The 144179-nt window shown below is 42.2% G+C and overlaps 1 protein-coding gene, 1 long non-coding RNA gene and 1 pseudogene across 3 annotated transcripts; 1 reads left to right on the top strand and 2 right to left on the bottom strand.

The window, feature by feature from the left end:
• Positions 1-34660: 34660 nt before the first annotated feature.
• LOC135514381 (noelin) lies at positions 34661-48245 on the top strand. 2 transcript variants are annotated; one of them, XM_064937826.1, is made up of 6 exons: positions 34661-35109; positions 39041-39190; positions 40697-40852; positions 41876-42095; positions 44213-44319; positions 45328-48245. In XM_064937826.1, the coding sequence occupies exons 1-6, from the start codon at positions 35044-35046 to the stop codon at positions 46003-46005; spliced, it is 1377 nt and encodes a 458-aa protein (XP_064793898.1). In that variant the 5' UTR covers positions 34661-35043; the 3' UTR covers positions 46006-48245. The 2 variants fall into 2 exon arrangements, with proteins under 2 accessions (XP_064793898.1, XP_064793897.1); XM_064937825.1 differs by lacking the exon at positions 34661-35109 and adding an exon at positions 37186-37552.
• Positions 48246-68831: 20586 nt separating this feature from the next.
• On the bottom strand, positions 68832-70214 carry LOC135513578 (uncharacterized). The gene is made up of 2 exons (XR_010451561.1): positions 70049-70214; positions 68832-69363 (listed from the first exon to the last, which is right to left on the bottom strand). It is a non-coding gene; the product is annotated as an uncharacterized LOC135513578 (long non-coding RNA).
• A 4633-nt stretch (positions 70215-74847) lies between these two features.
• Positions 74848-99926, bottom strand: LOC135514380 (formin-binding protein 1-like; annotated as a pseudogene).
• Between the last annotated feature and the right edge of the window lie 44253 nt (positions 99927-144179).

The raw sequence follows: 144179 nt of genomic DNA, 5'->3' as shown, positions 1-144179 counted from the left end.
CTAGGAAAGTAGTGTGGCCTGCAATTTATCACAATATACTCTACTTCAGGCGAGCAAAACTAGAGACTTCCTTAGATTTCGTGCACCAGCTGTTGTTTACAAATATGCACAGCCCCCCCCCCCTCCCTAGTCTTACGAAGTGTGCTGTTCTATCTTACCGGTGCAGTGTATATCCCGCTAGCTGAATATCCATGTCGTCATTCAGCCACGATTCCGTGAAACAGGATATTACTGTTTTTGATATCCTGTTGGTAGGATATTCGTGATCGTACCTCGTCTAGTTTATTGTCCAGTGATGCATGTTGGCGAGTAGTATTGACGGTAACGGCAGCTTTCCCACTCGCCTTTTTCGGGTCCTGACCAGTTATACTTTGTCCTCTGCACCTGCATCGCTTCCTCTTGCAAATAATGGGGATGTTGGCCTTGTCGGGTGTTTGGAGAATGTCCTGTGTGTCTTGCTTGCTGAAGAAAAAATCTTAGTCTGAGTGATCGCTGTCCTGATATCTAGAAGCTCTTTTTTTGCCATAAAATATGGTTGCAGAAACATTATGTACAAAATAAGTTACAAATAACGCAAAAAACACCACATAATAGCACAATTGGTTGGGCACCCATTAAACTGCTGTCATTTCTTCCTGCGCCATTGGAACCACTCAATATGATTGGTCAAATAAAAACCTTGGGACCCAAATGCATAATGAGTGCTCTAACTCCCCCTTGCAGTGGTCTAGAGCAATGACGCCATGACACTGGGTACCTCTAAGTCCCGCGGTGTAAGCTTGCAACTTTTAAAGGAGGAACCATTGTAAGTGATGCGTACAAAGTACTTTAAAAATATATATATATATATATATATATATATATATATATATATATATATATATATATACAATTACCATGTGATGGATTCAAGACAGCATCTCAAATCACAGTATATTAAAGCATCTCAATATAATCTAATTATCATTATTACTGCAAACAGAGAAGGGACTTCAAATCACCTTACATATACATATAATTGGCTTTGCGGTGCGAACATACAGCTGTGGAAGAATCCAACATAACGGTAGCATCCTTAAGGGATCCATTCTGTTCATTTGCCATGACCACAAAATCAATAAAATAGCAAGTCTTCTGTCATTCTGACTGAGCTCTATCTGCGAAACAGAAGCACAGTGCACCTGTGTGGATATGAGGCTGCTTCAGCACCCAACTGAGACTGATGCTTGTTGTGCCAGTTTGGTGTGATATCGAGGAGACAGATACAAAGATAGAGGACATGGACAAGGCAAGGACCGAGTTAGTGGCAGGGACAAGGGGCAAGGACAGGGACATTGTAAGGACAGAGACAGAGACAGGGATGGGGATAGGGGGAGGGTTACTGGCAAGGACAAGGAAAGGAGAGACCCATAGTGAAAGAATCTACTCACTCATAAGTTGAAAATACTTTTGAGTGTTTTTCCAACACAGATGAACATTTTTAAGTTGAACAACCGTGAAACTTTAGGACACGCTGCGTTAGTCAGGTTTTTGTCATGAGCCTTGTTCTAGTGCTGTCAGGAAGGAGAATGTCTGACACTGCCTGCTGGGAGCGGTTCTGTACAAGTTGTTGGCCTAGTTTTCCTGACTTGTTCTAACTCTGGAAAGCAAATCCATTGGAGAGCAGAATCACTGAGTCATCCCGTTGGAAACATCTCAAACCACAATACAAAGACAATAAGCTCTCTGATTCTGCCCATGCCTATTCAGAAAGAAAAAAAACATGTTGCATTGTGTAAAAAGCCCACACTGTATCGCTCTCTTGCTGTGAAAACAAATAATGTAAAGAAAGAAATGGAAATAACAAACACTCAATGGATAAACAGTAAGAGGACCATTCCAACGATTTGCACATACAGGCAAATACCTTTCCCAGGGATTTCTGTGGTGAAATGATACAGAAGAAATGGATGCAGTACCATTAACTGTCCGGAAGAGGTCAGACATGACATGTTAAAATTCAGTGAGTGTGGCTATTCGGCAAGATGTTTGTGGCTGCAGTATTTTCATTGACGAGCAACGGGCAATCGATGAGAGAAGTTTGATTGTATACAATCCACACTGTGGACAACAAATACTCTCCAGATTTTAATGCAATGACCTATCTGTGTATTGTGCTCATGGTGGAAAGCTATGAATGACCTGCTCATTAGTTGGTTTCATTTAAACTGTTATTATTCCCCCAGATTGGTCTCCATGACTAGACGTAACATAGTAAACGTAAATCTGGAACACTCAAATTAGTATGATATGATACATTATGATATGTTACATAAGACAGAAGGTTACTTATGTGTTGCTCTAGTTTATTTGCAAAATCCTTAATAAGATTGTGCATTCCAAAAATTGGTACAATGTACTATGTAACAATGTATATGGTACCTACACTGTAATTTTGTATGCTGCACTTGCCTCCCTACAATATAAATACATAGGTATTAGAATCTCATGTCGTGAAGTCGGTCCATTATTTTGAAAACCACCTCTTACAAGAGTCTAACTATTGAATATCACAATTTGTGTGATGGAATAGGCCTATTGCACCATAGGCTGCAGGCAAATGAATGCACAACAGAGGCAATATGGAAAATGCACAGGTTTGTACGCAGATGATTTGACCTTTGAGTCATCACTGATGATGACTGTGGTGGGTTTCAACCTGGTCTCAGATCATTATATATGATTCTGTATGTAAATCCGAGACACTCCATTTAGTATGATATTATACTTTTCGTAAGGTATGTATGAATTTGTGGATGATGTGTTACAAATTACAATTTGTATTGATCCGAGAACCTTCAAAAGGGGGTCGGCCCGCAACAACATCAACGATTTTAATGAATTACAGTTCCTCCAAGGAATTCAGTCAATTGAAATAAATCCAAAACTATGGATTTCACTAGACTGGGCAGTGAGCAGCCATGGGTGGGCCTAGGAGGGCATAGGCCCACCCACTGGCGAGCCAGGGCAAGCGAATCAGAATGAGTTTTTTCCCCACACAGGGGCTTTATTACAGACAGAAAAACTCCTCAGTTGTCCACGGCGTGGTTGGTCTCAGACGATCCCACATGTGAAGCCAGATGTGGAGGTTCTGGGCTGGTGTGGTTACACATGATCTGTGGTGGTGAGGCCGGTTGGATGTACTGCCAAATAATGCTGTAGGCAGCTTGTTAGATAAATGAACATTCACATTTTTGTTCAGTACACTTAGCATGTTAGCTAACCCTTCTCTCAATTCTTTCATTAACCCTTTTAGCTAACCCTTCCATAACCCTAACCCAATGACTTCTCTAGGGTACGTGGGAGGGTAGCATCCCACCTGGTCAACAGCCAATGAAACTGCAGGGCGCCAAATTCAAAACAACAGAATTCCGATGATTAAAATTCCTCAAACATATATTTTACACCATTTTAAAGATAAACTTGTTGTAAATCCAGCCACAGTGTCCGATTTAAAAAAGGCTTTACAACGAAAGCAAACCAAAACGATTATGTTAGGTCAGAGCCAAGTCACAGAAAAACACAGCCATTTTTCAAGCTAAAAATCTGAAATATAGATCAAATGAATCACTAACCTTCGATGATCTTCATCAGATGACACTCATAGGACTTCATGTTACATAATACATGTATGTTTTGTTTGATAAAGTTCATATTTATATCCAAAAATCTGAGTTTACATTGGCGCGTTATGTTCAGTAGTTCCAAAACATCCGGTGATTTTGCAGAGAGCCACATCAAGTTACAGAAATACTCATAATGAACATTGCTAAAAGATACAAGTGTTATGCATGGAATTTGAGATCCACTTCTCCTTAATGCAACCGCTGTGTCACATTTCAAAAAAGCTTTACCGAAAAAGCACACCATGCAATAATCTGAGTACAGCGCTCAGAGACAAAAACACCCCAAACAGCATTAGAAATATCCACTTACCTTTGATGATCATCATAATAAATGTTTGTTTTGTTCGATAATGTCCATCATTTATGTCCAAATACCTCCTTGTTGTTCGCACATTCAGTACACAATCTAAACTCACGACGCGCGTGTAAGTTCAGAGGAAAGTACAGACGTGTCAGAGTCGTGTGTATAGGTGGCAGGGAAGTCAGGCGCAGGAGAGTAAAACGGAGTGTAATGGAGTCTTTTAATATATGTCCACAAAACATACTCCAAACACTAAATGTACATACATAAATAAAAGATGGGTACGAGGACCCGTCGCGCACCTATACAACCATATAAACAACACAACAAAAAACAATCTCTGACAAAGATATGAGGGGAAACAGAGGGTTAAATATACAACAGGTAATGAATGGAATTGAAACCAGGTGTGTAGGAAGACAAGACAAAACCAATGGAAAATGAAAAATGGATCAATGATGGCTAGAAGACCGGTGACGTCGACTGCCGAGCACCGCCCGAACAAGGAGAGGCAGTACACCCTCCAGCAGCGTGTCGATACCGGCCTCGGGGACGACCCGGAGGGCAAGGTGCAGGGCGGTTCGGATGGAGACGGTGGAATTCTTTTAACATGGAAGGGTCTAACACGTCCTCCACCGGAACCCAGCATCTCTCTTCCGGCCTGTACCCCTCCCAGTCCACGAGGTACTGAAGGCCCCTCGCCCGACGTCTCGAATCCAATATGGATCGAACAGAGTACGCCGGAACCCCCTCGATGTCGAGAGGAGGTGGAGGAACATCACGCACTTCAGCCTCTTGGAGCGGGCCAGCCACCACCGGCCTGAAGAGAGACACATGGAACGAGGGGTTAATACGGTAATTAGTGGGCAGTTGTAACCTATAACATACCTCGTTCACTCTCCTCAGGACTTGAAACGGCCCCACAAACCGCGGACCCAGCTTCCGGCAGGGCAGGCAGAGGGGCAGGTTTCGGGTCGAGAGCCAGACCTTGTCCCCTGGTGCGAACACCGGGGCCTCACTGCGGTGACGGTCTGCGCCAACTTTCTGGCGCATTATGGCACGCTGAAGGTGGACGTGGGCGGCCTCCCAGGTTTCCTCAGAGTGCCGACACCAATTGCCCCCCTTTAGCAGTGAGGTAATGGGAGCAGCAACCTGACCAAAACCCCAGATAAACCTCCAGCAGTAATTGGCAAACCCTAAAAAACGCTGCACCTCCTTTACCGTGGTTGGAGTCGGCCAATTACGTAAGGCTGCAATGTGGTCGCTCTCCATTTCCACTCCTGATGTGGACCTCTGATGCCCCAGGAAGGAGAGAGATTGTTGGAAGAACAAGCATTTCTCAGCCTTGACATATAGATCATGCTCCAACAGGCGACCAAGCACTTTGCGCACCAGGGACACATGCTCAGCGCATGTAGCGGAGTATATCAGGATATCATCGATATACACCACTACACCCTGCCCGTGCAAGTCTCTAAAGATCTCATCTACAAATGATTGGAAGACTGATGGAGCATTCATCAACGCATATGGCATGACAAGGTACTCATTATTGTCAGGACCCGGTTTCGAACCTGGGTCTCCGGAGTGAGAAACAGTCACTTAACCAACTGAGCCACGAATAGACAGCAGAACCCAGAAGATGAGGCAGACACAGCAGTACTTAAGACGGTGTATTTAATGAAGAAAAAATCCTAAAAATAAAAAATGGCAAATCCAAAAGGTGGAAGGAAAAACACAAAAAGATCTAAAAAGAAACTCACCAAAACTAAACTAAAACAAAAAAACAGAATACCACAAGAACGTTACCCGGAATCGACAAGAGCACACAGAACACTAGGGCAGGGTGCCAACATACAAACACAGAGCACAGAACTGAGGGAAACAAAGGGTTTAAATACACTCAGGGGAAACAAGACACAGGTGCAAACAATAATGGGGGTCAAGGGAAAAACACAGGGACAAAAAGCACAATGGGGACATCTACTGACAAACAACTGGAACAACCCTGGCCAAATCCTGACAGAATCCCCCCCCTAGGAACGGCTCCTGACGTTCCTACCAGCTCTCTCAGGGTGGAATGAGGTCAGGGTCCAGGATGTCTCTGGCAGGAACCCAGGAGCGCTCCTCAGGACCGTAGCCTTCCCAGTCCACCAGATACTGCCAGGACCGCTGCACCCGGCGGGAATCCAGTATCCGGTGGACGGTATAAGCCGGCTGGCCTCCAATGACACGAGGCGGAGGGGGAGGTCTGTCTGCCGGGACAAGGGGAGAAAAAACAACAGGTTTTAACAAAGACACATGAAATGTGGGATTAATCTTAAGGGATCTGGGTAAGTGTAGGCGATAAGAAACTGGGTTAACTCTCCTGGCAACCTTGAAGGGACCGATGTATTTTTGGGACAGCTTGCGAGACTCCACCCGTAGAGGTAAGTCTCTTGTGGAGAGCCAGACTCTCTGGCCGGGGCGCAGGGTAGGCCCGGGACGGCGACGTCTGTTGGCTTGTTGTTGATACCTCTGTGAGGAACGCATCAGATTAAGACGGGTCTTCCTCCACATAAGCCGACAGCGTCTGACGAATCTCAAGGCTGAAGGCACACTGACTTCTGCCTCCTGGTCCGGGAACAATGGAGGAGCATAGCCAAACTGACACTCGTGCGGGGACATACCAGTGGAGGAGGAGCGCAAGGTGTTGTGCGCGTATTCGGCCCAAACAATAAAGGATGACCATGTGGACGGGTTGTCACGAGTCATACATCGGAGGGTGGTTTCCAGCTCTTGATTCATCCTCTCTGTTTGGCCGTTGGACTCCGGATGGTACCCTGAAGATAGACTGGCAGAAGCCCCCATGAGTTGGCAGAAGGCCTTCCAAAACCTTGAGGCGAACTGGGGACCTCTGTCAGAAACCACATCTTGAGGAATGCCGAAGACTCGGAACACATGATTAATTACCAACTCAGCCGTTTCCTTGGCAGAAGGTAACTTAGTCAGAGGGACGAACCTGGCCGCCTTTGAAAACCTGTCGATTATGACTAGGATAGTAGTATTGCCATGGGATGGAGGAAGTCCAGTAATAAAGTCCAATGAGATATGGGACCAGGGTCTGTGGGGAACAGGTAAAGGGTGAAGGAGTCCTTGAGGGCGGAGGTGAGAAGATTTGCCCTGGCAGCACACGGGGCAGGCATTGACGAAAGTGGCAACGTCTTCTCTTATGGTAGGCCACCAGAACTTACGCTGGATGAACTCCAAGGTGCGACCTACGCCCGGATGACAGGTGAGGCGAGAGGAGTGCCCCCACAGAAGGACCTGAGTCCTCACTGCCTTGGGGACAAACAACCGATTGGCAGGGCCTCCTTTAGGGTCCGGTTCGCTAGCTTGAGCACGTCTCACGGTATCCTCAACTTGCCACGAGATCGGAGCCACAATCTTAGCAGCAGGAAGGACAGGCATGTCCGTGTCATCTCGAATGGCAGGAGCGTAGACTCGGGACAGGGCATCCGGTTTGAGATTCTTCGACCCGGGCCGATAGGTGAGGATAAACTGGAATCGATTGAAGAAAAGAGACCATCTAGCTTGTCTAGAGTTCAATCGCTTCGCCTGCTGGATATACTCCAGATTTTTGTGGTCCGTAAGCACTTGAAACGGGTGAGAAGCCCCCTCGAGCCAGTGTCTCCATTCCTTCAATGCCATCTTAACCGCTAGGAGTTCACGATCCCCCACATCGTAGTTCCTCTCAGTCGGGGTAAGCCGGTGTGAGAAGAAAGCGCACGGATGAAGCTTCTTGTCTTCACCCCTCTGAGACAGGACAGCTCCGACACCAACCTCTGATGCGTCTACCTCCACCACAAATGGTTCATCCGTAGTCGGTAGTATCAGGATGGGAGCAGAGAGGATGCGCTGCTTGAGTCCTTGGAAGGCCGTCTCAGCTTCTCTTCCCCAAAAAAACCTTGCATTGCCACCTTTGGTTAAAGCTGAGAGAGGAGCTGCCACCAAACTGAAGTTCTTGATGAACTTGCGGTAAAAGTTTGTGAAGCCCAGGAAACGCTGAACATCCTTAACGGATTTGGGGGTGGGCCAATCCGCTACCGCCCCTACCTTCCTAGGGTCCATTTGGATTCGACCGGGTTCCACTACAAATCCCAGGAATTGTACTCGGGATGAATGGAATTCACATTTTCCGGCTTAACGTACAGATGGCTGTCCAGGAGGCGTTTGAGTACTTGTCTGACATGCTTAGTGTGTTCTTGAAGGGAGCTCGAAAAGATGAGGATGTCATCCAAGTAAACGAACACAAATATGTTAAGCATATCCCTAAGCACATCGTTTATGAGCGCTTGGAACACCGCTGGGGCGTTGGTCAGGCCGAAGGGCATCACCAAGTATTCATAGTGACCAGTAGGCGTGTTGAAAGCGGTCTTCCACTCGTCACCAGGTCTGATCCGCACAAGATGGTATGCGTTCCGCAGGTCAAGCTTAGTGAAAACAACTGCTTCCTGGAGCAGCTCGAAGGCTGTGGCCATAAGGGGTAGCGGGTAACGGTTACGGACGGTTATGTCATTGAGTCCCCGGTAGTCGATGCAAGGACGTAACCCACCGTCTTTCTTGGCCACAAAGAAAAACCCTGCTCCCGCCGGGGAGGTGGATGGACGCATGAGGCCTGCTTCCAGAGAGTCCTTGATGTAGGTATCCATAGCAGCTCGTTCGGGTGGAGATAGGGAAAAGATCCGACCCCTGGGGGGCAAGTGCCCGGAAACAGGTCGATGGGGCAAACGTAAGATCTATGGGGTGGTAGCATGGTGGCCCTCTGTTTGCTAAACACCAGTTTGAGGTCATGGTAACACTCGGGAACTCGGGTCAGGTCGATGGATTCTAAAGACTCGGGAGTAGAACTCGGGGAATTCTGGAAAATACAAGTAGCTTGGCACGTAGGACCCCACTGCTTGATAGTGCCCACAGACCAGTCGATGTGAGGGTTATGGCTGTGAAGCCAGGGGTATCCAAGGACGAGAGGGAACTCGGAACAGGAGATCAAATGAAAGTTCATCAATTCCTGGTGTTGTGAAACTGAAAGTCTCAAGGAGGTAGTGACATGAGTGACAAGTCCAGATCCCAAAGGGCTTCCATCCAATGTAGTAACCCTCATGGGGTCACTTAGAGGTTCAGAGGGAACGCCATTCTCCTTCGCCCAGACACCATCCATGAAGTTACCTGCGGCTCCAGAGTCTACCAAGGCTTGAAGGTGAAGCTTGTGGTTGTCCCAGGAGAGGGTGACTGGAATGAGCAGACGGGAGTTGGACGGATGGGAGGAGGTTATGTTTCCCGTTACAGTTCCCCCGGTCTGTACGGGACAGAGCGTTTCCCTGGAGCCCGGGACACGTGGAACGGAAATGGCCCGGTTTGCCGCAATATAGACAGCGTCGCTCCCTCATCCGGCGGTCTCTCTCAGCCTGGGAGATGCGTCCAATCTGCATGGGTTCCGGTGGAGCCAGTGATGATAAAGGTGGGGACTCGGAGCTGGGACTGATAGGGGCTAGAGGTCTACGGTTGAGTTCTCTCTCTCTCAGACGCTGGTCAATGCGTGAGGCCAACTTGATCAGGGACTCGAGATTGTCCGGTGGTTCCCGAGTGGCCAGTTCATCTTGGATAGTGTCGGAAAGGCCTTTCAGAAAGCACACCGTGAGCGCCTCGTTGTTCCAGCCACTCGCTGCTGCTACCGTGCGGAACTGGATGGCATAGTCCGTCACGCTGCGCCAACCTTGATGGAGAGTCAGGAGCTGTTTGGCTGAGTCAGAACCACTGCTTGGGCCTTGAAACACTCGTTTGAATTCCTCAGCAAAGGCAGAGTAGCTGGCACAGCAGGAACTATGGGCATCCCACACAGCAGTAGCCCAGGCCAGGGCTTTTTCCGACAGCAGGGTGATGATATATGCGATCTTAGACCGGTCGGTGGGAAACGACGAGGGTTGCAGCTCAAAGGAGAGAGAACATTGAGTGAGAAACCCTTTACAAGCACTTGGATCACCTGAGAACCGTTGGGGAGGTGGAAGACGAGGTTCAGCCAGGGGGTTAACTGCCATGGGTACGTGAACTTGAGGTACTGGGACGGGAACTGTTGCCGGGGTAAGTCGATCAGACATTTGCTTAATGGAAGTCAGCATCTCCGACAGAAGATGAGAATGTCTTGCCATTAAGGCCTCTTGCTGAACCAGGGCGGCTTCGTGGCGTTGGACAGTCTCCTGGTGGTGGGACAGCGTGGCAAAAAGGTCCTGGGAACTGGCTGCCTCTGGGTTCATTTTTGGCTCTGTGTTTCTGTCAGGACCCGGTTTCGAACCTGGGTCTCCGGAGTGAGAAACAGTCACTTAACCAACTGAGCCACGAATAGACAGCAGAACCCAGAAGATGAGGCAGACACAGCAGTACTTAAGACGGTGTATTTAATGAAGAAAAAATCCTAAAAATAAAAAATGGCAAATCCAAAAGGTGGAAGGAAAAACACAAAAAGATCTAAAAAGAAACTCACCAAAACTAAACTAAAACAAAAAACAGAATACCACAAGAACGTTACCCGGAATCGACAAGAGCACACAGAACACAAGGGCAGGGTGCCAACATACAAACACAGAGCACAGAACTGAGGGAAACAAAGGGTTTAAATACACTCAGGGGAAACAAGACACAGGTGCAAACAATAATGGGGGTCAAGGGAAAAACACAGGGACAAAAAGCACAATGGGGACATCTACTGACAAACAACTGGAACAACCCTGGCCAAATCCTGACAATTATGACCTGAGGTGGTGCTAAATGCCGTCTTCCACTCATCACCCTTCCGAATACGCACCAGATTGTACGTACTCCTGAGATCCAATTTTGTGAAGAAGCATGCCCCGTGTATTGACTCAATAACTGTAGTTATAAGAGGTAGTGGGTAACTATATTTCACTGTGATTTTATTGAGACCTCGATAATCATTGCACGGGCGTAAACCGCCATCCTTCTTCTTCACAAAAAAGAAACTCGAAGAGACGGGTGAAATGGAGGGCTGAATGTACCCCCGCAGGGATTCAGAGACATATGTCTCCATATCCATATCTCCGCTTGCGACAGGGTATACACGTGACTCCTGGGATATGCAGTGTCTACCAGGAGACCTATCGCACAATCCCCCCATCGATGGGGTGGTAATTGAGTCGCCTTCTTTTTACAGAAGGCGAGAGCCAAATCGGCATATTCTGGGGGAATGCGCACGGTGGAGACCTGGTCTGGACTTTGCATCGTAGTAGCACCAACGGAAACCCCTAAACACCTACCTGAGCACTCTCGCGACCACCCCGTGAGAGCCCTCTGTGGCCAAGAAACAGTGGGGTTATGACAAGCTAACCAGGGTAGGCCTAGCACCACAGAATACACAGGAGAATCAACAAGGAAAAGACTAATCTTCTCCTTGTGACCCTCCTGCGTTATCATACACAAAGGAGCGGTGACCTCCCTGATAAACCCTGACCCTAATGGTCGACTATCTAAGGCATGAACAGGGAAAGGCATATCCACAGAAACAATAGGGATCCCTAAGCTATGAGCTAAACTTTTATTAATGAAATTTCCAGCCGTGCCTGAATCTACTAGTGCCCTATACTGGGAATGCAGGGGGAAAAGAATCAGGAAAAGTGACAGAGACAAACATTAGTGCAACAGAAGGCTCTGGATGAGAATGGTGCCTACTCACCTGGGGTGATGCCAGAGTGCCCTGCCTGCCGTCTCTTTTCCCAGAGGAACCAACCCAGCACTGACCAGCAGTGTGCCCTCTGCGACCATAGATGGTGCTCGAGTGGGAACCCCCTCCGGTCTCCCTGCGCACCGTCCCTCCCAACTCCATGGGTACAGGAGAGAGGGTGCGGGTGGATGGAACAACCAGACCCCGATCTAGACGTCCACGAATAGCCAGCATGTTGTCCAGCCTGATGGACATGTCCACCAGCTGGTCGAAGGTGAGGGTGGTGTCTCTGCAGGCCAGCTCCCGACGGACGTCCTCGCGTAGACTACAACGGTAATGGTCGATCAGGGCCCTGTCGCTCCATTCAGCGCCGGCAGCCAGGGTCCTAAACTCTAGAGCAAACTCCTGTGCACTCCTTGTCTCCTGCCTCAGATGATAGAGGGCTCACCCACCGCTCTGCCTTCGGGAGGGTGGTCGAATACTGTCCTGAAATGGCGGGTGAACTCCTCAAAATGGACCAACGCTGCATCCTCCTCTCCACACACAGCGCTGGCCCACTCCAGGGCTTTCCCGGTGAGGCACAAGACGAGGGCGCAACTCTTCTCACGATCTGATGGAACTGGGTAGACCGTGGCCAGATACAAGTTTAGTTTCAGGAGAAAACCCTGACAGCCGGCAGTATCTCCATTGTGTCCCATGGGTAGGGATAAATGGATCTTGTTTAGTTCAGGAGGGGAAAAGGCGTTCAAGGGAGATCCCGGTTGTGGTGGTGGAGGCGCTGAACAAACTCCCTGTCTCTCCCAACGGTCCATATTCTGGACAACACGATCCATGGCGGAGCTCAGACTGTCAATCTCCTCCGCTTGTTCCATGACGCGTTCCTCCACCTCCATGGGCGAAGTACCTTTTCCTGCTGACTTCATATTTTGGTCAGAGATTCTGTCAGAGTCGTGTGTATAGGTGGCAGGGAAGTCGGGCGCAGGAGAGTAAAGCGAAGTCTTTTAATATATGTCCACAAAACATACTCCAAACACTAAATGTACATACATAAATAAACATGGGTACGAGGACCTGTTGTGCACCTTTTCAACCATATAAACAACACTGACATAAAACAATCTCTGACAAAGACATGAGGGGAAACAGAGGGTTAAATACACAACAGGTAATGAATGGGATTGAAACCAGGTGTGTAGGAAGACAAGACAAAGCCAATGGAAAATAAAAAAAAATGGATCAACGATGGCTAGAAGACCGGTGACGTCGACCGCCGAGCACCGCCCGAACAAGGAGAGGCAACGACTTCGGAAGAAGTCGTGACAAGACAAAAAGTCCAAAAAGTTATATTACAGTCCGTAGAAACATGTCAAACTAAATATAGAATGAATCTTCAGGATGTTTTTAACATAAATCTTCAATAATGTTCCAACCGGAGAATTCCTTTGTCTGTAGAATTGCAATGGAAGAGAGCTCGCTCTCACGTGAACGCATGAGACTGAGCTCGTGGCTCTCTGGCAGACCTCTGACTCATTCCCCTCTCATTCGCCCCCACTTCACAGTAGAAGCATCAACACAAGGTTCTAAAGACTGTTGACATCTAGTGGAAGCCTTAGGAAGTGCAATATGACCCCATAGACACTGTGTATTCGATAGGCCAAGAGTTGAAAAACTACAAACCTCAGATTTCTCACTTCCTGGTTGGATTTTTACAGTTTTTTGGCTGCCATATGAGTTATGTTATACTCACAAACATCATTCAAACAGTTTTAGAAACTTCAGAATGTGTTCTATCAAATCCACTAATTATATGCATATTCTAGCTTTTATGGCTGAGTAGCATGCAGTTTAATTTGGGCACGCTTTTCATCCAAAATTCCCAATGCTGCCCCCTACCCGAGAGAAGTTAACCTGCCTCCTAACCTTAACTAATGTTGGCGTTAGCCACCTAGCCACTTAGCTAATGTTAGCAACAACAAATTGGAATTCTTAACATATCATACGTTTTGCAAATTCATAACATTATGTACTTTTTGATCCTTCCTAACATATTGTACGAATTGCAATTCTTAACATACTTTATCATACGAATTGTAATTCGCAGCATATCATACAAAATGTATGATGGAGATCCACAAATGAATACATTCCATACAAAACTTAGCACATCGTACTAGCGGATTTACAGCGGATTTACATACAGAATCATACGAAATCCTCTGAGACCACGTTGAAACCTGCCACACTTCATCACTTCTGTGTTTGGCAAAGTGATGACTCAAAGGTCAAATCATCTGCATACAAACCTGCACATTTTCCAGATTGCCTCTGTTGTGCATTCATTTGCCTGCAGCCTATGGTGCAATAGACCTATTCCATCACAAAAATTGTGATATTCATTAGTTCCACTCTTGTAAGAGGTGGTTTTCAAAATAATGGGCCGGCTTCACAATAGGAGTTTCAAATCATAGTTATGTTGTAGGGATGCAAGTGCAGCATACGGAAATACAGTGTAGGTACCGTATGCATTGTTACATAGTACCAATTTTTGGAATGCACAATTTTAAGGATTTTGCAAATTAACTAGATCAACACTTACTCTGAGCCACTCCTTCTCCTCTCCTATAGAACTCCTCTCCTCTTCTCTGCTCTCTTACACCTCTCTCCTACCCTCTTTCCCCTCCTCTCCCACACCTCTATCCTCCTTTTCCTCTCCTCCTTCATCCTCCTCTCACCTCCTCTCCTTCAGTTGTCCTCCTCTCCTCGGTCCTGGAGTCATTCTGTTGGAGTCAGCCATGCATGTTAATGCACTTTATCTCTGGCATGGAGCCCAGTTGGATGCCAGGAGTGTGTGTTCACCATCTGTAAACAGGAGGGCTATTATTTATATGATGGCTCTTGCCGTCACATTTGTTTTTTCCTCTGAAATATTGATCCACACAAAAGTCAATCGCAAAGCGTAAGTCTATAGCATACAGAGGAGCAGCTGCCTAATGAGCTGTTGATTGTGTCAGCTCGGATAGGGCAGTTTGTTTTAAAATTCACGAGGTGCTCTGCAATGTTTCTCAAGCAAGTGAAACAGACATGTTACTTTTCCTGCAGTAATCAGTTATACCCTACTGCACACGTCAATAGCCAACCAAGGAATCAAGTTTTCTAGCATTACATTTTGACTAAAATCAATGCGTTATGGTCAGTGGCAAATAAAGAATTATTTCACACGCTGATGTGATCTGTGATTCAAAAGGCTATTCTGCTCAGTTGGACTATTGATTAATCAATATGAATTTCAGTCAACACACCATTAATCATTAATCAAACAAGTGTAGCAGAGGGATTTAAGGGTTTACTCAAGAAGGAAAGAGGTGGAGGCACTGATGTTTTCTGTCTCATGAATGCTGTTTTCAACCACTTTGGCCCCTTTTTCAGATGTAAGTGGTATATTTTCAAAATTCTAAGTACAAACCTCTAAACTGAGAAACACTTGTAATGTCACCTATCTGAAGTTCAGAACCTTTGATTGTACATTCATTGGAGTTTCACACATCTTTCACCCCAGAGTCATTCATGCAAAATCTAAATTCTCTTTGAAACACCACGTGAACATTTAGTTGTTACTAATAGATCAATCAGATAATGATCGGCTTAACATTTAGTCATTTTAACTTCCATTTAATCCAATAGTAACGGTTCTTTTTGAACTGCTGAATATAAAGAATAGTACATGGTAAATATAATTTTCTATACAGTATTTCACTATATTATGCAATTAAAAAATGTAAATATAAATATAAACTCGGCAAAAAAAGAAACGGCCCATTTTCAGGACCCGGTCTTTCAAAGATAATTCATAAAAATCTGAATAACTTCACAGGTCTTCATTGTAAAGGGTTTAAACACTGTTTCACATGTTTGTTCAATGAACCATAAACAATTAATGAACATGCACCTGTCATTAAGACACTAATAGCTTACAGACGGTAGGCAATTAAAGTAACACTTATGAAAACCTAGGACAATAAAGAGGCCTTTCTACTGACTCTGAAAAACACCAAAAGAAAGATGCCCAAGGTCCCTGCTCATCTGACGAGTCGCGGTTTTGTCTCACCAGGAGTGATGGTCGGATTCACGTTTATCGTCGAAGGAATGAGTGTTACATCGAGGCCTGTACTCTGGAGCGGGATCGATTTGGAGATGGAGGGTCCGTCGTGGTCTGGGGCGTTGTGTCACAGCATTATCGGACTGAGCTTGTTGTCATTGCAGGCAATCTCAACACTGTGCATTACAGGGAAGACATCCTCCTCCCTCATGTGGTACCCTTCCTGCAGGCTTATCCTGACATGACCCTCCAGCATGACAATGCCACCAGCCATACTGCTCGTTCTGTGCGTGATTTCCTGCAAGACAGGAAATTCATAATTTTGCACGCCCAATTTTTCAGTTTTTGATTTGTTAAAAAAGTTTGAAATATCCAATAAATGTCGTTCCACTTCATAATTGTGTCCCACTTGTTGTTGATTCTTCACAAAAAATACAGTTTTATATCTTTATGTTTGAAGCCTGAAATGTGGCAAAAGGTCGCAAAGTTCAAGGGGGCCGAATACTTTCGCAAGGCACTGTATGATTTGGTTTTACCTTCTAATATGTCAGATTACAGTAATACATTGTGGCAAACATATGAAAATGTAGTGTTCTGCAGTTATCAAACTATATACAGTACAATGACTTGGCACTACACTTTGGTTCAGTATTTGTCATTTGAGTAGTTTAAGCGACAATTGTATTAACAAATTTCAAGAAAATCATTTCAAAGATGAATATTTCATTTTGAAAAGCAGATATTTATCAAAATTGAGTGATTTGGTGCAGTGAACAGGTGTTGAGTTTTGAAATACGAGCCATTTTGATGAATGTTGTTGAGAGTTGTGAAAATGTATACAACGGGTGGGTCTAATCTTGAATGCTGATTGGTTATAATCGCATTCCAGACAGTGTCTATTCCAAAAGTTACCACCAGATAAATCTGACGTTAAAATGCCTATTTACTCTATTCATCAGCCCAGCCATTTATAAACTTGATCTCCACTATAAAAAGCATCTAGACATCTCACATCTTTTAGACTAACATATTGTTTTCAACTACGGATATTTGTATAAACCTTGCAACGCTTCTCAGCCAGCCAGAATCATGAATCAGCTGAACATTTTATGGATATAGTCAAAGAAATGTAAAAAAAAAAGGTAAAACGAAACGCTGCTAGTTTGCAATCTTTCCATTTTCAGGTTTAAGGGATTGTGTTGATTAGCTCCTCTGAACAACAGTGTCCTGACAAGTGAGCACATTTCCTTACCAGGCAAAATCTCGCATCATTAGCTCACTGTTATGGATGTATCTAAATAAATGTCTCTAGAAACAGATTAAACAAATGCAATAACAGCAACTACTGTTGTTATTCTATCTGCAGTGTTTGACGTGACTGTAGTTGGCTAGCTAGCAAGCAAGCAAGCGATAAGAACGTTGCGAGCCAGTATGACAATGGAACATTTACAACGAACGACTGGGAAGCGTCCAGAGATACAGAACAAAAAGACTGAACAACAGGGCCGCGTCTCTGACAACTGAACCGATAGAACGAACGACCACCCACCTTGGGTAGGGTTAAGCAACTCTCAATTTGTGTCAGGAATATATCTTGGAAGGATGAAATAGTCCGATTTAGTTTTACACATGTCAATCATTTGAATATGTTGGCCGCCCGTGGTATAAAAGTGACAATGCCCTCGAAGCCGATGTTTGGAGGCTATATTGGCACGGTTTGCTGGCCCTCGAATTCATCTCGGGCCTAACACTCGTGACAATATATCCTCCAAACCCCGGCATCTCGGGTATGATCACATACTTGTGAAAATTGTACCAAAATGATAAAATAACTGTAACAGGTGGTGTTACAGTGGCCATAAGACAAAAGATGGTAAAGGACACAAACCATCCATTAACATGTTGACAGGTGGATCTCCAAGAAAAACAGCGAGGAATATAAATAGAAAAAACTAATCACAATGTCAATTTGTATACAGAACATGATCTGCCAGTTCCCTGCTCTTTTATCTGTTTTGGCCAAGTGGTCATGGTTGAATTTGAGTCACTAAATGGAAGAAAACAAACTGAGAAGGGGAGAGACTATCTGGACCAATTTGCAATGATGAATGCTCATTTTCATTTTGTCACAAAACATTCTCAATCCCGTCCACTAATGAACACAGCCCAGCTAATCAGAAGGCATTTTGATTTTGATTGCTTTGTTTACCCAATGACAGGATTTGCAGTCCTTATTGATGACATTCTAATTGTGTGAAAGGAACAGACTGTTCTTACGCTGATCACAGTTGAACATCCACATTTTGTATTTTCACATCCAATTACCACGGAAGAGTAGCGCTCTCCCGCTCTAGCCCAAATCCTTCAGAGAAAAAAAACTAATTTTCTTCAGTGAAAAGGGTTAGCAATCCGCCATCCCTACGACCTTGTTAGAAATTCAATTAGCTGTTAAGTCGAGGGCCCGGGAAGACAGCGTTCTGCCCATTAATTATAACAAGACAGCTGTAATCCCTAGTTAGCAATGGGGAGGGGGGGGGGCTAAATCCAGCAGCTAAATCCCCTACAAAATAGAAAGTCTTATTTGTGATGACCAGACACATTCTGTGATATAGTTAATGCATCTGATTAACAAGGACTTTACTAAGGCGCAACAATATATAAATGATACTTCCAAAGCTTAGGCACTTGCACTATTCTAATGGTAGATACGTATTTCACCTGCAACAGGTGAGGGGTAATGAAATAGATGAGTGGCACCCTTGAAATGAACCAAAATAGGGAAACCAAAATAGGGAAAATTGCAGGAAAGAGTGAGACGTTTTATTTAATTGCGTTAAAAGAAAATAACTTTCATTAAAAAAATTATAGTATTTTGTTTTGCTATCAATACTTTGGGTTTTTGTTTCGATTTTAATAATATCATTATTTTGGTTTGCAATACTGTTTTTGCTCGATTTTAATGGCACAAAAGTAACTTGATCACTAGTGGATTGCATCTTATATCACTATTACTCTAAAGGAGTATAAAACTGCAATCCTTAATTGAAACACTAACAAAATTCTCCACACCAGTTTCTGTAAAAAGTTGAGGTATGGGGCTGGAAAAAAAGCAACCACTATCAAATCAATTCACTATACAATGGATGTAAAGACTGACCATCCATGATAACAAAATTACACTTTTTCAATTCTTCAGCTATCCCCATAGGAGAACCCTTTGGTTCCAGGCAGAACCATTTGGTTTGTTGCACATCACTACTTGGAAAGGGTTCTACATGAAACTGAAAAGGGTTCTACCTCAAACCAAAAATAGTTCAAAGGGTTCTCCTATGGGGACAGCTGAAGAACATGTATGTTCTAGATAGCCCCATTCTATGAGTAGTTTTACCCATGTTTTTAGGTTATACAGTGTTTGTTTACAAACTTGTGTTCTTTAATGTGAAACAGTAAATTAGATTCAATTTCACAACCCAACCTCCCCCAACCACAAACAAACCCCCCACACACACACACACACACACACACACACACACACACACACACACACACACACACACACACACACACACACACACACACACACACACTACAGTCTCCTAACACCAGACACTGGACTTGGATAGTTCTTAAAAAACAAAAACTTTCATTGCTCTCCTATGGAATCAATTCCCCCATTGGGATGATCATGCCATTGTAACGAGTGCGCTGAGAGTCGGGAAGCAAGTACAGGGTGAGTGAGTGTTTTAATAAATAAATAAAACAATAAAACATGAACCACAAACAATGCACCGACATAAAACAGAGTCAGAAACATCTGAGGAAAGAACCAAGGGGAGTGACAGATATAGGGAAGATAATCAAGGAGGTGATGGAGTCCAGGTGAGTGTCATGAGGCGCTGGTGTGCTTGACGATGGTGACAAGTGTGCGGGATAATCAGCAGCCTGATGACCTAGAGGCCAGAGAGGGAGTGTACGTGACAACCATCTAGATCTAAATTAATATTTAATCACATTTTTTGCCCATCTTTGAAAAAAGCCCTGACGTACGTGCCATGGCGGTACACTATAAATATCCCTAAGTGTTAGCAGGAGGCAATATGGCCTACTCATATTTCTTATTTTTTAAGTCGTAGGTCTGGCAGGTAAATTTGAATGAACCCTGGCAGTTGGCTTGTCTGGAAACCCTACTGTATTTCATAATAAATGAGTGGGAAGCATTAACACAGAGAACAGTGACGGCTCAATCTGCAGCAGAGTATGCTGGAGTAGCTGTACAGTAACGATCAGACTTGATCTCATTGAGAGCCACACTTGAGGAAGACGGAATTACGTTCCCATCGACCTTGAGCACACGTCTATTCTGGCTGTTATCAAGTGTAGACCCGACAGTGTGGAACCTTGTTTAAGGAGCCATGTTGTCAACGGGGGTTAGAGTAGGTGAACATTGTGGATTTAGTACTGTTACTGCAATAGTGCTTCACTGTGCTTTTTCTGTGAGCTCATCTGAACAGCATCTTGCTCCTCCCTCTACACAGTCACACACGCGTGCACATGCATGATCACATGCACACGCACGCACGCACGCACGCACGCACGCACACACACACACACACACACACACACACACACACACACACACTCAACGAACAGTCCTCCATGGTAGCCATACATGACTATGTCACCTCGTCATGACTCCAAGGCTAATACACTCCTCATTGGAAGTCTGACCAATGACCGTTGGGGAACACTCCCAATCTATCCACTACTACCACCTGCGTGCAGAGGAACTGTTTGATCACACTCCCTGGATTGTACTCGGAGGAAACCCAACTACAGTATATACAAATAATGACTTTCTCAGTCTACAGTCTACACAACACAAGAGGAGTTGGTAATGGTTATGATATGTTTCAGAGAGTGTGTAAAATAACAATATTCCACAACACAGGCCTGAGGCTAAATAATGTAGTGTAATCCAGAGGAGGTGCATATGGGAATACATCAAAAGGTTGCTCTTTGAGGGACTTGGCCAAGATGATGCTATTATGTGACTGAACCTGCTGTGTATGTGTGGGTAGGCACCCGGGTGGGGGCCAGGTATGTTTGTTCCCGAATGTCCGATAGCTGGTGAGTCAGACAGATGGTCTCCTGAGTGAGGTCTTACTTAATACCATATAGGTGGACATGGAGGACATGAAGGTTGGCACATCACACCACAACTTCCTCTGACAAGCCCCACCTCTTCCTCCACTCATACTTCTATCACAACCAGTAATAAATCACACCCTATCCCTTTCCCTTGTCTCTTACCCTTCAGTGTTTGCAGATCTGCAAGGTATAAGCAATATGGTGCACTCTCCGGAAAAAAGGTGCTATCTAGAACTTAAAAGGGTTCTTCGGCTGTCCGCATAGGGGAACCTTTTTTGGTTCCCGGTAGACATTTTGGGGTTCCATGTAGAACCCTTTCCACAGAATCTGTCCACGAGAGATTACTGTCCGGCCAACGTACACAGTTGAAACAAAACTCAATAAAGATGTTTGAGTCCTAAGGGCCGACATTGTGAAACGATAGTCCTGAGGTATTAAAATCCCTTATTGTATTACTCTTTAACGCCCAAGCCAGCAGACAGTAGGCCTACAGATCATGGAGAGAAAATGTATTCAGAAAAAGACAGCAGAAGCCATTGAATAAATGATAAGCTTTCCTGATTTATATATCTGTGTGGAGCGCTGCACTATCACCAAAGAAATGGGTTTATTTGCACCTCAGGTTCAAAGAGCAGGCTCGCCAAGCCAAAGGCCAGACTATAATTAATAGCGTGTCATGCTGTGCTGATTAAAGCATCTTGGTTCCCTGTACTTCCCATTTTCAATGGACGTTGCTTGATTCATTGTGCAGCTCATCACTTCTCGTGTCTTTGGCTATGCCTGATTAAGTGATATGACATGCTATTCTATAAAATAATTTCTCCGTAATTAATATCACCTGATTGAGCTAATCATATAAATGTAATTAACTAGAGAGTTGTGCACCACAAAATAATATTTATAGAGCTGTTATCTTCCGAATAAACTCTTAAAGACCTAGTAATATTTTACATCCTTTGCAGTCAACATTAATCTTCATCTTACTTCAGTCTCATCTGAAAGTTGTAAATTCTTGGTTATCTGCAAGAACCCTAGCTAACCATTTGAATCAGCAATACAAAATTGGGTTTAATTATTTATTTACTAAATACCTAACTAATAACACAGAATTCACATACACACAATTAATCATAACTTGATTACAAATTACGTCATAAAGGAAAACGTCCCTAGTGGGTGGAACAGATATGACAGCGTGTTACACAAAGGACAAGGGGCTGGGTTGGAGTGAAAGAGCGGGAAGACTGAGGGACACAGGGAGAAGCTGTGCTATCGTAAATACAGTATCTTATGCATTCTAAATTACCGCCCATTTGGAAAAGGAAAATGCTATAAATATTTACTCTGAGCTGCGCCTCAGTAGGTTGGTGGTAGATGGAAGGCTGTGTTGCCAAACCGAGTCCTCTGTCCTTTGAAGAATGCCTCTGGTTGTCAATTGGATACGTTGTAGTAACGTCGTTGCGTGATAGACGGATACTCTGTCTGTCTGTTCCTTCCTAACCTGCATTTGCAGCTGCGGTCGCTAACTCAACAGCTAGGAGGTATCACTTCTGTAGTGAATAAGAGTTCAAAGTTCATACCATTCGCAACCAAAGCTCATGCTGATGTTGGCTTCGTTCTGAACCATTCTGACATAGGACCATCACCCTCATATCCTCTGAACAGGAAGTTATGTTGTCATCAAGGGCTTATATAGGAAGGGAGAGGAGGGTGTGTTTGAAAAGTTGTATAGCCCTTGTCCCTTCACAGGGGAGGGCCACTGATTGAGCAGCCCTATCTTATGAAAACCAAATGTCACATTTTAGAAGCTAAAATCACATTTCATCCCATCACAAATAATTTCATATTCAAACATTTAAATTGAACAACAATTCCATGTGAATCCGATAACTCTGATGTGTAGACTTTCCACTGTAGAGTTTATGTCATCTTTTCATTGATGAGAATGTCTCAGATGACAACCGAAATGACATCATATTCATTAAGTATCACCGCAAATGCGTAATTGTTCGGATTACCAGAATACAGTTAATTTCCCCCCACATTCTGACATTCCGAGAATCTCAATGTTAACCAAGGGTTTTGCAAATGTAACCTTAGTAGGGTAGAGAGAGGAAAAAGGGGGGCGGAGGTATTTATGACTGTCATAAACCAACCCCCAGGCCAACGTCATGACAGTAGATATATTAACAAGGCTCAACAAAAGCAAATGGTGTCTTTTCAGAATGAGAAAATGCTGCATCTATTCAAGTGTTCATTAAAACCGTGGCCATTGCATGATTATAACTACCTAATACATAGACTCTGACTGCTTTAGTGCCAATTGACCACAGTATCTTCTGAACCGTAGAGTTTTGATAAGAGCCCCGATGCTTGCTCTAAAAATTAACACGCATCGCTTGCCATGCAGTTTTGGAAACATAAGGAACGTATATTTCATATCAGTGAGAAATATCTTTCCCCAAATAAAGATTACATTTCTACACACCTTTATATGGTTAGGGTTCCCACAAAGCCATATTTCGATGTTACAGCGCTTGTTTACAGAAAACAGAGTCGTCTGTCTGTGCTAATTCGCTATCTGCATCTCCGAGATGCCACAAATTGTTGTCGCAAAAATACTGACGGGTGCAACTGTGTTAAAACCTGTAAAAATAGTGTACAGTAAATGTGTATTTTGCATTTGTGAAATTATTTTGATGTCATATAAAAGTAGAGGTATTTAGAACCGAAACCGCCATTGAGAATCGATTCATAGTTAGAACAAATTCCGCTTTAAACAGAACATGTAAGCTTCTTGGACTAAAGTGATTAATGTTAGGCTCCTTTAGTCCATTATTGGGCTAGGTTAGAACAAGATTATTTTGAAATGGGGACACAGCCAGACGCGGACTGAACATCTGGCATTTCAGTCAAATGCCAGATGGGCTGGTCAATTAATAGCCTAGTGGGCATGTCTAACTTGGGATCTTTTGCCCAAATTATCATTATCTGGTTAATAATGGTGGCCTCAAGGAAAATAATGGGCTGGTGTAGGGGCCTCAAGGAAGAAAATGGGCAGGTGTCTTAGAAATGCCAGAGATGATTTTTGGTCCCAGTCCGCCCCCGGACACAGCTAAAGTTCAGGAAACTATTCAAATGTCTCCTGATTCCAGTCTCTCGGTTGGATAATGTGCTGGCTATTACAGTTAGTGAAACTGCAAATCGTCTAGAAAGGAGTGGTGAGCTCAGCCGGGAGGACGCATCGTTGATTTAAATTGCCATCGTTTCCCCTAAACCACACGTCATCGAGACCAATAGTGTGAATAATTCAACTTATATTTAACCCTATGAAGTCCAGGAAGTCCTTGTAGGCTGATAAATGTTTTAAATTATCTCTGTTCTCGTTCAACAACCTATACAATTTTCATCATTCAATTTCATTCCTTTTGGGGATTTTGTGAAATTAAACAAAACCAATTTATTCTACTTTGTAAAGTAGTACCATCTTTCTAAAAAATAGTGCAGTACTGTAGCAGAACTCAAATGAACCATTACTCTAATCAGTGCTCACTCTGCTCACTCTGTTGTTTGGCAGGATGTGGAGCTAGATTAGAAGAACTCCAAGGCATCGCTGGACTTGTTCACTGAGTCTGTCTGAACGTATCCCAGGGTGTTTCTGGCAGTTATACTTAGTATGGGTCAGAACACAGCATACTCAGCTCATCTGGAAACATCCTCACTACATCCTCAAAATCAGTCAGTTTTAAGCTAGAGATATCAGAAAGCGATGGGATGACAGGCAGCCAGGTTAAAAAGGATCTGCAGTGGGTCAAACGAGGCTATAACAGCTGGGAAGCCACAGCATGGCAGAATGATATATTACCAAGATGTGAAAACTGCCATGCTTTGAAACACGAACATGCTGTATAATTTATTAAATTTAAAGGCCCAGTGCAGTTAAAAATGTGATTATCCGTGTGTTATATATATTGAACAACAACAAAAAATAATGCACCATGTAACAATTTAAAAGATTTTACTGAGTTACAGTTCATATAAGGAAATCAGACAATGAAATACATTCATTAGGCCCTAATCTATGGATTTCACATGACTGGGGATAAAAAATGTAAAAGCTTGTGGCGTGGATCAGAAAACCAGTCAGTATCTGGTATGACCACCATATTCGTCACGCAGCACAACACATCTCCTTCGCATAGAGTTGATCAGGAAGTTGATTGTGGCCTATGGAATGTTGTCCCACTCCTCTTCAATGGCTGTGAGAAGATGGATATTGGCGGGAACTAGAACATTCTGTTATACACACTGATCCAGAGCATTCCAAACAGGTTCAATACGTGACATGTCTGGTTAATATGCAGACCATGAATGAACTGGGACATTTTCAGCTTCCAGGAATTGTGTACAGATCCTTGTGACACTGGGCCGTGCATTATCATGCTGAAACATGATATGATGATGAATGGCATGGGAATTGGCCTCAGGATCTCGTCACGGTATCCCTGTGAATTAAATTTGCAATCAATAAAATACAATTGTGTTTGTTGTCCTTAGCTTATGCCTGCCCGTACCATAACCTCGCCACCACCATGGGGCACTCAGTTCACAATGTTGAAGTCAGCAAACCTCTCGGCCACACAACACCATACATGTGGTCTGAGGTTGTGAGGCCGGTTGGACGTACTGCCAAATTCTTGAAAACGATGTTGGAGGTGACTTATGGTCGAGACATTAACATGCAATGATCTTTCTACAGCTCTTGTGGACATTCCTGGAGTCAGCATGCCAAAACCTGACACATCTGTGGCATTGTCTTGTCTGACAAAACTGCACATTTTAGAGTGGCAATTTCTTATCCCCCAGTACAAGGTGCACCTGCTTGATATGCCACACCTGTCAGGTGGATGGATGATCTTGGCAAAAGAGCAATCCTCACTAACTGGGATGTAAACACATTTGTGCACAACATTTTAGAGAAATAAGATTTTTGTGAGTATGGAACTTTTCCGGTATCTTTTATTTCAGTTCATGAAAAATGTGGCCAGCAATTTTCATGTTGCGGTTAAATTTTTGTTCAGTGTACAGTGGAATGTATTCAGACCACTTAACTTAACCACTTAACACAGTTTGTTACGTTACAACCTTATTCTAAAACGGATGAAATCGTTTTTTCCCCCCATTACCCCATAGTAACAGATTTTTGCAAAGGTATTATAAATAAAAAAAGGAAATATCACATTTACATAAGTATTCAAACCCTTTACTCAGTACTTTGTTGAAGCACCTTTGCCAGCGATTACAGCCTTTGAGTCTTCTCAGGTATGATGCTACAAGCTTGGCACACCAGTATTTGGGGAGTTTCTCCCATTCTTCTCTGCAGATCCTCTCAAGCTCTGTCAAGTTGGATAGGGAGCATTGCTGCAAAGCTATTTTCAGGTCTCTCCGGAGATGTTCGATGGGGTTCAAGTCTGGGCTCTAGCTGGGCCACTCAAGGACATTCAGAGACTTGTCCTGAAACCACTCCTGCATTGCCTTGGCTGTGTGCTTAGAGTTGTTGTCCTGTTGGAAGGTGAACCTTCTCCCCAGTCTGATGTCCTGGGTGTTCTGGACCAGGTTTTCATCAAGGATCTCTCTGTACTTTGCGCTGTTCATCTTTCCCTGCTCCTGACTAGTCCTCCAGTCCCTGCCACTGAAAAACATCCCCACAGCATGATGTTGCCACCACCATGCTTCACCATAGGGATGGTGCCAGGTTTCCTCCAAATGTGACACTTGGCATTCAGGCCAAAGAGTTTAATCTTGGTTTCATCAGACTAGCGAATCTTGTTTCTCATGGTCTGAGAGTCCTTTAGGTGCCTTTTTTGGCACACTCCAAGCGGGCTGTCATGTGCATTTTACTGATTAGTGGCTTCTGTCTGGCGACTCTAACATAAAGGCGTGATTGGTGGAGTGCTGCAGAGATGATTGTCGTTCTGGAAGGCTCTTCCATCTCCACAGAGGAACTCTGGAGCTCTGTCAGAGTGACCATCGGGTTCTTGATCTCCTCCCTGACCAAGACTAAATTCTTGCTTGAGAAATTGCTCTTGGCGAAGACGCTATTTTTATTTATTGTTGACCATTTTAATCCTAAACAATCACAGCAAGGTACTTAATTGTTAACCTAAAATTATTTGGTATTGAGATGAAAACAATTGCATTGGACCGTTAAGATGCTTTTAGCCTCTGTTGCCTTTTCCACCTGCACACAGTAGCTGAATTAAACAGGGGAAAATGTATGCATGAGAATTGATTGGCTGATATTAGGATGTGTCAAACAATATGGCATGAGGATCCTCAAATCATTACAATTAATTGTTTTTCAGCCCTTAAACTTTGCTTTCCAGGCAGCACAATCCCTCTAAAATGGCTCAGCTGAGGTTTTAATAGATGTTTCTCATATGAGATCGAAAGGCTATTATCCACATGCTACACACTTTGTGAGAAAACAAAATGTGAGCTGTTATTTGGAAGTAACTTCTCACAACTACACACATTGACCCATGAGAGGGAGAGTAATTTCAGATACAAAAATCGGCCCCAAAATACATTGTGCGTACTTAGAATATAAATAAGATACAGTTCAGACAGTACTGTAAATACGTATTGTTGTCTTATGACGCTGGTACACAGACAATCTCATGGGTCAAATCGGAATCAAAAAGCCATGTACACAAATCACAACCGTCAAAACGGTGTTCAAAGCAGGGCATTGGGAAGGGTGTGTGAAATAGGAGGTGCAAGCACAGAGGGGTATTGTGTTGGATGTTCCTATGGGAGGCTGTTTTGAGCATGCTCATACTTCAAAGACAGTGCTGAACACCTCACTGTTCTGACTCTGGCCAAGCTGTCCCGAATTCACTCAGTCGGAAACATATCAGAGGACAAATGAATGGTTCGGCGCCAGCTACCAACACTTAGCAATTCTGTTAATACTGCTTGGCGTGTAAGCAACACCACAGAGTTCTGTTGTTCTGACACTCACACAGCAAAGGAAAAAGTATGGTAAGTGAGAGAAATGATGCAATAGTCATTTCTAACTATTACATTGCAGGAAAACAGGAAAGAGAGAGTGAGAGAGAGTGAGAGAGGGATAGAGAGAGATCACACTATGTTAAACAAGTTAGTACATCTATGATAGTAGATATAATTCATATTAAGCAGCAGGTGGCCTTGAAAGGTATGTCATTTAAAGTGTCCTAAAACTCCCTCTGTTTTTCTAGGGCAAACATAAATCAATATTGGTTCCTCTGAATCACGACTACCGTACGTATCACTCAGAGATCATTAATAAATTATCAGTGAGTCTTGGTCACTCTATGTCACCATCTCCAGAGGTTTTCAACTGAACAAATATGATCAATGCCTCAAAGGTCCCTAGTAGCGTGGGTTCGTGAAACACTATATGAGCACGATCAGTAGTGTCCCTATACTTCTAGCATTACTGAGAGAACAAAAAGGAGAAGAAAATGTCAAAAAGTGGGCCACGTCATCCACAGGCTATTCTCTTTTGTCTTTGAGGCTCCTTATAGGCTTTGGGAAAAGGCACAGCTTGTTCCATACAATTTAAATTAAAACGGGTCTGGGCAGGCAGGCAGGCAGACAGACAGAGAGATGAGAACACATGGCAGCGGTCCCAGTGTGAGATCTGAACCACACTATGCACTCTAATAGGAGCCTAACAAGGTATTCATACATGGGAAATTGCCTGGAGAGGAAGAAAGAAATATCACCTTTTACTGAACAAACCCTCATCATTGTCTTTGTCTTGATATGAGAGGCATTGGCATTTGAAAGATCCTTGGTCTTTTTTTCATAGCAGACATGTAATTGTGCACAGAGGCAAGAGTCTTTAATCTTCTACAAGCTGTCTTGCCATTGCTTGTTTCATACATATCATCCATTCAAACCCCATTTAACACATAGAAGGTATATTTAATGGCACTTGGGTTTAAGTCATCAAATTAGCACAAACTCAAGGCAGTGTTCAAAGACTTTTGTTGATATCAGTGTGTTTTTTGAATGGATTCACTATAACAAACATTGTCTCTTTTTCACATCTATGGTCCTGTAAGTTGGTAGAGCATGGCACTTGCAATGCCATGGTTCTGGATTTAATTCCTGGGCCCACCCATATATAAAACTGTATACACGCATGAATGTAAGTCGCTTTTGATAAACGGTTCTGCTAAATGGCAAATACTGTCGGTATATTATCTATTACAACTATGGAGTAATATCATTACAGATGCTGTATCTTAATTTTTCATGCTGTTGTTGCATGAATTTCCTGCATAGCAGAAACAATTTTTATTTGTTTATTTGGATCCTCATTAGCTTTTGCAGAAGCAGCAGCTACTCTTCCTAGGGTCCATAAAAAAACACAAAACACAAAACATAACAGGTAACTGTCACGGTCGTCGTAGTGAGGAGACCAAGGTGCAGCGTGATATGAATACATCTTCTTTAATGAAGGAAGAACACTGAACGAACTATACAAAAACCACGATCATGACAGCTATATAGAATTAGTGCAGCCACAGGCAACTAATACATAGACAATCACCCACAAATTACCCAAGGAATATGGCTGCCTAAATATGATTCCCAATCAGAGACAACAATAAACAGCTGCCTCTAATTGAGAACCAATCTAGGCAACCATAGACATACAATACACCTAGACTAGTAAACAACTCCATAAATAGGACAAAAACACAACAAACCACCCCTTGTCACACCCTGACCTAACCAAAATAATAAAGACAACAAAGATAACTAAGGTCAGGGCATGACAGTAACAAAACACTAATACACTAATAGACAAGGAAAGTCACACAAATTTAAAATGCAAAAATATACAGACAATGCAACAAAAAAACAATACAAACAATACAACTAAAAATGTACATGTGTTAAAGTGTGTCTGTGTGTTTGTGTTTGTTTGTGTGTGTTCCCTCACAGTCCCTGCCATTACATGAGTTGTTTTTAATCAAATTTTAAAGGTCATTTTGCTGTTTGCTTCAGTAATTGGAGATGGAAGGAAGTTTTAATGTGATCAAGGCTCTGCATAAAACTGTGCATTGCAGTAAAACAAATTGGACTTGCGGACTGTGAAGAGACCCCTGGTGACATGTCTTGTGAGGCAGGTATGGGTGTCTGAGCTGAACATTATTTAATTATGCAGACAATCTGGAATTTTCATCACAGTAATATTTCTCATAACTAGATGAGAAGCAGTTAATCTTTCATCAAGCCTCAACCAGGAAGACTGGCATGCATGTTGTTGATGTTAGTTCTGTATGTGCAGTTATTTAGGGCATGGCGTGCTGCTCGGTTTTGGTTCAGGTGTAGCTTAGCTAGGTCTTTGTTTGCTGCATCTGACCATATTACAGGACAGTAGTCAAGTGTGGTCAAGACCAGAGCCTGAACAACTAGTAAAGTTTATTATTGTGTCAAAAATGCAAAACACCTTTTAATAACAGACATAACCCTCCCCAGCTTTACAACAACATTGTCAATATGTCTTGCCCGTGACAATTGACCATCCAATTAAACCTAGGAGTTTAGCTTTATCATCTTGCTCACTGGTCACATCCTTTATGCACTACTCCAGTTCAGATTTAGGTCTTAGAGAATTTTTTAACCAAATACAATGCTTTTAGTTTTAGATTTATTTAAGACCAGTTTATTATTAATCACCCATTATGATACTTACTGTAACTCCTTATTTTGAATTTCAGGGGGCTCACTGGCTTTGGGTGCAGACATGTAGAGTGTGGAATCATCCTCATACATAGTCATTCTAGCTTTGTGTAAGGCCAGTGGCAAATCATTTATAAAAAATAGAGAAGAGTAACGGGACACCGCACCGTACATATCTGATGTTAGAAAAGTTTCCATCGAAGAACACTGTCTGGGTTCTATTGGATAAATAACTCTACAACCACATGATGGCAGGTGATGTAAAGCTATAGCAAGTGAGTTTAAAAAATATGGCATTAGTCACAGTTAGAAGCTTCCTCTCGAGAGGACACCTAGTTGCTAATGTTCAGGTCACCCAGAAAATAGACCTACAGTGCCTTGCGAAAGTATTCGGCCCCCTTGAACTTTGCGACCTTTTGCCACATTTCAGGCTTTTCCATCCTCCACTGGGTACATTGACTTCAATACATAACATCAATCAATAACATTTACATCAGCAGATATCACAAAGCCCTAGAAAGGCAGGAACATAGGACGAAACCTATAGAGGAACCAGGTTCTGAGGGGTGGCCAGTTATCTTCTGGATAATCTGGAGATTATAAGAGTACATGGCCAGGCCAGATTGTTCTTCAAGATGTTAAAAAGTTCATAGATGACCAGCAGGGTAATAGTCAAGGTGGTTGCAGAGGAAGCAACAGGTCAGTACCTCAGGAGTAAATGTCAGTTGGCTTTTTATAGCCGAGCATTCAGAGGTCAAGACAGCAGGTGTGACAGAGAGAGAGAGAAAGAGAGAGAGTAGAAAATAGCAGGTTTGGGACAAGGTAGCATGTCCAGTGAACAGGTCATGGTTCAGAGCTCTACCTTGGAGCAGCAGCACGACCAGGTGGACTGGGGACAGCTAGGAGTCATCAGGGCAGATATTCCTGAGGCATGGTCCTAGTGCTCAAGGAGAGCGAGAGAGAGAATTAAAGGGAGCATATTTAAATTCACACAGGACACCAGATAAGACAGGAGAATTACACCAGATATAACAGACTGACCCAGCCCCCCGGCACATAGACTATTGCTGCATAGATATTGGAGGCTGAGACGGGGGGGGACACTGTGGCCCCGTTCGACGATACCCCCGAACACAGGCAGGATACATCCCCAAGATCTCCTCCACCTCACAAGCCCAAAGGAGTACAAAACCGGACAGGAAGATCACGTCAGTGACTCAACCCACTCAAGTGACGCACCATTCCTAGGGACGTCATGGAGGAGCGCTAGTAAGCCAGTGACTCAGCCCTGAGTGGAGAGCGGGGAGCCTTTCACCTTCGCACCCCTGGGCCAGACTACATTCAATCATAGGACCTACTGAAGAGATGAGTCTTCAGTAAAGACTTAAAGGTCGAGACCGAATCTGCGAATTCAATAACAATTAAGTTCTAGCATAAAAAAAGCTCTGCCTCCAGCTGTTTGCTTAGAAATTATAGGGACAATAAGAAGGCATGTGTCTTGTGACCATAGCATACATGTAGGTATGTACGGCAGGATCAAAAGTGACCGACTGCCTTGATTCGGTCTTATTTGGCAAATTTGGAAATTGTGTTTTTTTTACATTAGATAAAAGCAGAAACACAGAGCTACAAAATTGTATATCAAATACTGCATTCGAGGAACAATAGGAAAGCAATTCTGCTTTGAAAGTTGATAAACTCGTAACCTCACCTTTGAGCAAAAGGCCTGAATAGTTTGGTACCTACTGGAGAGCTCTTCTTTGTCTACAACCAATCAACATCGTTCACATCTTCTTATCTTTAGCCCAAACCCATCTCTTTAAGGGTTGATCCAAGAATTCTGTCCTAACAACAGCAATCAAGCACCCAAGCTAACTGGCTAACGTTGGCTAGCTTGCTAGCTTTTTGCTGACACAGATGAGAGAACAGTTCACTGACCATTTTACTCTGCCCTATCAGAGCTGGTTAGGCTGTTTTTATGTTATCCAGATCATTAGTGACTGCAACTTTGCTGCTGGCAACAGTTTACGCTTTTCTGCCAATGTTTACTGACACCGGCCATATTCAACGGGTGTTGAGCGTTGATAAATTTGTCAGTTATTCTGCTGTCTTGAACACTCAAACAAGAGTGCACTGAAATGGGAGTAGATATCCAGAGTGAATTTACCAGCTACATCTATCAACAGTTGTTGCAGTGACAACTTGAAAGGAAAACAACTTTCTGTCAAAATCATGCATGTAAAATCTGAAAATCTGAAAATGTGGATAGCTACTTCATGGATGGATGCTTCATCCTCTCATGGATGCCATGGTTGCCCTTAGTTTGAAGATGTAATCCGTAGAGAGGTGTTTTCTCCATCTCCTTAGCTATCATACTCTAATTCCACTGATTTCAAAACTCGGTCCTCCAGAAAGAACTTTGTACTGTAGATTAGAAGTAAAACCTTGAAACCAGCTGTATCGGGTTTACTAATGTGTTAGTTCTAGTAGCAATGTTGACTATGGCGTAAGTTAATATGGTGACAATGATGTAGGCTGTGTGTAGCAGTTAGCAGTTATGGTGTGAAGGTTTGGCTTGCAAAGTTTTTTTTGCCTGGTCACAGACAGCTGTTGTGTTGTGCACTGAAGCCCAAAAGTGAAGGGAAAAGGTGAGAGGAGATGCAGGAAGGAATTATACAATGAGTAAATTGATCATGCTGTTTATATGTGGCTGTTATGAAAGGGAACTGTGTTTGTGGGTGATCAGGGGTGTACTCATTCCACCAATTCTGTTGAAAAACGTTTATTAAATGGAAAACAAATGGAACACAACGAGGATAAACATACCTTAATTTGTCCAATAGGAACTTTAGTTTTTCAACTGTTTAGACGAATGATTACACCCTAGATCAGGTAGATGCAGGCAAGAGTGTGCAAGGCACTATGTTGTATGTTACCTTGACTACTCAAATATTTATCTTGAGCTGTGCACCTATGTTGTAAACTTTAATTCGTAGGCTAGATTGTAGCAACCTCATGATGGATATAGGGAAATCTGAGTGTGATTTAGTAGCCTAAACCTATTGATGTTACATTGTACTGGGTGGATGTAATATGAATAACAGTCATCTAATATGCTGTAATAGAAATAAGGCCATGCTCACAAAAAGAAAATTGTCTTCCCTAATCTTAAACGGCACCGACCGCCACTGGTTTCCATGCTCTTGGCAGCTTACATTTAAATAAAAGCAACAAACAGCAGGGATTTAGACAACTACAAGCCCGGGACAATCCACGGTACCAGCCACAAGGTCTAACCGTTCAAATAAATATGCAATATCATTACAGTAGGCCTACTTTCAATTGGTGGGTGCAAAAATCCATACACTGCTTTCCTTGACTTGCCTCTTCTTCATGACATTTCTGGCTATACCACCAGTTTTTTCTTCAGCTCGCTTTGCATACCTTCCCTCTTTTTCTTGTTTCCCTCTGACATTTCTGAAAGGATCAGGGGAAGGTAGGAGTTGAGGAAATGTCAACTAAAGACCTGGACAGGGGAAAAGGGGCATCTAGAGACATAAATCTAGGAATCTATGATCACATGACAAAGAGTTAGTATGAGATAAGCATGTAAGACACCACTTTGGTGAGTATTCACAGCTTGAGCAAGATAAAGGGGGTAGACTATGCATTAGATGGATGCCATGACTTCATGCTAAATTATTTTCAGAAGTATTCTGTAGCAAACACCAATACTGCAATGCTGCTATGGCCTACAACTACTACTATATATATCTCAGCAGATCCCAGAACCCATCATTATGTTGGCTACTAATACTTTCATTTATTCTACATAATTTTTTGAAATGTTGGCTAGTTCTACAGGTTACGAACCATGAACGGCATTCTATTCTATATTCTCTCTTCTCCTATGAACCCCGGCCCCATCTCCCTTTAATGGCCAAACCTACCAAATAATTATTGAATTTCCCACTCCAGTTCCTGTTACATCCGGTTTCAGCACCACGGCTAGCTCCTTCCCGCATTGTCGTGATTTAGCTCGTGCACCCCTCTGCTTGTTTTGCGGAGCCAACTTTTGACTAAAGGCTGTTGGAGTTGTGATTTGAGAAAGCTTTATGTTTTTTCTTTCCATGTTTCGCATTCGAGGTGGCTGACAGAAGGAGGACAGCGGGAAGAGGATCTTCATCACAACGCACTGAGATGCATTGAACATCATGCAGTGACGGCACCTCACCAAATTTATTATTTACCTTTATTTTAGTGCTCAGCTCTGCAACGAAGATTGCAAGACGACACGTATAAGAGGAGGAAGACCTTAGTGGAAAAGACAATCTGCATGTGAAAGTACTGGATCTGGTGCTATCGGAGGCAAGAGATGCAGCCTACAAGCAAGCTTCTGAGTCTCACCCTCCTCGTCTTGATGGGCACTGAACTCACCCAAGTAGGTTTATAAACGCCATTTTACTCCCCATTTAAGATACTTAAAACATGATTTGCGAATTATCCTACAGATTACTTAATTAAAGACGGTGTATGCCTAGAGACTTAAATATATTATGATATAGAGACGATAAAGGTTTTTCATCCCCCGAAAAAAATTGATAAACTCTTATGCGCATCCACGAGAGGCATTTCTATAGCCAGACTGTATGCTATCTATTCCTGATTGTCTACAACAACAATTAGACAATCAATTAAATAGTCTAGGGTACATTGAAATATTTAAATTGTTGTTTCACATGCAATTCATCTAACTAATTATATATTAATTCCAATTATGTGTGAGATAATCGAAGTCGACATCAGCGAGCAAAACGACTGAATCAAAATTAATCCCATGGCATTAGCAGTGAGAGCCTACTTTGAACTGAGACTTTGGCTAAATCTGGTTCAACTTTCAGCCCATTGCGGAGTCCCTATCCCACTCAGGGGGATCTTGGTGTGACTATCCATATCCGCATGTCTGAAGACTTATTTTGGAGAAGTGAGAAGTGATACTATAGACAGCGAGCAAAAAGAATCATCAAATTAGTCAACTATTAATTTCACAATGACAGAAGTAGGGCACGTTTACATACATAGATGAGTAACGCTGTTTTGAGAATATCTATTAAACACGCTGATAACATGTGACTGCAGTTTCATTTAGTCAGAATTGTGGGCCTATTGGTTTAGTATGTCAGTGGAAAGGCTAAATAAGAAAGTATTGCATAAACCAGATTCTATCCCAATTTGTAACATGAATAGCCTAATCTCTTTACATTGATCCTACAGGAAGAAAGCTGCAAACCAAAATCATTCAACACAGCAATAATAAACTGCTATTTAAAATGGGAAACCATTTTTAAAAAACGAATCATTTTTGTTATGATTAATAGCTATGATTAATAACTGGTATTCATTTGTAATGCTGGCCTTCAGGAACATGCTCTTCTTAATATCTCAATTTTCTTTTCAAATAATTGTTTCTCTGTTCAAAGATGCTTTGCACTCCACGGTGACACAGCGCCTCCCCCTGGCTGACACAATGCCACCTACTTTTCCGACAGTCTTGGACACCAACAGGGTGTTCACGCTTTTGTTCTAGCCCAGCACTAACACACTTGGTCACACACTAATCAACTGATCATCAAACTCTGGATTAGTTGAATCAGGCATTTGGTGCTTTCAAATTGTCATGACAAATTGACATTCTTATTTACATTCCTGAAGCTGGTATGGCATGCTATGTCACTACTACTAGGCTACACAGTATTTTACAAATGAGCGTGCAATATAATTTGTAACGACAAGGTGGCGGAATGTCCCTAGATATCCCTGCACGTGGTTGGTTAAGCAAAACAAGTCCATGAACAGCGATAGATATTATGCCTGCATGTGCCATTATTGCGCCACGGACTTTGTACAAGCCTGATGTGAAGTCTGATGTTGTTTAAAATCTCTACCATTAATCAGATGTTCCAAGATTACGATTTTGTCGTTTTGTCTGTGAATAACTATATCAATATCCTGCATGTCTTTTTTTTGGATGCAATTAAACGTGATTGTACCTTGCTTTCTAAGGCGCTTGTCGATAGTTGATGCTGATGGGTTTCAATGTGGTTGGACTAATCCAGTTATTCTCCCCATAGAGTAATCCAGCCACTGTTATTAAGTAACCTACACAATTAAGGCATTCAGTCTGAGAATGCCGTTTAGTTTAGGTTCGTTTGGGCTCGTTTCGTCTCAATTGCTTTTGTGGGGTTGCATGCTTAACTGGATTATATCACGCATAGACTTCAAAGTCTGAAGTCATGTTATTTACATGCAGTATTCCCTAACATGAATATACTATTTTGTATTTGGTATAGAAGGTGGAAAGGTGCATAATGCTGTCTCGTGGAAAACTCGAAAGCGTGGCACCACGGTCTTTGGCTGACGGTTTATTGATCCGTGCTGGGTGGGCGGGGGGTATCCAGCGAATGGGAGAGGCGACTGAATTCCGTTATTTTATCAACTCGAGAGTGATTGCAGGAGAACGGATTCACAGTTTAAAACAACCGCATTGGCCCATCACCACAGTCGCCTTTGAAGAGGGCAGAACCTCCACCTGTCATCCAAACATGTTCAAACCCAGACTGTCCGCTGTTGCAGCCATGCCGTTGCATCAAATGACTGGCAATGTTATTTGCCTAGTTAGTTCTCCACTGGAATGTGTACAATGAAGATTTTGGTAATACGAAGAAAGCGCAGATATGTCGGTGCCTTTACTCAAGATTGGAGTGGTGCTGAGCACGATGGCTATGATCACTAACTGGATGTCGCAGACATTACCGTCCTTGGTGGGACTCAACACCACCAAGCTCTTGGTAGCGTCAGGAGGGAAAGCAGACCGGAGCACAGGCGTGAGTGACAGCTGATTCAGGAACCATTAGAAGCATGTACCCTACTGAGGACAAATTGCGCGTTTACATTTGTGCAAATAGCACGAATAAAAATAGTTTACAAAATGTATTAGTATTCGTATAATTGATCATGTTGGTTGTTAATTTAAAGAAAAAAGCTGCTCTTGGTTGTACATCAAAAGAGAGGAAAATTGAGTGTAGTGATTATTGCCTATCCATGAACATATAATAAACGGCTAATAATTATGTTACTATTCCTGTTAACCTTGTGTAGGTCATACAACTTTCACATATTCTTTGTTAAATGGATGAAGTTGATATACTGTAAATAAGTGTAGTAATGTGGTCCAATGATGGACAATAATAACAATTCTAAAACTGTGACTAATGTATTTTAATATAAAGAGCAACATTAGGCTCCATTATATATACTAACAGCTAATGTGGCATATTATATACATAATGGATCTTAGCATTATACGCTGCATGTCACTAATTGCCAGGGTATATCTAGAGCCATATTTCTATTCATATCTATATTGCTTTGGCTTTGTGTAGTGGTAAAACTTAAACCAATCCACATTTCAACCAGCCTCTGTATCTAATTATTACTCTGAAGGCGTGTTGCTAAGTAGGCAATGACTGTTTAATTAAATGACTCTACCTCATGACTTTATTGGAGGCTTGAAAATGTAACGGCACAGATTAAATCATGTTAAAACATTACAAGTACTAGATTATGACTTTAATATTATCACAATCTACCGAAAGCTATTTGAGTAGATTTACAAAGATGTTTTCCTCAATTTGATGTTATATCCTTTTGCCAGCCCCTTTGTCTTCAGAGTGTGGTCAGTCTGTTTGATTGTTGAAGATTAGGGTGGAGCATACTGCAAGGTTCAAAACTACAGATGCCATTTTGCGTAATCATACTCCATCATCTTGGAACAAGGTTATGTATATTCCTGTGGTGAAATGATTCCGCTTCAAACTAGCACAAATTCTCTGCAGAGATCATGATTTTTGTTCAAACCTCCCAAAATGTAATTATATTGTTTGGTAAGCGAATGTGTTTTAGAAATGAGTAGTGATGTGGTGCGACTAGTGATGTGGTGTATCTTAAACCACTGAGCTAAAGTGAGCCTTGCAAAGCCAAGCCAAACTGAGCTGGACTGTACTGGCCTGGTAAACCATTCTCCACAGTTGCTGAAACGGTGCTGGAAAGGACAATGTGAAGAAAAAAAAACATGTCAGAGCCAGTACAGTATGGTATGGAAATGGAAATACTGTCACATCCCATCATTACATGAATAACCCTTTTCCATTCATCTCTCCCTGTCTGGCCCCGTCCTTGTCTCTGTCTGTCTGTCTGTCTGTCTGTCTGTCTGTCTGTCTGTCTGTCTGTCTGTCTGTCTGTCTGTCTGTCTGTCTGTCTGTCTGTCTGTCTGTCTTATCATCTCTCTCCCTGTCTGTGTGTCTCTCTTGTAGGTGCTGCCAGCCAACCCCGAGGAGTCATGGCAGGTGTACAGCTCAGCTCAGGACACAGAGGGCCGCTGTGTATGCACCGTGGTGGCGCCTCAACAGACCATGTGCTCGCGGGACGCCAGGACCAAACAGCTCCGGCAGCTGCTAGAAAAAGTAACCACCCATGTAGCATGACGCACTACTGTACCCATTACCTCCTGTTATCAGAGTTCCACTAGAACAAACACCATTCACCAGTTGCACCACGAATACCATGACATCTTCTTTTCAGCAGTAACAGCCTATGGACAGAGGACAGGAGTCACTCACTTGTATGGTTCCTTGAGAAAAGCAATTCAGTTCACCCTGCAGGATTTTGCCGATATTAATTCCCCATCATCATCATTTCATACACTACCGTTCAAAAGTTTGGGGTCACTTAGAAATGTCCTTGTTTTTGAAAGAAAAGCAACGTTTTTGTCCATTAAAATTACATCAAATTGATCAGAAATACAGTGTAGACATTGTTAATGTTGCAACTGACTAATGTAGCTGGAAACGGAAGATTTTTAATAGAATACCTACATAGGTGTCCCAAGGCACATTATCAGCATCCATCACTCCTGTGTTCCAATGGCACGTTGTGTTAGCTAATCCAAGTTTATCATTTTAAAAGGCTAATTGATCATTAGAAAACCCTTATGCAATTATGTTAGCACAGCTGAAAACTGGCCTTCTTTACACTAGTTGAGTGTCTGGAGCATCAGCATTTGTGGGTTCGATTACAGGCTCAAAATGGCCAGAATCAAAGACCTTTCTTCTGAAACTCATCAGTCTATTCTTGTTCTGAGAAATGAAGGCTATTCCATGCAAGAAATTGCCAAGAAACTAAAGATCTCGTACAACGCTGTGTACTACTCCCTTCACAGAACAGTGCAAAATGTCTCTAACCAGAATAGAAAAAAGAGTGGAGGCCCCGGTGCACAACTGAGCAAGAGGACAAGTACATTAGAGTGTCTAGTTTGAGAAACGGGCACCTCACAACTCCTCAACTGGCAGATTCATTAAATAGTACCCGCAAAACATCAGTCTCAAGGTCAACAGTGAAGAGGCGACTCCGGGATGCTGGCCTAGTCATTTACAACATTAACAATGTCTACACAGTATTTCTGATCATTTTGATGTTATTTTAATGGACAGAAAATGTGCTTTTCTTTCAAAAACCAGGACATTTCCATGTGACCCCAAACTTTTGAACGGTAGTGCATGATCTGACATTGTCTTATACAGTAGACTTGTTTGGAGGCCAGGTGTTGCACAAATGTGGCACCTTGATGGGGAATAACTGTTAGTCCATGTTAGCATACTCTCAATCCCTATCCCGGATGTAGATGTTTCTGATTTGCTTGCTCTTCAAGTCCACATAATAGTATGTTGCTCTTGAGCACTTGAATCACTGTAATGTCTGGCTTGGCACATTAGAGATTACAGTGACACTTTTTGCATTCAATCATCCATAGCATATCTACAATTAATTGAGCAATGCACCAACATTTTATGTTGAGAAGACCCTAAATCACTAAATGCAAACCCAGGTAAAACAAGTATTCTTTGTATATTTGGGGCTGTATTTAGGTCTTTATTATCTTTATTTTATTTTTATTGTTTCCTATGTGTTAGGTCCAGAACATGACCCAGTCTATCCAGGTGCTGGACCAGCGGACCCAGAGAGACCTACAATACGTGGAGAGAATGGAGGTCCAGCTGAAAGGTCTGGAGACCAAATTTAAACAGGTGGAGGAGAACCACAAACAGAACATTGCCAGGCAATATAAGGTATGTCAACATTGCTCTTACATAGACAACATTGTACAAAGAGATGTCCTCTAAGTGGAGTTATGGGTCTATATTTATCATGCGTCTCAGAGTAGAAGTGCTGATGTAGGACCAGGTCCTTCCTGTCTATATAATGTTATTTATAAAGGCCTAAAAGTCCAAACTGATCCGAGATCGGCACTACTACTCTGGGAAGCATGATACATACATCCTCTGGTGTAAATGAAACCCTTACACCTAAATGATTGTCCCTGCAAATAAAAATAAACGTCATGAACTACTCTGATGATGTTTATGTTTGTTTGTGTCTGTGTGTACGTGTTCCTCATCTATCCTCACATGTTTATGTCATGTTCTGTCATGAACATCCCTGGGAGTGATGACCCTTGCACGTTTTGTGTGTGTATATTAGATAGGCTAGTGAGTTAGATTATTCGACACTCAACAGTATCTCATTTTCTTTGCTTGCAGGGCTAACTTTAGGAAATTATAAAGCTGCAGAGACTGAAGAGGCAGTTCAATCCCAGTGTTCTATCCCTGAACTTGACCAATGACTATTTGCATCATGCATTCTATTTGAAATACGGCACCTTTTTCACCCTCTGACCTTCACTGCTCTTTGCATTTCTGCATGTTACTGTAGATGCATTCCATTACTAGATTTTGTTCGTTTTTTTATTATTTCAGTACATTTTTATTTAATTCCATATCTCGTTAAATTTAGTATATACATACTTGGTTTACTACAGAGAAAACGTTGTATGTGACATGAAAGCGTGTAACCCTAAGATGTTGCATTTTAAAAGGTGAAAATAAAATATTTTCCCAAATTGTTTTTGGTGTGCCGAGGACTTGTTTCATGCTGCTTATGTTTGGGATGATGTCACATCCGCTCATGATACTGTTGAATGTGTTAGGTCCACTCTGCACTCACCATAGGGAGATAGCCAGAGTAGGGCAAGACAAGTGTGGCACACCCATTTGCTCGCATAACACTGAACCAAGCCTATTTTAACCTTTCAGGCAATAAAAGCGAAAATGGAGGAACTTAGACCATTGATACCAGTGTTGGAGGAGTACAAAGCTGATGCAAAATTGGTATTGCAGTTTAAAGAGGAAATCCAGAATCTGACGTCTGTGCTAAATGAACTCCAGGAGGAGATTGGAACCTATGACTACGAGGAGCTACAAAACAGAGTGTCAAATCTTGAAGAGAGGCTTCGTGCGTGCATGCAAAAATTAGGTAGGCCCAGATAACACCGAAACACCCCCATTTACTTCCTTGTGCAAGGGGCCAATCAGAGCTACAGTAGTTATTCTTCTCACACCAGCAGATCTCTATCTATCCACCACCCCTACATGTTCTACCCCTACAGTATATCAGCTTTAACATACTCAGTTATTCTCTCATGTTAGGGAATCAAAGATGCCTTGACTACACCTATTCCTATTCATACTCCTACATGTACTTACTTGCCTACTGCAAATCAAATCAAATGTTATTGGTCACGTACACATGGTTAGCAGATGTTAATGCTAGTGTTGTGAAATGCTTGTGCTTCTACTTCCGGCAGTTCAGTAATATCTAACAAGTAATCGAACAAATTCACAACGACTACGTCATACACACAAATCAATGCATCAATGCTTAACAATATTGTTGATGAAAAAAGAGATTGTCCTCATACAGTATGTCAAGTTAGCCACTATTTAAACACGTTAGGATTTAGAGTTGTTAACGGGTGACTTGAGTTACATTTTGCTAATGTAATCCTATTTAGTCAAAATTACATCACTAGCACATCACGTTATGCGTACCTGAAATGAGCTAATGAGATTATGTTCACTTCTTGACTAAAAGCTACACACCATTGTAGCGGCAGTCATCTAAAAATAGTGACAGGATATAACAACTGACAGATTACTTATTTCAGTAATCTCCTTGTTGCATTGGGTTGTTCACAGGAAGGAATATAGATACAAAGCCTACCTGTCACCATGTTTCTTTGATTGATGTAAAAAATAAGTGAAAGGCTGAAAGTACAGATGTAGGATCTTAATTTGAGACAGTTTGCAACAAGACATGTGAATTGCAATTGATTTACATTTTTGTAGGGGTTGATACATTTTTGGTAAAGGAATATCAAGTCTGAAACTTCCAAGTGGACATTTGGCTACTACAAACAGGAAATTACAAACTTCAGAAGCCTTTTTAAACATCAAATACACAACAATGTTTTTGTAGGAAAGTTATTCTGCGACAGGGTGATCAAATTAAGATCCTACATCTGTAGATGAAAGGCTGAACAAATCAATGAATGGTACAAAATGCATGTTTAAAAAGACAGGAGGTCAAATGTAAAAGAAATAGACTGGTAAGGAATGAGACTGAGGGAAGACAACATGCATTGAAGTCAGTTTCCTTCACGCAACTATATGATTCCATTATCAAGCCAGCTACATGCACTGTTGGTAGCATTGACTGTTAGGATGCTGAGTGTACCAATAGGAAAACATAGACCCTGTAGGGAGGGAGAATAGCTAATGTGCTGGCAAATTCCTAGAAATTTAAGAATGTCTCACTCCAATATGAGAGGATTATCCACTTTTGTTTCAAGTGCTCAGCTTTAACTTTCCAAGTACTATAGCAATGGGAGATAGCAAGAGTTACATAGTAAGGAACACTATCTAAGAAGAATGGGGGCTGATGCTTTTTTTCTGGATGTGAAGTGAGGGGGAGGTGTGAGTGTGAATTGACTCAAAATGTAATATTGCACTTACTGTCCCTGTTTTTAATATAGCATTTGTAGAGGAGAGTAATTGAGTGTGCTTTGTAAAAACAGAAAAGTATGTTTCCATTATTCATAGTTATCATTTATCTATGCTATTGAATTGATACTGTTGAACAGAGACCACGAGACCAAAGTTAGTGAGCCAACGTTGATTCTGAGGCACAGAAATAGATTGCAGGAGGACTAGATTCTGGCATACACATGTATACAGTATCTACACAGTTCTTGCTAGAGAGCCCTTCAGCTAAAACACGAATGTCAAAACCTGAAGAAATCACTGAACTGATCACTAGAATGCAATACTAAAGCTGGATTTGTCATCATAAACAAGTCATATTGAAAATGTAATTTTCAACATAATTATATATCAAGTATACTTGGTAGATCAAGGTCACTGACCTATGCAGGCAGACACACACACACACACACACACACACACACACACACACACACACACACACACACACACACACACACACACACACACACACTGTTTTCCAACCTATAGACAGCATTGATATTACAGAGATAAATGCAGTAACTTGCATTGTGTCTTTGGCTCTTGCAGCATGTGGGAAGCTGACAGGAATCAGCGATCCAATCACAATTAAGACGTCTGGATCAAGGTTTGGATCCTGGATGACTGACCCCCTGGCACCTGAGGATGACACTAGGGTAGGTCTGCTTCTGCAATACCTATCATATTTATTATACAGTATAAACATAAAACAGAGTCAGCGAAAACATGTTTTGTTAATTATGCAATTGTGAGGAACCTCAGGAAAGATAAAATATCAGATGTAAGATGTTAGCTAGCAATGTAGCATTAATCATGTTTGAATTACCCAATTACTCAAGTTTTCACCAACATGGATCCCATTAGAACCTCAGTAATGTGTTTTCATGCCTCACTGTCTGGGATTTGCTCACCGGCACCACAACAATGGGATGTATTTACATCTCCGGGTTGTCATTGCCGTAAGATAAGTCATTCTAGGGATAATTGGTGTCTGATATTATTTATACTATGTGGTGTCTGATATTATATATACCTTATGTCTGATAAGAGATGAATCCAAGGATTGGATGAGCGTTTTGTTTTACTAAAATACTAAAATATCACTCGTTATCATGCAGAACTTGTATTATTGTGTTCGTTAAGGAATACCACTGACATTCATTCTTTCCATGAATCCAGATGAAAGCTATGATCCCTTATTGATGTCACTTGTTAAAGCCACTTCAATCAGTGTAGGTGCAGGGGAGGAGACAGGTTAAAGGAGGATTTTCTTAAGCCTTGGGACAATTGAGACATGGATTGTGTGCCATTCAGAGTGTGAATGGGCAAGACAAAATATTTAAGTGCCTTTGATTTGGGTATGATAGTAGGTGCCAGGCGCACCGGTTTGTGTCAAGAACGGCAACACTCCAAATCTGAGAGATCAGAGATAAATTGAGTCATCCGCACTGGCTCTCAATGATTGATGAGGGTCGAAGCCCTGGCTTTGTAGAGAAAGTCTGTCTGGGAAAACTTTGATATCCTTAGTTTAATCTCAGGGTTACAGCAGAAAGACCACAAGCGCTCCATGATTTGATATTACAGGAAGGTTTTAGAAGAACATTTGCAATAACACACTGTACCTGAGAATGACAACTCTATAATGGTCTTGTATTCCTATCCAGGTGTGGTACATGGACGGTTACCACAACAACCGATTTGTGCGGGAGTACATGTCCATCTACGACTTTATGAATTCCGACAACTTCACGTCTCACCGCCTCCCCCACCCGTGGTCGGGCACGGGTCAGGTGGTCTACAACGGCTCCATCTACTTCAACAAGTTCCAGAGCCACACCATCATCAAGTTTGACTTCAAGACCTCCGTCATCAGCAAGTCACGCCAGCTGGACTATGCCGGCTACAACAACATGTACCACTACTCCTGGGGAGGCCACTCGGACATCGACCTCATGGTGGACGAGGGCGGGCTCTGGGCCGTCTATGCCACCAATCAGAACGCGGGGAACATTGTCATCAGCAAACTGAACCCCAACACCCTGCAGATCGTCAAGAGCTGGACCACCAATCACCCCAAGAGGAGCGCAGGAGAGGCCTTCATGATCTGTGGTACGCTATATGTCACCAATGGCTACTCCGGTGGGACCAAGGTGTACTATGCCTTCAGCACCAACTCGTCCACCTACGAGTACATTGACATACCGTTCCAGAATAAGTACTCTCACATCTCCATGCTGGACTATAACCCTAAAGACAGAGCGCTGTATGCGTGGAATAATGGTCACCAGGTGCTGTACAATGTTACCTTGTTCCACGTCATTCGCTCCGAGCAGGAGCAGTAGATAGCTAGCCATGCTGTGACCTTCTAATTCTACGGCAGACCTGGGTTCAAATACTATTTGATTACGTTCAAATATTTTTTAGCATTTGCAACAGTTACATTGGTTCCATTGCACCAGGCAAGCTCAAATCAACCGTGGCTAGATCAACTGAATTTGAACACAGGTCTGGTCCACAGATCTTTCAAAGTAGGGGAGATATGTAACTCAAATCAAAGTTTATTGGAAATGTACGCAGATGTGCATATGTAATCGCAGGCGCAGTGAAATACTAAGTGCTTCTAGCTCAGGGTTTCCCAAACTAGGTCCTCGGGACCCCAAGGGGTACACATTTCGGCTTTTGCCCTAGCACTACAAAGCTGATTCGAATAATCAACTAATCATCAGATTTGATCATATGAATCAGCTGTGTAGTGTTAGGGCAGAAAACAAAACCTGCACCTCTTGGGGTCCAGAGGACTTGAGTTTGGGAAACGCTGTGTAACGCCAACAGTGTAGTAATATTTAGCAATAATAAAATAAATACACACATAATCCAGAAACATTTAAATACATTAAGAAATTAAGAAACATGAGAACGAGCAATGTCAGAGACCGGAATATAAATATATATACATATAATGGTGTCTAAAGACAGTACGGGCAGTATATGGTTCGAAAACGTGTGTACAGCAGTAGTTATATAGGATGAGCCATGACTAGAATACAGTATATACATATAAAGTGGGTAGAACAGTATGTAAACATTATTAAAGTGACCAGTGTTCAATGACTGTATGTACACAGGGGCTGTAGTCTCTAAGGTGCAGGGTAGAGTACTGTGGAAGTAGAGAAGTATCCTGTATGTTACTCAGTAACAAGAAATAAAGTACATCATGATATATAATGGGTAGAAGGTATAGAAACAGAATGTAAGAACAGGTACCGAAAAGGTAATGCCTTTCTTGATTTAGATGACTTTAAAAGTCTTATATTGATTGTGTTTTTATGGAATTACCCACTCTTGACTTCTTTCATCACAGAGGAATAGTGCAGCCTAATGTATCGTAATGTAGAATTGTATTACTCTAGAAGCTGAAGGGATATGAAATCCTGGGCCTTGTTTATCAAACTATATTAAACCAAACTGTGGGACACAACACACAATCATGACCACTTTCCCCAGGTGGGTGCTACTCATTGGTGGTGGCTGAGGTCACGTTTCCCCTAAACATCTGGAAAATGAGATGAGCAATGAGACAAGGATATCCCAACCGGCCAAGCCCTCCCTAACCCGGACGACGCTAGGCCAATTGAGCGTCGCCCCACGGACCCCCCGGTCGCAGCCGGTTACGACAGAGACAGCGAACCCAGGGTCTCTGCTGGCGCTGCAGTACAGCGCCCTTAACCACAGCGTCACCCGGGAGGCGAGCCATGTTTCTTATTTATATTAACATCAACCCATAATGGTATCCCCATGCGTTGGTAGCAAAAAATCTATTTGGAACAGGTGGAATGACACCTCATAACACAATTCAAAGTATTCTGTCTTTCCTGCGCAATACGTCCTCTCAGGAACCAACACAACACAACCACTCATTTGCATGGGATCACCTGTAGGTATATTGTAGGATCTGAGTATGATTGATAAATGAGGCCCAATGGACCACAGTGTAAAGAATCTAGTCAATGACAATACCGTATATCTGGGAACACAGACTACAGACAGTTAAGGCAAAGACTGTTGGAAGCACCCTGTTTCATTAATGTTTCTTTGTGGTGTGTATTTTCTCTTTTTGTATTTTCTCTTTTTGCATGGGCATTTTTACCAACCAAAATGGTTCCCTTCTCTGGATGTATTTTGCAATATTATGACGCTGTTGTACAGGAGACTAGTTTAGCATTGCTAGGAGGCAGGCTTTTTACTTTCTTATTGTCATTGGGGTTGATATACAGTATGTTATTATTGTTGGTATTGATATTTACTGTAATAGCCTGTCTTTGTAGATTGTATTGTATTTGACGAGCTTGTATATTTCTGTCAGGCAAAAAAAAAAAAAAAAAACGACACTGTAACAATCACGAGAATGTGCAAACAATGTACCTATGAGCCAGTGTAGTATCCATTGGCTATTGTTTTAATTTGACATCACAAATCTTCTGTCTGTTTCTTAGAGTGATAAATTGTGACATTTTATTCTGTTGAGCTCGCATATGTATCTGCAACAACAGTCATATGAATAAACATGAGCTTTGTTCTACAATAGACTCTTTGTCCTTAGAAAATAAACTTCTGAATAAGATGACTTTCCTCAATCAAACCCATTTCTGCAATGCATCTGTAAAAAAAATGCAATTTTTTTTTTTTGGGGGGGGGTCTCACAGATTTTGAAACAAGTGCTTCACATCTCATTGCATTATCCAAACGACGTATACAACTGTTTGGTCAATGGAGCATAGGACACAAAAACGCAGTTACAACCCAGAACATGAAAGGAGAGGAAAGAAAGCACATTAAAGTCATTTCGCTATTGTTGCTCATCTGGATCCACCATTCCCTCTCCATGGCAACAGAGGTACACTGCAATAACCTCTTCCCTCTGGCAGCACGGAACAGCTGGTCTGGATACAGCTCTGTACATCGCTGACTGAGCTTCAGCCACAAAACACAACACACTTAATTAGCTCTCCACACTTCTCCCAACGCTGAGAAAATGATTGGTTTCGCTCCGACAATAATGATGATGAACAATGCAGAAGCAACAAGGCCTGTAAAAGAAGACATCACATACCAGAGTCTCTAGCTCCAAGTTGTTGCGCACCATATGGGAATGAAGAATCTGGAGGTAAGATGTTTATCTTGACGGAGGTAGCCCACTTTGGTTAGTACAGTATTATTCCTGATGCTCCATGAATTCAGTGCAATCATCTCTTTCTCTAGTAGGAATATTGTGATGCTATAATCCTTCTGAATATCATCATTGTGCTCATTCTTTAGCTACTGCATGCTGATTGAACTCCAACGGGCTATTCTAAATTTGCTGTACTGTACAGTACTATACTATTCCACATCCTCATATTCTGGCTTGTGTCCACTACATATCCTATCTTGTGGTAGTAGTTATGTTTTAGTAACATAGTGCAGAGTGTGGTGTGGGATGCACTTGAATTTGACACTTCCCCACAGAGAGAATCAATCCGATTCTCAGTCGAGTTTTGATTTATTGCTTTCTCAGCTATCTCTCACATCCCTTTTGTGCCTGTAAATGTGTTGTATGCACAGTTTAATGCAATGAACCAATATTTAAGATGGAAACAAATCATCAATCAATGTTTCCTCAACCGGACATTTCCCTGTTACACATGGATTTTAAAGGGATATCCTTACACCTTGTGAGTGTCCTATTGACTGTGTTCTAGTCATTTAGTTCTGAGTAATTACATCAGCACAGATGGTGCATTCACAAAAACCACAGCAGGCCTACAAAGGTATTTCCCTTCAGAGACAGAAATGTTCAACATTGTATTCTGTAGTCTAGTCACTTATGATTATACAAATGAAACCCATTCATCCTTCTCTAGGCTTCAAATCAATCTCAATCCAATGTAAAATATTTGTCAATGGGATTAAGCCTTGCATCTGTGAAATTCTAGAATTCAATTTGAAATAGATTCTGCTATCGACATATCAGATTGTCAGATTGCCCACAGTGTAAATGAACATGTACATTAGACGTTCATATAATCAGTAAAGATGTTACATATGTAGGATCTTAATTCGAGCCGGTTTGCTACAGCAGGAAAATAATACTGCAGCAACAGGAAATGTACATTATTATGTGGATTACAATTAATGGACATTTTTGTAGGGGCGGATACATTTCTCGTAAGGGAAAATGAAGTCTGAAATTTCAAAGTGGAAATTACAAACTTCAGAAGCCTTTTTAACTTAAAATACACCACACGTTTTAAATGTCCTCCATTGCAAGAACGTTCTCCAATAACACTACGTACAGTATGTATGAATAGAGATGACATACGATACAAAGATGTTATCAATGCCTGATGTACAGTATATCCCCTTCAATTAAAGTGTTACTGTTGTTTGGAGATGACATATCATATTCTATTCTACAATATGGTGTATTTGAAAGACTTGCCCAGAGAAGGAGGTCAGCACAAACCATAAATCTGTAAAACAGAGTGAATATCTACCCAGAATTTCAAAGCTTAATATCCTAAATGTTAAATTCCTAACAATTTACGTATAACTTATAAATGGATATATACTGTACCATATGTGTAATCTGAAACCATCCATTTTAAATTATGCACACCAGTTCAGTTGAAATGTTCTCCTGCTTTTATTTCTCAACTATATTCTGCCTAGTGTGTACTTTCTCCAACACTTCAGTCATCCTTCAGCTATCACCTTGCTCTTCCTCAATGTGGTAAAGTGTTAAAGCATATCTCTGTGCCAGTCTCCAGAGCCACACCTCAGATACTACTGATAATGGCTTCCAGAAAAAAAGAGCATCTGCTCCGTCTATTTTTACCTCGTCCACAAATCCCCCTGTGCTGGGGGGGGGGGCACAAAGCCTTCTAGACGTGCGGAGAGGCTAAACCAGCTCCAAGAGACTAGAACAAAACAAGAAGTAAAGTCCTCTAGCCACGAACAAAGGAGCTCCATGCAAATTCACCCCGGAATTCACAGTCAATGTCATGGCTTCCCTGAAAGACCGTAACATATTATTACAACTGCTTTGAGGGTGTGTGTGATGCAGAACAGGGGGGATTGTGTCTTATGCAGATTTTGGGGTGGTGTCACATTGATGTTATATTTCCGACACCGCGCGAGGAATGAAACGCCTTGGCAATCTTTTGTTCGGGCTTTTACTGTACTTGTGAAAATGTCTGTGCTCGTATATGATATCTATAAGGGTTTGAGTGAAAATCTCAAGAAAGTTCCAATGGTGATATTAGTACAGTAAAGAGCTGATTGATGATGTCCTGTGAGTCAAAGCACTAAGACGACAAAGGCATGCTGACGCAGGCAGAATGCTAAGGATTCTCATAGAAGGGGAAGTACTGTATGAGCTGCAGGCTTCCTGCGCTTAATCTTCGTAATAGCGGTGAAAGCTCCTGCACCAACATGTAACAAATGTCATGCGCGACAATAAGAGAACATATACCTCTGTCTGCCACCACATCTCTCGTGATTCTAAACATGGAGTTGGCATCTAAAAGAATGTTTCTCTTTTAAACTCTTTGTTCTTTGTATGTGTAAACATTATGCAATAAGTGACATGAGACTTCAGACACTGAAGTAACACATCCTTACGAATTGCAAATGTTGGTATTTTGCTGCACTAAATGTTGGCTTACATCTTTAATTAGCAGTCACATACAAATAATTCATTTTCGAAAATAAGACAACCCAATGCATATTTTATGTTTATGTTTTATGTTTCCTACAATATACAGCACGCAATCTTTTCTCCCATTCCTCAAGTCCACACTAAGGGCAAAACTATGCCATGATTGCCTCATTCACTGCCATTTATCAATACCACCGGCTTTTGGTAATGCAGGTCAACAACAAAAGCATGATAAATGTGAAATCTTTATGACAGTGGCCTTTACAGTGGCATTAGGAAGCTCAACAGAAGTGACAGCTGACGTTTTATACCTTAGGTGTACGTCCTGTTCGATCTTCAACATTATAGACCACATCAACGGGGAGTTGTGCAGTTTTTCTGACTACGCAACATTTTGGCCAGGCCACGTCTGCACAGCGGCAGGAAACAAGGCAGCAGTAACTCATTAGACCTCCCCATTGCCTCTCCATTGACTAGGCTATTTAGAGCGACAGAGAACAAATTATATCATAGCATGAATGGAAATGAACTGATTAAATAAACATGAATGAAACACTGCAACGTTGGATAAACATCTGTCCTGCATCTTTATCAGGAGTTTGGTGAAATACTTTATTAAAATGCATATAGGGATATTCTAATCAGGTAAATAGCCAGCTCAGTAATGACATTACAGTAGCTCAAGGACAATACTTGTGCTGCACCTTGCAAATATGTACATTGTAAGACAAATGAGGGAGAATAAAGAGTTTTCAGTGAAAGTGAGGTGTTTGATATGTGTGTGTGTGTGTGTGTGTGTGTGAGGGGGGGGTGTAATGCATCACAAACAACATCAAAATGGTAATGTGGTATGTACTTGGGGGAAATTAGAATTCGAGAATGGGTTAGAAGAGGATGGAATTTAGGACTCTACAATTGAGCTCAAGTCATCTCATAATACACAATTACAGCTTGGACTGACCAAATGGACCCAGTTGGACTAGATGCAAAATGTGATCCCCTCCAAAATATACAAATATGATGAATACTGAGTATTACAAACAGGCAATACAAGCAGTATTTCTGTTTTGGCCAAAGTCTGCTCATACTATCTCATTTGGTGGGGCTTTTGGATGACATTCTGGTTGAGGCCCAGTATTTGCCTCGCTTAGGCGAGGAGCAGGGCAGTGTGCCATACAAAGGCTAAGGCCCAGATGGTCCCTGGACTTCAAATGCCATATGTCAGGGACTCAAGTCTTGTGGTATGTGCTGGTTGGCACTCTGTATCACTGGTGAGTAATAGGATGAAAAAGGAAAAATGTACAAAAGGAAGATTTTTTTTTTTACAGATGGTCATACTATTAACACATTATCTGTTTATGAGCAACTGCTTGCTAAGGCTATAGTTAGAATTAGGTTTAGAATAAGGGTTGGGGTTAAAGTTAGAGTTAGGGCTATGGTTAGGGTTAAGTTTAGGGTTAGGATAAGGGTTAAGGTTAGTAGATAGTTCAAATGTTACTGATATGTAACAGTGTAACTTCAGACCGTCCTCTCGCCCGCTCGTTACCCATCACTCCACAAAAGCCGCAGCCATTGCAGAGGGGAACTACTGCAAGGGGAACTACTACTTCAAGGTCTCAGCGCAAGTGACGTCACCGATTGAAACGCTATTTAGCGCGAACACCGCTAACTAGCTAGCCATTTCACATCCGTTACATGTAGACCATCCAAATAAAGTATTTTACCGTATGTCCTGCCGCCTAAGTAATATCAAACATTGTTATAAAAACTGCCAGCTGAGATTATTTTCACACTATTCCATTCAAGTGTGTTTTTACACCTATTTATAAGGTAGGCCATTCCACCAGTATTTCCATTGAGTTAATGTGCCAGAAAAATAGCAACAAAGTTTCCAAGCTTCAAACAATGAAAAGGGTTAGGTACTACAATATAATCATACAATCTTATCTGTCTTTTGCCACAATGTCCACTCAGAATACAGTGCAGTGAAAAAGGGGCAAAGAACGATCGCTAATGCACTTTAGTACACTGCGCTGTTCCATACATTTGACCTTATTTTATCGCCACAAAAACGTAATACTTCCAGGTCAACTGTAATATGAATACCATTGTAAAGCACAATTTCTCCACTTTCCAGCAAAATCAATTACGAGACCTTCATACTGCCCGTCTCTACATGATTTAGGAAGGTAATGGAGCTTTGTCTGGTCTTTAAAAAAATTGCGTAATCACTGCGAGCCATTATGGTTCTCAAAAACCCTGACAGCCGCAGTTTAATTGTGACGATAAATGTAGCACCACCCTAAAAACACAATTTCAATGAGAAACTATATAAACTCTTCATAGTGTTTTATTTACATTTTAGAGGTGATAAGTTGGATATATTGGGTGAAAATGCCGTTTCCCCACACGACATAAAGTGCCTTGCAAAGGTTTTCACCCCTTTGGCATTTTTCCTATTTTGTTACATTACAAACTGTAATTTAAATTGATTTTTATTTGGATTTCATGTAATGGACACACACAAAATAGTCCAAATTGGTGAAGTGAAATGAAAAACAATACTTGTTTAAAAAAATTACCAAAAATTAAAAACAGAAAAGTGGTGCATGCATATGTATTCACCCCCTTTGCTATGAAGCACCAAAATAAGATCTGGTGCAACCAATTACATTCAGAAGTCACATAATTAGTTAAATAAAATCCACCTGTGTGAAATCTAAGTGTCACCTGATCTGTCACATGATCTCAGCATATACACCTGTTCTGAAAGGCCCCAGCGTCTGCAACACCACTAAGCAAGGGGCACCATGAAGACCAAGGAGCTATCCAAACAGGTCAGGGACAAAGTTGTGGGGAAGTACAGATCAGGGTTGGGTTATAAAAAAATATCCGAAGCTTTGAACATCCACGGATCACCATTAAATACATTATTAAAAAATGGGAAAACATGGCACCACAACAAACCTGCCAAGAGAGGGCTGCCCACCAAAACTCATGGATGACGCAAGGAGGGCATTAATCAGAGAGGCAACAAAGAGACCAAAAATAATCTTGAAGGAGCTACAAAGCTCCACAGAGGAGATTGGAGTATTTGTCCAAAGGACCACTTTAAGCCGTACACTCCACAAAGCTGGGCTTTACGGAAGAGTGGCCAGAAAAAAGCCATTGCTTAAAGAAAAGAATAAGCAAACATGTTTGGTGTTCGCCAAAAGGCATGTGGGAACATATGGAATAAGGTACTCTGGTTAGATGAGACTAAAATTGAGCTTTTTGGCCATCAGGGAAAACACTGTCTGGCACAAACCTAACCCATCTCATCACCCCGAGAATACCATCTCCACAGTGAAGCATGGTAGTGGCAGATCATGCTGTGTGGACGTTTTCATCGGCAGGGACTGGGAAACAGGTCAGAATTGAAGGAATGACGGGTGGCGCTAAATACAGGGAAATTCTTGAGGGAAACTTGTTTCAGTCTTCAAGAGATTTGAGACTGGGACGGAGGTTCAACTTCCAGCAGGACAATGACCCTAAGCATACTGCTAAAGCAACACTTGAGTGGTTTAAGGGGAAACACTTAAATGTCTTGGAATGGCCTAGTCAAAGCCCAGACCTCAATCCAATTGAGAATCTGTGGTATGACTTAAATATTGCTGTACACCAGAGGAACCCATCCAACTTGAAGGAGCTGGAGCAGTTTTTGGGACAAAATGGGACAAAATCCCAGTGGCTAGATGTACCAAGCTCATAGAGACATGCCCCAAGACACTTGCAGCTGTAATTGCTGCAAAAGGTGGCTCTACAAAGTATTGACTTTGGGGGGGGGGGGGGGTGAAAAGTTATGCACGCTCAAGTTTTCCATTTTTTTGTCTTATTTCTTGTTTGTTTCACAATAAAAAATATTTTGCATCTTCAGAGTGGTAGGTATGTTGTGTCAATCAAATGATACAAACCTCCCAAAACAATCTATTTTAATTCCAGGTTGTAAAGGCAACAAAATAGAAAACATACCAAAGGGGTGATTACTTTCACAAACCACTGTATCTCCCCCTTTCACTAATACGCAGTAGCTTTTCCTTCCCCACCCACCATTTTTTTTTAAACCCGGCAACGCTCCATTGCCTTCTTCAATCATGCAGAGACGGGCAATATGAAAGTCTCGTCATTGATTTTGCTGGAAAGAGGAGAAATTATGCTTTACAATGGTATTCATATTACAGTTGATCTGGAAGTATTATGTCTTTTGGGCCTTAAAATAAGGTCAAATGTACGGAACAGCGTGATATGTTATATGCTCCCTTTCTGATTTTCTCTACTTTTATATATGTTTGATACTGAATGTTATCAGATCTTCAACCAAAACCTAATATTAGATGAAGAGAACCTGAGTTTACAATAACAAAAAAAATTATACTTCACCATCACACTACACTACCACCACCATGCTTGACTGTTGATATGAGATTCTTACTGTGGATTGCAGTGTTTGGTTTTCGCCAGACATAATGGGAACCATCTCGTCCAAAAGGTTGACTCAAGTTTGCCAAAAAGCACCTGGAAGCACCCGGATGATCATCAAGACTCTTGGAAGAATGTTCTATGGACAGATGAGTCAAAAGTATAACTCTTTGGGTGACCTGGGTCCCATTACGCCTGGCGAAAACCAAACACTGCATGCCACAGTAAAAATCTCATACCAACGGTCAAGCATGGTGATAGTAGTGTGATGGTTTGGGGATGCTTTGCTGCCTCAGGACATTGACGACTTGCTTTAATAGAAGGAACCATGAATTATGCTCTGTATCAGAGAATTCTACAGGAGAATGTCAGTGCATCCGTCTGTGAGCTGAAGCTGTAGCGCAGCTGGGTCAAGCAGCATGACAATGATCCAAAACACACAGTCAAGTCTACATGAAAATGTCGAAAAAGCAACACATTTGAAGTTTTGAAATGGCCTTGTCAAAGTCCAGACCTAATCCCAACTGAGATGTTGTAGCAGGACTTGAAATGAGCCGTTCATGCTTGAAAACCCACAAATATCGCTGAGTTAATAAGACGGTTCTGCATGGAAGAGTGGGCCAAAACTCATCCACAGTGACGTGAGAGACTCTACTGGAGCATTTGGTTGGAGTCATTGCAACTAAAGGTGGCACAACCAGCTACTGAGTGTAAGTGGGCAATTACTTTTTCACACAGGGGCATCGCATAACCTTGGTTAAGAAATAAATGAAATAAGTATGTAATTGTTATGTTATTTGTTCACTCAGATTTCCTTTATCTACTATTAGGTTTTGGTTGAATATCTGATCAAATTCCGTATAACAAATATGCAAAAGTAGAGAAAATTAGAAAGGTGACAAAGACTTTTTCACAGCCCTGTACATTAACAGAGAGATGGCAAACAATGCCTTGAGGTAGGAAACACAGTCATTAGTGTTTTAAGGCTTTCAAGAGAAAGGAGACAAATACCACGGAGTGCACTCTTATTTGTCTCTAGCTGAGGCCAAGAAAATCAGTGCTAAGAACACTTCAGGCACATAGAGACTACCCTGGCATGTGCGCTATGTGTATCCCCAGCCTCTATACTCGGGCGTCAAGAGACTTACAGAGTTCCCCTCAAACAATGGAGTAAACAAGCGCTGCACAGAGATGAGCAATACGGTTCTCAGTGGGGGCAATTTGCTGATAGAGACATTCTGTACTACGGCTTTGATGGGTTTTATTCAAAGCTATGTAGCCTTAGGGTTTGGCATGAGAACAAGGCATGCATTTCCCTTGTTAGTCTACTCCGTTGCATTCATGGTATGCTGTCCAACATTGTATAAATACTGAACCAGAACCAGTACCACTACAATCATGTTGTCAATTTATAACTAGTGTCTCCACAAAGTTGGTTTATTTTGTCATCCATGTCATCCATTCTATAGGTTCTGCCAAAAAATCTGATCAAAGGACAGATAAACCTGCTTTGAAGAAACCCTTGCTCTTTAAATAATTAAAATATTAATACAAATGAATTGATCTGACTACAATCCCATTTGCAGGTCGTTAGCTTCAAGACAGATCTCATTATCTGACTGAAGAAGTTTAGTACAATTCATACTCACAGAATGCCTTGACTGACTTACATTTCCCAGCCATATCAAAGAGGCATTCCATCCACATATTTGCACAATGCAGCTCGCAGTTCTGCTCTTCACATTTCTGTATCTAAATAATAAATGTCATATCGTAATGGCTTTTTCAGTCACTCCAATTTTTTTGTTTCATCCCAGCGCAGATTTTGGATTCTGCATCTTCTATGTGCTAAATCCATATCAAAGGGTCAGAGGTCAATAAATTAGACCTTTAGCTAAAAATAACAATAATTAATATGAGCCTATTATAGTTATATATATAATATTATAATAGTAGTGCACTGAAACATTAACCTATTGCTTGTATAGTTTTCCTTTCTTTAAAGGAGCACTAAAGTTCTCTCATAGAGTGATCTAGTCTTGAGCAATTAATAGCAATAACTTAATTATAGCAACGGCTCCTTTTGCAGGTCAGGACAGTGCTCAACTGAGATTAACTCTAAGGACTTTTCAGTGCTCAATTGAAAAGCCAAATGGTTAGCCATACTGTATCCTCATTTTCACAGAATCTGCTAGATGAGTTCCAAACCCTAACTAAATCTATGAAAACTATGGTAAGCACTGGTGTAGTGAGCAGCTATGGTGGAATGTCAGGATTAGATTTTCAGGAGATTAACTGTGCATGGAGGAGAAGCTGACAGCTCCATCTGCTTCTTTATTGGAAAACACACACATGCCCATGCACACACACACACACACGCACACACAAACACAAAGTAGGCCTACGCAAGATTGACTGACAAAATAAGTTTGTCTACCATAGAACAAAACAAATAAACACACTGAAAACATCAAATATAATTTGGCTGTAGAATGTTTTACTGACTTGTGAAAGTGCGACGCTTTACTTGGTCCATCTTGGTGGGAACGGTTGAAGGATGTCAGAGGAGTCTCTAGCAAAGCCATGCTGAGCGTATGGCTCAGTGAGTGGTGGGCACACAGACAGATTTCACAGGTCAGCCACAAAAGGTTAACGAGATGTCAAATGAGGATCAAACCTGAGGTGAGTAGATGCCTGGATGCATTGTTCCAGGGCACATTCCGCCTCACTTCTTCAGTGCTACAGTATTTAACTCGCCTGCTGCTTCTCTGGGAAATGAACCTTGCACCATTAAAATGGCATAATCTGTAGTCCAAATGGTACATCTTATCTGTAGTATAATCAAACTCCTGGAACCTGTAGTGGGTTATAGTCAGCAACCACCGTCCATTGACGTTGTAGCGGGATACCAAAGAATCTAAGAGCAGTATATGCTGGAGAGGTGACATCTATTTCCGCCTCCATTTCCATATCTACTTTTTTCTAGTTTTGACTTCAAGTTAGCACTGATATGGCCCTGTCCATGGTGCTGGATACATGTGCACCCGGTTTTAGGGCACGACATGAGATTCCTGTAAGCTTGTTAGATGTTATCATCGTAACCTGCAGCTTCTACAATGGAAGTTACAGCAGATGTGTTAACCAAGGATTGTCTTACATTGCTTTGCCTTGTTGTGACTGTCTTGGCAGCAGAATGTAACCAAGATGAACGTAACTCGGGCTATTTTGGCTGCCCAGACATCAATTGACCCACTTCACCAACTCTCCACAAGAGCCTCACAACTCATTAGATTACATGTAAATAATCACTCTTTCTGAGTGATAATTCGTTTTGGAGCCATACTATGTAATGGAGTACAATTACTTCACAACAGTCAGCAAAAACATGGTAAACCTAATGCACTCTATGGGAATATCGGCCTAGCCGTTAAGTTATTCATGGTGATTATGGGGGGTGAAAAATGGGAACACTCATGTTTTCCCCTTTATAATTAAGAAATAAGGCACAAGGGGATGTGGTATATGGCCAATGTACCACGGCTAAGGGCTGTTCTTAACGGAGTGCCTGGATACAGCTCTTAGACGTACTATATTGGCCATATACCACAAACCCTCGAGATGCCTTATTGCTATTATAAACTGGTTACCAAAGTAATTAGAACAGTAAAAATAAATGTTTTGTCATACCCGTGGACCACGGCTTTCAGCCTATCAGCATTCAGGGCACGAACCACCCAGTTTGTAATGTAAAATTTATAATACTATTGTGTTTCAATGTTGACCTTAAAAGCTCTAGTCTATGCTCTGTGAGCACCAAAACACGCTTTTTAAGGCCAATGAAATCCAGACAAGCTCTGAAAACCTGTCACGCACTTACAAGCCCCAATACAAAGAAACAAATTAAAGCAGTATTAGAGAAGACAGGTCTGACAATCTAGGGAACCTGTCAGAGCTCTCATGCATGCCTCTCAATGCCTCACCAATACAGATAGGTCCTCAGATAAGGCATCAACAAACATGATCCGGTGTTGAACACTTACCTACTGTGTTCACATAGGGATCACACATACCAAGAACGGTCTATTTCAAAATGTTTCGATAATACATAACTCGATAGGATCAGGTAGTAGAAGATTTTGGAAACACTTCTTCACCCAGGAAGAGGAGTACATGCACAGTGCATTCGGAAAGTATTCAGACCCTTTGAATTTCTCGTTTTGTTACATTAAAACCTTATTCTAAAATTAATGTAATTTCCCCCCCTAATCAATCTACACACAATACCCCATGATGACAAAGCAATACATTTTCACAAAAACTGAAATATCACATTTACATAAGTATTCAGACACTTTACTCAGTACTTTGTTGAAGAACCTTTGGCAGTGACTACAGCATTGCTTCTTCTTGGGTATGACACTACAGGCTTGGCACACCTGTATTTGGGGAGTTTCTCCCATTTTTCTCTGCGGATCCTCTCAAGATCTGTCAGGTTGGATGGAGAGCATCGCTGCACAGCTATTTTCAAGTCTCTCCAGAGATGTTAGAATGGGTTTCTGGCTGGGCCATTCAAGGACATTCAGAGACTTGTCCCGAAGCCACTCCTACGTTGTCTTGACTGTGTGCTTACTGTTGGAAGGTGAACCTTTGCTCCAGTCCTGCGCGCTGTGGAGTAGGTTTTCATCAAGGATCTCTCTGTACTCTGCTCTGTTCATCTTTCCCTTGATCCTGACTGTCTCACAGTCAATGCTGCTGAAAAACATCTCCACAGCATGATGCTGCCACCACCATGCTTCACCGTAGGGATGGCCAGCTCTAGGAAGAGTCTTGGTGGTTCCAAACTTCTTTAATTTAAAAATGATGGAGGCCATTGTGTTCTTGGGGACCTTCAATGCTGCAGAAATATTTTGGTACCCTTCCCCAGATCTGTGCCTCTACACAATTCTGTCTCGGAGCTCTGAAGACAATTCCTTTGACATCATGGCTTGGTTTTTGATTTTACATTCACTGTCAACTGTGGGACATTATATAGACAGTTGTGTGCCTTTCCTAATCATGTCCAATCAATTGCATTTACCACAGGTGGACTCCAGTCAAGTTGTAGAAACATCCCAAGGATGATCAATGGAAACAGGATGCATCTGAGGTCAATTTCAAGTCTAATAGCAAACGGTCTGACTATTTATGTAAATAAGGTATTTCTGTTTTTATTTTTAATACATTTGCAAATATTTCTAAAAACCTTTTTTCATTTTGACATTATAGGGTATTGTGTGTAGATTGATGAGGAATTGTTTTTACTTAATCTATTTTAGAAAAGGGCTGTAACGTAAGAAAATGTGGATAAAGTCAAGGGGACTGAATACTTTCCAAATGCACCTTACATAGAGTAACTGACTTTAAATACAATCAAATCCAATTGCTTGCCTGACAATCAGTTTCTAAGCAATTCGAAGCATCTGTTAACCACAATTCCTAGCATCACCTTTTGTCCCTATAAAAGTTACAAAGACAGAACAAAGGAGGAGACAGAGAAAGAACAGACCGCGCACGGCCGTGTAATTCACATCTGATAGCACTAACAGAGCCTGCCAGATGTAATGTGGATTCCATTCAGTGCCAGGGTACAGCCCCATTGCCAACCCCAGCCTGTCAGATTCCTGAGAGTCATTACTGAGTTGAAAATGGGTCTAGTCTCCCTGGAGAATGTGAGAGCTCTATACTCTAAAACAGAGGGAAATGTGTCTGTGACTGTGCTAGGGCTTTTTGGACACCTAATTATAATCCATAGCAGACAGGGGGAGTGTTTGATTTGAGATGGTCAAATATGCCCAGAAATAAGCATTTGATGGATACACATGCAGTAGTTATACCGCTGACTGTTTCTGTGTATTGGAGAACAGGTGGTTATGTGTGAGGTTTAAGGAGGAATGACAATTGGAAACTTGATCTTACACTGCAAGGGATAATGACTATTGCAGACATAAAAAACATGCACTCTGGTTACGCAATGTGATATACTGTGTTGGGGAAGCTACTCTGAAAATATAGTTTACCAAGCTACCATTATTGTCTACCTCACCCATATTGTATTATTATTATTTTTAAGTAGTGTGTATTTTAAGTCGTTAGCTACAGCGCTAACCAAAGTATTTAACTGCTTAAAACACTACCAATATTTTAATTTAGTTTAACTACCACCAAGCTACTGCAAAATGGAGTTAAATTACTAGTTTAACTACACCCCTCCCCAACACTGGTGATATGCTGTATTGTATAGTAAGTATATTGATATATTGTGTAGACATTAAATATTGAGCACACTTTTTCCTCTTAAATATGTGATGTAGGGGGTCCCCGGATTTTTTCAGTGGTCCGCAGAAGGAAAAGGGTTGAGAAACCCACCTTTAAGTAATGCAAAAAAAATAGAGGGATTCACACATAGAGGCTGTCTGCATTGATTCAAAGTATAGGGTGTACAAGCATTACTCAAAGGAGCAAACGCACAGATATACCTACTGTATTCTGCTGTACACATCATTCAACATAACCCTGTGAGGAGGGCATTTCACTACTATTCTCCTATTTTAACACTTACACCATCTATATTAGTTAATTCATGTCCACCAAAGAAAATATCTAAATATCGACGGATCACCACAGATTTCTTTCTTCTAATACTTGTCTTGGGTTCACTAGTTTCCTAGCAACCACAGTAAGACAATATTTTAATAGTTGTATTACCATGACCCATTTTTCTGGAGCAATCCAAGGCGGTTAAATATAATTTGCAGGATCAATTTAAAAGTAAATGGAATATCTAAAACTCATATAAACCTTCTGTTTCAAAGGGACTGGGAGTTGGATAAATGTTTATCCTTTTCAAAATTTAAGTGTAATAAAGCATGAACTATATGGCCAAAAGTATGTGGACAGCTGCATGGCGAACATCTCATTCCAAAATCATGGGCATTAATATGGAGTTGGCCCACCCTTTGCTGCTATAACAGCCTCCACTCTTCTGGGAAGGCTTTCCACTAGATGTTAGAAAACTGCTGTGGGGACTTGCTTCCATTCAGCCACAAGAGCATTTGTGTGGTCGGGCACTGATTTGGCCGATTAGGCCTGGCTCGCAGTAAGCGTTCCAATTCATCCCAAAGGTGTTCAATGGGGTTGAGGTCAGGGCTCTGTTCAGGCCAGTCAAATTCTTCCACACCGATCTCGACAAACCATTGCTGTATGGACCTCACTTTGTGCAAGGGGGCATTGTCATACTGAAACAGGAAAGGGCCTTCCCCAAACTGATGCCACAAAGTTGATGCCACAGAATCATCTAGAATGTCATTGTTTGCTGTAGCGTTAATATTTCCCTTCACTGGAACTAAGGGGCATAGCCCGAACCATGAAAAGCAGCCCCAGACCATTATTCCTCCTCCACCAAACTTTACAGTTGACACTATGCATTCGGGCATTTCCACTGCTCCAGAGTCCAATGAAGGCAAGCTTTACAACACTCCAGCCAACGCTTGGCATTGTGCATGGTGATCTTAGGCTTGTGTGCGGCTGCTTGGCCGTAGGAACCCATTTCATTAAGCTTCCGACGAACAGTTCTTGTGCTGATGTTGCTTCCAGTGGCAGTTTAGAACTCAGTAGTGAGTGTTGCAACTGAGGACAGACAATTTTTTACTTGCTACACACTTTAGCACTAGGTGGTCCCATTCGGTGAGCTTGTGTGGTCTACCACTTCGCGGCTGAGATGTTGTTGCTCCTAGACGTTTCCACTTCACAATAACAGCACTTACAGTTGACAGGGGCAGCTTTAGCAGGGTAGACATTGAACAAACTGACTTGTTGGAAAGGTGGCATCCCGTTGAACGTCACTGAGCTCTTCAGTAAGGTCATTCTAATTACAATGTTTGTCTATGGAGATTGCAAGGCTGTGCGCTTGATTTTATACACCTGTCAGCAACGGGTGTGGCTAAAATAGCCGATTCCACTAATTTGAAGGTGTGTTCACATACTTTTGTATATATAATGTCTCTCCCGTATCCTCAATGCATGAGCCAGCAACATGCGCTGCAATTTGTTGTTAGATCACCACCTTGTGGTCAAGATTGATCTTGGGGCAAGACTTTTATTGAACCAATCATCCATGGTAGGGTATAATAAATGTGATGTATGATGTTTTAATAATAATGAAAGGAATTGGACTTACTGTGTAACAGGCAAAGATAATAGATGGCATACAAATGTAATAATGAAGAACAATTAGCCTAGGTTGAGTAATGGTTTCAATTATTCTGAGCATTCCCATTGTCGTTTGCACAATGAAAGTTGATCCTGTCTTGGAACATGGGGATGGTTTCAGGTCTTGTGATTTTGCTCTTCTCAATGGACGTGTTGAAACTGTTATCTCTGAACATCCCACTTTTCAGATTAGGTTCTGAAAACTGCCATTAAAAGTTGCCTAATGCGATAGGGAAAATTGAACAGAATCAGGTTCAGACAGATCCGTCTACATAATCATGTTGTTTTCCACATTGTGCATTTTTTAGATTGTCATGCTGTTTATGGCACCTTTATTTCATGAACAGTTGGGTCTCTTGCCTCCATATTTGGTTTGATGTCTATTAGAATGGGTGGTTTGTCTTTGTACTGAAATAGACAACTATTGGGTCAGTGCTTTGATAATCAAAAACCAAATGCAAACATATTTTTGGGGTGTATAACATTTATTTGCAATATGGTTAAAAGAAAGGTACATTAGTTGGAAACACTAAGGCTATCTTATTGAAATATTAGGTTACTGATTATGAATGTCTAGTTTCAGGCTACTGAATTGTTGCTGTGAAATTACAAATTGCTGCAATTCAATCAAACCTACCATGGCAATGTTGCACACACACATACACCTTCCCTGAAAACTGAAAGCATAGAGGCTACCGCTACCCTGTGAGTAGTGACCATGGGAAAAAAACCACCATGCATAACCACATTGCGGGTTCAATTTAAATGATCCCCATAACAACATGAGGAAAACTCACCCAGAGACGTAATACCCACAGAGGGCACAAGGGCATGTGCCCCCTCAGAATTCTAATAATTTATTACATCTTTCAGATGATTACTAAATTATTTATGATCATAATTATTTAGAAAAAAATATCTTGGGGCACATTGACTGGAGAAGGCAAAGCATACCCCATATTCTCCCAAGTAAGTGTTTCTTCCTTGTTCCTTCCAAAGTGCAGCACAGAGGCAGGACGCTAGATACTCTACTGCAGTGGTTCCCAAACTGTGGGTAGTGCATCATCACTTCATCTTGTCATGTTAGTCATTGCATAACTTAGAGCAATGGTTCCTAACTTTCTTCGGTTACTGTACCACCAACTGAATTTAGCTCTGTCCAGAGTACCCCTGAAGTACCCCCTCATGTACATTTGACCAGTAAGCCTATGATCTCATTAGTCTTCTCAAGTACTCCCAGTGGATAGGCCAGGGACCACCAGAGGTCCTAGTACCCCTGGTTGGGAACCACTGCCTTAGAGAGCTATTTGTAACTTGTCAGAAATGTCCGGATCAACTAGCCCATGTCAGCTAACTATTTGTTATTTAGGTTTTTTAGCACATATAGTGGGGAGAACAAGTATTTGATACACTGCCGATTTTGCAGGTTTTTCTACTTACAAAGCATGTAGAGGTCTGTAATTTTTATCATAGGTACACTTCAACTGTGAGAGACGGAATCTAAAACAAAAATCCCGAAAATCATATTGTATGATTTTTAAGTAATTAATTTGCATTTTATACATAAGTATTTGATGCACAGAAACCTTTGTTTGCAATTACAGAGATCATACGTTTCATGTAGTTCTTGACCAGGTTTGCACACACTGCAGCAGGGATTTTGGCCCACTCCTCCATACAGACCTTCTCCAGATCCTTCAGATTTCGGGGCTGTCGCTGGGCAATAGGAACTTTCAGCTCCCTCCAAAGATTTTCTATTGGGTTCAGGTCTGGAGACTGGCTAGGCCACTCCAGGACCTTGAGATGCTTCTTACGGAGCCACTCCTTAGTTGCCCTGGCTGTGTGCTTTTGGTCGTTGTCATGCTGGAAGACCCAGCCATGACCCATCTTCAATGCTCTTACTGAGGGAAGGAGGTTGTTGGCCAAGATCTCACGATACATGGCCCAATCCATCCTCCCCTCAATACGGTGCAGTCATCCTGTCCCCTTTGCAGAAAATCATCCCCAAAGAATGATGTTTCCACCTCCATGATTCACGGTTGGGATGGTGTTCTTGGGGTTGTACTCATCCTTCTCCTTCCTCCAAACACGGTGCGTGGAGTTTAGACCAAAAAGCTCTATTTTTGTCTCATCAGACCACATGACATTCTCCCATTCCTCCTCTGGATCATCCAGATGGTCATTGGCAAACTTCCGATGGGCCTGGACATGCGCTGGCTTGAGCAGGGGGACCTTGCGTGCGCTGCAGGATTTTAATCCATGATGGCGAAGTGTGTTACTAATGGTTTTCTTTGAGACTGTGGTCAGAGCTCTCTTCAGGTCATTGACCAGGTCCTGCCGTGTAGTTCTGGTCTGATCCCTCACCTTCCTCATGATCATTGATGCCCCACAAGGTGAAATATTGCATGGAGCCCCAGACCGAGGATGATTGACCGCCATCTTGAATTTCTTCCATTTTCTAATAATTGCGCCAACAGTTGTTGCCTCCTCACCGAGCTGCTTGCCTATTGTCCTGTAGCCCATCCCAGCCTTGTGCAGGTCTACAATTTTAGCACTGATGTCCTTACACAGCTCTCTGGTCTTGGTCATTGTGTAGAGGTTGGAGTCTGTTTGATTGAGTGTGTGGACAGGTGTATTTTAAACAGGTAAGAGTTCAAACAGCTGCAGTTAATACAGGCAATGAGTGGAGAACAGGAGGACTTCTTAAAGAAAAACTAACAGGTCTGTGAGAGCCGGAATTCTTACTGGTTGGTAGGTGATCAAACACTTGTCATGCAATAAAATGCAAATTAATTACTTAAAAATTGGATTTTTGTTTTAGATTCCGTCTCTCACAGTTGAAGTGTACCAATGACAAAAATTACAGAGGGGGGGGTTGGCCAATGCTGGAACCTCTGCTCTAGCGCAGACTCTTGGGAGGTATGTTTGTAAAACTTTTTTTTCTCCAAGATTCCTCCTTGATGAATAAATAAAAGTTTTTTGGGTTTCTCTGTAATGCTAGCCACCTAGCAATTTTATGAAGTTGGCTTTAGTTAGCCAACTAGATAGGTTGCCAATCTCCCAACTCCATAACTAGCTACTACCAAGCCATTTCAGGCTATCAATCAAGTTAGAGTAGCTTGTCTAACTCACTTAGCTGGCATGCCTGCTGGCAAGGTTGATAGACTTTAGAAAAGCAAGTAATTACTAAATGTACAGAATAAGACATTCCTTTCAATCGTTTACCGATATGTTAGTAGAGATGCAGAGAAGCATATTCAGAACCACTGGTCAGGATAGACAGCTCTAGATATGCAGAAAAATACTTTGTTTAAATGTAATCTGACACCTTATATATTTCTGTATTAATTATTTATTAAGTGACTATCGATAAGTGTTATAGAATTAGGCATAATGATCACTACAGACCTGGGTTTGATCCCAGGCTGTGTCACGGTCAGCTGTGACCATGAGACAGTGTACAAACGGCCCAGCGTCTTCCGGGTTAGGAGAGGGTTTGGCTGTCCGGGATTTCCTTGTCTCATCGCGCTGTAGCGACGCCTTGTGGTTGGCCGGGCGTCTGCAAACTGACTTTGGTCGCCAGCTGGACAGTGTTTCCTCCAACACATTGGTGCGGCTGGTTTCCGGGTTTAGCGAGCAGTATGTCAAGAAGCAGTGCAATTTGGCAGGGTCGTGTTTCGAAGGATGCATGGCTCTCGACCTTCGCCTCTCCCGTGTCTGTAGGGAAGTTGCAGCGATGGGCCAAGACTAACTACCAATTGGATATCATGAGAAAGGGGTAAAAAAATATATAAAAAAATTAAACACTGGTTTTCATAGCTTCATTGTCATTTAGTGTATGAGTTTCCTCATTATTTGCAGAATCCATGATTATGAGATGAAGGATTCACATCCCGATGCACACGAGTACTGTTTTGGCTAGTTGCTACCAACACATATGTAAGTGATAAAGGTGTGTGTATTGGGGGGGGCAACTTGTCATGGTAATAGGTAGACATCTGAGTAGGGGAAGTGGCTATAATATTTCTGAACATTATTCCATTAGGCTATTTTCACAAAATGAAAAACGATAGACATATGCAATCAAAAACAGTCACAAGGCTCAGGGAATTTATTCTGCAGCTCTGTATAACATTTTAGTCATTTAGCAGATGCTCTGATCCTCCAGAGTGACTTAATGCAGTCATTTTAAAACTGACAAATGTTTTCAGAGTTCTATGGAAAATGACCTATAATTACTTACGATACGAGTAAAATATTTTTCCCTCAAAATTGTTTTTGTTAAGTAGGTTAAAAAGCAGCGTTTCTGCATTGGAACGGTGTTGGCATACCCCAACAACAGCATGGTGTGGGTGTACACTGGTCATTCAAATTGACCATTGACTGGCCATCTCATCCTCCTCCGGAATGCTGATTGGCCATCATCCTCTACGAGGAAGTAACAAGCATTTTTTAAACAGTCCGTTTGAGATACAAGATTGAGGTGGGTTTTTTGAAGTGCTAGTACTCCAATTTATGCTTTGGCCAAAAATACGAGCATAGGATGAAACAACATTATTTGGATATGAGTTACCAGAATGTACTTTTTAAAGTGACATTTTCGCAGGCTAGTTACTTTAAGATTGGTGAATTCTAAGCATACCCCCCCAATCAGTGTAAAGGCAAAGCAAGTAATGTGGTGCTCAGATCACAAACAAAGCTCAATGTTGGGGTATTTCAACTGAAGCCTTGGTAGATGCACAAGGCCTACAATGCTATTGGCTAAGCTAAATTCAAGTATTTTTATTATTATTCATTTGCATATAGCTTACAATCACAAGGTACAGAAAATTCTACATATTTCATGTAAACAACTCAACAATAATATTTAAGTAAAATGAATAGTCTGTTTATGAAAGTAGACAAAGGATTATATTAAAATGCTGTCTTTCCCCACACAAGGCCTTAGAGTTTCAAACACAGTTTTCATGAATATATCACATTTCTTGCTTTACAACAACGAGATGCATAGGAATATGGAGAACAGTGAAAGTAAGATATGGTGGTGTGGTCTGTCCCTCGTTGGCAGTGACAGCCACAGTGCATTATTACTCACGGTACGAGTTTGAGACTGGCCTAGCGCGTACCAAAAGTAATAATGGACCGTAAAGCAGGCAGATACTCTTGATCTTGTTTTTCTGTGGGACGAAATCCAAGGTTTGGTCTGGTTTAGAGGAGTCAACAATCCCAGCCCACTTTGAAATACTGCAGGCCTCCAGGTTCATTGGCTGTTGAGGTTAGAGGTAGGGGTAGCTTCCATCTATGTGAAAAAATGGGATATTAGGCTACACAACTTGATGTCAAAGGTAGGCTACATGATATCAAGGGCTCATTTTGAATAGCAGAACAATAAATAGGCCTAGAGGGCAGCTTGCAATGCGTAAGATAATAAACCAAGGCATTTGCTAGAGCATTGATCAGCACAACATGCCTAATTGAACATTTCTTTACGCAAATGTAGAAACGAATTCAGGTTTCATAGGCTATCGTTAGAATATTACAATGAACATAATTTGGCCTGTTTTTCATTGAATAATTGTCAATTACACAATTTGAAGTCGACTTCTGATCATGGGTGCGTCAACACTAGCCTTGCCAGCCGCTTAATCCTGCGAGTTTAAAGTGAACTATTCATTTAACCTCAAAGGATCAGGTGGTTTGCGAGGCTAAATCAACACACCGTGATGCAAAAAAAAAAGTTTGCGATTTTAGGCTTCATGGGGAAACATTTAGGTGTTTCAATTAATCAATTGACAAATAATAAATAGCATCTGATAAATTAAACTACCGATAACTAATAGTTTGATTATGAACGTTTTATCCTTGGTTACTTTTGCGTATCATACGACTTCATCATGATTAGAATATTATCAAACAACTGCATACTGAAGTTTCTCCTGTATTTTTTTTTCTTTTTCTAAATAATAGTTGTCCTCACAACTTACCATAGAATAGAGAACACAATGCCAAGCGTCTTGAGACTCCGTGGTTGCAGCTGCCACATCACCTCTACTCAATTGACTGACTTCAGACCTATCATCTAGGCCATCTCCCAATTTTGGTTTCATCAATATATACAAATGTGTACTTCCCTTATGTTCCCTCGCTGAATGGAGAGGACTGGTAGAGGCTGCCCGCTTTGGAAGTGCTTTTTATGCACACCTTCCTGTAGTGGCCAGGAACTTGATGGTCATTCCCAAGCCGGAATTCCTGTGTGTGTTTCCAACTGATAAAATAGTTGTGAAGTGCTAACACACTCCATCCTGCAGAAAATGCTCCATGAATGACATCTTCAAAGAACTACGTGCTGTCTAGCGTCCAGGTATAAAGCAGCATCAATGGATGTTTTTGTAGGGCTTGATACATTTTTCGTAAGTGAAAATCAAGTTCAACATTTCTAAAGGGAAATTACAAAGGTCAGAAGCCTTTTTAACTAGATACATAAAGTGCTTCCATTTCTAAATGGTAAAATAGATATGTATACAAAAATACCCTCAAAGAAAAGGTGACATTCTGTACTGTCACATCATATCAAACGTTTGATCTCAAATCCAAAATCCTGGAGTATAGAGCCAAATATATTTTTTTAATGACTTCACTATCCAAATACATATGGAAGGGAGTATATAGTTAGCTGCCTACAGTCATTGTTTCGAAGGGATATTTTTAATTCAAGACTGGGGTATAAGTCAGTGTGTGGATTGAAAACAGTGATTTATCCTGCCTCGTTAGGGTCTTTGCCGATGGCCTTTATAAAACTCTGTTAGGTCCACTTTGACGCAGATCCGTTTCCTGTGTGAGGGAGACTTTGTATTGTTCTGAGGGCCCAGAGTGCAGTATCACCATCCTCCAGTCACTTCCCGCTTCCTCTCAAACAGGAAATGCTGCCCTGCTACTTTCCACCAATATTACAGATTTAAATTCAAGTATGCTAGTTGTACAATTTTGTATTTTGAGGAGAGGACTTATTGGAACCTATTGACAGTTAGATGAGTTTCACATTGTAAGCATTCCACTGGGCACAGACATCAATTCAACGTCTATTCCAACAACGCTGATTAAACCAGTTTTTGCCCAGTGGCATTGGTCTGTTGATACAGGTGTAGGATCATAATTTTACCACTCTGTTGTTGTTAAGAATTTTCCTGCACCGCAAGATTTACATAAATTCACTATATTGCATTTTTCACGTAGCCTAATTATGGCTAGCTAATAGCCTAACCACTGAATAAGCAACATTGCAGTGGCGAGAAAAGTATGAATGGACTAAACATTAAAGTCCTGTTTCAGCAGGATTATTTTGCTGCTACAATACTGGTCAAATCAAGATCCTACACCTGTACACCTGGGATGAGAATTACTAAGTGTTCCACCAGGTGAAAAGTTTATCCCTTGCTGAAAAAACTGGTGCAAACACCTAATTAAGAGTGGAAACATCCCACTGGGCACAGACATCATTTCAACATATAGTTTTGATTTACATTTATACTGAACAAAAATATAAATGCAACATGCAACAATTTCAACGATTTTATGGAGTTACAGTTCAAAAAGGAAATCTGTCAATTAAAATAAATAAATTAGGCCCTGATCTATGGATTTCACATGAATGGGAATACAGATGTGCATATGTTGGTCTCAGACGCCTCCCCCCAAAAAAGATAGGGGCGTGGATCAGAAAACCAGTCCGTATCTGATGTGACCATCATCTGCCTCATGCAGTGTGACACATCTATTTCACATAGAGTTGATCTGGCTTGTGTTGGTTGTGGCCTGTGGAATGTTGTCCCACTCCTCTTCAATGGCTGTGCGAAGATGCTGGATATTGGCGGGAACCAGAACGTGCTTTATAATACACGTCAATCCAGAACATCCCACACATGCTCAATGGGTGACATGTCTGGTGAGTATGCAGACTATAGAAGAACTGGGACATTTTCAGCTTCCAGGTGTTGTGTAGAGATGCTTGCGACATGGGGCTGTGCATTATCATGCTGAAACATGAGGGGATGGGCGGCAGATGAATGGCACGACAATGGGCCTCAGGATCTCGTCATGGTATCTCTGTGCATTCAAATTGCCGTTGATAAAATGAAATTGTGTTCGTTGTCTGTAGCTATACCCATTCCAGAACCCTACCGCCAACATGGGGCACTCTGTTCACAACGTTGACATCAGCAAACTGCTCTTCCACACAACGTCATACAGGTGGTCTGCGGATGTGAGGCCAGTTGGACGCACTGTCGAATTCTCTAAAACAACGTTGGAGGCAGCTTATGGTAGAGAAATTAACATTCAATTCTCTGCCAACAGCTCTGATAGATATTCCTGAAGTCAGTATACCAATTGCATGCTCACTCAAAACTTGAGACATCTGTGGCATTGTGTTGAGTGACAAAAATTCTAATTTTAGACTGGCCTTTTATTGTCCCCAGCACAAGGTGTACCTGTGTAATGATCATGCTGTTAAATCAGCTTCTTGAGATGCCACACCCGTCAGGTGGATGGGTTAAAAATCACATAATTTGAGAGAAATAAGGTATTTGTACGTACAGTATAGAACATTTCGGTGATCTTTTATTTGAGGTCATGAAACATAGGATCAACACTTTACATGATGTGTTTATATTTTTGTTCAGTGTGTTTATGTTGTCAACAAACGTGAATTCGATGTGAAATCAGCATAACAAGCTAGCATGTCATTGGATTTAGGGTTAAACGTTGGATAATAAGACGAAATTCCTTTATGTTGATGACTTTGTGCAAATCCAATCAGTTTAACACTGATTCAACGTCATCAAATAAAAAAATGTCTCATTTGTCCTATATGGTTTAAACTAGGCTGTTCATATCATTTCTTGATGAAAACAAAATGATTCATATGATATTCAAAAAGTAAATAGGATATTTGACTGAATAATGAGCTAAGAGGTTTTTTAGTCTGTGCAAATGTGTTCGATACATTGTTTTTGCAAGGTCTTTTCAGTCTGTGACCTTAGTAACATGACAACTTGTCTGTGGGAGTGGTCTTGGTCATTTTTACTAACTGCACAGAGACACGTCTCCAATGCATAAATCCATTGGAGTCTAAATAAGTCTGCAGTGTTAAGGCTATAACTGAAGCCAATCAATGACCAAAGTCCAACATAAATGGTTCCCACATATTTCAAGGATCAAGAACTACTGGATGTTTTAACACATTGTCTTGTATGGCTTTTCTTTTCCAATGTTTTTCATTCTAGACAGTGTTAAAGATGTGTATGAGGAGGTGTAAATGATCCGTTTCAAATAAAGAGGGGTGGGGTCTCAATCCAGATCAGTGACATGATTTCCAGCACTGGGAGCCAAACAGGAATTCCTGGCTCCCAAGGGCAAGGCTCCTGTTACTCTTCAGAGAACTAGGAACGACCGTTTATGGGGGTTGGCTGCACATTCCCCAGCTCATCAAACATTATGATGCCTAAATTACTGTCAACACACACACACACACACACAGCAGTGTTCCGGAGGGAGATACTTGCCCTAGGGCTGAATCTGCTTGAGAAATACAGCTCAAATAGCACAGCTTGTGTTATAATAGCTCATTCCTGCTTTGCGTCTTTATAATCGTACATCAGTAGAACAAGCAGGCATTCTAGAAGGGTCTGCTGTCTAGTGTATTAATGATCCATGTCATTTAAGATAAAAAAATACTAAAAAAGTTAATAATGGACAAGATGGAGGGGTAGCACAGGATGTATAAGGGGTGGGGTGCAGAAACACACACTCACACACAAACAGAACGCCAGGGCTGCTGGCTAAAGCACGAGTTACTAAACTTGTTTTGAATTACTCTGCTCCCATTCCTGAAGCCCATTGCATTCCAAAACATTCAAATCTAATCGAGAACAAATGAAGGAAGTGATGTAAATAGTTCCTAACTTTATCGTGGCCTAGCAGTTGTCACCTGCTGAACTAATTACTGACCAATGTGATAACATACACACACACACACACACATGGATTTTGTGTTGTAGATATGTGGTAGTAGAGTAGTGGCCGGAGGGCACACACTTCATCTGTTGTGAAATGTAATGTCATGTTTTTAATTGTATACTGTATAACTGCCTTAATTTGGCTGGACCCAAGGAAGAGTAGCTGCTGCCTTGGTAGCAGTTAATGGGGATCCATAATAAAACAAATACAAATGTGAAAACTAAATATCCACGCCAGCACAGTATGGTTCAGCCATAATAGTGTGAAAAGAGTATCCAACGAGAGAATTGACACATGAGAACTATCCGCGTATCAGTCACAAGATACTGTACTAACTGTAACTGTAACTGTAACTGTACTAAATGTTGAGCAAATTCGTTTTTTTGGTGGCGAAATAATTAAGCAAGAACGTAAGCATGCAATTGAGCACACACACTCTCTGGCAAGGAAAGCACCAGCAACTCAGAAGAATTTGCTGTGACAAATATGCCATCTAGTGGGCTGAAGTGTTAGAATAAATTGTAATGATAGAAAGATGTGATGGTAATGTATGTATCTGTAACATTCATCATTTAGTCTGCAGAACCTCACAGTGCACTTACTGTATGTCAGCAAAACATCACTACCGCAGCCGTTGTATGCTTTTCGACAGTAACACGTCCCTTTTTCCCCCACTTCATATTTAAATTTATTTCCGAAACTCCAACATGGTATATTAGACTTCAGATAACATTTCCAGGAGAAACAAAGCCCAACAATAACAAAGAGGTATTGTTCTTCTCAAAAGAAATAAACAGGCATTATTTTACTATAAAATAAATGAAAAATGAAGACACGATTCCAAGCTTTAGCATATAGTTATCACATATCACACACACCAGAGTATAATTACATCATTACTGTCAACGGTCAAGAAACAAACTTTGCTTTCACACCAGTTATATACAGTATATAGGTACGTTTTTTGAAAGGAACAGTACACAGTGAATTCAAAGCACAAAATACTTACAGAATACACTGAGACTTCAGTTCGCTAATATGTACAGCATCTCTTTATCAATGGACGTACGAATACCTCAATTTGTCAGTTTGAGTTGGTAACCAGCTAATGCAAAGAGAAGCCGCTCCCAGATTAACCTCGGTTAAAAGGAGCTTTAAAACGTTTTTTTTTTTTTTTTTTTAACAGAAGAGAGATATGAAACTGTCAGTGTCTCTCCGGAAGAGAAACAGCATGGACATATCAAGAATTCGAGGGGAAAGCAAAGTGGTCATGCATTGACAAAAGAATAATACCCCCCAAAATATAAAATCACAAAACCACAGGCACAAATACAGGGTAAGAAGGAAAGAAGATAACACACCACAAATGATGAGTTAACGTAATAGAGAGCCCCACCCCCCCCTGCAGGACTGGCACAGGCAAGAAGACAGGGCAGGCATGCATGCGTAGAGAAACACAGCGCCAACCGAAGAGTAGCTACCTCCACCACAAGTAGCCAGAAAAAGAGAGAAAAAGAACAGAGAGAAGGGTGAGAGACGGAGAAAGAGAGTTGTGCGACAATCACCATGGCTACTGCCTGTGTGGGGGTGTAGCCAGAGAGAGGAGCTGTCACTCATGTGCGTATTGCAAGACAATAGGAGAGAGCAAAGGAGTGAGATCTTCGTTCAGATTGTATGCCAACCTGTAAACCTGCACTGAGTGCTCCAGTCAGGCGACACAATGCACTTCAACTAAAAGTCAAAAGTCAAATTGGTGCTCAACAAATTTCTGCAGATGTGTTTCAAGCCAACAATCAGTGTAATTTATGTGTAATCAGTATATAATCTATATACCCCAAAATACGTACATGGGTGTGTACAGTAATTGCGAGGCGTTTACTGTGTTAAATCCAACTGGAGAAGCAGCAACATTGCTCCAGTGCCAAGAAAAATGTATCCATATAATGAGCTTTGTTTTCTTCCGTTTTGTCTGATTGACATTACTGTGAACATGCTTTTTCGTGACGCAGACACAATGGCTTTTTTTCCCTTCACCATGGGAATTAACCAATGGAATTTCAGCCAAAGTGTAGCGGTATTTTCCATAAGTGTTTTCCTACGGTGTAGAGTTTGTTGTGACGATAGATTGAAATGCAGGTTTAGAATAGCCACCAATGTGTAACAAGGCTGTCTCAGACTCCTCTCCCCTGAAACAAGTACCGCCCCTGGGGGCCAAGGTACAGTAGAACAGCAAGCAGCCCACAACATGATACTTATCTCCAGTTAGAAAAACAAGAAGCAAGCTTGCAGAAACAATCAAGAGGAAAATGACTAGAAATGGTGGTTGCCCCGCAATGTGTGTTGTTTTTGATCCATTCAATAGAAACCCGCAATGGATTTCTGTACTGGGTCGCAAATTGGACTGCCTTGCAACTTTGTCCCTTTAGTCTGCCGTCTCTCTGACTACAGTTTTAAGAGGAGGGTGCTTTTTCGCAAGGACCTGTGCCCTGCCATCCCTGTGCGAGCCAAAGACTTTTAGGAATCTGCAATAAGAAAAAAGCAAACAAAAAAGCAAACAAACAAACAAAAATCACACAAGACATGTTAGTGGTGATGCATTAAGAGAAGTGAAAGTAAATCCATGACATTCCTGCACATTCTGACAATCATCCTGGCAGATTACGTGTGCATACAGTCGAGTCTATGCTGCACGAGAGCGTGATTCTGAACGTCAATGGCAAATTAAAGACAGAAAACTCGAGGTTACATGTGTTAATCATTTTCAAAACAGAAATACTACCTGGTTACAATACTATGCTCCTCTGATTTGACTTAATTTGTCTTATCAATTGGTTCAAGCATGCAGAACAACTCAGTATCAAATAAAGCAGGGATAGATTGATCATTATAAAACAATAAATCAATAACATGCCAATCATGGAATGGCGGGTGCATCACCATGCGTCTCAGAATGAAACGAGTGTCTATCTGTCGAGAACACAACTGTAAACTTAGCGCGACATTCAGTAGTTTAGGCGCTTCAATGAAGCCCCTTTGTCAGATTTTGGAGGAGGGCCAACAGCTTGTAGAAGGGAATACACTCGTATGTCGTACTATTGCTAATCAAGACAACGTGCAAGCAGTGTCCTTTTCTAACTATCACATTGTTTTTTTTGCTTTACTCTGTAAAAAGGCATGCCCTCTCTTTGATACTTTGAAACATGTCCACATGCAACAGCTGATTTAGTTTGCCTCTCTGCTTCGCAAGCTTACAGCAATGATGGTCGCTGCTCAAGCGCAGATATACTATGTACTGTGCATGCAACGCAGTGGAGGCTGGAAGAGCATAACCTGCATACCATGAGTCTGTCTTTAGGCATGCAATAATAGCTATTCCAAAGAGGAATTGATATGTTTAGATGCAATGTTTTCTAATATGAGAAACCGTACTGTACATATCTAAATTTGTTGGTCAAATAAATCAAGAAATTGACATTTGTTTATTACTATTAGTGCTAGAAGCAAGGTGTAGCTGATATCGACAGCGGTGTCGAGTTGGTTCTGACAACTTATCACATCCACACCTGTTCATACACACAAACAAAGACTTCTCCAAAATGAGTTTGAACGGGCGCCAGATGGTAGAAGGTAAAAAGCACGAGGACAAATGTAAATACAGTCCGTTGTTCTGCGAGTTCCGTCTCCAAAATGATTCTTGGATATTTCGGAAACTTCAGGGGGGTTGAAATGTCAAAGAGATTTTTGTATATGTTTGTCCACCCATTGCCCATCTCATAAAATGACAATTATATGTATGTCATAGCACCTTTGGCATTTGTGTCGAAAAAGACCTTGATGTAAGATGTGGGAACGTATCCCTCTTCATCCTCGTTCCTGCGCACTCGCGTCCACCCGTCACCCTTATCCTCCTCGATGACATACAGCAGCTCCCCCTCGGCCATGGAAATGGTGCCTTCGTTCTGACCTGAGAAGGAGAGACAAGAAAGTAAAACGCAGAGTCATTGTTATTTTACAGAAGAGTGTGTTAAAATATTACGTTCACAAAAAGCCTATGCTGCACCAAGTTTGTTTGTAATCATCTAGCAATAACCTACAGTTGAAGTCTGAAGTTTGCATACACCGTAGCCAAATAAATTTAAACTTAGTTTTTCATAATTCATGACATTTAATCCTAGTAAAAATTCCCTGTTTTAGGCCAGTTATGATCACCACTTTATTTTAAGAATGTGAAATATCAGAATAATAGTATAGAGAATGATTTATGTCAGCTTTTATTTCTTTCATCAGATTCCCAGTGGTCATAAGTTTACATACACTCAATTAGTATTTGGTAGCATTGCCTTTAAATTGTGTAACTTGTGTCAAATGTTGCGGCTAGCCTTCCACAAGCTTCCCACAATAAGTTGGGTGAATTTTGGCCCATTCCTCCTGACAGAGCTGGTGTAACTGAGTCAGGTTGGTAGGCCTCCTTGCTCCCACACGCTTTTTCAGTTCTGCCCTCAAAATGTATATAGGATTCAGGTCAGGGCTTTGTGATGGCCACTCCAATACCTTGATTTTGTTGTCCTTAAGCCATTTTGCCATAACTTTGGAAGTATGCTTGGGGTCATTGTTCATTTGGAAGACCCATTTGCAACCAAGCTTTAACTTCCTGACTGATGTCTTGAGATGTTGCTTCAATATATCCACATAATTTCTCTCCCTCATGATGCCATCTATTTTGTGAAGTACACCAGTCCCTCCTGCAGCAAAGCACCCCCACAACATGATGCTGCTACCCCCGTGCTTCAAGGTTGGGATGGTGTTCTTCGGCTTGCAAGCCTTCCCCTTTTTCCTCCAAACATAACGATGGTCATTATGGCCAAACAGTTCTATTTTTGTTTCATCAGACCAGAGGACATTTCTCCAAAAAGTACAATCTTTGTCCCAATGTGCAGTTGCAAACCATAGTCTGGCTTTTTTATGGCGGTTTTGGATCAGTGGCTTCTTCCTTGCTAAGTGGACTTTCAGGTTATGTCGATATAGGACTCATTTTACTGTGGATATAGATACTTTTGTACCTGTTTCCTCCAGCATCTTCACAAGGCCCTTTGCTGTTGTACTGGGATTGAGTTGCATTTTTTGCACCAAAGTATGTTCATCTCTAGGAGACAGAACCCATCTTCTTCCTGAGTGGTATGACGGCTGTGTGGTCCTATGGTGAAGATGAACGTGGTACTTTCAGGCATTTGGAAATTGCTCCCAGGGCTGATTTATTTTGATTTTCCCATGATGTCAAGAAAAGAGGCACTGAGTTTGAAGGTAGGCCTTGAAATACATCCACAGGTACACCTCCAATTGACTCAAATGATGTCAATTAGCCTATCAGAAGCTTCTAAAGCCATGACATAATTTTCTGTAATTTTTCAACTTGTTGGAAAGACACAGTCAACTTAGTGTATGTGAACTTCTGACCCACTGGACTTGTGATACAGTGCATTATAAGTGAAATAATCTGTCTGTAAACAATTGTTGGAAAAATGACTTGTGTCATGCACAAAGTAGATATCCTAACCGACTTGCCAAAATTATAGTTTGTTATCAAGACATTTGTGTAGTGGTTGAAAAACCAGTTTTAATGACTCCAACCTAAGTGTATGTAAACTTCCGACTTCAACTGTATGTAATGGCATACATAGGTGAACTTTCAGAATACGCCTCAATGAGTCATATCCTCTTTACAGCACTTTATTTTTTACCTGCAGGGAAATGTTTTAACCCAACTGTACATGAACTGTACATGGCAGAAGAAGCCCCTTCCCTGTTATTTGAACCAGGTGAGACATATGTTCTGAACAGTACAACAAACCCCAATCTAACAACAACACGTATTTTCAGAGGGGGCATCGGCGTACCTTCGAAAGGGTAGAGCGATTTACAGGTTCCGATAGTGGGGAGTGGGTCCTCGTCATCAAAGTCATCATCAAAGTCGGTGCTCCGAGATTTGAGGTGATGCTCTGTGCTATGATCCTCTGTATAGCTGCCGTCCGGGCTAACCGCATAAAGACGACAAACAGTTAAAGACCAACAACATGGATATTGTATGTGCAAACCCAAATATCATATCCAAATATCATTGCCTATATGGCCCTGGGGAAACGTGTGTCAAATCCATAAACCAATCCATTTAGAGCTGTGTTAAAAAGCATACATTGAGTCAATAGACAGTCCTCGTTAGTTGTATTTAGAGCATAATAAATCATGTGCAACAAGCCCCCAAAGAAGTTTCAGTCAAATCGTATAGTTCTCTGTTGTGACACACATTGTTAGCTAGCTAGTGCGAGGTTTGGTTGTGGTTTTTCAGTTTGCTGGTCCACTGATTCTGAGCTATAGTAATGAGCACATTTGTTCTACCTCTCTCGGTTGACAGGTGCACAGTTGTTGTTGACAGGTGTAGTAGCGTTGGGGTCGTACAATCCACTTTGTCGTCTGTGTGGGTCACTCTTTTCTGCTAACCTTGTCTCCACCTCCAGCAGCCAGGCCTGTGGACAGACATCAAAAGGTTTCGACTCAACAATACTTGATTTGCACATAAACTAGTGGGATATTTGTGATAGAGATCGGGAATGAGAAAGAGAGACAGATCAGGGGAAAGACAACGGTGAAAGTGTCAGACAAGGGATTCAAACCCAGATTTTAGTCTGGAGCCTGCAGTTGGCAGCACTACCCCTAGACAAACACGAAATATCTAACCAGCATTGACATAAATCTTGTGTAACAGTTCAACTTACTTCATATTTCCTTGAATCCAGTTCTAACTTGTCAATATCTTGTCCGATCTCCTCTAATCGTGGGTCCACGCTGTTGGGGTCCCCCATGTGTGGGTTCTTTATGTACACGTCCTTCATTTTAGTCAGAGCATCCCTACAACACAAAATGGACAGCTTTGTCACATTCAGAATGAACAGGCATTCATACTGAAGAGTTGATCCGTTTTTAAATAGACCAGGGTTAGTTTAAAACTTCTCATATAGAGACACAATTGGACTTTCACACATTTACTCTACCTCTGATCCACCTCTTTTTGTAGCTCCTTGTTGATGTCATTGATTTTGGCCTGGAGCTTCTTCCTCCTCTGTTCAGGAGGCAGGTGACTACAATCTTCAGGGCCAGAACCCTATGGGGAAACAAACAAACCACCAAACAAACAAATCAACACCCAGACATACATAACCCTATTAAAGAAGCCTAACACCATGGAGAAGTGACTTTATATTGTTTTATATATGTTTTTTTTTTATGTCTTTATATTGACTTCATTTTGTTATCATCAACAATGAGATCTGAGCGTATCTGAGCAATTTTTCTCTATAGTGATCTAGATGTGTGCACTACAAATGTGTGCACTACAAAACAATATAGTCATCAACCATCTGAAGAGTTAGGAAACCAGTCATGCTTACCAGCTTGAGAGAAAGCTTTCCAAGTGAGGGGAGACAATGGGACGAAAAAGACACAATGTCAACATATGTTTGAAACTTTGAGACGGAAGTATGAAACTGTACAAGCACAAGCAGCAATGAAGGGTTGTGGATATTAAGATAGATGCCATGTCAGTCTGAACAGTTCATTCACCATTGGCAGCATTATATTTTATCCACCTACAGTATGAACAAATGTTAAACAATGAACAAAAATGAATACACACCATTCGTAGATTGGAAAAGAAGACAGTGCCAGAATACACACAATTTTCTAATTATTGTCTGCGGGTAGTAGGCTCGGACGGATCCCATTCAAAGGGAATGAGCAATAGGAGGAGCCACTATCAGTAGCCCATAGTCACCACATCAATGTCTTAAGAGTCAATCTGCCCGTACAAAATCAACTTACCCCACGTGTCAGACTCCTTAGACATTGCATTTTATGTTTGGAGGTCATGAACTCATTGAGGCGGTGGGAGAGGGGCTCCTTGGGCTGCTGGGGAGACTGGGGGCCGTTGGGCACGGCACCGGGTGATGGGGAGGTAGGGGGGAGGAGGTGGTTGGCGTGGGGAAGCTAACAAAGACATGAGCTATGGGTAAGGGTCATGGAGCGGTATGGAACAAAACAATAAATAAAATTAGGAAAATTAACACACAAACATTATTTAAAATAATACAAATAATGAAACGAAGGACAACAGAAAGAATCTGGTTACTAACACTTAAGACAGCAGCGATTAAAAGAGCATGTACAGAGTATGAGCGTGTCATTGTGCGAGGACGAGAGAACACTGCTCGAGCACGAGTTGAACGTTTAGATAAATTGTGCTTCCAAACAGGCATTTATTTCATATTACAAAGATGTACACTCTCCAGTTTAGGCAGACGCCTGTGCCCCGTTCAGTTCACATTGTGGAACATTTCAGGTAGAAATGTCATGAAGAGAGCCGACAGGATTCCTTATTTGTCATGTCAGAGAGACGTGTGCTCTATCTACAACATGTATTTCTGTCTGAACCTTCCACAACGCGGTGCCCTGCCAAACTTGGCCCTGGCTATTACAGTACAGTAGGTAGAGGGCAGTATTGTGGACTGAAGGTGTTGTTCTTACCTTGTTTCTCTTGAAAGGCCATAGTTTGCCCCTGCTGTTGCTGCGGCTGGGCTTGCCCTCCCCCCGCGAGTTCAGATAGCTGGACTCTGACACGGTCCGCCTCATAGACAGACTATAGTCCTCAACTTCTACGTCGCCAGGTGGCTCGAAGCCAGACTTGAAGGATTCCACCACCTGCTTGGTATCCTGTTGGGGGAAGTGATTTCATTCATGTATAATAGATGGAATATTATGAATATTCACCAAATGTATTTCAGCTTGAAGGCACTAAACTGAACGAAATAGAAGGAAATAATTAGCACTTTAAAGTGGAAGTATTCCTCTCAAAAGCCAATGTCAAAACTGCGACATGCAAAAGGGCGATTCCACCCCAGCGGGAGCAGGAAATATTTTTGGTATCTCAGATTGTTCTGGCAATTCTCACATAGAAACTTCATGGGACTTGAAATACTTTTGACATTTGCATCACAAACCAACATTATGATGGAATTGGCCATTTTAGGCCCTTTTTAGACCTAAACATGCCTTCTGTAAGACTGTGAAGTGTACATGATACAGGCTACACCTTGGTGTCATTATACTCCTTTTAGTGTGCTCTTAAAGGAGTATGTCTAGGTTCTTTTATTCAACAGGAACTCCTTCTGCTGGTGATTTGTCCAATCTCAAAGGAGGGCTATGATCTCTTTTGAAGAGTATATTGTTGCAAACAATATGTCTAAAAATAAGAAAAATAAAAAATTGTAGTTTTGAGATATTCCTATTAATATTTTTATGTTTAATAAATTAATGTTAAAATGTGTATTATCAGAATCTAGACACACATGCCCTCGCCATATGTTAGAGCATGTATCAAGTTGTGTTTAGGTCTAAAAAAGGCCTAAAACTCCCACTCATCCTGATTGACAAAAAAATGGTTTGTGATACATACAAATCTTTTCTGCTCCCGCTGAAGTGGAATCGACCTAAACCCTTTCAAGCGCAGGAAGACACAATTATAGCAAAGGCCTGGCTCTTGAAACCCACCACATAAAGTGTCTCAGAGTAGGAGTGCTGATCTAGGATCAGCTTTACCTTAGTTATAATCAATAGACAGGGGGACCTGATTGTACATCAACACTCTTAGTCTGAGACACTTTATACAGTCCAGATTAAAGCATTTATTTTTAACACCAGTAAGGCATATGTCAATGAATGCCCAACATCTTGATTCCTTTGCGGTATAGGATAAAACTATCATTATCGGTGACTCCGCTGTCACTATCGGTGAAACCACCCAATGACACCTGTCTGCGACTTTGCATAGCAACAATTCTCATTAATGTGAAAGTGGAGACCATTAATAAAACTGCCAAAGTAAGCCTTTTGAAGGTGTGAATAATTTATGTCCTCCTATGGGCTACTAACCCTTTACTGCTTCTGCGAATAGAACAATGGATGACGGCAATCACATTCTCTCCATACTTCGGTATAGAAATAATGTCACAAAAAATGTGCAACAGATTTGTCTGTGCACGTTCCACACAGTTTGTCACTATGTAAAATGACTGTACATAACAAGAACCATGTTATGCACAGGCACTAGGCAACTCACCATTGTTGGCTCGATGGATGCTGCTGCATTGGTCATGCCATCTAAACATTTGCTAACAATAGGTAACACTTTCCGATTGACCTCTGCGTAAGTCTTCATAGACTCTCCCACTTTCTCGATCCTTTTCTCCTCCATCTCCTGTATTTTCTGCAACAAAGAAAACATTGTTTGATTACTGTACCTTCAAATAGAATTATGTGTTGCTAATCACATACACATCAGTTATATTGTAAATAGGGTGGATGTGAGAACTGGTAAATAATGTTTTCTCCCTGAAGCACTTTGAGTGCCTGCAAGTGCTACTGTATAACTACAGTGCCTTCAGAAAGCATCCATACCCATGGACTTATCACACATTTTGTTGTGTTAATGCCTGAATTCAAAATTGATTAAATATATTTTTCTCACTAATCTACACACAATACCCCATAACGACAAAGTGCAAACATGTTTTTAGAATTTTTCCCAAATTGATTTAAAATGAAATACAGAAATATGTCATTTAGATATTCACACCTCTGAGTCGTTACATGATAGAATCACATTTGACTGCGATTACAGCTGTGAGTCATTCTGGGTACGTCTCTAAGAGCTTTGCACACCTGGATTGTACTAAACTGAACAAAAATATAAATGCAACATGCAACCATTTCAAAGATTTTACTGAGTTACAGTTCATAAAAAGGAAATCAGTTAGCAAAAGCCAACATCATCCACCACAGAGAATGGTTGATTGAATTCCATTATTCCATTATCCGTTAATGGATTTCGCCTTTGAGTTGTCTCGCTGATATGTTCTTACTCTTTCAAATGACTGCTCGACTTGAACTTGTTAAGTTGTTGGCATGCTTAGTATTATTCTGCTTTTGTTCTGTGTTGTGCTATATTTCATTTACCTACGTTTATATAGATATGCACCTCAGCTTTGACTTCGGTTTTGCACATCGGCGTTAAACTAGACATGGGCCGATACCAATGTTGGCATTTTTAGCTAATATCGTCCGATTCCGATATGCTTACTGATGTATCGTGCATCCCTGATTTACATGTTGCGTTTATATTTTTGTTCAGTGTATATTTGCCAATATTCTTTAAAAATGTCTTCAAGCTGTCACAACTTCTGCCGAAGTCGTTGCCTCTCCTTGTTCGGGCGGTGCTCGGCGTTTGACGTCACCGGTCTTCTAGCCATCATTGATCCATTTTTCATTTTCCATTGGTTTTGTCTTGTCTTCCCACACACCCGTTTTCAATCCCATTCATTACCTGTTGTGTATTTAACCCTCTGTTTCCCCTCATGTCTTTGTCAGAGATCGTTTATCGTCAGTGTAGTGTTTTTGTATAGGTGCGCGACGGGTCTTCGTACCCATATTTATTTATATTAATTTGTCTATTTAGTGTTATGGAGCATGTTACTTGGACTTTATTAAAAGACTCCATTTTACACTCCGTTTGACTCTACTGCGCCTGACTTCCCTGCCACCTATACACATATGCCTGACATAAGCTGGTGAAGTTGGTTGTCAATCATTGCTAGACAGCCATCTTCAAGTCTTGCCATAAATGTTCAAGTCAATTTATGTTGAAACTGTAACTAGGCCACTCACGAAGATTAAATGTTGTTTTGGTATGCAACTTCAGTATAGATTTGGCCTTGTGTATTAGATTATTGTCCTGCTGAAAAGTGAATTTGTCTCCCAGTGTCTGGGACAGGTTTTCCACAAGGATTTTGCCTGTGCTTATAGATGTATTCAGTTTATTTCTATCCTAAAAACTCTATAGTCCTTTCTGATGACAAGTATACCAATAACATGATGCAGCCAAACCATGCTTGAAAATATGAAGAGTGGTAGGCAATGTTGTGTTGTGTCGGATTTGCCCAAACATAACACTTTGTATTCAACACATTTTTTGCATTATTACATAAGTGCATTGTTGCAAACAGGATTCACGTTTAGGAATACTTTTATTCTGTACAGGTTTCCTTCTTTCCACTCTGTCATGTAAGTTAGTATTGCGGAGTAACTACACTGTTGTTTATTTATCCTCAGTTCTCATATCACAACCATTAAACTCTGTAACTGTTTTAAAATCACAATTGTCCTCATGGTGAAATCCATGAGCGGTTTCCTTCCTCTCTGACAACTGAGTTAGGATCTACCAATCGCTACACTTTTTCTGTGATACATTAAAAAAACTGCTGGTCTTTGTGGTTGAATCTGTGCTTGAATTTCACTACTCGATTCAGGGACCTTACAGATAATTATACATGTGGGGTACAGAGATGGGGTAGTCATTCAAAAATCATGTTAACCACTATTGTTTTAAACGGAATGAGTCCATGCAACTTATGATGTGATTTGTTAAGCAAATTTTTACTCCTGACCTTATTTAGGCTTGCCATAACAAAGCGGTTGAATACTTATTGACTCAAGACATTTCAGCTTTTAATTTCTTTATGAATTTCAGAAATTCTACTTTGACATTATGGGGTGTTGTGTGTAGATCAGTGACACAAAATTGAAATTGTATCCATTTTAAATTCAGGCTGTAACACAACAAAATGTGGAAAAAGTCAAGGGGTGTGAATACTTTTTGAAGGCACTGTATATAAAACTAATCAATTAGTACTGTGAGGTTAAATACCTGAAAGATGTGAGGTATAAGGCTATAATAATGTTCATTCTGCTCCTTGTTAAACTTCTGCAGGTAGGTGAGGTATTCATTCTTGCTGTCCTCTGCCACTTGGTGTTTCAACTGGGCCTGCTGTCTGGCCTGTATACAGAGAGGAGGTTCAGAGATGGATTAACGATTCACACACCAACAAGTGGGACTGTAAACCCTGCAAAGATCAACAGAACTCTAACAAAGCACATTTCGTGTTAACACGCATAACAACATCCGGATGATTCCTCACAAAACTATAACAAAGACATTTTTGGGGGGTGGGGGAAGTTAAAAGTATTGGTTAGTGTCAAGTAGTGCGACACCTCAATCCATATTGAATATTTACAATGACAAAATGATGGAAACATCGACCATAACAAACAACAACAAGAACAAAAGAAAAACACAAAAGGGCTCATTTTGCATGCACATAACCCACAAACATACAGTATGAGCACTGAGACACACTGTACACTGACAGGACAAGATCTAGGTGCTGCTTCAGCAGACAGTTGAAGACTGTCTTCATAACACAAGACTCAAAGTAAACAAACAAAACTGAAGGGTAACATTTTGTATGCCGAACAGTATTAGTTGCAATCTTTAATAAATCTTGGTTAACCCTGAACTAAAATCTCATGTAATTGGTCAGCTGCTTGAATAAATTCTGGTTCCATACATGTTAAGAGAAGAGATGAAGAGATGCTAGAACGAGGAAGGGAACCATAATGAAGAGCTCCATTTGCTCTCTTTGCAAGTTACGGGGCCCAAATGTGCCCTCCTCTTCCAAAATTCCAAAGATGATAACACTGTCGAAATTGCGATGTGTGCAAATAACCTGTGATGAAAAACACAAACACTGGAACTACTGCTGCTCGTTATCTCACCCATCCCAGTCCTTCCAGACAGATTCTAGGGTATCAGTTATATTTACGTATATCTGTCCACGAGAGATTACAAGCTCAGCGATTATGCATTTTATTTGCGTCTATATTTGTTATTTGTGTGCAGCGCCATGAAAAAGTATTTGCCTCCTTTCTGATTTTCTCTATTTCTGCCCCCTTACACTCAATAACCACCTTCAGCTGCAACGACTGCAACCAAATGCTTCCTGTATTTCATGATCGGTTCCTTGCGTCACTTTGGAGGAATTTGGGCCCACTCTACCACTGCTTTAACTCAGCCACATTTGAAGGTTTTCAAGCATGAACTGCTTGTTTGAGGTCCTGCTACAATGCCATTCTAAAAATTAGAATGTGTTGCTTTCAAGCCATTCTGACGTGGGACTTGCTTGTGTGTTTTGGATCATTGTCTTGCTGCATGACCCAGCTGCGCTTCAGCTCACAGACGGATGGCCTGACGTTCTCCTTTAGAATTCTCTGATACGGAGCAGAATTCATGGCTCCTTCAATGATGGCAAGGCATCCTGGTCCTGAGGCAGGAAAGCATCCCCGAAGCATCATACTACCACCACCATGCTTGGCTGTCGGTATGAGATTCTTTCCGTGGAGTGCAGTGTTTGGTTTTCCTCACTGATCCAAAACACACAAGCAAGTCTACATCAGAATGGCTGAAAAGCAACACATTTAATGTTTTGGAAAGGCCTACTCAAAGTCCAGACCTAAACCTTACTAAGATGTTGTGACAGGGCCTGAAACGAGCGGTTCAGGCTCGAAATCCCACAAATGTCGCTGAGTTAAAGCAGAACTGCATGGAAGAAAATTAATCCGCAGCGACGTGAGAGACTCTTTAACAACTACAACAAAGTGTTTGGTTGCAGTCATTGTATCTAAAAGGTGTTAAAACCAGTTATTGAGTGTAAGGGTGCAATTACTTTATCACACAGGGGCATTGTTTATTAAATAAATGAAATAAGTACTCAAATGTTGTGGTATTTATTGACTCAGGTTCCCTTTATCTAATATTAGGATTTGGTTGAAAATCTAATAACATTCAGTGTAAAAAAAAGATGCAAAATTCGCCAAAAATCTGAAAGTGGGCAGATACTTTTTCATGGCACTGTATACAATACGAGTCAAAAGTTGGGACACACCTACTCATTCAAGGGTTTTTCTTTATTTTGACTATTTTCTACATTGTAAAATAAGAATGAAGACATCAAAACTATGAAATGACACACATGGCATCAAGTAGTAACCCAAAGTGTTAAACAAATATAAATATAGATTTTAGATTCTTCAAAGTAGCCCACTTTGCCTTGATGACAGCTTGGCACACTCTTGGCATTCTCTCAACCAGCTTCACCTGGAATGCTTTTCCAACAGTCTTGAAGGAGTTCCCACATATGCTGAGCACTTGTTGGCTGTTTTCCATCACTCTGCGGTCTGACTCATCCCAAACTATCTCAATTGGGTTGACGTCGGTTGATTGTGGAGGCCAAGTCATCTAATGCAGCACTCCATCACTCTCCCTCTTGTTTAAATATCTCTTAAACAGCATGGAGGTGTGTTGTGTCATTGTCCTGTTGAAAAACAAATGATAGTCCCACTAAGCGCAAACCAGATGGGATGGCATATCACTGCAGAATGCTGTTGTAGCCATGCTGGTTAAATGTTCCTTGAATTCTAAATAAATCACAGACAGTGTCACCAGCAAAGCATCCGCACACCATCACACCTCCTCCTCCATGCTTCACAGTCGGAACCACACATCCGGAGATCATCCATTAACCTACTCTGCGTCTCACAAAGACACGGCGGTTGGAACCAAAAATCTCTAATTTGGACCAAAGGACAGATTTCCACCGGTCTAATGTCCATTGCTCGTGTTGCTTGGCCCAAGCAATTTTCTTCTTCTTACTAGTGAATCGACCATGACGGCCTGATTCACGTAGTCTCCTCAGAAGAGTTGATGTTGAGATGTGGCTGTTACTTGAACTCTGGGTCTTCCATTCCTGTGGCGGTCCTCATGAGAGCCAGTTTCATCACAGCGCTTTATGGTTTTTGCGACTGCACTTGAAGAAGCTTTAAAAGTTCTTGAAATTTTCCAGATTGACTGACCTTCATGTCTTAAAGTAATGATGGACTGTCATTTTTCTTTGCTTATTTGAGCTGTTCTTGCCATAATATGGACTTGGTCTTTTACCAAATAGGGCTATCTTCTGTATACCACCGCTACCATGTCACAAGGCTCAAACTCATTACGAAGGAAAGAAATTCCTCAAATTAACTTTTAACAAGGTACACCTGTTAATTTAAATGCATTCCAGGTGACTACCTCATGAAGTTGCTTGAGAAAATGCCAAGATTGTGCAAAGCTGTCATCAAGGCTAAGGGTGGCTACTTTGCAAAATCTCAAATATAAAATATATATTTCGATTATTTTCCCAATGTTTTGGTTACTACATGATTCCATATGTGTTATTATATAGTTTATGTCTTCACTAGTATTATACAATGTAGACAATTATTTATTTATCCACTATTTTACAAGGTAAGTTGACTGAGAACATGTTCTCATTTGCAGCAACGACCTGGGGAATAGTTACAGGGGAGAGGAGGGGGAAGAATGAGCCAATTGTAAACTGGGGATTAAATAACAAATAAAAATAAAGAAAAACCATTGTGTCCAAACTTTTGACTGGTACTGTATATGAATATGTTTAGATGTGTCTTCACTCAATTATCATTTGGAAATCCTGTACACACTAACCGACCCCAGCAGTTTCTTTCTGTAAATACCCATTCCAAACCATAACAAGCCTTAGAAGATCTTTGGAGATCTTAATTTGAAATGATGCTCCGAGTGAAACAGACAATGTTATGCCTATGGGTATACATTGAACACAGAGACAAATCCTCACAGACCTCGTAAACCTACCTTGAGAGAGCACCGCTTTAAGACATGTTAGAAAACAAAAACACTGAGTTAGTTTCAGAGCACTACAGACAGGTTTTAGACGTTCTAATTATGTGAAAGTATTTTTTTAAGTATTATTTATGTACTGAATAAATTACTAGACTGCAAAAAGGCTTGAACTGTAAGGAACATAGTGGTTACAGTGCATTCGGAAAGAATTTACAGATTTTTTACAGATTTTGTTACTTTACAGCCTTACTCTAAAATTGATTAAAGACCATTTTTACCTCATTAATCTGCACATAATACCCCATAATGACAAAGCAAAAACAGGTTTAAAACAGGTGTGCAATTTTATTAAAAATGTAAAACTGAAATACGACATTTACATAAGTATTCAGACCCTTTGCTATGAGACTCGAAATTGAGCTCAGGTGCATCCTGTTTCCATTGATTATCCTTGAGATGTTTCTATAACTTGATTGGAGTCCACCTGTGGTATATTCAATTGATTGGACATGGTTTGGAAAGGCACACACCTGTCTATACAAGGTCCCATAGTTGACAGTGCATGTCAGAGCACAAAAAACAAGCCATGAGGTCCAAGGCATTGTCCTTAGAATTCCGAAACAGGATTGTGTCGCGGCACAGATCTGGGGACGGGTGATAGAATGTCCCTAAGAACACAGTGGCATCCATCATTCTTAAATGGAAGAAGTCTGTAACCACCAAGACCCTTCCTAGAGCTGGCCGCTCGGCCAAACTGAGCAATCGGGGGAAAAGGGCCTTGGACAGGGAGGTGACCAAGAACCCGATGGTCACTCTGATAGAGCTCCTCCCATCTCCTCTGTGGAGATGGGAGAACCTTCCAGCAGAACAACCATCTCTGCAGCACTCCACCAATCATGCCTTTATGGTAGAGTGTCCAGACAGAATCCCCGCCTCAGGAAATGGCACATGACAGCCCGCTTGGAGTTTGCCAAAAGGAACCTAAAGGACTCTCAGACCATGAGAAACAAGATTATCTGGTCTGATGAAATCAAGATTGAACACTTTGGCCTGAATGCTAAGTGGCAAGTCTGGAGGAAACCTGTCACCACCCCTATGCTACGGTGAAGCATGGTGGTGGCAGCATTATGCTGTGGGGATGTTTTTTAGTGGCAGGGACTGGGAGACTAGTCAGAATCGAGGTAAAGATGAGCGGCGCAAAGTACAGAGAGATTCTTGATGAAATCTGCTCCGGAGTGCTCCGGAGCGCTCAGGACCTCAGGCTGGGGCAAAAGTTCACCTTCCAACAGGATAACAACCCTAAGCACACAGCCAAGACAACGCAGGAGTGGCTTTGGGACAAGTCTATGAATGTCCTTGAGTGGCCCAGCCAGAGCCCGGACTTGAACCCCATCAAACATCTCTGGAGAGACCTGAAAATAGCTGTGCAGCGAAGCTCCCCATCCAACCTGACAGAGCTTGAGAGGATCTGCAAAGAAGAATGGGAGAAACTCCCCAAATACAGGTGTGCTCGGCCTGTAGAGTCATACCCAAGAACACTCAAGGCTGTAATCGCTGCCAAAGGTGCTTAAACAAACTAGTGAGTACAGGGTCTGAATACTTATGTAAATGTGATTTTTTTTTTGTTTTGTTTTTATACATTTGCATTTTTTTAATAAAAACTTGTTTTTCTTTGTAATCATGGGGTAATGTGTGGAGATTGATGAGGGGAAAAAACAATTGAATCCATTTTAGTATAAGACTCTACCGTAACAAAATGTGGAAAACGTCAAGGGATCTGAATACTTTTCTAATGCACTGTATGAGGAGAAAGTTGAAGTCTCTACCTATCCACTGGTGTAAAACCCCTTTCTGATTGCCAGTTCATCTACTAGATAGCATTAGGAGATCACAAGACGTCGCTTGGTCTGGTTTGGGCAGAATCGCTGAACGGATTTTCAAGCCTGACATCTTAAAATTACCCTCGCAATCATGGCTTTTAAGTTACCAAGATTTTTTTAAACGAGACACAGACAGTTGAGGACATTTCCAACTTCTTTTCCCATTCACTTTTCCTATTGGAAACGAGTAGATCCACGGCCCAGGTGGAGGATGCGTACAAGGTAATGTGGATCGAGAAGGAAATTCATTGCTGTACAATGACCATCAGGGTGTATTCTTTCCAGGCATATTACATGTTTGCATTTCTGGTGACTTGACCTACATTGCATACTCTATGAATATGACCATAGCGCAATGTTTATGCCCTTTATGGAGGGGTGGTGGTGGTGGGGGGGGGGTTCATATGACATTGTCAGCAGTAAGATTTGAGTTTTATTTACAAACAGACAAAGGCTGTAGCTTTCAAGTGATATGTCACTTTCTATTTACTGACACGTTTTTTCGTTGGGGGGTGTCCAAAACAACCAGAGTTTGGTTATTTGATTTTGTTTATTTTAGTTCATATTAGCTTCATGAGATTCTTGACTTGTGTACAGTAGGTGGTGCATTGCCAACTTTTTGCATCTTTATACAGATACAGGCAACCGTGCAATGTCAAAATATCATGGCCAAATGAACTGAAATCAACTCAATGACCTGGTTTGAAGTTACTTAAATGTGATATGGCCAAATATTTGAAACATTGCACATTTGCCCCCCACCCCATCTGTCCCAAATATTTTTGGTTAGTGGTGTGTTAAATTAGCTGGATTAGTAGTGGTTGTTTAATAAACTCTAAACAGTGGATTACAGTCTCTAGACTACTGTCAGGGTAAGAAATCATCAAACTCTTAAGGTCTAAAATACCAAACTTATCAAAGTAACAACATTCTAGGGAAGTTCTTTCACGACTGGCAGAATGCTAGGGCAATGTTGATATCAATCTTCCTGAGCTCAGGGATGTTGCATGTTGACACTACTGTACATTGAGTTACCTTTGTTTCTACAGTACATTGGACAGATCGGATACTTGATAAACATGTCAAAGTACTATCACTGTTTTTTGCAATCAATACTGAAATAATAGTACAGTTTTTGGAATCAGCAGTACACTAGCACAGTAACACAGCTTGGTTACCATCTGAGGCATTACATTTAGAGGGAACAATGAGAAAAGCCCATAGCTGGAGCTCCATGAAGCACTGTACCACTGTCTACCAGCAGTGATTCATATTTGGCTCCAACCCAACTTCCAACAGGGCCACAGCACTCTCTTGTCAGTGAAGCTGTTGCCACGCAAACCATGCTTACAGCTTAATGAGTGGGTGAGTGGTGACTAAGAGTAGCTGCACTTTTACACACACACGCACAGACACACAGAGACCGGCAAGGCATTCGCAGTCACCCACGCACACACACACACACACACGCACCCACACACACTGCTACCCATTGTCAGTCAATAACTTACTTTTTCGACGTCTGCTTTGGTCACATTGATGTCAGCATCAATCTTGTCAAAGTACTGCTGGGCTCGGTCCGCCTCCTTGCAGTCTCTCTCAAATCTCCGTTTACTCTGAGGAGAGGCAATTCACAAGTCAAGTTGGAATGGTTCAGTCGCATATCGTTCATCTCTTCAATTACTCAAACCTACTCATCAGGAGGACACTTACGGATTCCAGTTGTTTCCAAGAATTCTCAATGTGTTGCTGAGCTCTGCGGCCATCATGGAAATGCTGGGTAAAAAAAAAACACATAATAAAATAAGTTAAAACACTTAAAACAGTAGTAGAATCATTTCTGGTTTGACTTCTGAGCAATTTTGTATCTATAACTAGACAGTCAAGAGACTTGTACATTTCTTACGGCAGCTCTTACGATACTCCTTATGATGAATAATAAAGCTAGACAAAACACACAATATCCACAACAAAAAGGCATAAAATCCACTACTTAGCCTTTGCATTGAAGTGAAACTACTGAGCCAAAACTAAACTAACATGTGACTTGATGATGTGCATACTCTTGACTGATTCAATGCTGTTCACAGCGTATAATACAACTTTCAAGGGAATTCACAGATGAAGACTCAAAGGCACTTCTGCTTTTGTTTTAAGTTCAATTCAAAATATAGGAGCAGTAAATATTAATGTGATGTACAAAGCTTATGTTCAATGCCTGGTTGCATGACCTCATTTAACTTACACCATGTTCTGGTTGGGAATTGAATGAATGAAAAAGCATACATTGGAGTGAGCTATCGATGAAAGCTACCTTTACTACACGTTCGAAAATAAAAACAATCCGACACGAACGGCAGTCCAGATTATTTATTTTTTTTATAAAAGGAAGAGGTATTAACTCTTCTCGCACTGAGCTGAGCCATCGTCAAAGACATGCTGTCAGACAAAAGGCCACAACCAACGCCTTACAAAACTATGTGTGTGGGGAAGGGGGGGGGGGGAGCTGTTGTACATTCCACCCCCCCCCCACCCCCCCACCCCCATCATATTAGTTCCAGCCACCAGCTCCAGACAGAGACCTGGTTGAGGCTACTATGGATTGGTGGGGGGAGTATGGTCAACATGTTCCCAATCCATTGACCTGGATACTTGACCCAGTTCCATCCCTGGGATGTATTGGATGTGGCGGCATACAATTGTGAGCAACATCATAACAGATTCTCAGCTTGATCCCTGGCTGTGTGGTACAGAGCAATGACAATCACCAATGACATATTTGCATCTGTTCCAGCAATTGCATTTGCTGATTTGATTTTTGGGAGTGGGGAAAAAAAATCATGTTAAAACATTTTTTTTGGAAGCATCGAGCCGCCACTGGTTGACCAGGGATTGGCTGGTTTGGCTCAAATCATGTGATATCAATAATCTCTACGTATTCTAGCCTCAAAATAGTTTTGAGCCGCCAATGAGCATGATCCAGGAGAGTACAATTCATGACGAAGTGAGCGATGCGCAGAAAAGGGGATTTTTTTACCGATTTCCTCTCTGCTTTCAGCTCCTGGATATAGCGTGTCAGCTCACAGATGATATGAGTAGTGAGATTCTCAGCGATGACCTCGTGTTGTCCGGCATAGTCGTTCAGCTCATTCAGGGTCATCAGGAAGGCCCGACAGGACGTATACCTGGTAACAAGACGAGAGGTGACCACAAAACGTGTTTAAAAACCCTCACTTAATTACTCTAATCACAACTGCAGGTAGCCTAGTGGTTAGAGCGTTGGGCCAGTAACCGAAAGGTTGCTGGATCGAATCCCCGAGCTGATGAGGCCCTGAACTAGACAGTTAACCCACTGTTCCCTGGTATTATGAAGGATAACATCTTGATGAAAAGACAATCCTTGTGGAAAAACCCTTGGCTTCAGCTACACAGTGTTCTCCGGGCAGAAATGGAGTGTTTCGCTGCAAGCCATGAAAGTGCAGCCTTGTTAATCTAAAACAGCTATTTTTACCCAGTAACAGCCGGTAATGAGTGGAGATGGTAAATGGATTACATGACTGTACAATCATCGCAAAAATAATAGCCACATTAATGTGCACGGTCAACCTGATACTGTGAACATTAATCCTTGATGCATTTCACTCACTTGTATTCGTCTTCCTCTCTTGAGTTTTTCTTGGGCTGATATTTTTTAGAGAGGTTTCTGTTAGGGAATGGGAACAAATTTCAGTACAGGCGTGGAAAACATACAGTACACTGTAAATCAGGGACTGTGGATAAATACAGAGGGAGATGTGTAAACACAAATATTGTATGTTTGGGAAAGGGACGCATGGGAAAGGGACGCCCAGTGACAGGATATCAAAAGTACAAGCTGATTGACGGATAATCTTCTGTGTACCTCTGCATCTGGGCCTCATATTGTACACATCTCTAAAAACAACAGAGTGATTTGACAAGAAAGAGCAGCATTAGAGGGGCAGTATCAGGAAGTCATCCCTTAGCTGTAATGTAAAACTCAGGATGATTCAGCCAACTGGAGATAGAGCCTACACTTACTATGAAAGCATAACGGCAAGATTCCCCTTGAAATATCATCATACTATCTGTACAATGACGCTTATGAAAGAAAAAACGATAAATATTACATTTGTAATTATACAGCCTCTGAGCGGACTATCGTGAGCAGAAACTGAGGCTAGAATACTGACACAGCGGTAAAAACAATCTCCCCCTCTGACTGGTAGCCTCCACTGGTAGCCTCCACCCCCTGTGCTCTGATCCACAGCATCTATTCTGATGTGTTGCTAGGCAGATTGCCAGTCGCGCCAGCCACCTCTTTTTGTCTGCTTGCAGCCACATGACAAATCTGGATCCTGACACCACAGCACATGGCACAAATCCCATACGCCCAGATTCATGTTAACACTTTGAAAATAAAATGACTAACAAGTCCCTAGCTGTCTGTTTGCTCTAGTCTTTTTAAGCACCTGCTTGTCTTTTGGGGCTTTTTGCATCATTTGGAAGGCTTAATTCCTCCATTCAGTGTCCAATCTGTGTGTTCCATAGTCTGGTTTGTTTAGTCTACGGTTGCCTTAATCAATATACTACATCAACTGTACTATCAACTAACATATGTAGAGAAATTAAATCTATTACGGTTGGTGATGGAAAAAAACACAATTTAACAAAACACTTCATATGCAACTTAAAATGGTGCCATTATCAATGATACTGGCTGGAGAACAAAACACACCAATGAATAATCCAGTCGAGCTGATCGCTGCACTATTGCTGAGGCAGAAAACCTCTTGATATGATCTCCAGAAACAAGGTTGATGATTATGCATGCAGGGATTTGCTGCTGTGTATTCCTTGGTGAGTGCACGGCAGACAGTGATCCAACCCAACCACTGTCCCCGGGGACTGCTCTGTCAGAGACTATCACTGTCTGGCAATACCCCCATATTATACAGGGGGAAGCTCCCAAGACCATTGGAAGAAAACGAATGTGGGTCATTGCTGTGGATAACCTAGTAACCATGGTAATGCGTTGCCTACCCGGCTTACACTTCCGGTTGCACGTAGTTGAAGGCCTGTATGTATCTGTATTAATCTACTTCACTTTGTTGCTACTTGCTACATAAACTACCACCTTTGGGTAGGCCTGGCTACATTCACCTCCGAATTTAGAAGTTTGCTTTGAAGTGGGCTAATTACATTACATTTTTTTAATTTTTTTTATACCTTTGTTTAACCTGGGGGTTATTGAGAAGGCATTCTCTTTAATTACGAAAACCACCTGAACAAGACGGTGCAGTGATACACTAGAGAGACAGCTGACACATGTACCACTGGACCCTCTTGCTCTGGTGTATGCATGTCTGAAATGTATATGAAAATGTGGATACCGGAGATCATTTTGTCACTTGTGAGCATCACCTTATGACATGCGTTGCACTTGAGTGTGGCATGACTTGGATGACATTGGTGATGCAGGCTCTGTAGTCTTTTATCAAAGTTACTGAAATCAACAAAACATACCGAAACATATGTTTTAGTCGTACTGTAGGCTTCTCCTACTGCAACGCCTCAGCCATGAGAGACATGACAATATCAAAATGGGAAGTAAAGAGGATAATGTTTTCCCAGCCTTACCTGATTTGTTTTGCATAGCTGATTTCAATTTCAGATCTCTCCTTAACAAACTTTGTATACCTCTCCACAAACTCAATGCCCCAGTGGGTGTGCTTTTCCAAGTTGTCAAACTGGTCCTATAAGAAAAAGAGATTAAGAATTAAAAAAGAATACATGATCAAAAACAAAGCCATATCCTCAATTTAATTCCCAAACTCACATCCAGTAACTAGACCAGGTTACACCTCTGATGTGTATTTTCTTCCTAATTTATTTTGCAGCCAAGAGGCAATGTTTATGAAAAATGTATAGAAATGAGCTATTATGGTTCAATTAGAGAGGGATAGAGTCTAGAACAGTCTTTGTTGAAACAGTATGTCTGTTGCAACAGTGGGCTAACACTTCTGCACATTGTATGTAGGCCTACAACATGAACTACAGGAGACAAATTGGGTATATAATAAGACTGTTGGCATTCAGTTGGTGAGGTGTAATAGTATATGTTGTGAACTCAAATTAACATATGTAGTGGCGGGTTACGTTTGCATATCTGCAATGCATAGCCTATTTGTGCACACCTGTAGGCATAACATTTAAAAAAAAAACAGCCCTCTTCAACTATAGGCATTGTTTCCATTTACAAATAAAAACTAATTCCATGACGTTACACATATTTAATGCATTATTTTAGACGTCACTCTCTCTGATATTTGCAATAGGCCCTTCTATGTGCGGAAAAAACCGTAGTGTATGAGGATCCGTTCAAACTGCTAGCCCTGTTCGTCATTGTTCTTGCTTTAATAGCTATTTCAGCTATAATGTCAATTAAGGCAGACAACGGAGGAAACCCATTCCCAAATGCGTAGCCTACAACACCGCTCTCGGGGGCAATGTTTCAAATGAAACGTTACTAGAGTCGCTGTGTAGCTGTACGTGCACAGTATAGACCCCATTTGCAATGGCTTAGTGATTGTAATAGGCTAATGGGGTAGGATATTGAAAACAACTAGCCTATTGCTTCTAACGTAGGCTGTATGGCGGGATAGATCTTGAGGTTAAAAACAAAAGTAGGCTATATTAATTAGTGACTGTAAAATCAGATGGGGTAGCCGACCGTGTCGTCTAACAGGCGACCCAGTATAGAATCGGCCACTATGCCTCCGATAATAAAGGCTGCATGCACGCGCAGAGAAGCATCATGGCAGCAGGAGCTTTAAGCTCGCTACCTTGTTGCAAGACAATGCCATCCACATGTCGTTTGTATCGGAACAGATCAAAGGTTGTCCATCAAATTAAAGCAATAGTTAAAACATGTTTCATATACTAATATATTTGCGCCGCTATCACTCGGTCGTGCTTCCGTGGTTCTACTTACCCACAGCTCTGTCCCCCATCTGCAACTCATCGTTTCAGTGCAATTTCTTCCAAATGATCCACGATTTTTATGCATGCGTCCAATGATATTATTCAGGCCTATATCTGAGTACCAGCGTATGTCATAAGATCCCACAATGTTTGTGTAGCTTTTCACCGACGCATTCAGTCATAACAAACGGTGTTTTGTCCTCAGATATTGGGTTGATTGCTGCTCCTACATGTGGGGCATCCACCCGCCTAGCCCGATGACAGCGTGCTTCACATAGAAATCTCTGCTAGAGCCTCTGTTCACGGGTAGAGTCGAGCGCTTGCTGTGATGGACAATGAAATGATAGGCTTTGTGATACTCAGAACGGTGGATATGTTTTTGAACACTAAGTGTATACGTGGAACTATTACGGGTTCAATTCCAGTAAGGCACGCCAAAAGTTGCAGCTTTGTAAATTGTAGACGACATAACTAAATACAGTAGAACATAATTATAAATAACAAACATGATACGGCCAACATATCTATGCAGTAGCCCTTCAACTGGTAGGCTATAACAACGTAATAACAATGGATACTGTATTAACTTACTGTGCTGGTTTTATTTGATAGGGTAATGTAAAACTGGATAATGTGATGAATCACTTGGATAATGTAATAAAACTGTTGAATGGATAAGGTAATAATTGTATCTGAATAAGGTTGATAACAGCTTTTTGTTGCCCTGTGGAGTGCATGTTTGGGCAGTTGTACTCCTGTGGGATCTACTGTCATTCAGAGGTTGAGCTGATCAATTACCTTGAAAGAGTTGACCTATACAATAAAGCAATCATAATAATCAGACATGTGTAGTAGGCCTAACATCTGAACCCCCAAAAAACGAATGTTTGTTTTGTATTTACCTGCTAATCAGTCTAAGCCTACATGAATGGCATTTTAGGCACTATCAATGACTTATTTTATTTAATTCAAAGGGATTCTCAATCTGCTTCAAGACATCTGGTATCTTCTCAGAAACAAACTCAGGTATGACATCACCTGGGAAAACAGTCACCCACACAGTAGCGGTGTGTAAACAAAATCCCATTTTTTTTAAATAATTGAGGTGTTTGCTCTGTAAACCCATTCATTCATACGCCACCGTGATATACAATAAGGCCGTGACAACAAAAAGGCAATTCATTCAGAAGCAGAATAAAATCAACAACACATACAGTTGTTTCTGCACAAAACCGGAGAGCAACATCTGTCCGGTGAAGTTCACAATGCAAATATTATATATAACAAACAGTTATATCACCTGCAGCATGGGCAAGCAAGTGAAATGTTTTCAACTGATTTAGAACCATGGATTTACAGCAAGTTAGCACAAAGACAACAGGAGCACTGCCTCCGCTATTGCAGCACCATTTAAACTTTAACATTTAAACATCAAAGCAACAAGCCTATACTGTATATGCTTAGTTTAATACACTGAAAACAAATGTAAAGATATCAAAAAACATTTAGTCCAATCAATGTTGCTAAATTTTATGTGGCTACCCCTAGAACTGATTTCTGTATGTATGTGTGTGTGTGTGTGTGTGTGTGTGTGTGCGCGCGAGTTAACCAACCTCTTAAGGATCGGACCGTTTTTTAAATTTTAAAATGACATATCCAAATCTAACTGCCTGTAACTCAGGACCTGAAGCAAGGATATGCATATTCTTGATACCATTTGAAAGGAAACACTTTGATGCTAGGTGACATGTGAAATTAATGTAGGAGAATATAACACATTAGATCTGGTAAAAGATAATACAAAGAAAAAAACATGCGTTTTTATTTTTGAAATACAAGAGAAAGATCACAATGTATTATTCCAGGTTAGGCGGAATTTCGGCCACTAGATGGAAGCAGTGTATGTGCAAAGATTTAGGCTGATTCAATGAACCATTGCATTTCTGTTCAAAATGTTTTATCAGGACTGCCCAAATGTGCCTAATTGGTTTATTAATACATGTTCAAGTTCATAGCTGTGCACTCTCCTCAAACAATAGCATGGTATTCATGTCACTATAATAGCTACTGTAAATTGGACAGTGCAGTTAGATTAACAATCATTTAAGCTTTCTGCCCTTATCAGATATGTCTATGTCCTGGGAAATGTTCTTGTTACTTACAGCCTCATGCTAATCACATCAGCCTACGTTAGCTCAACCATCCCGTAGGGGGGACATCGATCATGTAGAGGTTTAATGTGAGCCTACTAGGTTACATCTAGGCTACATATTGAACTTCAATCGTCTCAGGCCAGTGGCACAACATTAATTTATGGTTAGATCAGAACCGCCATCATAATCATTGCCCTTTATGCAAAACCACAAGTCTAAATCCCCATCTCCATCCATGGCTTAGGAAATGGCCAATTTAGCAATCTAGCTAATGCAGGACATCAACACAAGCAGACCTAAAGCAGACACGTTTTCTGAAAAGTATGTTTTGCTTAGGAAGTGATTGCATTGGTTTGAAGACAATTCCAAGCTGGCCTTCCTTGGAAGGCGTTTTTCTGCACCAGGACAACCCACAGTTGAGCTCAGTGCAACGCTGATTGGCTAATTATTTTATATATTTTTTTATCAAGGGAGGCCAAATGCTTGCTGGCATCAATCAAACAAATGCTATGGCGCAAGGCAACATGTTATACTCTTTTGGTCCAGACAGCATCAGATGCATAGGCTGCACATACTGAGACAGAGGGGTGCTGTTTCCCTCACTAGTTTGATTTCTCCAGTGAGATTCAGCCACATGCGAATTTACAGAAAATTGTGATAACAAAGTAAGACGAAAAATGTATTATTTAATCATTTTTATTGGTCAAATATTTGGGGAAGCCTGGCTTCCTTTGGCATCCATGAATACACGACCACTGCATATACAGTGCCAGAATTGTTTTTCGGAGGGGCAAATTATGGAAATACATTCAAGGTAAATTTTTTCCTAAATGGAGTATGGAGTGACTTTAGTGCCAACAGAAATTGCATTTTGAATTCCATAATTTTGAACGGAATTATTGCATTCAGTTTTAAAAGTTTTATTTTTAAGTAGGCAGCACAAGTGCGCAACTACACAACCACTTACAGCAACACTGCTGACAAAACAGGCCGACTGTCCGTTTACAAGGTGTCCAGGAAGACCATGTGAGAAATTTTCCGGATCCGTATGCATTGGGTGCGAAACCCATTAGGGCTTCTACCCATGTCACGACTCCCGCTCCTCTCCTTGTTCGGGCGGCGCTCGGCGGTCGACGTCACCGGCCTTCTAGCCATCGCCGCTCCACCTTTCATTTTCCATTTGTTTTTTCTGGGGGTTTTTCCGCACACCTGTTCTACATCCCCTCATCACTCTATGTGTATATTATCCTCACTTCCCCCCATGTCTGTGTGTGTAATTGTTTGTTACGTGTCATATGTGACGCTTCATGCTGTTTTTTCACCGGGTCTTTTTTGGAACCCGTGGTATTGTATGCTGTACATTATTTGTGTGACGAGTGCGCTATTCGCCTTTGCCTTTGGCGGGAGTGTCGTTATGCAGTTGCGTCCGACTGTTTTCCTTCTGCCAAATAAAGTGTGCCTGTTCACTCATCTCTGCTCTTCTGCACCTGACTTCAGTTAACCAGTTACGCACACTGTTGACAGAATTACACATCTACCATGGAGTCAGCAGGAGCAGCTACCCCGGTTGTAGTGGTCGAGGAGCGCGTCAGAGAGCATGTGGCGATGCTGCAACATCTCGGCGCTGCGATGGACCTCGTCGTCCAGACCATGGACCGCTGGGAGAGACAGAGAGTCCCTCCAGCGCCTCCACCAGCATAACAGGGATTACCACTACTCGTCCGATGGCAACAGAGGGCTCTCACGGGGTGGTTGCGGGAGTGCTCGGGGAGGTGTTTAGGGGTTTCCGTTTGGTGCTACTATGGTGGAAAGTCCAGACCAGGTCTCCACCATGCGCATCCCCCCTGAATATGCCGATTTGGCTCACGCCTTCTCCAAAAAGAAGTCGACTCAATTACCACCCCATCGATGGGGGGATTGTGCGATAAATTTCCGGGTAGAAGCCACACTTCCCAGGAGTCACGTGTATCCTCTGTCAAAGGCGGAGACAGCGGCTATGGAAACATATGTCTCCGAATCCCTGCGTCAGGGATACATTCAGTCCTCCACTTCACCCACCTCCTCGAGTTTCTTTTTTGTGAAGAAGAAGGAGGTAGGTCTGCGCCCGTGTAATGACTATCGAGGTCTAACCCAGATCACTGTGAGGTAGAGTTATCCGCTACCTCTCATAGCCACAGCGATTGAGTCAATGCACGGGGTGCGCTTCTTCACCAAACTAGATCTCAGGAGCGCTTACAACCTGGTGTGTATCTGGGAGGGAGACGAGTGGAAGACAGCTTTCAGTACTACCTCAGGCCATTTAGAATACCTTGTCATGCCGTATGGGGTGATGAATGCTCCACCAGTCTTCCTTGCCCTTGTAGACGAGATTTTCAGGGACCTGTATGGGCAGGGTGTAGTAGTGTATATTGATGGGATCGGTCGGACGGTGCGATGTTTGAGTGGGAAGTACTGGTGGCCTACCTTGGCCAAGGATGTGAGGGTTTATGTCTCCTCCTGCTCGGTGTGTGCCCAGTGTAAGGTTCCTAGGCACCTGACCAGAGGGAATCTACACCCCTTACCCGTTCCACAATGGCCTTGGTCGCACCTATCGGTGGAATTTCTTACCGATCTCCCCCCTCACAGGGAAACACCATGATCCTGGTCTTTGTGGATCGGTTCTCTAAGCCCTGTCACCCCAGTAAGGCCCCGACCGAGTCTGGCTCTCGACCCGAAACCTGCCCCTCCGCCTGCCCTGCCGGGAGCTCTTTCCGCAGTTTGTCGGGCCATTTAAAGTCCTGAGGAGAGTGAACAAGGTTAGTTACAGGTTACAGCTTCCCCCGATTACCGTATTAACCCCTCGTTCCATGTGTCTCTCCTCAGGCCGGTGGTGGCTGGCCCGCTCCAGGAGTCTGAGGTGCGTCAGGGAGGGGGTACTGTCACGACTCCCACCAAAGTCGGCTCCTCTCCTTGTTCGGGCGACGTTCGGCGGTCGACATCGCCGGTCTTCTAGCCATCGCCACTCCACCTTTCATTTTCCATTTGTTTTGTCTTGTCTTTCCGCACACCTGTTTTAATCCCCTCATCACTCTACGTGTATATTATCCCCTTGTTCCCCCCATATTTGTGTGTAATTGTTCGTTACGTGTCATGTGTGACTATTCATGCTGGTTTTTACTGGGTCTTGTTTGGAACCCGTGGTTTTGTATGCTGTACATTATTTGTGTGACGAGTGCACTATTCGCTTTTGCCTTTGGCGGGAGTGTCGTTACGCAGTTGCGTCCAACTGTTTTCCTTTGTCCAAATAAAGTGTGTGTCACGACTGCCGCCGAAGTCGGTCCCTCTCCTTGTTCGTGCGGTGTTCGGCGGTCGACATCACCGGCCTTCTAGCCATCGCTGATCCACTTTTCATTTTCCATTTGTTTTGTCTTTATCTTACACACCTGGTTTCAATCCCCCAATTACTTGTTCATTATTTAACCCTCTGTTCCGCCATGTTTGTTTGTGAGTAATTGTTTATTGTATTGTGGTCTATATTTGTGGCCTTGTATATTTTGAGTATAATTGCTTTCATTACTCATATCTGCTGTCCTGCGCCTGACTCATCTCACCAGCTGCACACAGACACTTTACAGAATTACTCACCACCGAATGGAGTCAGCAGGAGCAGACACCCTCCCTGTGGCGGTAGAGGAGCGAGTCCAGCAGCACGCGACCATGTTGCAATGTCTGGGCACCACCATGGATCGCCATGGATCGCATGCTACAGACAACGCTCGTTGGGAGAGAGGAAGAGGTCGTCCAGCGCCTCCACCAGCCCCACTACATCAGGCCCCACTGTCCACCCCTCCTTCACCTGGTCCCAGCGGGATTCGGCTTGTGCTCCCGAGGAAGTATGATGGGACGGCTGCCGGATGCCAGCGGTTCATACTCCAGCTGGAGCTCTACCTGACGACCATCCACCCGGTCTCCTTCATGACGTGAGAGTGTGTCTGCACTCATCTCCTGCCTCTCAGGCATAGCCCTGGAGTGGGCCAACGCCGTATGGAGTGAAGAAGACGCAGCGTTGGAACAATATGCAGAGTCCACCTGCCACTTTCGGGCAGTGAATGCGGTGAATGTCTGTTCCACCTGAGGCAAGGGACGAGGAGCGTGCAGGATTTTGCTTTGGACTTCCGGACGCTGGCCGACAGCGCAGGATGGAACGACAGGGCCCTGATCGATCACTACCGGTGCAGTCTGCACGAGAACGTTCGTCAGGAGTTGGGCTGCCGAGGCACCACCATCACGTTGGACCAGCTGGTGGATCTGTCTATCCGGCTGGACAACCTGCTGGCTACCCGTGGACGTCCTGATCGGGGCCTGTCAGTTCCATCCCCCAGCACCTCCGCTCCAATGTCCATGGAGCTGGGAAATGCTGCGCATAGGGCGACTGGAAGAGGGGTCATTCCCTGCACCATCTGTGGCCGCAGAGGGCACACTGCTGGTCGGTGCTTGGGAGGTTCCTCAGGGAGTCGAGGCAGCAGGCAGGGCACTATCGTGTCAACCCAGGTGAGTCCGCACCAGGCTCACCCAGAGCCCCCTGTTGCTCATATGGATGTGTTTATTAAATTTCCTAAGTTTTCCCCGCATTCCAAGCATAAGGCGCTTGTAGATTCAGGCGCAGCTGGGAATTTTATTGACCGTTCATTTGCTCATAGTTTAGGGATCCTCCTTCTTCCTGTGGTTATGCCCTTCCCTGTGCATGCCCTAGATAGTCAACCATTAGGGTCAGGGCTGATTAGGGAGGCCACCGCTCCACGAAGCATGGTTACGCAGGAGGGTAACAAGGAAAGAATCAGTCTCTTCCTTATTGATTCTCCTGTGTTTCCCTTGGTGAACGGCCTACTCTGGTTGGCCTGTCATAGCCCCACTATTTCGTGGCAACAGAGGGCTCTCAAGGGGTGGTTACGAGAGTCCTCAGGGAGGTGTGTAGGAATTTCCATCGGTGTGACTACGGGGGAAAGTCCAGACCAGGTCTCCACCGTGTGCATCCCCTTAGAATATGCCGATTTGGCTCTCGCCTCCTGTAAGAAGAAAGCGACTCAATTACCACCCCATCAATGGGGGGATTGTGAAATAAATCTCCTGGTAGATGCAGCACTTCCCAGGAGTCATGTGTATCCTCTGTCACAGGAGGAGACGATGGCTATGAAAACATATGTCTCTGAATCCCTAGGGCAGGGATACATTCGGCCTCCACTTCACCTGCCTCCTCGACTTTATTTTTTGTGAAGAAGAAGGATGGAGGTCTGCACCCATGTATTGACTATCGGGGTATCAATCAGATCACATTGAGGTACAGCTCCCGCTGCCTCTCATTGCCAGTGCGATCGAGTAAATGCACGGGGCGCGCTTCTTCACAAAATTGGATCTCAGGAGTGCTTACAATCTGGTGCGTATCCGGGAGGGGGACGAGTGGAAGACAGCATTTAGTACCACCTCAGGGCACTATGAGTACCTTGTCATGCCGTACAGGGTGAAGAATGCTACATCAGTCTTCCAGGCCTTTGTAGACAAGATTTTCCGGGACCTGCATGGGCAGGGTGTAGCGGTGTATATCGACGACATTCTGATATACTCTGCTACATGCGCCGAGCATGTGTCCCTGGTGCGCAGGGTGCTTGGTCCACTGTTGGAGCATGACCTGTACGTCAAGGCTGAGAAATGTCTGTTCTTCCAGCAGTCCGTCTCCTTCAAACGCACTGTCCGGGTACCGCATTTCCACTTCAGGGGTGGAGATGGAGAGTGACCGCATTTCAGCTGTGCGTATTTGGCCGACTCCCACCACTGTAAAGGAAGTGCAGCGGTTTCTAGGGTTTGCCAACTACTACCAGAGGTTTATCCGGGGTTTTGGTCAGGTAGCGGACTCCCATTACCTCACTGCTGAAGGGGCGACATGTGCGACTGTAGTGGTCGGCTGAGGTGGACAGGCTTTTGGTCACCTGAAGGCTCTGTTTACCTCGGCTCCCATGCTGGCTCATCCGGATCCCTCATTGGCGTTCATAGTGGAGGTGGACGCTTCCGAGGCTGGGATAGGAGCCGTGCTCTCTAAGCGCTCGGGCACGCCACCAAAGCTCCGCCCCTGTGCTTTCTTATCGAAGAAGCTCAGTCCGGCGGAGCAAAACTATGATGTGGGGGACCGGGAGCTGTTGGCTATTGTCAAGGCTCTGAAGGTGTGGAGACATTGGCTTGTGGGGGCTAAACACCCTTTCCTCATCTGGACTGACCACCACAATCTGGAGTACATTCGGGTGGCAAGGAGACTGATCCCTCGCCAGGCAAGGTGGGCCATGTTTTTCACCCATTTTGTTTTCACCCTTTGTTACATACCAGGTTACCTAAACATGAAGGCAAACGCACTGTCTGGATACAGTATATGACACAGAGAACCGGTCCATGGATCACACTCCCATACTTCCGGCCTCTTGCCTGGTGGCACTGGTGGTGTGGGAGCCGGACGCGGACACCGAGCGGGCGTTACGTACAGAGCCCGCTCACCCCCCAGTGTCCAGCTTGGCACCTGTACGTTCCGTCTGCTGTCCGCGACCGGTTGATCTATTGGGCCCACACGTCACCCTCCTCTGGTCATCCTGGCATCGGTCGGACGGTGCAATGCCTTAGTAGAAAGTACTGGTGGTTCACCTTGGCCAAGGACGTGAGGGTTTATGTTTCCTCCTGCTCGGTGTGCGCCCAGTGCAAGGCTCCCAGGCACCTGACCAGAGGGAAGTTACTACAACCCCTAACCGTTCCACAACAGCTGTGGTCGCACCTGTCTATGGACTTCTTCACAGATCTTCCTCACCCCACAGGGCAACACCACAATCCTGGCCGCTGTGGATCGATTTTCTAAGTCCTGCCATCTCCTCCCTTTGCCCGGTCTCCCTAAGGCCCTACAGACTGCGGAGGCCCCATTCACTCACGTCTTCCGGCACTACGGGGTGCCTGAAGACATAGTATCTGATCGGGGTCCCCAGTTCACATCCAGGGTCTGGAGAGCGTTCATGGAACGTCTGGGGGTCTCGGTCAGCCTCACCTCAGGTTTTCACCCTGAGAGTTACCGGCAGGTGGAGGGAGTAAACCAGGATGTGGGTAGGTTTCTGCAGTCATATTGCCAGGACCGGCTGGGGGAGTGGGCGGCGTTCATCCCCTGGGCAGAGATGGCCCAAAACTCACTCCGCCACTCCTCCACTAACCTCTCTCTCATCCAGTGCGTACTGGGGTATTAGCCGGTTCTGGCACCTTGGCATCAGAGCCAGATCGAAGCTCCTGCGGTGGACGAATGGTTTAACCGCTCGGAGGAGACCTGGAACGCCGCCCATGTGTACCTGCAACCGACCGCGACCGCAGTGAGGCCCCAGTGTTCACACCGGGGGACCGGGTCTGGCTCTCGACCCGAAACCTGTCCCTCCGCCTGCCCTGCTGGAAGCTGGGTCCACGGTTTGTAGGGCCATTCAAAGTACTGAGGAAACTGAACAAGGTATGCTACTGGTTACAGCTTCCCCCAGATTACCGTATTAATCCCTCGTTCCATGTGTCTCTCCTCAGGCCGGTGGTGGCTGGTCCACTCCAGGAGTCTGAGGTGCGGGAGGTTCCTCCGCCCCCTCTGGACATCGAGGGGGCCCCAGCGTATGCTGTTCGAGCCATCCTGGACTCGAGGCATCGGGCGAGGTGCCTTCAGTACCTCGTGGAGTGGGAGGGGTACTGTCCAGAGGAGAGATGCTGGGTGCCAGTGGAGGACGTCTTGGACCCTTCGTTGCTGCTGGAGTTCCACCATCTCCATCCGGATCGCTGTTACGGATACAGTTATCCTGTGTGTGTGTGTGTATCCTGTGTGTGTGTTTCTTTTCTCTCCTTCTCCCCTCACAGGTGAAAATCATCACTCCCCAATCAATCATCAATCAGAAGACACACCTCCTCCAATTTCCTGACCTATCACAGTTCCTTCCCCATGGTTTAAAAACCCCATTTGTTTGTTCTAGAGCCCAGCCCAGCTCAGCTCAATCACTCTGTAAATGCCATGTCTGTAGGTCTCTGTGTTTCACTCTCGCTTTGTGTCGTAACCTCTCTTTTGTTTAAGCACCTCATAGCACTTTGTCATCACCTGTGAGTATTGTTTTTGGTTATGGTGTTTGTGTTTGATTGCTGGTGGAAAAGGGGGAAACCAAGACAAGTCGCCCATGGGCATACACTACCCGTAGGTGAACTTTGTTAAATACACTAGTTAGAACTGGGCGGACCACCCACTGTATTTTTGGTTAGTTAGTTAGCTGTTGTTAAAGTAGGCTAGTCTAGCTTAGGGGTGTTTTTGAATACTTATTGTTTCTTTCCTTGGGTCCAGCTCAGCCCCTTTTCCTGCTCCCCCCATTACCGTGTGTTTATAAATAAACCTAGAGTTTGACGGTAGATTTCAGTTGTCGTGCTTATTTCGTTCACACTTTTCCTTTGTCACAATAATAATTTGCATGAGTTATGTTACGAGTCTCATTACCATCCCCCCTAGACTGTCGGGCCAAAAGGGATTCGTAACATAAGTGGGGGCTCATCCGGGATCTGTCATATCTGACACCCATGCCGCTCATGTAGATTGTTGTAGTGGTATAGTTCAGTGTTGAGCGTCATAGCTGAAGTAGCATTAGTGTTTGCTATTTCCTTTGGCACTTGTGAAGTAGTGTAAAAATGACTACTTTTGATTTGAAATTTTTTTGGGATAACCCTTCGTGGGAGGTTTTTGACAAATGTCGTAGAGTTGATTTAATGACCTTGGCTGACCATTATTCAGTATCGATTCCGCAGAGTTTAGTTAAGGCGGAGGTGAAACGGATAGTATTAAATGTATTGTTGGAAGAGCAGGTGCTTGTGTTACCGCTGCCTGAGCCTACTACCCCTGTAGCGGATGTTGCTGCTCCTGTAAGACCATTGGTGTCTGATAATGAGGGAGAGGCTAAAACACCAGCCACATTGTCCCATTTTGATCCACTCTCCCCACTGTCAAATGGTGATGCCAGGAGGGATGTCTGTTTAGCACAGTTCCAACTGGAGGTGGAAGAGAGAGCCCAAATTAGGCGAGAGACTCTCCAGTTGGAGATGTGTAAAATAGAGGCAGAAAAAGAACGAGAACAACGGCATTTAGAGATGTGTAAAATTGAGGCAGACAGAGAACAAAGGCAGTTGGAGTTCAAAATGCGCCAGATGGAACTTGAGGCAGAGACAGCGAGGCTAGCCTCCGGTCCTACTGTGCCTGTTTGTGAGCCGTCCTCACCTGCTGTGTCCTCAAACACGTTTGACATTAGTAGGCAGATTGCCTTAGTACCTTTGTTCAGAGAGTCAGAGGTTGACTCCTATTTTTGTGTATTTGAGCGTATAGCCGTAGCATTGAAATGGCCTGAAGAGGTTTGGTGCCTATTACTTCAGTGTAAATTAACTGGTAAAGCCCAAGAGGTTTTGTCAGCGCTACCTCTGGAGGACAGTTTGAATTATGAAGTGGTCAAAGCTACTGTTCTTCGTGCCTATGAGCTTGTGCCTGAGGCATACCGACAGAGATTTAGGTCTCATAGAAAGTCTTCTAGTAAGACTTATGTGGAATTTGCTAGAGATAAGGGAAATCTGTTTGATAAATGGCATGCTGCTAGTAAGGTAACTGATTTCAACTCTCTCCGGGAGTTAATCTTGTTGGAAGAGTTTAAAAATTGCTTACCCGAACGCATTGTAGTTTACCTAAACGAACAGAAAGTATCCTCCCTGGCAGAAGCGTCTGTGTTGGCAGACGAGTTTGTGTTGACGCACAAGAGTGTGTTTTCGGCTCAAACTGAGAGTAGAGCTACTGAGTTTCCTACCTTTAGTCCTAGTCGGCCAGCAGTAGTATGTCAAGCACGCCAGAAGAATGAGCGTCCATGTTTCTATTGTCATAAAGTAGGACATATGATTAATGATTGCTTCCTGCTTAAACGCAAACAAGGGATGCCTCTTCGTGCCAAGCCACCAACAGGTGTTGCTCTAATTCGTACGGTTGTGAGGTCTGCAACAAAACAGGTGCCTCAGGGTAACTGTAGTTTGAAAGTCTCAGTCCCCGACCGCAGTTATGAACCATTCATTTTCGAGGGGTTTGTGTCCCTAACGAATGACGAAGCGTCTCAACGACCGGTTAAAATCCTTAGAGATACTGGTGCGGCGCAGTCGTTTATATTGTCTGATGTGTTGCCCTTGTCTGACGATACATACTGTGGTTCCAGTGTGTTAGTGCAGGGTATTGAAATGGGTTTTGTCCCAGTGCCATTGCACTTTGTGAAAGTACACTCTGAGTTAATCAGTGGAATATTCAGAGTGGGGGTACGCCCTATGTTGCCAGTGAAAGGTGTGACCTTCATAATGGGTAACGATATTGCCGGAGGAAATGTAGTACCCGTATTGGAAGTATTGGATAAAAGTGACCACTCTCTCTCGAATGAGCTGGCACAGAATTATCCACATGTGTTCCCCGCTTGTGCCGTCACTCGTGCTCAGGCACGACAAGAGGGTGATGAGATAGATTTGTCGAACACTGTTCTGTTCAAAGAGGTTGATCAAGAGGATGGATTGTGTGATACCTCTGAGAAGCTGATCACCTCTGACAAACAGCCTAGGAAAGAATCAAAGAACGTTGAACTTATTGCTGATGCAATACAGTTACCAGTCACTCGTGAGCAGCTGATTGCTAACCAAAAGGTTGACAACAAGCTTGCTAAATGTTTTTCTAGTGTTGTCTCATTGGAAGATGTAAAGAAGAAGAACGTGGCTTACTTCATTGATGGTAATCTCCTCATGCGTAAATGGAAATCCCATGTTGACGCGGATGGAGATTGGAATGCTGTTTACCAAATAGTAATTCCTACAGCCTTTCGACAAAATGTGTTATCCCTTGCTCATGATCACCAGTGGTCTGGTCATTTAGGAATCACAAAAACTTATGATCGGATCCTTCGACATTTCTTTTGGCCGGGTTTAAAACAAGATGTGGCTCAGTTCTGTCGGACATGCCACACATGTCAGATAATAGGAAAACCAAATCAGGTTATTCCTCCCGCTCCTCTTTGTCCCATACCTGTCATAGGTGAACCATTCGAGCATGTGGTGGTTGATTGTGTCGGACCGTTACCGAAGACAAAATCGGGTAACCAGTTTTTGTTAACGATAATGTGTATGGCTACAAGATACCCCGAGGCCATTCCTCTGAGAAGGATTACAGCCCCGGTAGTGAGTAAAGCCTTAATAAAATTCTTCACGACATTCGGGTTACCTAGGGTGGTACAAAGCGATCAAGGTACCAATTTCCTATCCAAGCTCTTCAGGCAGGTGTTAAAATCCTTGTCAATTACGCACCGTGTGTCAAGCGCCTATCACCCAGAGTCTCAGGGTGCACTTGAAAGATGGCATCAGACACTGAAGTCTATGCTACGTAAATATTGTTTGGAATCTGAGAAAGATTGGGATGAGGGAGTTCCTCTAGTTTTGTTTGCTGCTCGTGAAACTGTGCAGGAGTCCCTAGGTTTCAGCCCGGCTGAACTGGTGTTTGGTCACACAATGAGAGGACCAATGAAAGTCCTTAAAGAACAGTTCTTGTCCCAAGAGTTGTGTACCAGAGATGAGAATGTGTTGGACTACGTTAGTCGCTTTCGTGAGCGCCTACACCAAGCTTGTGCTCTCGCAAAGGAAGCTCTGTCTTCCTCACAGAGGAGCATGAAAAGACAATATGATAAAGAGGCTGTTTCTCGTCCACTACAGCCAGGTGACCAAGTACTGGTGTTATTACCTGTTCCAGGATCTTCACTGTCAGCTCGTTTCTCGGGTCCTTATTTAATTGAAAAGAAAATAAGTGAAACTGACTATGTGCTTCAAACTCCTGATAGACAACGCCAATCTCGTGTGTGTCACATTAACATGTTGAAAGCTTACCACACCCGACCCATCACACAGTTAGAGAGTTCAAAAACAGAGGAAGGTACTGCTGTCTCCTCTGCTACTACTGCTATGATAGTGGACTGTCATATTGATGATGTTGATGGCTTGGAGTTGCGCAATACTCAGCAGCAGTGTGTTAGATTGCCCAACTCAGAAATGCTGCTGTCTATCCAATCCGGTCTGGTTCATTTAACGGATGGACAGGCCAATGATATTGTGAGGCTACTACACAGTTTTCCATGTCTCTTTAATGACGTTCCTACTCGCACAAATGTGTTGGAACATGACATTAATGTTGGAAATGCTACACCTATCAAGCAACACCCATATCGTATCAACGCTTCCAAGAGGAAGATAATGAGGGATGAGGTGAGATATTTGTTGGAGAATGACCTGGCTAAGCCAAGTTCAAGCCCTTGGAGTTCTCCTTGCATTTTGGTTCCTAAACCTGATGGTACGTCCAGGTTATGTACGGATTATCGAAAGGTAAATTCTGTCACTATGCCAGATTCGTTCCCGTTACCCCGACTGGACGACTGTATCGACACTATTGGTGCTGCTAAGTATGTAACTAAGTTAGACCTCTTAAAAGGTTACTGGCAGGTTCCGTTAACTTCACGTGCTTCTGAGATTTCTGCCTTTGTGACCCCAGACAACTTCCTACAGTACTCAGTCATGGCTTTTGGGATGCGAATTGCACCAGCCACCTTCCAACGACTGGTTAACTCCGTATTAGCTGGCGTTCCTAATTGTAGTGCATACCTTGATGACCTAGTGATTTATTCGTCTGAGTGGTCAGATCATGTTGACTCGATAAGGGTAGTATGTGAACGGTTGGCAGCTGCTTCTCTAACCGTGAACTTGGCAAAGTGCGAGTTTGGGAAGGCTACTGTTACCTATCTCGGTAAAGAGGTTGGCCATGGACAGGTGCGCCCTGTTAATGCCAAGGTCTTGGCTATAACTGCATTCCCTGCACCTACCACCAGACGAGAGCTACGCCGCTTTTTAGGGATGGTTGGCTACTACCGTAGCTTCTGTAAAAATTTCTCTGCGGTAGTTGCTCCATTGACCGATTTGCTTAGTCCGGCTAGATCATTTGAGTGGTCCCCTGATTGTAAGAGAGCTTTTGAATCAGCGAAAGCACTCTTATGTAGTACACCTGTACTTGCTGCTCCTGATTTTGAACAACCGTTCAAACTTGAGGTAGATGCTAGTGCCAGAGGTGCTGGTGCTGTTCTACTGCAGCAGGACAAGAGTGGAGTGGATCATCCCGTTTGTTATTTTTCACGTAAATTTAATAAATGTCAAACAAACTATGCGACAATAGAACAAGAAGCTCTTGCTTTGTTGTTGGCTCTGCAATACTTTGAAGTATATATTGGTTCCAGTGCCCTACCCGTGATTGTATATACTGACCATAACCCCTTAGTTTTTCTCCACCGAATGTACAACCAGAACCAGCGCCTTATGCGTTGGGCGCTGATTGTACAAAATTATAATTTGGAGATCCGCCACAAAAAGGGTTCTGATAATGTGTTGGCAGATGCTTTGTCTCGTGTGTGAAAATGATTTCTGCATGTTTTGCAAGGTTGTTGCTTTGTTGGGAGTATTAATTGAAATACTGTAGTCGCAACCCCTAGGGTTGCTCTTTTAAGGGTGGGAGTGTTACGGATACAGTTATCCTGTGTGTGTGTGTGTATCCTGTGTGTGTGTTTCTTTTCTCTCCTTCTCCCCTCACAGGTGAAAATCATCACTCCCCAATCAATCATCAATCAGAAGACACACCTCCTCCAATTTCCTGACCTATCACAGTTCCTTCCCCATGGTTTAAAAACCCCATTTGTTTGTTCTAGAGCCCAGCCCAGCTCAGCTCAATCTCTCTGTGTTTCACTCTCGCTTTGTGTCGTAACCTCTCTTTTGTTTAAGCACCTCATAGCACTTTGTCATCACCTGTGAGTATTGTTTTTGGTTATGGTGTTTGTGTTTGATTGCTGGTGGAAAAGGGGGAAACCAAGACAAGTCGCCCATGGGCATACACTACCCGTAGGTGAACTTTGTTAAATACACTAGTTAGAACTGGGCGGACCACCCACTGTATTTTTGGTTAGTTAGTTAGCTGTTGTTAGTAGGCTAGTCTAGCTTAGGGGTGTTTTTGAATACTTATTGTTTCTTTCCTTGGGTCCAGCTCAGCCCCTTTTCCTGCTCCCCCCATTACCGTGTGTTTATAAATAAACCTAGAGTTTGACGGTAGATTTCAGTTGTCGTGCTTATTTCGTTCACACTTTTCCTTTGTCACAATAATAATTTGCATGAGTTATGTTACGAGTCTCATTACCATCCCCCCCTAGACTGTCGGGCCAAAAGGGATTCGTAACAATCGCCCTGCGCCTCTTCCTCCGGGTCGTCCCCAAGGTCGGTGTCGGCACATTGCTGGAGCCGCGCATCAAGGGGGGATACTGTCACGACTTCCGCCGAAGTCGGTCCCTCTCCTTGTTCTGGCTGAGTTCGGCGGTCGACGTCACCGGCCTTCTAGCCATTGCCGATCCACTTTTCATTTTTCCATTTGTTTTGTCCTTGTCTTACACACCTGGTTTCAATCCCCCAATTACTTGTTCATTATTTAACCCTCTGTTACCCCATGTTTGTTTGCGAGTGATTGTTTATTGTATTGCGGTCCGTATTTGTTACCTTGTATTTATACGATGTGTATTGTGATATATTTTGAGTAAAATTGCTTTCGTTCCTCATATCTGCTGTCCTGCGCCTGACTCATCTCACCAGCTACACACAGACACTTTACAGTGTGCCTGTTCACTCATCTCTGCTCTCCTGCACCTAACTTCAGTTAACCAGTTGCACACACGTTTGACGACCCAAGGTGCTCAGAATGACAGAAATGACATGTAGATTATGGTAATGAATGTTAACAGAACATGCACCTCCTGTAATGTAGCAGACAATAAAACATTCTTTTCAAAACATTTGCCAAAATGCAATTCGCAGGAAATCACCAATCTAAACAGCTCACCTGATGCCATTGGCACATGACAGAGATGAAAATCTCAGTTACAAGCTTAGAAAGAGGGTGAATCTAAAGATGCAACTAGGATAGGTTTCTAATATGACTAGCATTGTGCCTTTGGCCTCTGGACAATGACATAAAGTTGATATGAAAACAAATAGAACAGGAGAGAAATGGCATATGAGTAATTTTATTTAACTAGGCAAGCCAGTTAAGAACAAATTCTTGTTTACAATGACAGCCTTACGAAGAGGCAAAAATGCTTCCTGCGGGGACGGGGGCTGGGATAAAAAAAAAAGTAGGACAAAACATACATCCAGACAAGAGAGACACCAAAACACTACATAAAGAGAGCCCTAAGAGAACAACACAGCATGGCAGCAATGCAATATGACAACACAGTAGCGACACAACATGGCAGCAACATAACATGGTAGCAGCACAAACGTGGTACAAACAGTGTTAGGCAAAGACAACAGCGCCAAGGGCAAAAAGGTAGAGACAACAATACATCAAGTGAGGCAGCCACAAGTGTCAATAAGTGTCCATGATTGAGTCTTGGAATGTTGAGATGGAGATTAAACTGTCCAGTTTGTGTTTTTTGCAGCTCATTCCATTCGCTAACTGCAGCGAACTGAAAAGAGGAGCGACCCAGGGATGTGTGTGCTTTGGGGACCTTTAACCGAATGTGACTGGCAGAACAGGTATTGTATGTGGAGAATGAGGTTTGCAGTAGGTAGCTCAGATAGTGGGGAGTGAGGCCTAAGAGGGTTTTTATAAATAAGCATCAACCAGTAGGTCTTTTGTCAGGTATTCAGACATGGCCAATTTACAGAGGAGTATAGAGTGCAGTGATGTGTCCTATAAGAAGCATTGGTGGACAATCTAATGGCCGAATTGTAAAGGACATCTAGCCGCTCGAGAGCACCGTTAACGACCGATCTATAAATGACATCTCCATAATCTAGCATGGGTAGGATAGTCATCTGAATCAGAGTTAGTTTGGCAGCTGATGTGAAACAGGAGCGATTAGGATAGAATAAACCAAGTCTAGATTTAACCTTAGCCTGCAGCTTGGATATATGCTGAGAGAAGGACAGTGTACCATCTAGCCATACTCCCAAGTACTTGTATGAGGTGACTACCTCAAGCTCTAAACCCTCAGCGCTAGTAATCACACCGGTTGGGAGAGGGGCATTGTTCTTGCTGAACCACATTACCATTGTTTTGGAGGTGTTAAGGACAGAGAGAGCTTGTTGGACACTAAGAAAGCTTTGTTGTAGAGTGTTTAACACAACATCTGGGGAGAGGCCAGCTGAGTATAAGACTATCATATGCATATAAATGGATGAGAGCTTCCATCTGCCTGAGCTATGTTGAGAAGGTAAATGGAGAAGAGCTTGAGGTCTAGGACCAAGCTTTGGCGTACTCCCTTGGTGACAGGCAGTGGCTGAGACAGCAGATGTTCTGACTTTATACACTGCACTCTTTGAGAGAGGTAGTTAGCAAACCAGGCCAAAGACCCCTCAGAGACACACATACTCCTTGGAATGGAATGGTCTACCCTCTCAAAAGCTTTGGCCAAGTCAATAGAAATAGCAGCACAACATTGCTTAGAATCAAGGGCATTGGTGACATTATTTAGGACCTTTAAGGTTGCAGTGACACATACATGACCTGAGCAGAAACCAGATTGCCTACCATAGATGACACTATAGACATCTAGAAAGCCAGTCATTTGATTTTTGACAAGTTGTTCCAACACTTTTGATAAACAGGGCAAAATAGAAATTGCCCTATAACAGTTAGGATCAGCTTAACCTCCCCCTTTAAATAAAGGATGCACTGTGGCTGCCTTCCAAGCAATGGGAACCTCCACAGAAAGGAGAGACAGGTTAAAAAGGTCAGAGATAGCCGTACCTGTTTTTAATTCTCATCTTCTTTACGGGGGTGTGTGTCACATCTGCACCCACTACGCCCTCTGGTGTTCATCCGGTGGCGTCCTAACCTTCAGTTCTCTCTCTCTCTCTCTCTCTCTCTCTCTCTCTCTCTCTCTCTCTCTCGTTGGAGACAGGTGTGCTGGAGTCAGAGCAGGTCACTACCAGCAGCAAATCGTCCCATAAATCAAGATCTCTACATATACTCATCTCTGCCACCTCCACACTGCCAGATTGTAATCTCTGCTCATTAACACTCTGTCTCTGGCTCCTGTCTCCTGTTCCACATCTCACCACCAACCACCTTGCTCTAGATATCACTCACCACCTTTACTTTGGATTCCCCTCAGGACCTGTTCCTCTGCTCTACCCAGCCAACTCCAACCTCAGTCTACACTTCTGGTTTTTGCAACTCATCTGAGCTACCCCGGTTCTGCACTCCCCATTTCTCTGTGATCAATAAACCTTATTGTGCATTCATGCCGGCTTCCTCTTCTGAGTCCGCTCTTGGGTCGTCATCGTCGTCGTCCCCCCCCCCGCTCATCGTAACAGTGTGCTTGTTAACAACACCACTGAAAATGTAAAAAAGAAGGTCCAAGCATCTTCGAAAGAGGGGATCAAGCTGACTCTATAGCAATTTAAAGAGGCCAGGTCATGAAGGAAGGCTTGCTCATTGCAGTTTTTTAGCAAACGTCTATGACAAATCAGGACAGGTCAATTAACTGAGCAACCATTACAAACACAGGCTATAAAACAGTGATAATTAAGGTAATTACAGAAAACCCCAGACTAGACACCTAACAGGATTGTTTGTGAGGATAACATCAAGGAGAGTAGCCTTTTCTGTGTGTTTGGAGTCATACCTTGTGGGATTGTTAATAATCTAAGAGAAATTGAAGGAGTCCCATTTTTTTAAGACAATAGGTAGGTCAGGTGGCTTAAACATGTCCCCGTTTAGGTCACTTAGTAGGACACATTCAGACTTAGTCTAAGGGGCCAGGAGAGAGTTTAGTGCAAGTAGGGTACAGGCTGGTGCTGATGGAGGATGATAACACCCAGCAACAGTAAACAAAGAGCTATCTGAAAGCAGAATGCTTAAAAGCAGCAAATCAAATTGTTTGGGGAAAGACTTGGTGGAGACAAATGAGCACTGAATGTGTTCCTTGATAAAGATTTCCACTCCATCACCTTTGGAAGATCAGAAAGGTTAACATCAGTACTCAGAACACGTTCTTAACCACGTCTCAGGAATGACCAACACATCTGGATTGAAGCTGTGTTCCCACTTTTTCAATTGATACATTTTAGGTAATAAGCTTCTAGTGTTAACTTGAAGAAAAACCTGGCTTTTACAAGACCAGAAATCTGTGAAGCAGAAATCAGAGCACAAGTTAGAATTGGGGTTAGCAACGGGTGTACATGCACATTTCCAGATATCATCAGTAGTAATACAATCAGAGGACAGGGAGAGCTCTGCAGTGTTGATATTTTATTACATTTGAATGTGCATCAGTCAACAAGATCATATTGTACAGAAATTTCATCAGGTAACATGAATACAAAAGCTGGCGAGAGGTGGTTAGATTATAATAGGATGGGAGCCAAGATTCTGTGTAAGCAACAGAGTCAGAATCAAGAGTGTGGGAACAAACATCATCTGTCCCATGGTCGGGTAAACAAGCAAATTCATAGTCAACAAAGCGCATAGGAGTCATGGAACAAATAGCATGTAAAGCACAAGAAAAAAAATTAAACAGCCATTATAAGTTCAAGTGTCATTCAACACAACAAAATTACTTGAAACAGTAGCTCTCTAGTAGGCTATGAAAGTCCAGGAGTCTATAAAAGTCTAAAAATAAATAAATGGTAAGCCTATGCTAGTTAATTCTGAGAAAAGCTCACAGAATGAACATAAAAGTTAATTAGCCTACAAAACATTCAGATTGTCCAAAGTCTGTAGTGTGTGTGTGTGCATGTGTGCTGGAGGTGAGTGAAAGCACTGGAGAGAGGGGGGGGGGGGGGTGTGTGGCTGGAGTAGCTGTACCAGACACAGGGAGAAAGGGCAGACGGGGAGCAGATTATAATTAAACCTGGGCAACCGTACCACCGTGTGGCTGTCGCCTATCATTGAACGTCTGACATGATACCAACGCCTTACTGACGTCTACATTACACCTGCGTGTAACATGTCATCATACCAACGCCTTACTAACGTCTGTGTGACGCCTGTGTGTTAAGGAAAGTTATAAGGTGCATAGTTTATATTTACATTAATTCAATTCCAACCATAAATGTTAGAAATTGACAGTTTTTCCCGTGCAAGCCGACATTCCAAAGTAGCCACCGTGAGCTATAGTGTAACCTACGGCTTGTGTATTTCCTGTTATCGCTAATTGCCTAGAGAATATTATGCCCAATCTATAGGTAATCAGTCTTTCCCTCAACACCTCATGGCATGGTATGTTATCTTATCTTGCTGTATACATATCTAAACATTTCTAGCCAATCATTCACATACTGTGTTGTTACCAGTTCCCAGTAGCCTACATCGGACAACCAATACGAGTTGTGTCCATCGCTTTCGGTTGAATAGAGGAGTTCATAGGCTTTCCCTGAGGGTCCGTGCTATTCGGAATCCTTGGAATGTCCCTTCCTCAATCAAGTATAAATGTAACATGGTTAAGTTTAGTGTTAGTTAAGGGTTATAGTTTAGGGTTTAGGGTTCAGGGTACCTTGCTATCTCTGGGAGTATATTAATGAAGGCTTTTCAGCTGGTCGAACTAATCTCTAAATCTTTCTTTCAGTCAAGAAGTGATGAGCCAGAGCAACCAATCAGCGACACTGTAGATGTTCTACCCCTTTACCCACACAGCTCTCCCTCCACAAGCAACCATGTCCTCTTCTCCTGATCAATTAATTTGCCACCACGCTGAAAGGACTGTACATACATACATACCTCTGTGCCCATCTAAATGCAACATGTTCCATCGAGGCCATAACTGGACACCTAATATGCAAAAAATGTAAACAAGATGCTACAGCAGTGTGTGTGTGTGTGTGTGTGTGTGTGTGGATGGAGTTTCAAGAAAAGACATGAGAAGATGGAGATAGTAGAGAGATAGTGAGATAGTGATGAAAATGAGTGCATACAGTTTCGAAATAAAGACCCCATGGGATCTAAAATGAGTGTGGGGTGCCCTCTTGTCTTCTTTTTGTCCGTTTGAGGATACTACAGTCACCCCTGGTGGAGGTTCTTGGAACACTGCTATTTAAGTCCGAGCAGATGTTGACGAAAACCTTCTAAGGTGGTTGTGCTATGTTGCGTGAATACCATGCAGATGTTTGGGTACAGAATGAATTGGTGTAAACGTAACAAGCTAAACGGTTGAGTACATTTTTTAAGATAGGGGTTCCAACATGGTTCGTTGGCTGTCACCAAAGGAGAACCCTTTTTTGGTTCCATGTAGAACCCTCTGTGGAATGGAGCCCAAAAGAGTTCTACCTAGACAGAGAAGGGGTTCTACCTGGAACCAAAAAGGGTTCTCCTATGGGGACAGCGGAAGAATCCTTTTATTTTGTAGATAGCACCTTTTTATCTTAGTGTAGGACTATATTGCAGTGGTGGTGGGGAATTATTATAATCAGAAATACTATGAAACATCCCCACTTTTAGCACACATTTGCAAGCAGGCAAAGTGACCTATGTGTGCTGAGGTATGTGTGATCACTCAACATTGACAGGACCAACAAAAAAAGACATGCTAACATGCAAACAAATGATAACATGTGTCTAACCTGCACCATTATGCAATTATTAGGAGACTAAATACAAATAGCTAATCCTGGCTACCAATGTTCTAGCATTTATTTATTGAGGCAAGCAGATCAGAGATGTCAAGATGGTACCCAAGCATATGGTCATATTTATATGTTTTATTTTGTTTATTATTTTATGGAGCCATTTTCTAGGCATCCCAGGTATTTACATTTGTATGTAAACTAATGTATGTACAGTATATGATTACTGCCTCTAAGGGGAGCTGTGACGTCAATTGAGAGCTTGGAGATTTCTTCTATATTGGAGAATGACCACTTCTGAAAACAAACGTTTCTCAGTCTCATCATTTTACCCTATTAATTCAGGTATGTAATGTGCAAAAGTGCCATATGACTCAAAATCTTGAGGTAACATGTTTAATTTATGTAATTAAGTTTGGTGATGTTTGAAGTCAATTGAAAGGAGTGAAAAATTGGTTGGTATTTCCCCATTATAAGTAATGGTTGGTATTTCCCCATTATAAGTAATGGAGATAGGCTAGATTGCTAATGGTTTACATGTAAGAGAAGAGATCAAGATGGTGTCCGAACTTTCTGTACTTTTTTTCAACAATGTTTTAGATCCAATTTGTTTTATTTTCTAAGAACAAAGGCTCAGTTTACTTTAGGTAATGTACATCTGTGCTATCACAACAAAATGTGTAATTGTTAATTTTTGTTCAAAAATAGTGTTTAATAGTTTTCTAGCTTGATGCTAACCAAATTTAGCTTGGCTAAGCGTTCAAGGTTCAATTCTTGGACCGACTCTCTTCTCTGTATACATCAATGATGTCGCTCTTGCTGCTGGTGAGTCTCTGATCCACCTCTACACAGACGACACCATTCTGTATACTTCTGGCCCTTCTTTGGACACTGTGTTAACAACCCTCCAGGCAAGCTTCAATGCCATACAACTCTCCTTCCGTGGCCTTCAATTGCTCTTAAATACAAGTAAAACTAAATGCATGCTCTTCAACCGATCGCTGCCTGCACCTGCCCGCCTGTCCAACATCACTACTCTGGATGGCTCTGACTTAGAATACGTGGACAACTACAAATACCTAGGTGTCTGGTTAGACTGTAAACTCTCCTTCCAGACCGACATCATACATCTCCAATCCAAAGTTAAATCTAGAATTGGCTTCCTATTTCGCAACAAAGCATCCTTCACTCATGCTTCCAAACATACCCTCGTAAAACTGACCATCCTACCAATCCTCGACTTCGGCGATGTCATTTACAAAATAGCCTCCAATACCCTACTCAACAAATTGGATGCAATCTATCACAGTGCAATCCATTTTGTCACCAAAGCCTCATATACTACCCACCATTGCGACCTATACGCTCTTGTTGGCTGGCCCTCGCTTCATACTCGTCGCCAAACCCACTGGCTCCATGGGTAAAGTCCCGCCTTATCTCAGCTCGCTGGTCACCATAGCATCACCCACCTGTAGCACACGCTCCAGCAGGTATATCTCTCGTCACCCCCAAAACCAATTATTTCTCCTTCCAGTTCTCTGCTGCCAATGACTGGAACGAACTACAAAAATCTCTGAAACTGGAAACACTTATCTCCATCACTAGCTTTAAGCACCAACTGTCAGAGCAGCTCACAGATTACTGCACCTGTACATAGCCCACCTATAATTTAGCCCAAACAACTACCTCTTTCCCAACTGTATTTATTTTATTTATTTATTTTGCTCCTTTGCACCCCATTATTTTTATTTCTACTTTGCACATTCTTCTACTGCAAATCTACCACTCCAGTGTTTTACTTGCTATATTGTATTTACTTTGCCACCATGGCCTTTTTTTGCCTTTACCTCCCTTATCTCACCTCATTTGCTCACATTGTATTTAGACTTGTTTATACTGTATTATTGACTGTATGTTTGTTTTACTCCATGTGTAACTCTGTGTCGTTGTATGTGTCGAACTGCTTTGCTTTATCTTGGCCAGGTTGCAATTGTAAATGAGAACTTGTTCTCAACTTGCCTACCTGGTTAAATAAAGGTGAAATAAAAAATACATTTAAAAAAGCACTAGTTAGCTCTAGGCTAGTTGATTTTAGTCAATGTAATGGTTGTAGCATTGTTTTGCATAGGCCTCCAGTAATAATTTTGCCGAATGGACACTCATAGTACAGTGAGATACAGTATATATAATGTGAATGTGTAAATGTATGTTGACTCCAGGTTTGGATGAACGGACCAACGGGACTTGATGGGTACCAGGAATGGTGGGAGGACAATCTTAAGGTAATTATCTTTGCACACAACAGCTACAAAATATTGAATTTGAATATGCTAATACATTTAAATAAAAATGTAATTCAATTCAGTTTCAAACCAGGAAATACAAGATTAATTTATGAATTAAATGATTCAATTTGTGCATTACAAATGCAAAAATATTACACTTCAATGCTTTATTCTTATACAAATGATGAAATTCTAATACAATTTTGTTGGCACTGAAATTAACTCCATAGGGTGTACACCAGGGCTCTCCTATCCTGTTCCTGGAGAGCTACGGTCCTGTAGGTTTTCACTCCAACCCCAATCTAGCGCACCTGATTCTAATAATTAGCTAGTTGATCAGCTGCACCAGGTGAGTTACAACGGGGGTTGGAGCGAAAACCTACAGGAGGGTAACTCTCCAAGAACAGGGTTGGAGAACCCTGGTGCACACTAACTATGATGGGCCATTGCACCAAGGAGGCTACTAAAGTTCACTACGGTCTCTGAGTTGTCATGGCGTTGAAGTTTTGCTTCCTTGAAAAAAACGAATCCACTTCATCCATTGGGGGTGAGGAGAAGCTTGAAAGCGGCCAAATCTAAAAGAAATGTTGGAACAGGGCTTTAAACAATGCATGAGTGGCTTTCACTCATATCTCAGACATTTCCTTGTTTAAAAAATGCTGTTCTCATATTCTGATATACAAAGTCTCAATGTTTATGTCGACTCACCTGAGCTTTTGATAAGACTGTCCAAAGCAAGGAAGGCATACTTCACCACAAGCCTTGAATGTGATCGGAGGTGGAATCTTCAGTGACCTTGTCTTCAAATAAACCAGTAGCGAATCCACAGTCATTCGATCAATCGGGAAATCCGCACTTGCTACATCCAATTTTGGACCTTTAAATTAATTATACACAGAGTGTACAAAACATTCCGAACATCTTTCCATGACAGACTGACCAGGTAAATCTGGGTGAAAGCTATGATCCCTTATTGATGTCGCTTGTTAAATCCACTTCAATCAGTGTAGCTGAAGGGGAAGAGACATATTAAAGAAAGATTTTTAAGCCTTGAGACAATTGAGACATGGAATGTGTACAGTATGTGTGCCCATTCAGAGGGTGAATGGGCAAGACAAAGTATGTAAGTGCCTCTAAGTGTGGTGTGGCAGTAGGTGTCAGGTGCACTGGTTTGTGTCTAGAACAGCAATGCTACGCAATGCTTCACGCTCAAAAGTTTCCCATCTGTATCAAGAAGGGCCTATCATCCAAAGGACATCCAGCCAACTTGACAACTGTGGGAAGCATTGGAGTTAACATGGGCCAGCGTCCCTGTGGAATGCTTTCGACACCTTGTAGAGTCTATGCCCTGGCAAACTGAGGCTGTTCTGAGTGCAAGGGGGGGGGGGGGTGCAACTCAATATTAGGAATGTGTTCTTAATGTTTGTACACTCAGTGTATATTTAGTCTCCAGATGTATGTTAATACATTTGCACAATGAGCACTTGTCTTTACACCACATAGTTGCAGTTATTGGTTAGCTAGATAGTGAGTTTTAGCCATATTAGCTATTGACATTAAATCAGCCAAAACACCACAGAAAGTGAATTCACTCCTCCCTCGCTCCCTGGTTTTTAGCTTGCAGCTATCAGTCTAGCTGGCTAGGTTTAGGATGTTTACTAACTCATACAATACCAATGACAAACTTAGCTAGCTATGTTATCAACATATGGCAGTACACAAACAAAATCTAGGTCACTTATTTTGACAGCTAAAAAGAAACAGCATCGGACACCCCCTAAATTCGGACGCTCTCTAGCGGTTGGAGGATTAAATCACCCTGAACTCAACATTTAAATGGACTGGAAAATAATGGTACATTTTGCGACTAATAATGGTACATTTTGAGAGTTTTTAATATGTACACATTTTGTGGGACACGCTGTATATTGTAAAATTCGACTGCGTGACAGACCACACATCCTTTAATATCCAACATTTAACCTAAATTATTAATCAAATCAAACTTTTTTGTCACCTGTGCTGAATACAACAAGTGTAGACCTTACTGTGAAATGCTTACTTACAAGCCCTTAACCAACAGTCCAGTTCAAGAAGAGTTAAGAAAATATTCACCAAATAAACTAAAGTAAAAAATCTATTTAAAAAATAACACATAACATAATAACGAGGCTATATACAGGGGGTACCGAGTCAGTGTGTGGGGGTACAGATTAGAGGTAATTTGTACATGTAGGTATGGGTGAAGTGACTATGCATAGTAATTAACAGCGAGTAGCAGCAGTGTACAATGTAAATAGTCCGGTGGCCATTTGATTAATTGTTCAGCAGTCTTATGGATTCGGGGTAGAAGCTGTTAAGGAGCCTTTTGGTCCTAGACTTGGCGCTCCGGTACCACTTGGATGACTGAAGTCTCTGACAATTTTATAGGCCTTCCTCTTGACCCCAGTGATGTACTGGGCCGTAAGCACTACCCTCTGTAACGCCTTACCGATGCCAAGATGTCGAGCAGTTGCCATACTAGGCGGTGATACAACCAGTCAGGATGGTGGAGCTGTATAACTTTTTGAGGATGTGGGGATCCAAGCCAAATCTTTTCAATTCCTTGAGGGGGAATTTTTTTTGTCGTGCCCTATTCACGACTGTTTTGGTGTGTGTGGACCATGATAGATTGTTAGTGATGCGAACACCAAGGAACTTAACTCCCGACCAGCTCCACTACAGCCCTTTTGAGGTTAATGGGGGCCTGTTCGGCCCGACTTTTCCTGTAGTCCACAATCAGCTCCATTGTCTTGCTCACGGCACCACACTGCCAGTTCTCTGACCTGCTCCCTATAGACTGTCTCATAGTTGTCCATGATCAGGCACTGTTGTGTCAACAGCAAACTTAATGATGGTGTTGGAGTCGTGTTTGGCCACGCAGTCGTGGGTGAGCAGGGAACACAGGATCCAGTTTCAGAGGGAGGTGTTTAGTCCCAGGGTCCTTAGCTCAGTGATGAGCTTCGTGGGCACTATGGTGTTGAACGCTGAACTGTAGTCAATGAACAGCATTTTCATATAGGTGTTCCTTTTGTCCAGGTGGAAAAGGGCAGTGTTGAGTGTGATTGAGATTGCTTCATCTGTGGATCCGTTGGGGCGGTATGACCAGCCTTTCAAAGCACTTCATGGCTACCGACGTGAGTGCTATAGGGCAGTAATCATTTAGGCAGGTTACCTTCACTTTCTTGGGCAAAGGGACTATGGTGGTCTGCTTGAAACATGTAGGTATTACAGACTCATGTCACTGAAGACACTTGCTAGTTGGTCAGCGCATGCTTTGAGTACACGTCCTGGTAATCCATCTGGCCCTGCGGCTTTGTGAATGTTGTATTTTGTAGTGTTCTCGTTTATCGTCTATATTAAACATGTTGAACACGCTGCATTTTGATCCTCCTCTCCTTCAACAGAAAACCGTTACATTGTTGAAGGAAATTAATATATTAAAGTTATTTTGACATTGATAGAGAGAGATTATCTCCGCACCAGATATTACTCTTCAAACATTGTCAAATTAGAAAGCATGTGAAAAAGCATTTCCCTGAAACCAATATTATACCAAAGCAACATTGTTTGATTCATGTTCCATCTCAAATCCCATTTTTGCTCCAATGGTCAGACATACAGTGCCTTGCAAAAGGAGTCATCCCCCTTGGCAATTGTCCTAATTTGTTGCATTACATCCTGTAATTTAAATAGATTTTTATTGGAGTTCATGTAATGGACATACACAAAATAGTCCAAATTGGTGAAGTGACATAGAAAAATAAAAAACTGAAAAGTGGTGCGTGCATATGTATTCACCCCCTTTGCTCTGAAGCCCTTAATTAAGATCTGGTGCAACCAATTACCTTCAGAATTCATATAATTAGTTAAATAATGTCCACCTGTTTGCAATCTAAGTGTCACATGATCTGTCACATGATCGCAGAATATATACACCTGTTCTGAAAGGCCGCAGAGTCTGCAACACCACTAAGCAACGGGCCCCACCAAGCAAGCGGCACCATGAAGACCAAGGAGCTCTCCAAACAGGTCAGGGATAAAGTTGTGGAGAAGTACAGATCAGGGTTGAGTCATAAAAAATATCAGAAACTTTTAACATCCCACGGAGCACCATTTCAATCCATTATTTTTTTTTTATAGAATATGGCACCACAACAAACCTGCCAAGAGCGGGCCGCCCACCAAAACTCACGGACCAGGCAAGGAGGGCATTAATAATCAGAGGCAACAAAGAGACCAAAGATAACCCTGAAGGAGCTGCAAAGCTCCACAGCGAAGAATGGGGTATCTGTCCATGGGACCAGTTTAAGCCATACTCTCTACAGACCTGGGCTTTACGGACAAGTGGCCAGAATAAAAGCCATTGCTTAAAGAAAAAAATAAGCAAACACATTTAACCCCGAGAACCCCATCCTCACAGTGAAGCATAGTGGTGGCAGCATTATACTGTGGTGATGTTTTTCATCGGCAGGGACTGGAAAACTGGTCAGAATTGAAGGAATGATGGATGGCGCAAAATATAGGGAAATTCTTGAGGCAAACCTGTTTCAGTCTTCCAGAGATTTGAGACCGGGACGGAGGTTCACCTTCCAGCAGGACAACACAAGTGGTTTAAGGGGTAACACTTAAATGTCTTGTAATGGCCTAGTCAAATCCCAGTCCTCAATCCAATTGAGAATCTGTGATATGTCTTAACGATTGCTGTACACCAGCTGAACCCATCCAACTTGACGGAGCCGGAGCAGTTTTTGCCTTGAGGAATGGGCAAAAATCCCAGTGGCTAGATGTGTGAAGTTTATAGAGACATAACACAAGACACTTGCAGCTGTAATTGCTGCAAGTGTCTTATTTCTTGTGTCTTATTTCTCTTATTTCTAAATTATTTCTTGTTTGTTTCACAAGAAAAACATTTTTGCATCTTCAAAGTGGTAGGCCTGTTGTGTAAATCAAATGTTACAAACCCCCAAAAATCCATTTTAATTCCAGGTTGTAAAGCAACAAAATAGGAAAAATGCCTAAGGTGTGAATATATTCGCAAGCCACTGTATAACCTTTTGCGGCAAAGAAGGGGGACGAGTGACAAATGGCAGATATGTGAGAGCAGAACTAATAAACGGGCTCAGCCCAATCACTAAAATGGCCACCCCTGTCAGAACAGATCACAAAATGGCCGACCGCCAAAACTACAAGTCCCAGAAGCAAGGGGAACCCTCAGAAGGTAGAGCCAACCCACAGATAAAGGGTCAAGAAAAACCAGGAAGAGGGGGAGAGAGGGCTGGAAGGATCTATGAACAATAGAGATTGGCTGGATTTACCGTGCATGAGCTGGATTGTTTTGGACTTACCTGTTGGCGTTTGACCCTGGACCTACCGAGAACCCGATTCGTATTCCGAACCCTGCTGTCCTTGACCTCGCCTACGTCCTGGGTGGACCAGGACAGAGAAACAAACACACAGGTAATGTCCTGTTCGAAAGAACTCTCATTCTTAGGTGATTTGGTGACAGTTTACCACTTAATTTGTGACAAACGCTCCTAACCTTGAAGAGGTTTGCCACACTTTGACAATTAAAAAAAAATGCATCCACTTCTGTCTACGAACCTAAATATGATGCTGCACTGGTGGGAGCTATTCGACCGCTGTCTATGGCGATTCTGCCAGTTTGATGGGCAAGAATGGAAGGAAGGCTCTCCTCTCTCCCTCAGGTGGTTGCTTTCGCATGTCATGATTCCCAAAGCTGTAAAATCATAAAATCTGCATTTAGCTCAGAAAACAGGCCCTTCATTATTGACACACAGATTCAAATAGTATACCATAAGTGTAACAATGTGAATTTGCACAAAAGAAAATAAACAAAATCCTGTTTTCAATTGACCACTTTTCTGTTCACTTGTTCTTCCTCTGTCGAGTTCCTGATGTTTCTCTCCAGCTTTACAATGAACATGTAGTGCCACACCAGCCCCTGCCCTTCCAGTAACCTTATTGGCACTGAGCTCCACTCAGACCTCATAGCACAGCAGGGGTGAAGATACCTTCAACACCATCACCCTCATCCCCTTAGTAAGCACCATGGTATTTATATTTGGTATGAATCTCAATCTTGATTGAGAAAATACGTGTTTAATATGTTAATTTCCAATACCCACTCAACACTCAGGCGGCCTCAAATAGGCCTACCATAATCACTTTAGCACGTGCTGCTCCGTTCTCATCAAGTTTATGCTATGGGATGGGGACCAATCACTTGGCTTCTGATGTTCAAGATCTTACCTCTGAGTGAGCGGAGAGTCGCCTTGGGCCTGTGTGTGAGGGTCAGCTAGCTGACTGCCTTTCTCTTGACTTATGTCTTCATGCATGTGGTGGTGAGTTCATTGCTCCATTTCTCAGAATAGTTAACCTACGTGTGGGCACATTTAGTGACCCAATATTTAACATACATTGAACATATTAAACTCTTACTTTCACATTCAAAGACTGTAATTGCCCTACCCATCTTTTAAACTGAATTTGCCAGTTGTTATTTTTCAGTTTTCGTCCTTGACCCTTATACAGTATTACTCTCCCTAATGAGATTCCTAAATCACAACCCTACATTCAATGACTAATACCAAGTGGTTGTGTTTAGTTAAATAAAAAATTAAGCTCTTGCAATGAGATGTTGACCAGGTTCTCTACAGGAGATCCATGGACAGTTTGTGCCATTTCCATTTCTTCTCAGTGGTGTGTGGGGGGGGGGACATCATTTTCACTGCAGTGTTGGTCCCTGAGACCCAGAACAGATTGCTGGAGTATATTGAACTATTTCCGGACTGGATGGAGCGTCACCACAATTGAAGCATAATACCTGTTGCTTACTGGAGCACTGGGAGTAGACTTCATCGACATGATGCAGCCTTTTGCACAAATTGTTTTTATTCAGGTGTTGAATTTCAGCATTTTAAATGTTTGTTAAAGGAAAAAGACCCCGTTGCTGGGATTGTAGCCCTTTCCTGCAGTCAATGGCCAAAAGTGCCTCCTTATTAAGTAATTTAAAAAAACAACGAAAATCTGGTGTTTCTATGTTAAACAGTTTTGTTATATTTCAGTCTTCTGTGATATATAAAGTGTAATATTGGGATGAAAATTGAATACATTTCAACTCTATCTGACATGGTAGAGGTGTATTTTATTTTAAGCCCATAACCATGTGTGTGAGGTGTATATTTTTGTTCCAAAGTAGATTTGTTTAAGACCACCAAGAATCTCTGTGTTACCCTGATTTCTCACTCCAGTACAATGTTTTAATGACATAGTTTAATCACTCATACATGTATTTAATTGTAAAATTACATAAATACACATATATAAACACAATAGTCTGCCCGTCAACTTCATGTACTGTGCCTGTAACAAAATGTTATAGATTTGAGCATTGGGAATGGAGGTCAGACTATCAAAGTAACACACAGACAAATTAGCCATAAACCCGTTTGAATTAGGCAGCTCAATTCCCTTTCGGTATTCAAGCTCACCCTTCCTCTTTTGCCTTCTTCCACCAACAGCAGTGAGACGTTTTCTTTCACACAAAAAAATAGGGCAAAATGTTCATGCATCATTACACATTGACACACAATACAATATTGGTTTGGCATTTCAATAGTAACCTTGTTTTGCGACCTAGTTGTTTGACATTATGTTTCTTTTCCACTTCAAAAACCAGCCGCTTCTGGCATTTCTGCCTTTTCAGGCTTGTTTCCATCAGCCAGCCTTCATCAACCAGTCATCATGGTAGAGGTTCTCTGGTGGGAACAAAACCTGAGAGCGACAAAAAAATGTGATTTTTAACCTACTACCTCATGATTGCAAAATAACCACCACTGTGTTGGAGATGGATATTAGTGCTGAATAATAATCTAAAACATGTGATGATCATACACAAACCTAGACTTCATCAGACTGGCAATGGATCTCATTGATGTCCTTGTTTATTTCGCAGAGGACCCTGAGAGGAAATGCTCTGGCGCCCCCCTCGGGAAACTTGTATAGAAATATCCAAAGGTTTGACAGGACATATTGAAAGTGTGTAGTATAAAAAGACCAATTAGGGTTACCTGAGCATTGACATCACTGCACTGGTGGCCGGTGACAAACTCCTGGATGTGATCCAGATAGGCGATGGTCATCTCTAGCACAGTCACTAGGTCAATCCGGATGCCTGGGATCCTGGGTAGCAAGTTTTGGAGTTTACAGCAACTGACAGTGATCCGCCTCTTGCAATACGAAGGAGGGAAGAAAAGTAGAATGGTGTGGAACAACCATGGCCAGAAGGAAAGGTCTTGATAGATGTAGGCACGTGATATACATGAAGTAGGTTACTATAGAAGCATATTGGGTTTCAGTCAAGACAATTTGGTGTCATGTCACAGTGTGATATAATCCACATGTTGTTGAGTTGGAATGTATTGTACTAAACTGTCTTTCTATCTCCCTGATGACACAGCCCACTCGGCACAAACTGGTTGTATCAGCGTTGCTTCCACGTAATTTGTCCATGTAATTGTGACATGGAATCTATGTGTAAAAAAACATTAGATTTGCAAAAAGATTGAGTGAAAGTTCAACCACAGGATTATGTCACCGTGGTAACCGATTTTCAACATGGACAATGTTGTAAAATATGTTGAATTTGTACATTTGAAACAACATCAGATCTTCAACATTATATTCACTATCAGAAAAAAAAGATATGGTCTGGGCAGCACCTCCTGGAGAGTTGACCTATCTACAACTATACATTTGGTCTCCCATCCAGAGTTTTAACCAAGCCCAGTTTAGCTTTGATATTTGTCACTGACTACTACCAATTTTCTATCATGAGAATGATTATTGAGAGATCTCTTAATAACTAAATAGATTCACTGTTGCTATCGAAGTCATTCCAAAGGGTAGGTTTAACAGAGCAAATGAAATGTAACCATACTTAAAAATAGTACTGTATAAAAATCGACAAGTGATATATGCTTTTGTCTCCCCCTTTTGACACCCATAAGGGTGTTTTTGATAAGTTAAAACTTTGTTTATTGACATGTAAGATATAGGATCAAACTTTGGTCATGGAAAACAGAGTAAAGCAGAGCAAAGCATTATTATAAAAATATCTGGTCCTCACAGCTACTCCTATCCTGTACCAGGTGGGCTCCTTGCCACCCAGGGACTCTAAACCTTCACATAAGAGAGGACAAGTTATATCGTACATGTTATGTATTTAAGAAGTTATCATTCCATGACCTCACCCACAGCAAACCAGGGGTCATCCTCAGTCAGCCCCATCTTTCTCCGGAAGTTAGATTCCGTATCTGCATCAAGCAAGGGCATCATACCTGAAGCCTGTACCACATCTGTAACAGACTTCTTCAAACAAGGTATGACGCAAGCAACACAACACATCAATAACAAAAATACAAGAATTAGGGTCGGAAATCCAGTAACCACCATACCAGTGTACTTACCAAACCAGGCTTCCAACCAAGATAACAGTCCAGACTCCTCCAACCCCGCCATGGTCCTCATCTCAGCAGATAGATATACTACCATCTGGACTGGTGTTATTAGGAATAAACATGCAACATTGCTTGCCAAACATCATACTGACTGGCAAGAAGCATATCCAAAGCAAGTCTATTCTGTCTGGCAACCCTAGATGTGGCCTCCAGCTGTTCAGACATACCAGTGTGTGCATCACGGGAGTAGTTCACAAAACGCTGTTGATTATAGTAGATATAATTAATCCATGCAGTCTGCTGGGCATCCACTATGGCTGGCCCTATGATAGGTAGTAAATGCTAGAGTCCAACCTTCCTACCCAAGGCCTGAAACTCATGAGGAACCCCCACTGGCACCCCCAACAGATTAGTGTGTATGTCAACTACATCCTCCGTCCAAGGAGCACTACGTCTATGCCTCCCATAGGATGTAATGTTTTCAGGCCCTCTGGATACAGAACCCAACAGCTGTTCAGCAGTAACATCAACAATGGTCAGTGGAATTATCAAACTGGTCAGAGCACACATACCTTGCCAGTCTCCTCTAAGAATGGGTCTCAGTACTCTTTTGGGTCCACATATCCACCACACATCAGCCAGACCACTAGTTTGGTTTAGGCCTGCAACTGGCCAAGTGAGTCGTTGTAAGTTGTAAGTCGCTCTGGATAAGAGCGTCTGCTAAATGACTTAAATGTAATGTAAATGTTACTACTGCAATCAGCTTCAGGCAATCTCCCATAGTCTATACCATTACCTGTACCCGTGATGCAACTGTAATTGCCTTTCTTTTCGGGGTCTTAGCTGTATACCTCATAAGACAGCCACAAATTGTCCCTACCATCAAAACCAGTCTCAATGCCTAATTGATGATCAATAGCTGAATCGTCTCTAACGTTAATTACCTGAATGGGATTTGACACAGTGGTGGTGGGTGGCAGGCTCGGTCCAGGGGTGGTAGAGGAGTGTGTCTGGCACTGGTTCGTCTGGGACCTCTGTGGTTTTGGCAGCACCTTAATAGAAAACACACCCATCGTGTCTGTCCCGGTCCTTTGTAGTCCGAGGGTGTAAGTGCCTGCATCAGAGAGCTTAATGGTTTTGATGGTTAGTAGGATTTCATCACCTTTACAGAGTTCAACAGTGCTCCCAGGTTTCCCCCATATCATGGAAAACCTATCGACCTTTGTGGGATCCCCTATGCTATAAGGATACCCTCTTCTCCAATCCCAGAACTGTCCCAAGTTGGTTATCATGTAATCCCCATACGGACACCCTCCCCCGTTACATAGGTACACTGGCCCTCCTGTACACAGGTGTTAAAACCAAACACAAATATCTCAATTTCTTCCCTGCCCTGTTGGCTCAAAATCTGTCCCAAATACTTAACATGAGTCTACCATAATTAAAACTTATCCTAGCTAATTTTCACACCACATTCATCAGAGAAAATATGACACTATAATGTAAATTTCACTGCCTTTTTGTATTAAATTACCTTAATATCAGTGTTACAAATGACCCTAGATTCTCCATCCAAATGGCTTTCCAGTGAGGCTGATCAGACCACAAAGGAAAGTTACAATGGAGGTCATAAGTCATACCACCCCTCCAAATAAGTGTTTCTTACTAAAAGATTTCACCTATTAAATTAAGAAAATAAAAACGTATAATATTTAATATGTGAGTGTACCCCTTTAAGATATCTTGTCTCTGGGAACATTGAAATCAACTTAAACCCAAAACGTTTGCTACAAAAAAAAACTAATAATTATAATAATACCCTCAAATAATCTGTTTTAAATTTCCTCAATGTTTCATGTAACTCATTCAGTCTTTAAAATGCTTTATACCCGGCCAATAAACTCACACAATTGTGATAAACGTGCACTGTCCCTTTAACATAAAATAAACTCATCCGGCAATCCACTTTGCGGGCTTTTCATTGTTCCCCATAATGAAAACAGATTCTAATGTTAGTATACCTTAACACCATTTGAAGTTAATCTCCTGTTTATCTGAACAATCAAACCAAAATCAATAACCGGGAATTACTGTAAAACGATATTCAGCTACTTTAAAAAATGTATTTGGAACTTTTTTTTCTTGTAAAGTGACAAAGCTATAATGCACGCATTTTCCCTCTAAATGACGCAACCAATTTTCTTTGTCATAATTTGAGGAACGTTATTGTGTAGTCAACGTAATTACGCAGTTTTACCTTCCAACTTCCTCTACCCCAATATGTAAACGTACCATGTACATCGCTAAATTCATAAGACCATTTCGATGGGCATAAATCTATCGTAATTCCCAATAGGCTATTCCAGTGATCATTTGGGAAACAACGTATTACATAAAAATTGCCTCGCCATTATCTCGAACGAATTAGTCTCTCAATTCAACCTAAACAAACTATCAAAACGTTAAGTCATATCTTGAACAAATACTAATAACCGTATCAATCCGGGCAAAACCCATAAATATTTGAATTACAATCAGAATGAATTTTTGTCTAAGGATGTCAAGGTTGAGACACGAACCCCAGTCCCCCGCATCAAAGGCAAATACCCCAACGCCATTCAAATGATTGATTTTCCCCGCCAATAACCATACCATTATAATTGTCTATACTAGCAAACTCCGGCACCGGGACAATTTCCAGAAAACATTACAGTTCAAAGGCCCAAGCTTTTCCTCAGCGAGGATTCTCCTTATTCTCCGTTTTAGCGTCTCCAATATCCAACCAGGCTCCCCGTCGACTGGGAGCCCGTTGGGCGCGACAATGCTGCCTTCTTCTGTCCACTCCCTGTATAGCTTTTCTCCCCGCTTCTACCACCATTTATTTCTAAAGTGGACTTCAAAGTTTTCAACACCTTCTCAGCCTGTTGACGAGTCATTGTTAACTACATTTGGGGTGTGTATCATATAATTTTTAGAATTATTTCCAATTCGACACTTTTTTTCATGTCAACGTTGCTACCTCCTTAGTCAATTAACAGTATGACTTCAAGAAATACCCGTAGGTCGTTCAAACTGGTATTAGCTATTCCCACTCAATACCCAATGTACTACATTCATTCAGTGAACTTATCTTATTTCCAATAAAACCCATCTCATTACCCTTAGGTCATTCACCTGTTATTGTACGCCGACTAATAACTAATGTACCACAGTCACTCGAGGAAGTTATCTTATTTCCAATATAACACAGGTCTCTTGCCTGTACTATTATCTGTAGATCATTCAGCCCGTCATCAGTAGGCCGACTGATAACTAATGTACCACAATCCTTCGATTTGTCCTTATCAAATCTTCTTTCACACCAGTAGGTACGCCATCCCACCTAGTACATTACATTCGCTGTTATATTGTCGTTCATCTCACATTCACACTGGTAAGTACGCCAACCCACCCTCATAAACCAGTAGCTCCGCGGAACTACCTAGTATATTACATTCACAGTTATATTGCCGTTCACCTCACATTCACACTGGTAGGTTCGCCGACCCACGCTCACATAAACCAGCAGCTTCGACGGACTACCTAGTACATTACATTCACTGTCATACCATAAAAGTGATCGATCAGTTCAAAATTGCATTTACCACTATGTAATCCTTATGATCCTTTACCAATATAAATTAATAACATTTGGTTACTTACATCAAACAGGTGTCTCACAAAACTACATTTGTTTAACTCCAATGTGCAGAACTTTAGTTTTTCACAACAGGTTTCTGCTTACCTTCTTTAGTTTACCGGTCAGGATTTGTTAGACACACCGTCCTACCACAGTACTGGCCATTCGGCTGGCACACCAATGTCCAGCGAAATCCTTCACCAGATCACGTTCACACGGGTCACTAATTGTTAGATTTTGTCTGTTTTTAGTTGGTGCCATCGGTTTGAGTAATCCACTCGTTTAGCATGCAGAGAAAGGAATCTGAAAATCTACCCATAAGCTTTGTTTCAACAAGTCAAAATGCGTTTCTACTCACTCCTCAGATACCTTAAAATGTAATCAAACTATAATATTTCTTACGGAAGAAGTATGTTCAATAGGAAACCGATTTTTAGCAGGTGCGTCTTGTCAAACACGAATTTCCAAGACTATGTCCCTGAACAAAAACTGATATTTCTTATTCGTTTTTGAAATAACAAGCCTAAAACCTTGAACATAGACTGCTGCCATCCTGTGGAAGCCATAGGAATTGCATCCTGGGAGCTAGAATTCAGTATGCCCTTATGCTTTCAATTGTAAGAGCATGGTCTCTCAAAATAATAATCTGGTTGGTTTTTCTTTGGATTTTCTACTACATTATTTTAAAATTTCTACAAACTTCAAAGTGTTTTCTTTACAATGGTATCGACTATATGCATATCCTGGCTTCAGGGCCTAAGCAACAGGCAGTTTACTTTGGGCATATCAGCCAAGAGCAACTACATCAAGAAATGGCACCATAATGAGCAGTGATGCCTATTCGTGGATGCCAAGGGAAGCCAGGCTTTCCCCAAAAATGTAAAAAATAAACAATATCATTTATATTTTGTCTCACTGTGTTTCATAAATGTCATTCAATTTGCAGGAAGCTGAATACAGTGGGGCAAAAAAGTATTTAGTCAGCCACCAATTGTGCAAGTTCTCCCACTTAAAAAGTTGAGGCCTGTAATTTTCATCATAGGTACACTTCAACTATGACAGACAAAATGAGAAAAAAAATCCAGAAAATCACATTGTATCAGATTGGGTGCAAATTTGGCTAAGTAATTGACCATGCCAAGCACTGTTTTCAGCTCTGCGTGGTTCTTTGGTGGCTCCATCTCCTTTATGTCTAAGATCTGCTTGTGGATCTGGCTTGATTCCATTCGCTGTAAGAAGATGTCCGAAGTAGCTGACGTCTGTAGCACCGACTGTGCTCTTCTCGGGGTTGAGACATACTCCTCTCTCGCGGGACCTTTGCAGCATCGCACAGAGATTTCATTTTCCACTTTGGTTCATCAACAGACAAGGATGTTGTCCACAATTGTCACAACTCCATCGAGGCCTTCATACATCTCGTTGCTCTTTCGCTGAAACTCGACTTGGACTGAGATAATCCCAAAAGGCAGGTGATAAAACCTGTAGTGTCCAAACGGTGTGTTTAACGTTGTGAGCTTTGTTGACTCCACCGTGAGCTCGATAGCCCAGTAGCCTGATCTGGCGTCAGTAAGGGGTAATGGGGGCATTTGATAGCCTTGTTCAAATCTCTTGGGTCGAGACATACTTTGATCTTGCCTGTGCAAGTTCTGTAACCTTTCTCCATGCTCTCCAACTCTTTCTTCAAATGGGAGATGAGAGCAAGGGGAATTGTTCTCAGTGGGTAGACCACAGGGGTTGCGTCTGGGTGAAGGTGAATGGTACATTCTCCTGAGAATAGTCCTATTCCTGTAAAAACAGACATTCTCTGTCTCTTCTGGTGCTATCACTGATAAAACTAGCTTGATGAGGCCCATGTCTAAACATGCTTTAAGACCTATTACTGCAGCTACTCAAGTGCCGGCAATGTAAAAGTCCATCATGTCAGTGAAAGTGCATCTGCCTTTTACTGGGAGCTGTTCAACACCATAACCAGTCAGTCTGCGCATGGTGGGCTGTAGCTTGCACTCTGATGTCAAGCTGCGGTACTTATTCAGAGGAATAATGTTTACTTGTGCACCAGTGTCTAGTTTGAACTTTAGCTCTGTGCCTTGTGTTCCGATCTCAATGTCAGCATAGGCTTGCTCTGTCTGACTTTCCTGTGTCAATGAATCAGTAAACAGTTCATCAGCATTTGACTCTTTGATTGACATTTACTGTTTTCTCATGGTAAGCTCTGCAAACTTGCAAAGTGATTACGTTTTCCACATTTAGTACACTGTTTGCCTTTAGCTGGGCAACTTTGGCAAGACCTGGGTGGTCATGCACTTTGTATTCACAATATCCACATGTAATGGGGCGTTGAGTCTTTGTCCCTCTGTTTTGGATTTCTGTCTCTCTGTTCTGAAGCGCACTGTCTGGGCACTGGAGGTGTGCTTAGATGTTTGCCTGACTGTGTGCAATGCTTGTGCTGTGTGCACATGATGTGCTCATGTTGCCGCACAAAATGATTTTTTCATCTGAGCCTGTGCTAGCTCGTGAGATCTGGCTATTTTGATAGCTTTGTCCAACGTTGGCTCAGACCCAACATCCAAAAGTTTCTCTCTCACATGCGGTGAGTGTATTCCAAATACAATACGGTTCCTAACTATCTTATCCTTGTTTGCATAATCAGTCTTTCTCAAGCAGATATAGCTCAGTCACAGACTATTTTGATTCAGTCTCTAAGTGTCCACGTATTGTAAATGTCTCTCCCTTTTTCATCGATCCAGAGGAGCAGGAAGCTGCACTTTTCCTCTTCTCCTCTGTCCTTCAGAGGACCCGTGAACATTAGCTCCACATGCTGTTTGAACTTATGCCATGCATCGGGTATGATTGTAGACTTCCTGTCCATTCAAGTTGAAGGAACTCCAGCAAAATCCATCTTTTAGTCCTTTTACTCTGACACCATGTCTTGTTTTGCACAAAATAATAAAATGCAGTACGACAGGAGCTTTATAAAACATAGCTCTTTATTAGCTAGCTGTAATTGGCATGTTTATGTGTCTCCGGCGACGATCAACTGAAATAACCTCACGACCTGGGTGGTCTAACCAATCATAGCGCAGTATGATATTGTCACGTTCTGACCATCGTTCTTGTGTGTTTTCCTTGTTTTAGTGTTGGTCAGGACGTGAGCTGGGTGGGCATTCTATGTTGTGTGTCTGGTTTGTCTATTTCTATGTTTTGCCTGATATGGTTCTCAATCAGAAGCAGGTGTTAGTCATTGTCTCTGATTGGGAACCATATTTAGGTAGCCTGTTTTGTGGGTGATTGTTCCTGTCTTTGTGTTTGTGGCACCAGATAGGACTGTTTCGGTTTTTCACATTTCTTGTTTTGTAGATTGATGTATTTTCATATTTAATTAAGATGTACAAAAATAACCACGCTGCATTTTGGTCCGCCTCTCTTTCACCAGAAGTAAACCGTTACAGATATGACCATGCTGTAGGTCATGTAACAGTTTGTTACATGCAAAATGTTTTGTGGACTCCAACGGACAGATGTTGGTCTCTTTTTTTGTAATGAAACCAGTGGCGATTTTAGCATGTCAATCTTGGTTGGATTCAGCAAAGCCACTACAAAACACAGCACTAAACAATACAGTAGTTGATCTATAACAGTGACAAGCGGTTCCCACAAACTGTTAGGACCTACATAAAGTTGTCGCAACAGCAGAGCTTTCTTTTCAGCACCATGGAGTGAATCCTTACCACCACTACTAATGGCTGTCAGCGAAACAGTTCATTCAGCCTCATTTACTGCCTTTTGCAAAAACATACACTACGGTCAAAAGTTTTAGAACACCTAGTTATTCAAGTGTTTTTGTTTTATTTTTACTAAAGACCCTTGAATGAGTAGGTGTTCTAAAACTTTTGACTGGCAGTGTATGTTTTATAAAAAGGCAGTAAATGAGGCTGAATGAACTGTTTCACTGCCAGTTAAGGCACATTCTTATTGGTGAACGGAAAAGGCAATCCATAATTTCGATTAAGACATTAATGAGCGAGCTAAGATGGACATGGTCGATATAACTATTTGTTCAGCACTTTTGAAATGTACAGCAACAGAATTCAGAACATGAGCTGTTCTTAAAGTATTCTCCCTTTACACCAAGTCAGAAACGTAGGGTTAATAAAGGGGGCATATAAGCAGACAATGAAAGCTCTTACAATATTCTCTAAGGCTACATGTGCACCACCATGTCAGAACAGTAGGCTAAGTTATGAGTGGGAAAGGGACCAAATCACTAGGGTGAGGCACATGGGCTACAAACAGCTTACTACACAACATACACTTAGTATTACTTTCTTAGCTACAGTATACATATCTCCCTGGCATATTACATTTATGCAGCAGCATACAATACATTTTTGGACTCACATTGTTGTGCTTTGTTCACTTGAACAGGAAGGTGGAAACATTTTGTCATCAAAGTCTGGCATTCTCTGGATATATGGTACTTTCAAGACAACAGGAGACTCATGATGTCAGTGATCTTCAGGTTGGAAATCTAGAAAGAGGATGGAGTTCCCAACTTGGAATTCCAAGTTGGATGACCGTTCAAAGCGTATTTTCCCAGTCAGAGCAATTCCCCCCCAAGTTCCAAGTTGTCTTGAATTCACTGAAGTCTGAGATTTCCACGTTTCCAGTTTTTTTGAATGTGGCATAAGTCATGCGGGATTGACAGCATGGCCAATGTATTCAACCTTTTCTGGCCCATGGTGTTGTATGTGAATGTTTATCCTTTTAATTAAGCTTGGAAAAGAAAACCTTGGACCACCCACCCTCTCCACAGAATAGCAGGCTAGTGATTGCTTTTGCAACGCTTGCAGTTAGCCACTGATTCCTTCCAAACCACTCATTGTTGAATTTGCGATTTCCAACTTGTTTTGTAATGTTAATATCCAATGGCCGACGAGCACTGATACGTTGTATCTATAATTTCTCTTCATATGAAAATCGTTGAAAATTATTTGCCAGTAGATTGTCGACTTGATTCATGATGATGACTGCTTGTCTACCTTGCTAGCAAAGATTCTGAAAGTATAATGTTGACATGATCATGCCTGCTAGAGTTAGCGGCAGGCGGACGAGCAATATCCACAGTATGGATGAAGCCGGAGCTGGAATGTGAAGCTATCTGAAGGTGGTTAACTTTAGAAAACCCTGAGTAGATCTAGCTTGCTTAGTTGGATACCCCCTTGGTATAGGCTCTGACATTAAATAGGCTATGATGTCGTGCTTCTACCTCACAGCAATGATGTAGCCTACCCACACTGTCATAAAACTACATAAGCCTACAGGTCTATTTGCTTTCAAGCATGCTTGGCTATTGAATGAGCGATGGATAAATGGTAGCCTAATATTTGTTGTGCAGCAGGAATAACCCAGTCATGTCTGAAACGGAAAGACCTGCAATATTATGATAAAGGCCTATATACAGTAAGTAAAAGGAACACATTAGGCTACATGCTTCTATGTGATCTCCATACCAACTGCAAATATATTGGTTTTATCATTAGGCCCACGTTTTAATGATTTTATTAGCCTACTATTATTATAATTCCCCTGCATCAAACACCTCAATTTTCCGCATAAGAACAATATTTGCTTGCAGTATTGTTCAAAATGTATAAATACCAACCTTTGCAGGAAAACTGGTGCACGCACACAAGGTAGTCTTTTTTTTGTGCACAGACCTTTGATACATTAAGCCCCAGGTGTGTTGAATTTAAGTCTTCACGGAACTTATCAATTAGCTCAGTTGGTCGGGGAAAGATGGTGAAAGTGGATACTGAGGTAGAATCAAGCAGCGCGTTGGGCAAAGTTGGTGAAGATGAATGTTCTGAATGGACAACAGTAGTAGTGAGAACTGTAACAAAATGAAAATGGTCTAAAATTGGAGTGGAGGATACATGTATGAATGATAATGAATCACTTCTTGTTGGAATGGTGTCAAATGGTGAAGTATGCTTGGGAATTGAAAAAGACTGTCAGAGTGACCAGGAGTTGTCTTATTTTGATTAATTGTATTTCAGAAGAACAGAGGAAGATTGGAGTGCGCCTCGGAGTAGAGTACCCGTCGAAGGAGTGATCTCAGGGTTGACGACCGATGTACAGGTTGAATACCTGAAGAAAATTCCTGGTGTGTTTGGTGCCTGGCATCTGACCTGCTGGGTAAATGGAGAAAAATA

The sequence above is a fragment of the Oncorhynchus masou genome, chromosome 25 (genome assembly GCF_036934945.1).
Source record: "Oncorhynchus masou masou isolate Uvic2021 chromosome 25, UVic_Omas_1.1, whole genome shotgun sequence".
NCBI lineage: Eukaryota > Metazoa > Chordata > Actinopteri > Salmoniformes > Salmonidae > Oncorhynchus > Oncorhynchus masou.
The sequence above is the reverse complement of the archived record's forward strand: the minus strand, read 5'-3'. Positions and strand labels throughout refer to the sequence as shown.

Coding starts and splice junctions, on each gene's coding strand:
- LOC135514381 (XM_064937825.1), top strand. CDS start 37,403: ATGTCGGTGCCTTTACTCAAGATTGGAGTGGTGCTGAGCACGATGGCT. Junction 37,553..39,040: donor AAGCAGACCGGAGCACAGGC/GTGAGTGACAGC, acceptor TCTCTCTTGTAG/GTGCTGCCAGCCAACCCCGA. Junction 44,320..45,327: donor CACCTGAGGATGACACTAGG/GTAGGTCTGCTT, acceptor ATTCCTATCCAG/GTGTGGTACATGGACGGTTA.